This window comes from Ceratotherium simum, chromosome 31 (assembly GCF_057802395.1).
Source record: "Ceratotherium simum simum isolate JZ-2026a chromosome 31, ASM5780239v1, whole genome shotgun sequence".
Taxonomy (NCBI): Eukaryota; Metazoa; Chordata; class Mammalia; order Perissodactyla; family Rhinocerotidae; genus Ceratotherium; species Ceratotherium simum.
The window spans coordinates 28,977,593-29,121,771 of NC_141930.1; the positions used below are offsets into that span (position 1 = coordinate 28,977,593).

General features: G+C 42.5%; 1 protein-coding gene across 3 annotated transcripts; it reads right to left on the bottom strand.

Moving 5' to 3' along the window:
• Positions 1-2,499: 2,499 nt before the first annotated feature.
• LYN (LYN proto-oncogene, Src family tyrosine kinase) lies at positions 2,500-115,406 on the bottom strand. 3 transcript variants are annotated; one of them, XM_087420553.1, is made up of 13 exons: positions 115,218-115,406; positions 62,701-62,837; positions 59,570-59,615; positions 58,359-58,464; positions 56,797-56,895; positions 56,574-56,677; positions 55,699-55,848; positions 54,440-54,592; positions 45,384-45,566; positions 43,290-43,366; positions 15,118-15,271; positions 12,478-12,609; positions 2,500-3,934 (listed from the first exon to the last, which is right to left on the bottom strand). In XM_087420553.1, exons 2-13 carry the CDS (start codon positions 62,830-62,832, stop codon positions 3,732-3,734), a joined length of 1,539 nt encoding a protein of 512 aa, XP_087276679.1. In that variant the 5' UTR covers positions 62,833-62,837; positions 115,218-115,406; the 3' UTR covers positions 2,500-3,731. The 3 variants fall into 3 exon arrangements, with proteins under 3 accessions (XP_087276679.1, XP_087276680.1, XP_087276681.1); XM_087420554.1 differs by having other exon boundaries at positions 62,764-62,837; positions 115,218-115,405; XM_087420555.1 differs by lacking the exon at positions 115,218-115,406 and adding an exon at positions 83,425-83,553.
• Positions 115,407-144,179: the final 28,773 nt, after the last annotated feature.

Genomic DNA, 144,179 nt, shown 5'->3' on the forward strand with positions numbered 1-144,179 from the left:
ATTTCTGCATTTAAGGGACATACCCAAGATCGCACGGTTGTCATCTTGGGAACCCTGTGACATTTTTGGCACTCACTCCTACCTGAAGTGTAAACTCATAAGAACACAGAAAATTAAATTGGAAGGCTTTCCTCCTACACATCTATCAGAGTAGAACTTTTTGGGATTAAATCGTAACAGTTTAATACAATTTCATGTTATGAAATGAAGCATGTCATCAAAGCATTTTATTCAAAAGTGTAGTCTCTATAGTCTTTTTAAAAAGGGTGAGTGGTGAGTCGAATTCTTGCATGAATTTTCTTCCAAAATTAAACTTAGAAGAAATTTTCCCTCACATCTGTGTGGACCCCGGTGGAGCATTTTGTAAGTAATTCCTTTGCCCACTTAAAACACCCACCTGAGCCAAGGAGATTCCACTACAGAGGTATTTCATGTGTTTTATGTCACAAGGAAACAACATGAAGGGAAGCCAATCTGTTCCTTCTGTGGCCTTTGATTTCAGATGACTGTGTGCATCTGATTTCTCAGCCGTGAAATAGTGACAGTACTGTCCATACCTTCAAGGGTTGTTTTATGAGTTAGAGGTAATTTGTATAAAGTGCCAAAGCACAAAAGAGAACACTGAGCAAATGGTGGGTGATGAGTGTCTTTGTGTATTTATAATCACCATTTGCAACAAGAAGAATGGCAAGGCCTGTCTTCACTTAATCTAAAAACTTCAGACAACCAAAATGTAGGCGATAGAGAACTGGAGTCTCCATTCAACTGGGCAGAAGAAAATGAAGATACTAAAGGGAAAGGTAGGTGTTGTGATCTCTGAGAGATGCTGTTGGCTGAGAATGCAAGAAACTGACTGGTTGTGGAACATGGCAGTTAAAATCATAAGGGCTGGGGAGCTGAGCTATAGGATGAGCATTTGTTTTAATTCATTCTAACAGATCAGATGCTGGTGTTTCAGTACTGACTATCTTTTAACAGCTACTGCCCCGGATGTAGTATGTTCAAACAATGGAAACATAAGGGAAAGCCATCACCACAGGCGAAACTGGAAATGGGTTTATACTTACGTTTAATGCCCTCGCGATCTATCCCACCATGTAAGCAAATAAATATGGTCCCTCCTTTTATGGACCCCTTATACACTCTTGGAACAGGAGTCAAGGCTTCTGTGGTATAGGATCTCCCGTAGAAGAAGGCCTATGCTTTTCCAGTGGGATTCTGATAGAGCCTAGGGAAGTGTGCTTGGAGGGGCTACGGAAGCACCAAGTGTCCCCTTCTACTAAGGACACTGGTGTCAAGCCTACAAGTTTTACTTTAGGTCTAGTGGGCTTCAAGTTCATAAGAAAGGAAAAAGGCACATTTTCTCCTCTTCCTTCCTCCTCTACTCCTACATCCTCCCTTGGGAAACCAAACCATCTAAGGAAAGAGAAGGTTGGTCTTCTTTGGAGCAGGTAACTTTGCAATATGGGTCACAGCAGGAGAGTGGTTTTCAAGCCTGGGCACACATTGTATTCACGGGGGAAGCTTTTCAAGCGTGCTGACATACACCCCTCACTGCAGAACAGTGAGGGCAGGATCTTGGGGGAAGGGGAGCTGGGAGTCTCTGTTTCAAGTTCTCAGTAAGGATCTGGGATGTGATGATGTAAGCCACTCTGCACAGCACTGGAGACCCTAAGATTTTACAAACACCTTCTCAGCCCCTCATTTTGCCTGTCAGTCATGAGGAGGCTGGAATCCTACTGCCGAAGGAAGAGACTGTGCTTGCTGTCCACTGAGTACTCTGGGCCTGAGCACGTGCCGAGTGAGTGACGAGGCCCAAGGTGACGAAGGAGACCCTTGGAGGAAAGGGTCACATACTTGACTGAGAGGGAAAGTTGAATGTAAAATGGCAAAAGGAAGCAGCATTGAGAGAAGAAAAACAAGGTGAAGATAAATTTAGTAATTTTCTAGAGACTTCTTTTTGCTTTAGGGATTCTTTACATTGTCTCTCCAAGTAACACAGTGGGTCATATGTGTGATTCTGAAGTAAAATGTGAACAGATGGGTATATGCAGAAAACGTACCATTGTGAATCAAGCTATGCCAACATTATATGATGATAATACTCTATCTTTGTGAATACGGCACTTGTGAATCAAGAATTTTAAAAGAGATATTAAAAAAAATCACACAGGAAAAGAAGTTAAAATTTAGGGGAAAGTAGAATATTTTATCCCTTCCCCTAGGCACCCAACACCTAGCCAACACATACAAAATGAAATTTTAATGGTGCTTGCTAAGGCTATTTGAAAACAAATCCTATTTGGCTCCCATAAAGGGATGGTCAGATGTCCAGGCCATCAACTCCTCAGTTCTCCAATCTGAAAACACTGAAAGGATGGAGGTAGAACTTGTACAAGTTTTTTAAACAACGTAACTATATGGAATCACCTCTCATTTTCCCCCAGCTGGTACTCATTTTTATGTTGGAAATGTTAAACACAAGTAAAAAGCTTGAGATGTTATTGGGCCAGGTATATTAAAATAAAATCACAAAATAGAAATATTATGTATATACACAACAGTAGAGTGAAACATGATGTGATATAGCATTTCCCATTCTAAGCGTACAGTAGAAAAGTTTAGTAAACAAAACCTCTCGCATCTCTTGCTACAGTCGCTCATCTGAGCCTCAAGTCACTCATTTTCCCTTATATTCTTGTATAAATAGTCTCACACACATCTTACACAATTTAGAAAAGATTGCTGAATCACAAAAATAACCCAGAATATGGCATTTTTACTTTCTAAAGTACAACTAAAGTTAATATTTGATCATTAAAATAATGTTCAAATCATTCAAAGCAATAAAGAAAACTCTTGTGTTTTATAAGGCCCTATCAGGTTCTGCAGAGATTAAATCTTACTGTTCTTCCACACTACATAGTCAAAAAAGTCTGTATTTAGGAAACTGTGGAATTGAAAAGCTGGACCATTAAAAACATTCCTTCTGAAGAGAGAGCAGTTTCTGAGGGTTTTCTCCCTTTCCAGGGAGCTCTGGGCAAGCCGCAGTCGGTGGGCTCCTCGTCACCTAGCACAGCAGCTCTGCATGCTCACCAATGACGCTTCTACAGGGAAGTGCCACTGCTGCCTCCTATCTGGGGTCCGAGCAGTCCCCACGGAAGGAAAATGTTTAACAGTCTCAGATTTTAGGGGGACGGGAGATCACTGAAATCTGGGAAAGATATTTTTAAGCTTCTGACTTTACCTGCAAAATCTAACAGGTTGGATTAGTAATTTTTTAACAAATAAGCCAAAGGACAGAGAAAATACAAAGAAGTGTCATGATCTGCACCTGGTTATTTCACCTTCATGAGTGAGTTTAGTTCTGCTCCTGTTGGGGATTTATTGAAATGGCCCACACATCCAATTGCAAACAGGAGGCCAAAGTGGGTGCATTTTGGATAGAACAGCTGTTTTCTTTTCAGAAGGTTGTATTCAGATGTGGGTCTAGTAAAGCAAGATTGCCAGCCGGGAGCCAACCGAGCTGCAAACCGTGGGCATCAGCCTATGGGAAGAGAATCCTTTTCCATGTAGAGAGTGTTCTTCCTGAGTAATTCAGCCTCACTTCCAGGAAGCAGGGACGGTGGATCATCCCAGCACATGAAATGACTGGTGCAATCAGTGATTGTTATTTTTTCTTTTTTAACGAGGCAGCCGTCCCTGCGAATGGCTATGAGTCTTCCTGAGCTCTAAGGCTGCTGCTGATACTGCCCTTCCGTGGCAGTGTAGAAATCATCCAGGACGCTCTGTAAGTAATCAAACGTCGGCCTCTCTTCCGCCTTCTCTTTCCAGCACATTTTCATGATGTCATAGAGCTCATCCGGGCAGTTCTCCATGCGGGGCATCCTGTAGCCCTGCGACAGGGCGGTCATCACGTCCGCGTTAGTTCTCCCTAAGGCAAAACAAAGCCATACTATTTAGAAAGCTGACCGAGGTCAAGCATCGTGGTAGTCTTTTTGCTACCCACATCCTGCATCCATCGCTGAAGCAGGCTTTAGAGGCTGTTAGGGCTGACCTGTGTTCCCCTGCAGATTCTTATGTTGAAGTCCTGGCCCCCAGTACCTCAGATGTGACTGTATTTAGAGATAAGGACTTTAAAGAGGTAATTGAGTTAAAATGAGCCCTAACCCAATCTTACTGGTGTCCTTATAAAAGAGGAGACTAGGACAGAGAGAGATGCCGAGAATGCACGTGCACAGAGGCTAGGCTGCAGGAAGACAGGGAGGAGATGGCCATCTGCGAGTTAAGGAGAAGCCTCCGGAGAAACCAGCCCTGCTGTCACCTCGATCTCAGACTTCTGGCTTCCAGAACTGCGAGAAAATACATTTCTGTTGTTTAAGCCACCTGGTCTGTGGTATTTTGTTATGGTAGCCCTAGAAACTGATATGGAGGCTAAGGACATTTCTATAAGCAGCTAAACGTATAAATTTTAGTATGAAGGGGATGAAGACAGCATTCAGTTTGCCCAAGTGAAAACAGGCAAACGTGGTAAGTAGAAGACACAGCAAATCCTCTTTAATGACAAAAGGACACTGGACTTGCCTGACCTTTTGAATGAACTATTCAGGCCCAACTCCAACCCTGAATCTCCATTTCTTTTGTGGTATTTTTGTCAGCTTCATACATATAGCAAAAAAATTCATTTTTACATACATTATCTCATGCCAATTTTTTTTAATAATCTGCTTTTCATTGTAAGTTTACTTAAACAAGTCAGGACCCTTCAATCAGCCAGACAAATTGATTATGTCCCAATCATTAGATTGTCCCATCTTTAGTACTGGCCAGAGTCAAAGCTCACACGGACCATGGGGTGTGCACACTCTCCCACCCGGTGGGAACTAGGGTGTTCACGATTCCTACTGAATTCTGCAAGAGGACTGATCCTGGAGGAGGGCTTTTAACATGGTCAATGGTCTCAGGGTACTGCAGAAGGTGAACTGTCCATTCTTAATACTGAGAACAGCTTTAAGGAACAAAAGATCATTTCATTAACATTTCCCTCCATTATTAAAATGGGATAGAGAAATGTGCCTATTTAGCAGTACCTCTCCACATCTGTATGTTTTGCCTGTTTTCTGGATACCTTACTCTATGGATATGAGCTCCTGTGAGAGGAGCTGTATTTCATGTGGAATATGTACAATATCTGGCATGTGAAGAACTCCATTCATCACAACAATTTCCTTTCCATAGCTATCTCCTTTCTGTAGCCACAGACTTGACCACTAGTGGTCACTGGAAAGATTCTAAAGGATAGCTAGTACTTTAGGGGAAATGTCTTTTACTAGATTTGAAACAGAACCTTATTTTGAATTTATTCTCTAATCTGTTTTCAAATGGTGGGTCATCACCCACTTGGGATCAACAAATTGATATTTTAGGGAGCTACCAATATTTAAAAAAATAAATTATAACAGAATAAAATAAAAAAGATCAGGATGCACTGCACATAGTAAAAGTTGGTGTGGTTCTGTGAAATGTTCATTTTATATATGGAGGGGGTTTCTGTATATTTGTTACTGTGGGTCATGACCAGTGACCGCTGAACTCCCCTGCCTTTAACTAACCTTTCTGCTTCTAAGGACACAGTGACTGAAGGGCCCTGCCTGGCTTTAAACCCCTGGAAGAAGACGGGGTTATTTCTGTCTTGGAAGAGCCCTTGTTTTTGAAACTGAAAGATCCAAACAAACTTTATAATTGTTAAAATCTCTTGAAAGTTATTTACGTGGTGAATTAATTTTGCTCAAGTCTACTTCTGAAACACCATCTTCAAATATTTGTGTAACCGGAATGTTCTAACTGGAAGACTTCATTTGATTCCCATTGCTTGAAGCCAAGGGACCGATCTGCATCACTTTCTTTATTTGGGGCTCTGGTCTCCATAAATTATGTGGCTTCAGTATCGCTCTGGCTCCTGTAACTAGCCAAGCTCACCTGGATAAATTTCAGAAGAAATAGCTGTATTTACTTCTACATGGGCATTGGGTGAAGTTCTGGGATCCTGGTGGGAGGACTAACACCCAGGATGACAGAAACAGCAGCTGGACCTACAAACTTGGTTAGGAATACCTCTTTCACTTCCTTCCTGGAGAACCCCAGTTGCATAAAAGGTCAGAATGTGCCCACGGAAGGTAAACCGTGGCACGTTAAGGCCTCCCGTTGCCGCACTACAGAGTTTTCCTTCTTCATTCCTGTATATTCTCCTAACTCTGAAGAACTCCCTCAATGATGCAAATAAAGGCCAGGCATGATCCATCCTGCCTGGGAGATCTGACTTGATAAGACGAATAAAAAGAAGGAAATCTGAAGTCGATCTTTTTAGGTACAAGTAAACCAACACACAAAATGAGGCTATTAAATGACAAATCCTATGGAAGAAAGAAGGAGAGGGGCAGGGAGATCTCAACCAGACCTAAGATTAAACCCAATACTTGGTAACTGGTCTGTTGCTGGGTTAAAGAAAGCAAACAGCCATCGGGTGGTGATCTTAAAAGGTAAGCAATTTCCTATTCCACCCTTCATTCCTTCCACGAGCATTTATTGTACTTATTATGGGTCATGAGCTAGCACTAAGTTCTAAGGGATACAAAGATAATTAAGACAGAGTCTTGTCCTCAAATGGCACACAGCCCAATGGGGAAGATACTTTTAGGAGAGGGAAGTGGGTAGGGAGCAGAGCAGGAAGTGACATCTGAAATGCGTAGGAATTAGCAGAAACTAAGGGTTGGCGAAAGAGCACAGGAAGGAGAAAAATGCAGTACAGCAGAGATTAGAAAAGGATTAGGGGTTTAGCAACAGGAGATGAGAGTGCAGCAGCTCCAGGAACCGTGACAGTCTTGAAAGACACAGGGGCCTTCTGTGTGTGTGTGTGAGGGAGGAAGTACCAACTACCACAGGACCACAGTCTCCCACCAACAATCCTTCCCGAAGGGCAAATTATTTTTTTTTTCTGAGCATTGCTTGTGACTGAGGTGAGCATTTGCAGCAGGATGAGTTTCCTGATTCTGAATCACATGTAGCATTAAGATGCTAGATATATCTGGTAAGAAACAGCCAGAAAAGACATGATGCTTCAGAAAACTTTGTCATTTTCAAACCTCTTTTCTCTTCACGAGAGCAAAGCAAAACAAAACCCCAACCACAAGGTTCCCTCTATTTTCTTTAGAAAATTCATACATAAATATTAACACAGTTTTGCTTTTAAGATAGTGAAGTAAGGATCTTTTGCCTTCCCCCTTTCTTCTGCCTTTAATTCATCCCAAGACAAAAAAGAGAACAAGAAACAGAAACTTCAACTCCATCTTTGATGAAACCAGGAGACACCTGTCAGCCAGAGGCAGAAGTGGTCTGAGCCAAGAGGAGGAACGTGAAACCAAAGCGCCTAAAAGAGGGGACACCGACAACAGGCAAGATGCTTTATCGCCCCCGGCCTTGAGAAGGGTCCACGCAGAGTCACCACACATGCAAAGGAAGGGGTGAGGTCGGGGGCCGCACACAGGACTGTGCCCAGAGCCTCCCTGGCGGGTGCCCAGGTTAACACTAGAGAAACTGAAGGAGAGAAGCTCCATGCTCAGGAACGCCAGGCCCAGTGGCGGAGGGGGTAGAGTGTGGGATGGAGACTGGGAGTGAGGAGAAAGGCTGAACATGAAGAAGTGAGACACTGCTGACACCTGCCACAACATGGATGAGCCTTGAGGACATTATGCTGAGTGGAATAAGCCAGACACAAAAGGACAAATACTGTATGATTCCACTTACCGGAGGGACCTAGAGTAGGCAAATTCATAGAGACGGAAAGTAAAATAGAGGTTGCCAGGGGCTGGGGGGAGGGGGAATGGGGAGTTAGTGTTTAATGGGTACAGTTTCAGTTTGGGAAGATGACAAAGTTCTGGAAACGGATAGTGGTGATGGATGCACAATACTGTGAATGTACTAAATGCCACTGAATTGTCCACTTGAAAATGGTTAAAATGGTAAATCTTATTCTGTGTCTATTCTACCACAATACAAAAGAAAAAAAAAAAAAGACACTGATGTCCCCTCCCCAGTGAGCCTCCAGAATGCTGATAGCCAGACTCGTACCCCACAGGCAGGGCCTAGAAGATTCTCTTCTGAAGGAACTAAATGGTCCCAGAGAACAGACCTGGAGATCCTGACTTGTGAGGGGGCTGACAAGTTACCCTGGTGGTCCAGAGACCCTCGTTCCCATGAGACATCTCATCAAAGGAAGGGCAGGAAAGTAAGCGGTACAGAGGGATAGAATGACAGGGACAGAAGAGCAGACGTGAGACTCAGAGAATCACCCCAGGAGGTCTACCATCCTGCCAGCAAGTGACTCAGAAAGAGAACAGAAAACGGGGAGGAGAAAATTTTCAAAGAAGCAATACTATACGAACATTTCCCAGAATTTATGGCTACAAGTTTCCAAATAGAAAGGACAAAACCAGTACCTAGCATAACATAAAAATGACAAAATGCCACACCAAGGTACACTGTCGTGAGATTTCAGGAATAAAGAGAGATCCCAAGTTCTTCCCCAGAGGAAACAAGATCCCAGGTAGAGGCAGGATTCAGAAGCCACCAGCCTTCGGCCCAGCCACTTCAGATGCTGGATTCAGTGGAGGAGGTAGTTTACAATTCTAGGTGAAAATGTTTGCTGTTCTAGCATTCATAACATAAGCAAATTTGGTAACTGTACTTATTTAGCTATTTAATTTTATTTAAGTCATGAGTCTCTCAAGAAAAATCCTATTTGGGAATGCATTCTATCTTCTAAGTATGAGTTAGGAGGAGAATATTAACTTTGATGCCTCAAATCTTCATGAGGAAACTCCCAAGTCACGTACAGCAAGAATTGTGATAAACCATCTTGAAGCATTTGGTGCTCACTCGTCAGTGAGAACAAGAGATTGCTTGAAGAAAGCAATTCCTCACAGCTTTGAGTCTATGGGGCTAAACATTTTAAAACACAACAAAAAATTGTTGAAATGGACCAATAGTAATTGAAGACAAAAGATTTTTGAGATTTGCCCAAAATACGATTAATAGGTGCAAAGCCTTTTTCTAGAAATCATGTTACGAAAAAGCCTTTTCCTGAATTATATTTGACGTGCACAGAAGTTCATGGTATTGGATGTGCCTGCTCAAAGTATCTATTTCAACGAGTAGGACTGCAAATGGGACACGACACTCCTACACTATCTTATCACACATTTAGTATCTGACTTCTAGAATTTTAGTACATTTTATTGACAAAATTGCATATGTAATTTATTCTCGTATTCCCAGAAGTTTGTTCTTTGTTGGTGCTAACAGTTCCGGCATCCAGCTGATATGTGTATCTGGTATACCTCTAATTATATATGCATGGATATTCCTAGAATGATACACCAAAAATTGATAACGTGATTGCTGATGGCGGGGAGTTGTGTGGCTGGAGGATTGGGGTGAAAGACACACCTTTCACATATACCTCTTTGTATCACCTGAATTTAGAACCTTGTGATCATATACTTATTTAATAATAAGTAAAATTGGGGAAAAAACTCTACTTAAGAAATAATAGTATGAAGATAATATTTAGAACTATGAGCAGCAAATATTAGAATAAATAACCAAGATTCCTGAAAGTAGATGCTTTTGAGAAGCATCAGCAAGCATGAGGCAATTTTTTATTAGAAGTCTTTTTGCACTACCTCATTCTTTAATGTGCATATATTACTTAGACAAGAATTAAAATATTTAATAAAAACATGGTTGTAAAAAACTAGAAACTTCAGAAATTTATTAAGAAGAAAATTAATATAACCTATTATCTCATTGCCCAAAGATAGTAACATTTTGATATATTACCCCTTTTAGTCTTTTTTTCTCTAAAAATATGTGTTCAGTTTATATATGGCTTTCTTAATTATTTTCTGTTTTTTTCCTCTTTTATAGTATTCCCTTTTTATTTTGCAAAGCTAGGCACATAGCTTCCAAACTACTTAAAAAAAAAACAACAACAGGGGCCGGCCCCATGGCGTAGTGGTTAAGTGCGTACGCTCTGCTGCTGATGGCCCGGGTTCGGATCCCAGGCGCACACTGACGCACTACTTGTCAGGCCATGCTGTGGCGGCGTCCCATATAAAATGGAGGAAGATTGGCATGGATGTTAGCTCAGGGCTGATCTTCTTCACAAAAAAAAAAAAAAAAGAAGAAGAAAAAAAACAACAACATATCCAGCACTTTTCCTTGCAAAGAAAATATCCTCAGATGACTCAATTATCAGTGAGGTCTCCCCCATAAGCAGTTTTCTAACAGTGATGGAAATGGCACATTTTGGCAATGTTCACCAACTTCTGTGCTGTCTGTGAATCGAGTCCTTTGATATTTAAGTCATTAGGATTGTTCAACTGTTCACATGTCCTCATGCTAGAGGCTCTCCTAACACACAACTCTTGTGACTGGAAACCAAAGCAATATAGAACTCCCAAAGATATCGGACATCCCCAGAACTTGCAAAGGACAAGCTAACCAGGGAACAGACCAGCCAATGGCTTCTGGTTGGTCCTATCATATATTTTTTGTGATTTGCACCATTTTTCTACTGGTTCTTTTTCATCTTTTATGATTTTTCACCCAAAATATTTTAAATCCTAGGCACTGAGCACAGTGGGTGAGAGCCAGATCTTGGGAGGCCCATGGGTCTGGAGTTCAGAAGCTCCGCCAGGAGCTAGCAAGGCATTTCTGGGCAACAGTCTCCTTCTCTGAGCCTCAGGGGCCTTGTATGTACATCATTGTGGAGTATGTCATACCACACAACATCGTTTTATGAGGTTATATGTCTATTTGATCAGGTATCAGATTATATATATAATCTGAATATATAATCTTTCTCTACAGATATAGATTATAGATATAAATATCAGACATCAGGGTTGATCAATAAATATTTCTCCTGTTTTATAGTAGTGTTATTCATTAACTTCAGGGTCTATAGCAAAGTGGCACTCAGAATATGAAATGTCGGCACAAGAGAGATTTCACGGGACAGTCAGCCCACTTTGCAGGCACCCCCTGAAGGCTCTCCCCTCCCAGCTGGGCCCCCGTCATCCCCCACTTCTCTATGGCTCATCCCCAAAGAGCAGTGAGGGTGATCAGGAGTGGGGAGACAACATTGCTGCTCTGTCCAAAAGCCTTCCATGGCTTCCATCTCAAGCAGAGTAAAATGCTAAGCTCCTCCATGGCCTCTAAGGCTCTCCCATCCACTCCACCCCCAATTCCATGGCCTCCTCCATCACTCGCACCTCCTTCTTTCTCATCCATAGCATGGAGTCTATCTTACAATTAAATGGCTTAGATGAGTCATTCATTCATTCAGCAAATACTCACGGAGGCCCAAATCATGTGGCGTCCTGCTCCTGTTCAGGAACCCATGCACTGGCTGTTTCCCCTGTGGGACACTCAGCCCCTGGACAGCCCCACGGATCCCTCGCTCACTCACTGAGTCCCTGCTGCTGCCAGGACCACTGTATAAAATCAGCAACCCTCCCTCTCCACTTGCCAATCCCTAATCCACTCCAGGCACTGTCCATAGTGCACTTCACCATCCAACACACTGTAGTCTACTTGATTATTATCAGTCTCTCCCTCCTGGAATATTAGCTCTCAAGGGCAGGAGCTGTGACGGGCTGTACCTGGGTACCTCAAGAGTGCCTGTCACCTGCAGATACTTTTTGAATGAGAGAATGATTTAAACACTAAAGATTTAATTTTAAATTCACCTTATCTATCGATTTTGTTAAAAGCCAAACATTAATAAGAATGTGAAGGCTTTGGGGGAAATCCCTCTTCTTGCACATTCCAGCACAGATCCTGGAAAAAGGGATGATTGGCAGAATCTGGAATTCTCCAAGGGCTTTGGGTGTCAGGAATCTGGAAATATGGAATGATGTCCTCATATCCAGTAAGTTAAAGATCTGAAGGATCTTTCACTGATAAACAGAGGTAGGTATTTCCTGAAGAGTCAGAGACTCCAAAGTACTTTATACAAACCTCTGTTTTAAAATTAACCAAAAAGCATCGCAAGTTCTCATTTCTATGTCTCTTTCCTCTTTCATCAGGTGCACTGCTTAGGAGGAAAGCCTATGTCTAATCCTCTAATCCATCCTCATATCTGCAATTCCTACGATGGTGCCAGGTACACTCTAGGCGTTAAGTAAGTGGCAGAATTAATTAGTGAAGAAAAAGAATATGCACTCAATCAAGTAAGAAGGCAGAGAAGGGTCTAAGCATATCTTAGAACCCTTTCCACTAAAATAGTCAAAATCAAGTTCTAGCCCAAAGGGCTCATTCTTAGCTTTTGGATACGGGTTTATTTTTTTTATGCCTCATGCCATTTGGCTTTTTCTATACACACCACTTGAATGGACACAGCTAGGTAAACCATACCTGGGTAGGGGATTTTCCCATAGGTGACGATTTCATACAGGAGGATGCCGAAGGACCACACGTCAGACTTGATAGTGAAACACCCAAAGTTGATGGCTTCTGGAGCGGTCCACTTGATGGGGAATTTAGCACCTACGGGAGAAGACACGTGAGTCTTACTTGGGCCTCTGGGCTGAAACAAAAAGTCAGGGGCATTTGACCCTCATGCTTTCTTTCTTTGGGGGAAATTTTAATTATTTATTTTGAATAGGTAACATATACACATAGTACAAAAGAGAGATGGTACAAAATGTTATACTAAAAATGTGTGCCTCCCTCCTGTCTTTCCCTTTGGGGCATTCCCCTCTTAAGAAGCAAACTTTCCTGGGTATCCTCCCAGAGACATCAGAACGAGCCCACTTTAAACAAGAAAGAACATGACACAAAAGGAGAGACATTTGTTCTCAGCTTGTACATTTTGCCCTCAACACCAGTCTCTAAAGCATATATCTCTAGTGTTCACATTTTCTCTAACGAATCCATACCATGTTTACCTGGAATATAAATCTCTTCTGATGTGTATATTCTTGTAGATAAACCTCTTTAAGCCTGTACTAATAGGAATTTTAGATGCCACTCCATACTTTAATGTCTCGTGCTCTCATTTGACAAGACCAAACATTATTACACTTTCAGGAACTGGGTAGGATGCTGATCTTCCCAGAATGAGATAGCAATGACACTAGGTTTCTCATGAGGAGTTGGCGAGGTTAAGGGACACTCAGCTACCAGTTCACATGAGAGGCAAACCCGGCCAGGGGGAACTCTCAGTGTTACGTTGAGGAAAGTAGGGGCTCAGGCACAGACTCTCATTCCTATACCCTGGAAAGGCTAGGAGTTTCCACCAACCATATTTAAAACTTTTAAACATATTTGCCTTTATTATGTTTTTGCTTTAGAATTTTTTGTGGTGTCAGACCAAAACTGGAAATCTGAATAAGAACAATAAGGATAGCAGAAAGCCTCGAGGGGCAGCTATCGTGTGCCGGGCACTCACTGTGTACATCCTGGCATTAACCCCCCTTCCCCCTACCAGTCCCCCCCACTTCCCCAGGCAGCAGTGGGCAGGGCAGGGCGCTTGGTCAGGTCCGAAACCCGCAGCTGGGGTGTGAACCCCAGTTCTGCTGTTTCCAGCTGGGTGTGACCCTGGCAAGTCACTCACTGACTTTGTGCCTCCTTGGCACCTCCATCTGTGAAGTGAGGAAACAGAAACTCCCCCCATTGCTGTCAGTGTTAAGTGGGTTCACCTGCACCCTTGGCACAGTGTAAATAGCAGGGAAAGATAAATATCACTGCTGTCGCCCTGACATGGTTACTGTTTAATTCTAGAGCCCGAGTTCTCTGCACTAGGCCACCTCTCTCCATGAGAACAGTTATTTTTGTGAGACTCTGGGCTTGTCAAATTCAACAAAACCAGTGGAATAAATTCTAGCTCATGTACTTTGAGGCTAGAACTCCTGGGCTTGAATCTTGGCTCTACCACTTACTGTGGGACCTCAGAAGCTGCTGAACCTCTGTTTCCTCATCTATAAGGTAGGAATAATAATAATAATACTTATCACTTAGGGTTGTTGCAAAGATAAATGAGATAATGCAGGAAAAGCACTTCGAGTAGTGCCCGCCACACTGCAAATGCTCACTACAGTTCAGAGATTATTTTTTTAACTCCTTTTCCTCCAACTCTTCTCCTTCACCTGCCTTTCTGCTGAGGATAATGAAGGCCAAGGATAAGTTAAAACCCACCTAGGAGAACACAGGCTTGAGGCAGGAGGAGAACCACCTTAAACATGATGGATGCAAGAGATGCTCAACAAATGAAAACGGTGTTTTCAAACTGTTTGTCACCTCTATAAATCCTGCGGCCATCTTCCAGAAATAACACACAGGTAGTTAAAAGGGAAATAATCCTTGTTTAACAGTTCTTAGGAATGTCAAGAAAGTGCTTGGCTCTTTAGGGAGAGAGCAAGCACTGTAAAAATATTCACTCAACTTCCCTGAGTGAGACTCGCAGAATCTTCAGGTCATAGGCAACATGGATGAGCCTGCAACAGGAAAGGCCGTGGGCCTGGCCACAGAGCCGTGCCAGGGGACTGGGAGGCTCGCGCTTGTCTGTGCGTTTTTGGTTCACGTGTATAATAGGGAATGTGGGAAAATAAAGGAGTGATTTTTGTAGCGTTATATTTACTTCTGTGGGTGTGATAATTTCCATGTTTTGATTTGTAATTAAAAGGCCAGAATATACAATTATTGTCACAAATATTTTCTCTATAGTTAAGGAAAGTGTACTTCATTGCCTGGGTGAAAACATAATATAAACAAAGGATCTTGATCTTGCCAAATCTCTTTTTGTTTTGCTTGCTTAATTGAAATACAAGTGATAGCATTTGTAAACTTTATAAAAGTATCAGGTGGAGTTAATCAAGAGAGTAATTTTTTAAACAGTCATTAAAATAGAACCACAAGCAGCTACTATGGTACATTTTGACTATTTCACCAAATGAGTTCTTTTTTTAATGATGACTATTGTAACTTTCTTAAAAACAGACAAAAACAAAACAAAACTGAACAGTAACTAAACACCTGCAGACTGTCACTACACACCTTCCCTTGCCGTGTACTCGTTATCCTCAATCACCCGAGCCAGGCCAAAATCCGCGATTTTGCACATGAGGGACTCGGAGACCAGCACATTCGCTGCTCGGAGGTCTCGGTGAATGTAGTTCTTCCTCTCGATGTACGCCATTCCCTCCGCAATCTGCAAACAGAAAAAGGCTCTCAGTTTTTGATTAGGCTGTCACAGAGGGCCATCAAGGAAAACCAAAAGTCTTATGAGTTCCTGAAATCCTTTCATGTATATTATTCTGATCACTCAAGTTTTAAAAACTTGGGTAAATTACAGTCACCATTTGGAGTCCTTTCTAAAATAACTGCCCCCCTCAATGTGCAATGATGGTAATCATGTCTCAACATGGTTTTTTAAATAGCTACATGTCTCCACATTTTCTAATGTGTAGAGAATCTTTTTAAGACCCTACTAAATTCTTGCATGTAGATACACAGATGTCATTATCCCAGTGTTTCAAATGAGGAAACAGGCGGAAAAGGCAGCACGCGAATACAAGGAAATCACTGCGGAGTCGAGAACAGGAGGCCCTTGGTCAGCGGCACCCTTGCCATCAGGTTCATCAACAGCCCACAGAACTGGTTCTCCAAGTTCTCTCCACACAGTCCCTCCAGGGCGACAAGAAAGATTCACCGGGGCAACAAAGCATGACAGCAGGGAAGAGTCGCAGATTTACACAGAACAGTAAAACAGGGCAGGGGAAACTACTACACATCGCTTACTAGGAAATTGGGTTTTTAAGGAAATCAAAATCAGATTTTTAAGGAAAACATTACCAAATTATAAAGATAAGGATCTGGAAGGAAGCAAGGAAAGAACGAACGAACCAAATAGCTGTATCTGGTGAGCAATTAGAGGGAAAACTCTAATCAGGATTATGTGACACAGGAATGAATATATTCTGCCAGATTCTACCTTGAATTCCCAGGGGCTCCGCTTGGAGGCCCCGACTCTCCCCACTCATCCGCAACAGCATCTCTCGTTACCATTCAGCTCAAAGCCCGGCTTCAGCCAGGCCATAGGGCTTAGCACAGGTTTAGCTCCTTCTCCCTGGGCATGCCTCTCCTGGCCCTCCATCTGGCCTGGCCTCCTTTCCTCTCTTCTCGGCCAATCCCTAGGCTTACCTTCTGCCCAGGGGGCCTTCCCTGAACTCCTCTTGGATAATTTCTCTTCACTCCATGCCCACCCTCAATGGTCGATTTGTACAAAAACTATTTGCACCTACTGATCGTAGCTTTGTCATGAGTTTTAGGCTGTTTGCTGTGCTTATTGTTGTCATGCCCTCCGGACAGTCAACATCTCCAGGGCAGGAGGCCCACCTCACATCTTTTCTGTTCTCACTCGTCTCTAGGGGAACCTTCAACCTTGTCGCCAAACCTCTTCTCAGAGCCAAAGAAAGTTCTTGGGAAAGCATGCTGGGTTTTTACTACTACCAGAACACTACGCTGTTGGCACGCTGCTGTAGGACTTTGGCAGATGTTCTTGTGGCCATAAAATCTGGCGTATAATAATCAGTCTCTGATATAATAATCAGTCTCCAAGTCCTGTCAGCCCAGGAGTTCGCATCTGACCGGCACCAAGGAATACTGTCTCGAACACAGAAAATCATAAATCAGAAAGAACAAAAGAGGTCTGACCTTTTCCTGTAGTAGAAACGACGATTTAATAACGTATAGCTTCTATAACCAAGAATAACGCATGCGGTGCTCGAGCGGTGCAGGTGATGTGGAGAAGACCCAGGCTATGTGATGCCTGCCGGGTGAACTCCACGGTCCCCGCCTGGAGAGCTTGGCCAGCTCACACTTCTTTAGTAGTTTGAGCTACTGCATCCCTCCACAGGAATACTTTCATCCTTTGTGCAAGTCCAATCAGGTCACCCCCTGCTTAGAACTAGCCTCAGGACAATGTCTGACCTTAACACTGCTGCCAAGGCCCTGTGTGACCTGGCTCCTGTTTATCCCTCCCGCCCCCCGCCCATGACCATCTCCTCTCCTGTATCCCGGCTTCCACACCTGCCTCTGCCTGGAACATTTGCTCCCTGCCCCTTTTGCTTGGCTAATTCATTCCACAGGTCTCAGCTGAGGTGTCACTTCCTCTCAGAAGCTTTGCTCCGACTCTCCTTCTCCCCTGTGGGGTCCCAGGCTCCCTGCTCCTCACCTGTTTACCTGTCTGTGATCATCTCAGAAATGTCAGTCCCTTAGGGCAGGTGTAGGGTATGCACATTCCTGTTCTTTGGCACTTATGTAACGTTCCAATAATTATACACAAACTGGCCAGGAACCCGAAAGAGCCGAAGTTGGCTGCAATCCCAACTTAGGCCTGAAGCTGCAGGTGACAGTAGCAATCAGGAACCTGAGCTGGACATGGCTCTGAGGATGCTTACTGAGCCACACAGATGGGTGCCGGTGGCACTGACAGAGCCTCTAAGACGTGGCACCAAGGACCCACATCTCTTTCTTGGTGACGGATTTTCAAGACGAGTTTGTTAAGAAAAGCATTCTAGGAACTTGTTGGTAAGGGTTTTATCACATCTACCCAAGTTCTGCATTTAGACAAATCTGAATGCATTTTTAAAAATGATTATCTGAAATAATAATACTTGCAACAAGCCCAGTTTATCTTGGCTTTCTTTTCCCTGTCACAGTGCTTTAAGGAGCTCATGTTCCAAACAATAATAATAGTATTCACCAAGACCAAGATTCGAAACAATAGCATCAGCCAACTTGAATAAATAATACACATGGGAGCAAAATAAAATCTTTTAGATATGACTTGCTTTTGAGGTCATAAAAGACAACAACTCTCTTCTTACATAAAAATTATTCTTTTCCTTGTCTATATGTATTGTTTTTTCCTGGTTACTTTTTCCCTCAAAACTTAATTTTTTTTTTCTGCTGTTGTATTTACTTTGGCTAAAGTAAATCCGGCTCTATTTGGCAACAGCAGGAAGAAATGGCTAATGGAATCTAGAATCAACTTGTCTTTCATGGAATACCTTCTTCCTCCCCCAGGCCACTTGGGCTAACAGTTGTCAGCACTGCAGAAAGAGCTGTCGCATCAATACGGGGACCCAGGGAGAGGGGAGCACTTGCCTCCCACCCTCTATTGCTCTGTTATCCTGGAAAGGCGACTCGGGAAGGATTATATGGAGTTGCTCAGGTCTGGTGAGGAGAGAATTTGACTCAGGAGATTGTCTTGTGCCCACAGATATTTTACTATGATGATGATGACAGGTAGGTAGAAGACTGATAGGTACATAGATAGATATATAGACGGATAGATAGATAGATATTAACAACCACCACTTCTGCCACCACTAATTGAGCACTCATTATGTACCAGACACTGTTTTACATCCTTTACACCCAATTCATATTTCATTTGAATAACAAATCTACCAGGTAACTTTATTTCCGTTGTACAGATGCAAATGAGGCTTTGCGAGGTACGAGAACCTGCTGAAAGCCACAGAGTGAAGGAGAGAGCCAGGATTTACACCCAGGTGTGTCTGACCTCAATATCCATGCTCTCAACACCACATTCCAGAATGTCACATCAGCAAGAGAGCTCAGTACTAGATAGATAACTAGATGCTTCTGGAACTCAAATTTTTCATCGAGAGAATACTTTTTTACTGAGAAGACAGAAGAATGCTTTTGAAGTTTTCTCCCAGAATTCCTTGTGGTTAAGGCCAAATTTCACCCCTCAGAAAAGGTATCACAAATTCTCCCCAGGTAGAGTTCAAGATATCCATCTCAGGAAGTACCTACAAGCTTAGTTTGGGTTGTCTCTGACTAGGACGGAGTTTCTCAACCTTTTTTCATTATCACCCCCTGAGAAGAAAAATTTAATTAAATTAAAATTTTAAATTTTAATTAAAGTTAATTTATCCTTAAGAGAAATTAAATACAAAGAAATAACATTTTGTCAGGTAGATTTGAGCTTTGCAGGGCCACAAACTACTGTAATATCTAAGATTTCCTCATCCCCCAATTTTCACTCCCTTGGGGGTGATCTTGCCCCCATTTTGAATGCTTGGTCTAGAAGATGCTAAATTGAACAAAGAAGGTTTAAAGTCAATTTTGCCCTATGACTCAAAAGAGGGAAACAAGGTGGACGATGATATATTCTTGGCTTGGATGAGGTTAACACTCTGTCAGAATGAAAACAACCAGGCTAAAATTAAGCAGGAAAACATTCTTTCACCCAAATGGCCCTATATGTTGTTAAAAAAAAAAAAAAGCAATAACTGTCATTCCCTTTGGAAATTTGATGAGGCCAAAAGGAAATTACTTTCCCAGAGTCACACCATAGGTGAGTGCAATGGTTTGGAAGTGAATTTAATTTCCCTTCTGTGCATTTTAGCGGTTAAATTGAGTTTTAACCCTTACACTAGTATTTCTTAACTCTCGCTGCGTTACCTGGAGAGCTTTTAAACAATACCACTACCTGGGCCTCACCCTAAACCAACTAAACCTGAATCTCTAGGAGGGGGGCCTCCCAGGTGATTCTAACGTGCAGTCCAGGTGGAGAACTGCTCTAGGCCCTTGACATGCGGCATTCTGGACTCTGACCCTGATTTATTCAATCAGAATCTGAATTTTAACAAGCTCTCCAGGTGATCTGAATGCACACTACACTTGGAGATGCACTGCACTAGATCATATGCTTTTAAACTTAAGCTATTTTAGGATTTAAAGTTCTAAATAGATTGGAATGAAATCTCACTCACAACACGTTGCCTACAAATAACTTCACCAAGTGGACTGTTGTCTTTATAATGCTTGGGGAAGGAAGTCCAGATGCAACTCAGCTTGAGAAAAGAGAATGAGGGGCCGGCCAAGTGGCACAGTGGTTAAGTTTGCACGCTCTGCTTTGGCGGCCTTGTGTGTTCAGATCCTGGACGAGGATCTACACACTACTCATCAAGCCATGCTGTGGTGACGTCCCACATACAAAAAACAAGAAGGCTGGCATGGTGTTAGCTCGTGGACAATCTTCTTCAAGCAAAAAAAAAAAAGAAAGAGGAAGATTGGCAACAGATACTAGCTCAGGGCGCATCTTCCTCACCAAAAAAAAAAAAAGAAAAGAGAATGAGCAAGATGTGCGCAGCCGCAGTGAAGAGCCCAGGGCAGGAGGTGTCACGTGGGAGCCGGGGAAGGGTCAGGGCCAGATGACAGAGGTGCTGGGAACACCCTGGCAGAAGTCCTAGTGCATCAACAGCCTGGAACACGAGTCTTGAACTTCGTAAATCCCATAACTTAGGGAGAAGGAGTCCTGGGCCTCACAGCCCGGAAGCAGGGGACCCCAGCATCTCTCCCTCTATTTCATGGCTCTGGGGCTGGGCTGTTGCTTAGAGAGTTTAGGAAACTGATTTAATCTTTAGGTTTTAAATCATATGAGGGGATTCTCTTCGTCTTGGGCCATGCCAGCATCATGGTGCCAGGCCTGGTGAGGTACAAACACGAGACAAACTCGACTTTCTAAACCACCTGCCAACGCTAAAGAAGTAACTAAAAACGTTTCTTGTCTTCATGTGCTAATTTCTAACTGTATTAGAGAGTGTGTGTGTGTGAAGCTACTGGAAATATGAAGTAAAAAGCACCCCCATTACCTAAAATGAGAACAATCATGTAAGAAGATAACGTTAGTGATGCTTTCCTCCTCCTATTCAAAGCTAACTGGTTTAGGTTTAGATGTGCTTTGCATTTCTCCTGCTCTCTTCAGCTCAAATAGCATGGCCAATGTGCAATTCTTGGTTCCTCTTTTTGTACCTTCAGTGGAAATATATGATGACGACATTTTCTCCCTTTGACGTTTGTGTGTGTGTGTGTGCGTGTGTGTGTGTGTGTGTGTGTGTGTGTGTGTGTGTGTTGCTGTCCTGGGAGGACAGACAGGAACTACCAGGAGAGTGAACCACTGGGATCCCAACTGGAGCCAGTAACCAGATGGGTTCTGGTGAGATTCTAGGCATCTAGTACCTGGTGGAAGTTCTAGGCACAGAGAAGATGTTAAAAATGATGTTTCCTGAGTTAAAGAGCAGCCTTATCTTGTCAGGTGCTAAATAAACAGACTCCCAGTCTCATGCAATGCAAGTCTCCCAGAGAGGCCTTTCAGATGTCCTGTGAGAAGAAAAGGAGTTGGCCATCAGGTGTCTGCCAATCAGCTTCCACAAGGTGGAGAGCTGAAGGGGCCAGAAGCACATGTGTGACCAAAGAAAGAAATAAGGTATTACGGAATGTGCTGACCCTAAATACGCAGGCTTGCCACTACCATGGCTGGTGTGAAATAGCAAGTGTCAACCCTCCCAGCAGATGAACTCTCGAGGGCCCACAGGCACAGTTTCCTCCAGCTGGAGGTGACCCAGCAATCTTGGCTAGTTAGCGAGCTGGATCAGGGATGGATTTCAGACCCTCATCAGCCTCTCAGAGGACCATTATGGACACATACTCTGCACAGTAGTATTGTCAATGTGTATCTATTTTTCAGTATATCCATATCTACATATATGATTTACATACACACACACACACACACAAATACATAAAATCCTATGGAAAGTTTTCAAAACCCTAGCATTTTGTAAAGCATTACTGCTTCTGTGCCCTCTGCTCATCGTTTTCTACCACGTATGCACACATTTACACACACACACACTTACATACATGCATGCTTATGATGGGCAGGGTGGGGACAGAACACAAAATCTAGAGTCCCATTTACTTTGCAAATAAATTTTTTTCCAGGGTTTGAGGTCAGAAATGTTAAATCAGACCAAAGTCTTCAGAAGCATTTGAGTCGAGCATACACATTTAAATTCCCTCTCCAATATCAATGTTTAAACAGAAAGTCCTATTCCCAAAATGAGGAGTTAACGTTGTGAGCAGTCTCAGCAGACTGTCTTCACACACCTCCGCCTGGACTCCTCTGACAAAGGCCACACAGGTCCCTCCCTCTCAAACAACTACAGCTTTGCGTCGTCAAATACATCTACCGAGAAGTGAGCTGCCCGGGACTAAATTGGGGGCTCGCGGTACAGTTATGCTTGGGATAGGAAACCCCTAACAACTATGGCCCTTGGGCATATATAAGATAGACATTTTATGTGGAATACCATTCTAGAGAAAAAAAATCTCAATTATATTTTATACACCAAAGCAGAGCTCAAATAATACCGCTTACAAGTGACCTTCCTTGCTAGCAATGACCACAGAGGTCACTCATCTTTCCCTGTTTTTCTCAGAAATCCAACCAGAAGCCTGTCAACCTCATCCCACACAGTATGCTCCAGCTTCCAGCAGGCTCCCCTCCACTCGTTCAGATGCTAAGGGTCTGAGCTACCAGTAGCATTCTCATGCATGTGCTCTGTGAATGGTTTGCTCAGTGCACACACTGGGCTGATTTCACCAGTAATTCGAGTGATGCTTTGGACAAATAACGAAATGTTTGTGTGGATGGCCTGCTCTGGAAGTCTTTTTAGTGTTCTTGTGTTCATCCTAATTGCTATCGCTTTTCTGAGAAACTGGCAAATAACAGGCTATCTTGCTTAGTGAGTTATTTTTTATTTTAATGGGAAGAAACGCACATTTGAGTCACATGATAGAGGGAACAAAGGAATGAAAGGAACCTAATTAAGGGACTCAACGTGATCTCTCAAGCAAAGCTAAACTCTACCCCAGGAAATTCCAGCTTAAATGAGAAACTGGAACTGAAAATGCAACCTGTCTTAGAACTGGCTGGTTGGAAAACATTTGTCATCTAGACAAGCAGTGAGACAAATTAAACAAGAAATCTGCCAAAAAGCAGGAAAGAATAAAACTCTGGTCTTCTTGTCGCTTTACCTGTAGGCATTGTTTGCCTCACTCTCTAGCTATGTATTTCCTTCCTACACTTGGTTAAAGTAGAATTCGAATAATTAATTACTTTCAAAAGCCCCAGGAAGCCTATGCAATAGTGATACTGATAATATTAATCAGTTGGAACTGAACAAATGAGTAGCAATTGGGTAAAACCTCCAGTCTCTCTGAAGGTCCTTTATAACAGGGACCCCCTGGGGTCAATCCCAAACTGACATAAAAAGACCATTTAATGACAACGGAAGAATAGAATGTAAAGAAAACAGGGAGTTTGCAAAAAGAAAGTTTAAGTAAGAACACATCTCCTCTGTACTCCAAATATGACAGCACTTGTTTTACAGCACTTGACAGTTTTTATAGAAGCGCTTGCCATCTATTATTATTCATTGATCCTCCATACCAGATCCTATACTCTTTAATCCATAATTTGGATGGAGGAAGGGATGGACTAGAGAGCTCATTCCTTGCTATGTTTGGGGGTGAAAATTTCTTAGAAACTTTATTTTAGCTTCGTTGGGTTATTATAATATTCTTCCCTATTCCTCCTTTCCAAGCAAAACTGCTAAGAAATAATGAAGTCTATTACTCTGATGATAATGGTGATGATGATAGCTACCATGTATTGGGCTGCCTACTCTGCCCACGCAGTTACAATCCTTACAACAAGCCTATGAAGGAGCCATTACTCATAGTAAAGATGAGGAAGCCGAGTCTTGGAGACGTTAAAATTTTTCCTAGATAGACTTGGATTTGAACCCAAGTCTGGCTGGTCCCACCACTGTGCTCTTAACCATCCGTCCACAATGGCTTCTTCCTTTAAAAAGAGGTACAAACAGTGGAATGCTCACAAGTCAATGGCAGGAAAAAGGAGGGAAAAGAGAAATTAAAAAACTAGATAATTTAAAAAGTGGCTAAGTTAAAGTTTGCAGTCTGTTATACCTTCATAGCTCAAAGATAAGGGCAGAGTTTGGCATATACAAACTTAGGGCTGGTGAGGTTTCTTTGACTGGTCAAAATTTAATGAATCCAACAGCATACAAGGACTCACAATGCCTCAGTCAGACATGATTTCCGTAAAGACAGCTTTACTGAATAATCATACTTAAATCAGTAAGTTTCCATGAAAGAGATTTACCTTCTCTAGCAGGAAAAAAAGAAAAGTTTGGCAACTAATTCTCATAGACTTTCTCTTGCAAAAACTTATTGGACCACTTCACACACATTAGCATGGCTACTATAAACACAAACAAACCAACAAAACAAAAGAAAACAAAACAACAGAAAATTACAAGTGTTGGTGAGGATGGGGAGAAACTGGAACACTTATGCACTGCCAGTGGGAAGGTAAAATGGTGCAGCTACTGTGGAAAACAGAATGAGTGTTTCTCAAAAAATTAAACATAGAATTACCATATGACCCATTGATTCCACTTCTGGGTATAGACCGAAAAGAACTGAAAGCAGATATTTGTATACTCCTGTTCATAGTAGAATTATTCACAATTGCCAAAAGGTGGAAACAACCCAAGCATCCATCTATGGATGAATGGTTGAACAAAATGTGGTATACAAATACAATGGAATATTATTCAGCCATAAAAGAAATGAAATTTTGACACATGCTACAACATGGATGAACCTTGAGAACATTATGCTAAGTGAAATAAGCAAGTCACAAAAGCACAAATACTGTATGATTCCACTCATATGAGGTACTTAGAGCAAATCCATAGAAAAGTAGAATAGAAAGTAGAATAGTGGTTGGGAAGGGCTGCTGGGAGGGAGAATGGGGAGTTGTTTGACGGGTACAGAGTATCAGTTTTGCAAGATGAAAGGAGTTCTGGAGATGGATGGTGGTGAAGATTGCACAACAACGGGAATGTACTTAATGCCACTGAACTGTGCACTTAAAATGGTTGAAATGGTAAATTTTATGTTATATATATTTTACCACAATTAAAAAATACAACTACTCTGGAAGCTTTCACCTGTAGGAGAGCAGGAACAGAACCTCGCAAAGGAAAGCAGCCAGCACTCACCACCCACACCTGTGGCAGTGCGGCTTACGACCAAGGAAAGGGTTTGGCAGCTCGTGGTGGAGGGGAGTGCCCACACACACGGGGCAGGACTAAACCAAACTGGGAGCCATCAAAGCTCCTCCCATGTCACTTTCTCTCCATCGGCTGCTCCTCAATCCAGCCTCAAATAAACCTGGCTGTGATGGGAATCCGTAATTAGGGACTAGCAGGAAGTAGAGAGACTACCAATGACCCCTCAGAAGAAAGCTGGACAGTTACGACTACGGATCAGAGACTTTAGAACAGGTCAACTTGGGTTTATATAAAACAGGGGAAAGTTTCTTCTCCAGAGTTTTCCACTCTACAAAATGGCGATAATAATAGTATCAACCTGGTAGAGTCCTGGTGAGACTGAAAAGGAGAATGTAAGAATGCTCAATGCAAGACGGCTATTAATTGTTAGTATTATTAATATTAATACTACTAATATTAATAATGAAAAGCCCCAAATCCAAATTTGGTTCATAATGGTGAAACGACAAACAGTAGAGCTGATCTTTTAGAGCCAGGGGCCAATTGGTGGGAAGCTGCCCACAGGTACACAAGTGCGGTCTCAGGCACACTGTGTCCCTTTAGCTAAGTGGCTGCCATCAATCTGGGGAGAAGCCGAGTTCGGGATTCTGGTGTGACTCGGCTCCCTTTACCAGCTGCCTGAGGGTGTGAGGGGTGACCTGTCCATGATCCATCCCGCTTCCTACCCATGAAAGAGACTCACCACTTCTGTATGCCCAGGACAGGGCGGTGAATAATGACACTGGGGGATTAGAAATCTCTCCTCGTCTAATCAATTTCACTGCTACTACTATACTACTATCTAAATGACCTACCCCTTGATCTGTGGCTCATGAGCCCTGCTTATTACTTTGAAAGGAGAAGAAGGAAGCAGAAAGTTCTCAACTTATCCCAGCGAGGGAGGAAACGAGAGAAAAGCCATTGGCTCTTATTTTACTCTTTTGCAGGAGACAGGAGGTGCGGCTGGCTGGATGCTGATCGCCTCTGAGGTGAATGAGACTGACCAACACACCCCAGACACCCCACATTGAGAAGCAGTTCACTCTACTCAAATGCCAAACTTTGCTCAGTGAAAACAAGCTGTGAATGTCAAGAGACTAAAAACATTCATACTCTGATCTTGTTATCAGCTACTGGGGGATGGGGAAATCTACAGTAAGGAAATAAGGTGAAATAAGTAAAGACTTGTCCACAGAAATGTTTTGTATTGTTATTTATACTTGTAAAAAATTGGAGATTCTCCAAATGTTTATCTATAAGAGAATGTTAAAGAAATCATGATACAGTTATAGGAATAGAATATTATATTGTAATAGGTACATACACGTTTATGGAGATTTTTTAATAAAATGAAGAATTATAAATTCAGTTCAATACATACAAAACAGCACATATGGTGCAAACCTAATGTGTAATGAATAGAATAATTAAAAAGGATGGACAGTGATGAGCTAATAGAAAAAATGAGCAAGGGACTTAAAGAAAGAGTTCCCAGAAAAATAAACTGCAAATAAAGAATAAATATGGAAACAATGCTTGAGCTCATCTATATGAAATAAACACAACTACAATAATGGAATACTGAATTTGACCTATCATACTGAATTAGAGAGTGCACACCCACTTTGGGCAAAGGTGTGAAACAAAAGGTACTCTCGTTTTTTGTAAAGAATTTTAGGAATAACTATCAAATTTAAAATGTATACACACTTTTGGTAAAGCAGTTAACAACCTAGAATTTATCCTTCAAACATACGATATGAACATATATATGCACAAGTATATGAACATATATAGAGAAGGATCATCACCATACACTGTTTGTTACAGTAAAAACAGTACAAACAAATAAAACCACCCAGAAAAGCACATAAATGTCCATAAATAAGGGAATAGTTAAATAAATCATAGGACATCTATAAAGGAGAATGCTAAGCAGCTTTAAAAGAATGAGGTGGATCATTCTGTACTAATATGAAAAGACAGCCAACTTATATCACGCTAGGATGTTGCAACGTAATATATATTGTATAATTCCATCTGGGGGGGAAAAGGGCCATAATCTATGCTGTTATATGGAAGGATGCATTAGAATTGTTAAAATTGGTACCAAGAAGTCAGGGTATAAAGTTTTTGTTTTATAAACTATAGTGGAGTTTGACGTTTCTTCTTTTTTAATCCATTATCAATGTTAACGCTTTAAAAAAATCATTAGAAAAATAAAACTGAAACATCGCATGAGAACACACAAAAATGCCTGTAGCAGTTGCCTTTGGAATCAAAGGACCTGAGTGCTATTTTTTCAGTAATCCTTTAATAAACACCCATTGATTTCTAGTCAGGGAAAAAAAAACCCTACTTTAAAAAATGAGAACCGATACAGATTCACACTTTCCCAGAATTTCCCAGAGCATGAACACTTATTTTGTGCTAGATGAACTCTGAAAGACTTCCAGGATTATTCACTATATATTCACATTTATATAACCATATCAATACATGTATATGCCACAGTGAGTTAACAGAAAACAGCTAGGGGTATAATTTAGGGTTCTGGTCATTTGTAGCTTCACTAGCATGCTATGCCTGGAGGACACTCATATAGTAAAAGACTGAAGGTAAATGTACTTCTTTTTTTCTTTTTTTTTTTAATGTTCTTAATCTTTTTTTTTTAATTTTTTGTTTATTGCAGTAACATTGGTTTATAACATTGTAAAAATTTCAGGTGTACGTCATTATACTTCTATTTCTGCATAGATTACATCATGTTCACCACCAAAATACTAATTACAACCCCTCACCACACACATGTACCGAATTATCCCTTTCACCCTCCTCCCTCCCCCCTTCCCCTCTGGTAACAACCAATCCAATCTCTGTCTCTATGTGTTTGTTTATTGTTGTTATTATCTAGTACTTAATGAAGGAAATCATACGGTATTTGACTGAAGGTCAATGTACTTCTGAGGCAGAGTTTTCCATTAGCCTCTGAGGGCTGTCATTCATTCATCCATCCATTTACACACAGTCCCGCCTGCCTGCTAGGAGCCCTGCCCTGTTCTAGGCACAGTAGGCAACTGAACACAGTCCCTGCCCTGTGGAGTTTACTTTCTAGAGGGGCAGACAGAAAAGAACACATCAGCAAATAGATATACACGTGTAAGACCGCTAAGAAGTGAAGAAAATACACAGTCGGCAAATGCGCTATATAGTAGTCCCCCCTTATCCTGGGTTACTGGTTCCGAGACCCCCAGCACAAATAGTACTGAACTCTATATATACTATGTTTTTTCCTATACATACATCCCTATGATAAAGTTTATCTTATAAATTAGGCACAGTAAGAGATTAACAACAATAACTAATAATAAAATAGAACAATTATGGCAATACACTATGATAAAAGTTACCGTAGATTTTAGCAATCTCAGCATACGATTTCTTTTCTTTCCTTATTAAGTCAAGAACTTCCACCTTTTCACTTAAAGGAAGCACTTTCCGGCTTCTCTTGGGCACATCCGAATTGCCAGCATCACTGCTCTTGCGCTTTGGGGCCGTGATTAAGTAAAATAAGGGTGACTTGAACAGGAGCACTGTGATACCCCTACGGTTGATCTGACAACCAAGACGGCTACTAAGTGACTGACTGGCGGGCAGTGTATACAGCGTGGATACGCTGGACAGAGGGATGATTCACATCTGGGCAGAAGGAACAGGAGCAAGATTTCATCACGCTACTCAGGACAGTGCACAATTGAAAACTTGTGAATTGTTTATTTCTGGAATTTTCCATTTAATATTTTGGACCACGATTGACCGTGGGTAACAAACCATGGAAAGCAAAACTGCAGATAAGAGGGAACTACTATATTTCAACACCAACAAAATACCTTAAAGAACTTAACTTTTATTAAGCAGGAAGAATTCCCTTGGAAAGCTTGAACTCCAGCTCTGAAAATAATCCCTGACTTAACCGTCCTGTGACAAATTTAAAGGAAGTCTTTAAGGGAGATCTGATAAATTCCAAATATACCTGAAACAGATTTGCTATAATCTTTAAATTTCAACCCTTTTTAAATGAGTTGTCAAAATAACATGTGTTTATCAATGGAGCCTGTGCAGGTTGCTCTCTATGGTGCTCACGCATTTCCCTTTTCCTAAGGACACGCAAGCAGGAGGGGGATGTTGGGGTGAGGGGCCGGAAATGGCTGAATCGGAGGAAGAAGCACTGTCAAGCATTTCGCTCACCAGGTAGAAGTCTTCCAGGCCTGATGATTTGGGGAAACAATTGCTGGGCTTCACTCACTTAAAGTAGGGAGAGAAGTACCCTTCCTCCCTAGCGACTATAGCTTTATGATGAGGGAAAGAAGCCTTCCTTTTTAAGATGTATGACCTAGAAAAATGATCACTCACTTAGTTCAGCAAATTCTCAAAGGCAGTGCTTCCCAGACTCACCCAAGCCCCCAAGGCACCTGTGGCTCTGGCAGCACCCTACTCAATTACTGATGTCCAGGACAGGGACCCAGAGTAGGTTTTAAACAAGAGCCCAAGGCGAGTCTTATGATAGGGCAAGTACATCAAACGCTGCAACACAGATTTCCACACAAATATCAGAATAAAAAATGTATGAAAAGAGGTGACTTCCGAAGAGAATCTGTGAGAAGACTCAGACTGCAGGCAAATAGCCACTATGGGGCCTTCAGCTCGTATTCTGAGTGAGGCGAGGAGCACAGGGAGGCTGAGAAGAGGACAGTGTCGATCTCGTTTTGTTTTAAAAGCAGCACTCTGGCTGCTGTGCTAGCAATGGGCTTTGAGGAAGCGAGCTGAAACACAAGACTAGTCAGGCAGCTACCAGGCAACTCATCCTGAGAGACTATCCAACCTGGGTCAGACGGACGGTGGTGGAGAAGTTAGGAAAGTGAATCGATTTTAAAGGTAGAATCAACCAGATTTGCTGAAGGATTGAATATACAATGCAAAAGAAAGAGAGTCAAGAATGACTTCAAGGTTTGAGGCCTGACAGCTAGAAGGATGGAGTCACCATCATCGGAAGGGGAGAAGACTGTGGGTGGGCAGGTTTTGGAGGGGGAAGGGCAGGAGCTCGGTTTGGGAAGTGTTCAGTTTCACATGCCTGATGCACATCCACGTGGAGATGCTGAGTAAGCAGTTAGCTCAGGGGAGCAGCCTGAGCTAGAGATACAAACTTCAGAGTGGTCAGAGTATGGACAGTTGTACTGGATCAAATGGTGTTCCCCCCACCATCAAATTCACGACCATCTAGAACCTCAGAATGTGACCTTATTTGGAAATAGAGTCCTTGCAGATTTAATTAGTTAAGGATCTCGAGATGAAATCACATCCCGGATTCAGGGTGGGTCGTAAATCCAATGACCAGTGTCTTTATAAGAGAATGGCAGAGGGAGATGTGAGACACACAGTCCAGAGAGAAGCCATGTGAAGAAGGAGGCAGAGATCAGAGCGATGCTGCCACAAGCCAGGGAATGCCTGCAGCCACCAGGAGGTGGAAGAGGCAAGGAGGATTCTCCCCTAGAGCCTTCGGGGAGAGCACAGCCCTGCCGATACCTTTATTTAGGACATCGGCCTCCAGAACTGTGAGAGAGTAAATTCCTGTTGTCTTAAGCCACCCAGCTTGTGGTAATTTCTTACAGCAGCTCTAGGAGAGTAACACATGGCTTTCAGCAAGATCACTTAGGAGAGGAGTATGGAGAAAGGGGAGGTCTGAGGACGGAGCTCTGGGACCTTCCAATGTTTAAATGTTGGGAGATGAGGAGGAAGTGACCAGTCAGGATGAAGGAAAACCAGAGAACGAAGTCCCAGAAGCCAAGTGAAGAGAATGCCTGGGAGGAGAGAGAGACCAACTGCACCAAACACTGCTCGTGGGCCACCCGAGAAGAGGCTGAGGAATGCCCTTGGACTTAGTGTCGTGGGGGTCACTGATAACTGTTTAGTCAGGTGGTGGGGGGTTCAAAAGGAACCAGAAAAAGTGAGTATAGTCCTTCAAGGACTTTTGTTGTAAGGGGGAGGAGAAAAATGGAGGCATATGTAGCTGGAGAGGGATGTGGAGGAAAGGGAGGGATGTATTATTATAATTTCTATGGGAATGGTAGAGAAATGAGGGGAAAATGCTAACGCAGAATTTCTAGAACAATGTCTTGAAATGGCAAGAGAGGACAGGACCTGGTGCATAATGCAGGGTGGCTGTCACATCAGGAAGAAAGGAGCGTATGGGGGCTTTCTGCTGATGGCTTCTCCTTTCTCAGTGAAAGACACAGCAAGGAAATCCACCGAGAGGGAATGGGAAGGAGAAGTTAAGATTTGGGGACAGAGGAGAAGGAGAAGGTAAGAAATAGCTGTCTAGGAGCATGTGAGTGGGATTAAGAGGCACCTCCGTTACTGGTCTTGAACTAGAAGTGCAGAAAGCTAAGTCCCGGGCCGGCCCCGTGGCTTAGCGGTTAAGTGCGTGTGCTCCACTACTGGCGGCCCGGGTTCAGATCCCGGGCGCGCACCCACGCACCGCTTCTCCGGCCACGCTGAGGCCGCGTCCCACATACAGCAACTAGAAGGATGTGCAACTATGACATACAACTATCTACTGGGGCTTTGGGGGAAAAAAAGGAGGATTGGCAATAGACGTTAGCTCAGAGCTGGTCTTCCTCAGCAAAAAGAGGAGGATTAGCATGGATGTTAGCTCAGGGCTGATCTCCCTCACAAAAAAAAAAGAACGCTAAGTCCCATCAGCCAAGCTGGTCACAGCTGATGTGTGGATGCTGGGGCAAAACAGGTAAAGAGCGACTTAAACAAGGCATGTGAGACAAAGGGAGAGCGGCAAGTGGGTATACAGAAGCCAGGTAAGGAGAGAAGAGAAACACGAGGTGGGTGGAGACGTGGGAACAGGTGGAAGGCTGGACGGACTGGAAGGGCTGGGAAGGGGATGAAATAGTTGGAGTTGGAGTACTAGAGGGGAGCCAGGCAGATGGGAGGCGACAGGCTCGAATGGGAATTATGGAGGGGCAGAGTTATTAGTCATATCCACGGAGTGGCTCAGGGGGTGAGAGGAAAGAGGACAGAGTCCCGGCGGAAAGGAAGTCGAGAAACAGAAAGGCCTCAGTTTGAAGGTCTACCTGCATGGAACGCTACACACAACGGCAGGGTCTCCAGGGGCTGGAGAGAGAGCAAGTGGGCCAGAGGCGAAGGGCAGCAACGAGAGGAAGTGCCCAGGCATCCAGGACAACCACAGCGAGGAGGGACGATGGCCTGGCGGACCCCAAAGCTGCGGTCCTGGGAGGCGGGGAGACAGGAGGTCTGGAAACGGTGAATAACGTCAAGGAGCACAGCTCTTTGTCACACATCAAGGTCTTTAACACGCCGTGGGTCCTGCTTGCCAATGCTAGTGTAAGTATGATCTTCATCAATACATGTGCAAGTCGTTCTGTAACATACAGGATTACCCAGATAATTATGTTATAGACACTGGCAGAGATGTGGGTAGAATAACTAACAAAAGCTGGAAATCCTGACTTTTTGAAGAAGAATCCACCAGCCCCATCGCCACTAGAATTCCAGCGTTATCGCCTCTGCCAACTTGTGCATCGCAGACAGAAGGCTCTCCCAGCGCATGGGAAGGGCCACAGAAGGACCTGAGGGACACTGTGAGAGGAAAAACTCGTTCACTGTTTCACTTTTCCCAAATTAAATGCCTCTGCCACTGGCTTCAGTGTTAAATATTTCGTTTACAGTTTCTCATTCCACCTGGTATTCTTTATTCCACAGAGAATGTGAAACAAAGCAGCTCTTTGTCTTTTCATGAAAGCCCAAATACCTGTATTCTACTTCCTTCTTCTTTTCTCAGTTTCATTTCGACCAATAAGGTAAGTTTTGTGCAGGAAAGTAAACACGGTGAGAGTAAGGGGAAGAAGAAATGTATCAGGAAAACACTTTACGGTTAAATACACCTGAATAGTGATCCAGAAAACATTAACCACACGTGTTCTAATTACTTGTTCAGAGGTGTATGAAGCAGAGAATAAGGAATTTGTTGTTTTAAACTAAATATAGGCAGTCCCCACTTTGGTCAATACAGTCATTCAACAAATATTTATTAGCACCTACTGCATACAAGGTGCTCTGCTATGTGCTGGGAATACAAAGGTAACAGGAACTTCCCCAAACATTCCCACTGCAGTAAGTGCTGTGAAAGAAATGGCAGGAGCACAAGATAGAGAGGAATGGAGTGGGGTGGGGGAGGCCTTGGGATGGAAAGATTTTAGGTGGGATGGTCAGGGAAGGGGTCCTTGGGCAGGAGGGGCCACAGCATGGAGCAGAGGGCATAGTTTCCAGGCGTGGGCTTGGGACGGGCACTAAGACAGAAAAGAGCCTGGTGGGTTCCAGACCTGAAGAAGGCAGGATGCCGGGGAGTTGTGCCCACAGGCTCAGGAGTTTTTACGAGTGTGATGGAATCTATTGAAGGTGCTTAGCAGGGATGCAAAAGTCATCCAGTTGGTAAGAGACCTCCTGCAGCTAAATTCATAGAGACAGAGAACAGAATGGTGGTTGCCAGGAGCTGGGGAAGGAGGCAATGGGGAAGTCAGTGTTTAATGGCTGGGGACTTTCAGTTTGGGAAGACGAAAAAGTTCTGGAGACAGGCATTGGGGATGGTTGCACAACAATATGAATGTTTTCATATGGCGGCTTAATGCTACTGAATTGTATACTTAAAATTTTCATTAAAATGGCAAATTTATGTAATGTTATGTATATTTGACCACAACAAAAAATACAAAAATGAATTTATCCAATTGGCTCTGTCTACTCCCTGGAGCTTGGAAAGAGGAAGCCAAAGAGACAGGAGGGAGACCCATTAACAGTAGGGTTGCCAGGTAAAATACAAAGGAAATACTTCTACTAAAAAATTATTCGTTGTGTTTCCAAAATTCAAATTTAACTGGGTGCCCTGAATTTCTCCTTGCTCAATCCAGCAACACCAGTTAAGAGGCGAGTGCAATCATCCAGATGAGAGATGACCGTGGGCGGGAGGGAGGAGATATGTTTTGGAAGAAGGAACAGAGAAGGTTTGCTGAACAGCTGTCAGGGCAGAGGGTGAAGAGAGGCGGGAGTGGAGTGGGAGAGCCGGGCAGGAGCCATCGCTCCCTGAGCCCACCCCCTGGGGACTGCGACCTGGTGGAGAGCCGCCCTCGCCCTCGTACACGTAAGCTCTGGTGGCCACCCTGGAGCACGGGGCTGGGGGTGCGGGGGCAGGAGGTTGGGGCCTGCACCTCCCAGGAAGGGATCTCAGTGTGGGGAGGGGGCAAGGCCAAGTGGTGGCACCTGTGGCAGGGGCTCTGAGGGGCCTTGGGCTGCGTCTAGTTGCCCCCTGGCGGCCCCGTGGGTTGTTGTGGTGTCTTTCAGTCCCGTGGGCAGGACCTCAGGCTGGCTGCTGAGGCCGAGATGAGGGGCGGAGTCAGGGAGGCCAGAGACGATGCAATTTCCCAGTGGGGGACCCTGACTCTCAGGGCTCTGCCATGCTGGGTGGAGGCGCTGAACCCGACACCAAGTAAACCGGGGAAGATGCATTCCAGGTGCCAAACTGACCTCAGGATAAGCTCTGAAGACAACAAAATGTTCTTAAATTGGGGATGGGGCTACTTTTGGTGACAATTTAAAACAATTACTATATTGCATTTTATGAAACCCCAGGAGCACTGGAACACTAACACCTTAAAGCACGTGTTCCAAGGATGGGGAAGAAAGCTTTTATCTACAGAAGACTACAAAACTATGTTTTTAAAAAGGCCAATCATTTAAGTCACTCTTTAAGTAATTTTATTTCATTTTTTTCCTTCATAGAAAAAAATCAACATGAGTCTGCTTTTAAATTAAGGACGTTACAAGTCCATTTACGTAATAGCAGAAATAAGTTGCTTCTGGAGTGTGGCTGCGGAGTGTTCAGGGAAGGGCTGACAGGGAAGAGGAAGCAGAGGAGAAAGAAGAGGAAGGGGATGAGGAAGAGCCAGCCCAGTTTAGAGAGGAAGCTGCGGAGAGCAGGATTCAAGGAGTCAGGAGCGGGGAGGAGGGCCAGGAGCGGGGAAGGGAAACGAGGCCCAGTGTTCAGCCTCCACGTACACCACAACACTGAAAATGGTCTAGCCGGGTTCTCCAAGGACCTCCTTGTTGCAAAATCCAGTGGACATTCTGAACAGGCCCTGCCTCCTCTTTGTAGCGCTGTCTCCCAGGACCACGTGCCTGGTGTCCCCAGGCTGGCCTCTGCACGTGTCTCTCTCAGCCTTTCCCGGGGGTCTGCTCTGGCCATCCTCTGCCCGCTTCGCACATTCTCTCTGGGACCTCATCAAAGCCCCGCTGAAGTCCACGGAGCCAGGCTCCCAGAACTCTCTTCAGCTCACGCCCCACTTCCAAGCCCCAGACATTTACATTAAAACATCCGACCACCTAGGACATCTCGACCTGGGTGTCCCGTGACACTTCAAACCCAGCACGACAAAACTGATTTCATCAACCAACACCCTCCTCCCCCACAAACCCAGTGCTCGAGATGCCAGTCGCTCCACTGCTCAATCTGAACACCCGAGCGTATTCTTCGCTTTCTGCTTCTGAGACACTTGTGAGGCTGAGTGCTGACGTCGCTCAGCCCCATCCTCTCTCCCGTGTCCACGGTCTCTAGCTTTCCTCCCTTCTCACCGTGTCTGTACATTGTGGCCAGGGCAGGACTTAAAGTACAGATCTCATCATCTCACAGTCCTGCTTGGATGCTCAATTGCTCCCCACTAGTCTCAGGAATAAGGGGCAAACTCCCGCCAAGCAACCTGCACAGACTCACGGCTCAGGCTCTCACACCTGCCTCATGGGGAAGCCACCTAGCTGAGAGGTTTAATTCTCTCCAGACTCAGTGTGAACTCCCTCAGGTTTGCGTCTCCCAGACCAAGGTGCTCTTTGCTTTGGGGGCAGGGTGGTGGACTGGGTGCTGAGAAATCTAACTGACCGAAAAATTTTAGAATGAGTCCCGTCCATTTCAGGGTGTAACCTTTAAAGATGAGCTTGGACCGGAACACAGACTCTCCCATTCTTTTTCCACCCTACCTTTCCTAGTCTCAGGTTTAAAAAACAAAACAACAACAACAAAAGAGCAACGAAACAAACTCTTGGGAGCAGAAAAGCAGAGTCCTGTGGCCCCCAATAGTCAAAACGGACCAGTTTCTGTAGCGAACATCTTGGGGGGTGTGTGTGTGTGTGTGTGTGTGTGTGAGGCATGAGTGGGGTGGCACAAATACATATACAACACATACCAACAGCACCCACTGATTACTCAAAGGTAAAATAAAACTAAAAGAGCAAAACTATAACTCCTAGGAGACTATTTGCTGAGTATAATCACTTTTCGTTTTTCTCAATACATTTTCTCAGTTATCTACAAAACAGTTAACTGGTCCTCCTACGTAACCCAAGAGTTGACAACACTTGCAGTTTCCTTAATGTCCACATCTACCTCTCTCAGTGTCCCCACTCCCATTCTCTCCACACACCCCCATCTGCACCCCCTTGCACTCCTGTGCTACATCCCACCCCTTCCCAGGCTAGCAGAGCTAATAACCCTGGCTCTTAGCATCACCTCCTCCAGACAGCCTACCCTCTCACTGCTACCCTGCCCCACTGGGTTCCACCCTGCTCCATGTGCTCTGAGAACAGCCTGCAGTGCCCATCCCAGGCAGCCCTTGCTGTGTTTCTAGTGTGCCGTCCACTGCTCCTGCCTGTTACTGATCTGCCTCCCACACCAAGCCATATGCTCCCTGAGGCAGGGACGTGTCTTGCTCATCCCCTCCCTAGCACATGCCTGGCTGTGCTCAGTCCATGTTTGGGTGAAAAAGAGGGAGACATGCCAAGAGGAGGGGAACACACAAGCGAGCTAAGAGCTTAAGACAAAGATCAGCTGGAAACTACGCTCTGCAGCTCCCTTCTAAGGGCTTTCATCGCCACTTTGAAATTGTGAGCAGCTGGTAATGAACTCGGCCCTCTCCTAAACTACTGCAGTTTAATTCCGGCCTGGCAGGCTTCCATGATGAGTACCTGAAGAGGAAATTATTTTGTGACTTACAGTAGCACTGACTAGAAATTGCCAACCCCGGACAAAATAATACCAAGATAAGAGGCAACTCTGGCACCGCCCCTTTCCATTAGCATAAAGCTTCTTATTGGTGCTAGAGAGTTTCCCAATCAAAATGAAAACAAGAATAACTTCTGCCTTATTTGCTATTTTAAACAACCAGCCATGGTTCCTCTGCTTGAATATGCTAAACATCACCAGCACCACCTACAAAAAAAAAGAGTTCCTGTTTTATACTATTTTTAAACGACAGTTTTCTATTCTTTCAAATTTTCAGAAGGAAACTACATATGATCCAGTTTTGCAATTCTGACAGTAATTGTAGTTTCATTTGTCCATTTTGTAAGTTTTCATGGCCAAAGCTTAAGCCTCAGACATAAAAATCGTTATTCAAAAAGATAGAGATTTTACGTGCCTGAGACCTGGGTACTTATTCACGTGAGGCATTCATATTCCTTTATGTAGAGCCATGTCAAAATCTTATATCAGTGTCATCTGAATATATTCAAAATCATTGATTATAACTTTTGGGTAATGACTCACATAGATGTTCTAAGTAGGAAGAGATTTTCTTAGTCAAAGAATGTCCGAGTCGAGGCTGGGGGAAACCTAACCTGTGCCTCTCATTTCACAGATGAGGACACTGGGGACTACGAAGTGACTGTCCCCAGGCAGGAGCAGGTTTTCCACCTCTCACTTAATGCTTTCTCCACCATTAACATCATCTACAGCTCCATTCACAAAATGACAGTGATATTTCCCATATTCTGTAGAAACTGATAACCATGTCCACAAGATATTTTATATTGGCAAAGCTATGGCTTCCAACCAGTGGCTCCCTCGTGATGCACACCGGGGGATCACCACCTCCTAATGGCTGTGTGGCCCCTTCAGCCAGAGTGGCATTGGCTCGGACTATTTTATGGAATTAATTAATTGTCTCTTCAGTGCTGGCCATTTCTCCCTTGAGGAGGCTCTCGTGCTTGCAGGAAGAACTGAGAATGCGGGGCCTCAATACAGAGTCACGCGTGCTCGTGTAAAGAGGTGAGATTAAATATGGAGTGGGGGGGATCTGACCTCCTGGAAGAAACGCAAACCAAGTCTGTCACCTAAGCTTTCCACTTGCCACTGAATCTGATTCAACATCTCAGTGTAATTCTTCCTCCAGTTTAAGTAAGTTAAATGTGAGGACACTATTAACCAAGAGTTAATATTAATAAAGGTTTTGAAAATAAAGTAGTTGCTTCTCTATGATATTGTGGGGTGGGTGGTTGGAGGATAGCCTTGAGCTAGAAAATGAGAACCTAACTTATCTTTTAGGTTCCTGACAAAGAGGCAGAAGGAGGAGACCCATGTCTGATGGGATTGACAAATACTGTAGAAATTTCCCCAGAACATCCTCCTTCAGACACTTCAAACTGAATTTACCACCAACAGACTGGTGGGGCCCAACCTAGAGTCACTACAAGGAATTCCCAATCTATACATTTCTCAGTCAGTAGATCTCTAATGAGGAAGTACCCAAAAAACTCTGACGTCAAAAGGCAGTCTTACTCAGAAAGGTTGAGAATTACATGGACAGACTGAGGTTTTCTACTTCTTCAGTTTACCAATTTCCAACTTAAAATGTGGCTTAAAATTTAATAGTAGGGGGCAAACTATATTTGAGCATAATCACTATATGACAGAAACATCTATGTCTTAGCAATAGAGTTTTTCGGAAAAAAGCTAAAGTTATGAATTCTGATAAGCAAAATCCATAAAGGCGAAAAATGCAAATCAGCATAGTGTCACGTGCAAAATGATCACAGGAGCAACTCTGATCACGGAATGACAGCGGGGTGCAGAGGAAAGAACCAGTTATCCTGAGTCAGGAGACCCACGAATGAGTCTAGAAATTCCACCTACTAGCTCTGTAACCTGGATAAGTCCAAAGCTACCTTCTCATTTGTAAGATGTATTAAGTAACAACAGAAATGCTTTCAAGGTTGTTGGGCTCAAATTAGATAATAGATGTGTAACTGCTTTATTAACCAGAAGGAGTTAAAGAAATGTCACTTGTTGCCATGATTATAATGACAACTTTGATTTTTCCGTTTTTATCGCAGTTTTACTCACACATAGTTGTCCATTTCATTTTTGGTAATTTTTTCACTTCAAGGATGTTGCCACAAAAGAGCAAGAAATGCTTTGATTCACTTGGCCTGAATTATAAGATGATTTATCTGACCTCCCTATTGCAACTGTGAGTTTCCCACTTCTTTTTCCTCTCAGTTTTACAAGTCTACGATTCCATTTCCGCTTCTGCTGAGGAAAATTCCCACAGATTTCAACCCCTTCTCTTTCCAAGTTCATTTTTCTTCTCTTACACGAGGCAAGGCTGGAAGGGAATTATGCAAAGTCTCTGCTCTGAAAATATCAAACTTCCTTTGAAAGGGAGTAATTTTCTTATTTCAGCACAAAAAACACAAAATTGCTTCATTTAACACAAGAAGAAAAGCCCTGGGTAAAGCTGCTTTAGTTGGGATTTCTTACTTCATTAAATGGAGAGGAAGGCAAGAGGGCTGAGAGGGGCAATGGAAAGGGGGGATTACACTGGGCTCGGAAGAGCCTTTCAGAACTCATCCTGAGACAGGAAGTGATGAACCCAGCTCTCACAGGAAGTGAGAGGCCATCATGTGCACTCGCCCCACTTCCTGTCTCGACTGGCATATGGGGAGAATGGTGAGGGGACAGTAGAGCATGGGGAAGTAGGTCACGGGGACAGGGAAGAAGAGGCCAGATGAGAGACTATGGGAAAAGTCCCACCACTGCCCCTCACCCCTGATCCCTTACTCTTCTGGGGCTGGGATTAAGTAAATTGGTTTATTTCTACTCTCGATCTCTCACTATGAAAAACTGCTGAAGTTAACTACATCCTCTTGTGAGCACTCAATTTCCCAACTCTTTAATGCTATTGACAATGCTAATGGAAGGAAGAAAGTATAAACACATTTTACAGCCTACTAATTGTTAGTTTGAGGTCAAATCCCAAATGGACTTATATAATTCTGCTGCTGCTTTACCCTATTTCCACCCTAAATAGTCAAGTGGAGGAGAAGTATAGGAAAGGCTGAAATACTAAGTATCTGGGCACTAGGTATCCTCCTATCACCTTGGGTCAGCTTTATTAATATTTACTATGCTCACATTATTCACTATAGAAAAATTGACAAAGTTAATTGGTGGCATGTGATGGAGAGGAAAAGGAGAAAACTTCAGAGATGACTTTCTTTGTACAGAGTGACAATTTCAGAAAGGTACATGAAGAAGAAGGAGGAGTGCTGGGTAGTACCAGTCATAAAGGGAATTGACGGTATCACAGCGGGATCTGGCACTGGCGTGGTTAACAGAGAGTGGATGGGTAAGGTATGTGATTTGAGACTGAGACTGAGGTCTACAAGCCCCACTCCTTGGTGCCGAGGTTCAGACCCCCTCCTTGTGTTATCGATATTATAATGAGAAAAGCCGGAAGCAGATGATAATTAAGGATGTGGCAACAGGGGATCCCATGAGCTCCACCTTGAGGGAGGAACTGGGGAAGAGTCTGGGTGAGGTTGTACCATGAACAAAGATGAACTCAAAAAGAGATGGTATTTCGTTGTAAAGAACATGAATTTTGTGCTGAACCGACACGTTTAGGGACTTCCTGGGTGTTGCTGGCCTGTGGACTCTCCCCCTGACACTCAACACCGCGTGCACTTAATTGAGATGTTCCACCAGTTCTACCCAAGGTCACTGCTGGGGAAGAAACCCTGGGATAGGCAAACAAGGGCTCATCCAGCAGGAGCTGGATTCGGCACACTGGTTTGGTCATGGCCTTGATTGCCCCCGGCCCCTCCTGTCACCGAGGGGGGCTCAGCCTCATCACAGCTGACAGGGGAGTCAACTGAAGCTACCTGGAACCTACAATTTGAAAGTCATGGTCAATGCCAGGCTCTGGGATAATCTTCCTTGCAAGCTACAAAGGTTCAGAAAGCAACTTTTTTCCCCAACTCATTTTCAAGTTGGAAAAAGTTACCATTCATAGTAATAGTAGTAATTTACAAAGTTAAATTAGAGAATAGATAAAGAGACCTTGAATTGGACCTTAAAAACTTAGTCTATTTCAAGATAAAGTTTTATAAGATAAGCTATGCAAAATCAAATACAAAATACCCATTTGACAAAACAAAATCCTTCCCCAGGTGTAGTACACACCCTGATGCACAATTTCTACCCTACAGAAATGTTGGCACAGATCAGACCCTCAGGCAGACAGGAACAGCTACGACTGTTCAGACCTCCAGGCCACATGTCCCACTTTCCCATGTCCCTATCAGCCCCTTTCCCTTTCTGAGAAGCAGATGTGACAAACCTTTACTACACTCAAGTCTCTTGTCCAATAGGGGCTGCCCAAATCACCGCCCTGAGCAGAGGGCCTCATTTATCCGTGTCAAGTGTAACACAAGTTTATGGGGCTTCTACTTTCTCCATTTCCTGACTCCCTATCTACACAGGCTCTAGAGCTGCATCCATCCAAATCATCATTCTTCTTACCGCAGAGCACTGGTTTTCAAACCGTCATCCTGGAACCCTTGGGGTCCCAGAGAGCCTCTCAGGGGCCAGCTTGGAGAGTTTGAGGAGAGGGTTAAAAAGTCAGGACTGTTGGATCCTTTCTCTTCCCCTAGTTGCTCTACAGCAATTTTGCTTCTTTCCATATTAGAGATTGAGGTTCCAGATCACATCTGAATTTCCTACTCAGATAAGGAACCTACTAAGCTCGCCAGGTTCTAGTAGATGAGGTGAGGGCTGAGCAGGATGACTTCATCACACACCTTTACTGGAATGATGGGGACTGTCATCCCCAAGGTTTCCTCAGCTTTCACCACCAGGCTCTGAAGTGCTTGTGTCCACGACAATTCGTTTGATTTGACCCCCAGCATCTCCCTAAAGTAGGAATTACCATTCCCATTTGAAAGGCAAATAAACTAATCCAAAGAGGCAAACAACTTTCTGAAAGGGGTATGGCTATTGAGGGGCTGAGTCACGACGCACTCGAGTCTTCAGATGTTCAACTCCAGCTCTGCCCACAACCTCCACTGCAGAGCACGTGTTCTGATCCTATCTTACTTGACGTACTTTACCTGTGTACTAATTCCTTCCTCTGATCTCATTTTCCCAGGAAGGCCTTATCTTTTAAGAGGGTCTGAGGGAAGAAATGAAGATCATAAAGACCACCCTTTCCTACAACTTCTGGAAATCTCTTGTGCTACCTCAGGCTTTATCTGGTCTTCCCAACGTGAACTACTTACATGGCCAGTATTGAGAAACAAAATAAGCAAATTACTGAACATGACTAATGGACACAATGAAACTATGAAAAGTCAGTAGCTGGCATCATTCAAATGAGTGTTTCCTTGATATACCAGGCACATTGTGGGGTTTCTGGGTAACTTCCCTCTGCTCTTAAATACACTTCAGGAAACATGTGATTCCAAAGTAAACAAATTTGCAACTTCTAGGCTAGTACTAGAAATATTATAAATGAATATTTCTCAGAATCCTAAGGACACACCCAACAAGAAGGACTGAAAGGGAGTAGAATAGGAAAATAATATAGTTCCTGTTTCCAAGAATACTAAGGACTTAAAGTATCAGTACATTAGATTAGTAACTTAAATACCACATATGCATCATTTAGAAGGTGCTGTTCTAACGCTGAGCCGAATTCCTTTTCCAAAATGCAGTGCAAAGTTATCAACTCGGCTGCATTGTTTCCATCACTTGTGTGGAAACGAATATAAGAATAAAGAGGCTGACTTGTCTTTGGGAAGAGGACACCCAAGTGAAAACTCTACATAGGCACACACATTCAACACCCATTACTATCTCCAGGGAAGTGTATATACTTTGGAAGGTCTTTTTCTCATAACCACCTCTGAGAAACAAGCGAGGGAAATGCCTTCTCCCTGGAACAACAATTTCATCACGAATCTGCACCAGGGAGGTCTTTGCACATTCTCACATGCACTGGCTTTTTAATACTTCACCTGAGCAGAAAAGTCGATGAGCTTTGGAAGCAGTACTTTGCCCCCTTCATCACTCTTCAAGAAATCCAGCAAACTGCCTGTTGATAGAGGAGGAACAAGTTAGTGTAGCTCGAATACTCAAGAAACAAATCCAGAGATAATTTAAATGATCATTGCTGTTGGAGGAGGGAACCCCACAAAGTGACTGGCTTTGCAATTCTGTATGGCCATAGGGCCTTTTCCTGAGGCTGGTCAAACCCAGTCCTCTTGAACCTGTTACCTTTGACCTGCTGTGAAATGTACATGTGCTCCAGGTAAGAAAGGTGGTGGTGGACGCTGCTTTTCCTGCTCCAAGTGTCTGAGAGCAACGCATTGCAGAGCGCTTTGTACCTGCCACCGCGATACACTTACTGCAGCTCTCTGATCTTCAGAGCTTCTCTGGCACAGACACCAGCAAGGCCTCCTAGTGGGCCTGCCCAGAACAGGCACTTGGCTGGGCTTGCTCTCATCCATGTCCAGCCAAAGCACAGAACCTGACACATGCCACAGGTGCTCAATGAGTATTTGATGAACTAACTGTGCTTTGGAAAAAGTTAGACCTACCTAAAAGGGAACGTGCCCACAGACAAACTGCTGCTTCCTATGGCTTCATCGTGAAAACAAGATCTGCTTTTCCCCTAGAACTTAAAGTGCAACTCAAGGGTAGCCTTGGGCAAGTTACTGACCTCGTCCAAGGCCCTGCACCGTGGGCATGTCCTGGCAGCTCAGAGTCCTCGGGAGGACAGATTTAAAGCACATGCCATGGCGCTCGGCAGGTAGTAAGTTCACAATCAATGTTCTGCTGCCTCATTCACAACACGGAACAATGGTACTTAGTCCTCAGACTGCTGAAAAGACTAAGTGAGAGCACCCAGGGAAGGCATCAAGAATAGTCTGGTATATAGCAGGTGCTCAGTAAAGGCTAGGTACTGTTATCAGGAGAAACTTATATTCACATTTATGATTAAGATTACTCCTGGTTAATTAATTCAACAAGTATTTACTGAACTCCTACAATGTACCCTGAGCCTCATTTCTGGGCTATAGCAACTTAAGCCATAAGGGCTAGGTCTTTTTTTTTTTTTAAACAGTGTCCTTTTTTGGAAGGACTAATATTCTCAAATATTAACATATAACATTCATCTTTCTAACCTATTCAACTATGACATCACACTATAATCTCTATTAAGCATGAGATGATTGTTAATCCTGGATTATTGCTAATATTTCTTTCCTTTCTTCCTTCATTCTTTCTGAAGACTTTCAAAAAATCATTTGGGAGCCGGCCCCGTGGCTTAGCGGTTAAGTGTGCACGCTCCGCTGCTGGCGGCCCGGGTTCGGATCCCAGGCACGCACCGACACACCGCTTCTCCGGCCATGCTGAGGCCGTGTCCCACATACAGCAACTAGAAGACTGTGCAACTATGACATACAACTATCTACTGGGGCTTTGGAGGAAAAAAATAAATAAATAAAAATTAAAAAAAAAAATCATTTGGCAGTTTATTAGTATCTCTGCTGAACTAGCGGGAGAAGGATGGGGATTCACGCCCCTTTATCCGAAGGTAAGAACAGTGGGAGAAAAAATGATGGGTTGAAACCTCTTCTTCAGTGAATCTATGATTACACAGGAATTCAATCTCAACAAATTTTTAAAATATTAACATTTTGAAGTGATACCCTAAACATTGAGATAATGCTAAAGAGGAAAATGAACTAGTTTTAGAATTTTGAGAACTCACATTTTAAATATATAACAAAAACACTCTTATTTGAAATATATATTTATTTGGCAAATATTTATTGGGGGTCTACTAGGTATGGGGTACTATTTTTGGGCAAATACATATATGGAGACAAATGCAGAGAAAAGAGGAAGACTATATATTAATTTTATAACATGGATTACTCTCAGTGAGGTGGTTTATGAAAATTCTTAGTTTTCTCATAGTCTCTGGTTTTTTGCTAGTGAGCATGCTCTTTTACAATTAAAATTATTTGAGTATTCTCTGAACATTAGGCATTTTCCTTTTGGAGGTTTAAGCCCTTTAACAGTGCTGGGCACGGGGCGCTCACCCTTGGCCATGTACTCGGTGATGATGTAGATGGGCTCCTCTTTGGTGACCACGGCGTAGAGCCTCACCAGCTTGTCGTGCTGAAGGGTCTTCATGAGGTTTGCTTCTTCCAGGAATGCTTGCACAGACATAGTGCCTGGTTTCAGGGTTTTCACAGCCACTTTGGTACTATTGTTATAGTAACCTAGGAAGAGAGAAGGGAGGGCATGCTTTACCAAACCCAAAATCCAAAAACTTTATGCAGAGTTAGAAGAAAATTTACTTATAGATAGAAAAAACTTATATAAAACTCTACATAGTGTTAACATTATATAAAACTCTATATAGTGTTAACATTAGGAGAGGCAGAGTGAAGGTATATGGGAATTCTCTGTGCCATCTTTACAAAAAAATCTAAAATTATTCCAACATCAAAAAGTTTTTACAAAACAGGGCTTAAAAGAAAACTCTATATGCACTCCATCATGGGAACTAAGATCCTCCTCTAATTAATAAAATGTTCTTTATCTAAGACCAAAAAAAAAAAACCACACCAAAGCTCTATATACTCATACACACACACACACACACACACACACACACACACACACACACAATGGTCTGTAAGAAAATACACCAAATACTGGCTATCTCCAATGGTACAATTATGAGTGATTTTAATTTTGTTCATCATACCTTTATTTACCAAATTTTCTACAATGAATACGTACTATTTTTATAATCAGAAAAAAAAAGGTCTGCACTTAAAAAAAAAAATATATATATATATATATTAACTTTAAAGTACAATCTACTAGAGTCAAATAAGCATCTCCCAAAGTTCTCAGAGAGAACCGGACTTGGGTGATTTTCCATGAACAAAGGGTTCTGTGCCGAAATGTTTGGGAACCACTGCCTGCCACACCCCTCCCCCACCCAGGAGATGCAGCAGAGGCACTGAGAGCCCTTCAGTGAAGAAACCTGTCTGACTTGGCTAACCTCAGCATTTCCCACACTTTTTTGACCACAGAACACATTTCCATGTACTTTTTCACACCATGGAACACACTTTGGGGAGTCAATATAGTTCCTCCAAGGCACCACTTTTCTAGAACCTGCTTCAATGATGTGCTTAATTCTGAGCTTGACTGTCGCCTGGGAAAGCCTTTTCTCAGTGGTTTGGCAAAGCATAAATAGAGCTAATCACATTCCCCTTTCCTTCCCTCTTTCTGTACTTCTCTTGGAAATGCCAAAAAAAAACATGAGGAGGGGAGGTAGCTGGTTACCACGTTGAGTGGCCCTATCAGTTACCTCTGCCTGGTGCGTTACAGTTTTCCAGCACCCACCCTAAGCAATGGTGAAGTAGAGTGTCTAGTCTCCTTTTGTAGGTCACGTAATTATCTGTATATGTACAGTATAGAGAGATGACTGGAAGATGCTCAGTAAAACATCAACAATGATGATCTGTGGGTGGTAGAATTTGGGGTGACTTTTCCTTTCTTTTGTTCTTTTCTATTTTGATTAAATTTGTGAAATGAGTATGGATCTTTTTTTTACAAAAGGAATTATTTTTTAAAAGAAAATAAATTATGTTTCTATTTCTACAACTTCAAATGGGCAAGAAAAAGTATTAGTTTACAGCTAACATCCACTCCTAGTTACTAATTTTTCTTCTGATCATTAACACTGATTTCTCTGTTAACACTTTTCCTTTTATATGTATTTAAAATGTATTTTCCATCTAAATGGATAATTACAATCAATATGACCTGTCCTATGGCTCTTAAGAGTAAATATAAAGTAAATTCCACAAACAAAAGTCCTTTAATATTACATTTGAATCAAGAAGATTCCATTTGTTTAAAAGTTTATAAATAGGTCCTCAATTACATGAATATATCTGTGGCAAAGTAGACTAAGAAAATACACTCTCTTTGATACATGTAACCGACAAAGGACTAGAGTCCAGAATATATAAAGAATTTCTACAAATCAATAAGAAAAGTAGAAAAATAAGCAAAGGCTTGGATGGGCATTTCAAAAAGAAGAAACCCAAATGACGAACAAATACGCGAAAGGAACTCAATCTTATTAGTAATAAAAGAAATGCAAACACAGCCATAGGGAGCAAGCACCTCCCAGGCTGACAAAAATTACAAAGTCTGACAACATCAAGTGCTGGTGAGCACATGCCCCTTGGTACACACACTCCTTGGTAAGGAAAGTAGGGCAGCTCCCAGGGCCCTTTTCTGTGCTCTTTTCCGAGCATCACTGAAATTCCGTTGTAAAGCTTCTGTCTTTAACAATATTCCCAGGGGCCCATAAAGGATGCTGACAGCACAGCCTCCTTTCAAGTGCAGTTATCTTGAGTGACCACACACACACATGCCCACACGCGTGCACACACACACAGAGGCTGTGCGGACCCGGGGTCCACATCCTTCTAGGTGCAACTCTGTTGGTCAGGAAATGGAACACTGAGAACTCTTGTACATTGCTGGTGAGAGTCTAAACTGGGACACACACTTTGGAAACCAAGTTAGCAGTATTTAGAAGAATTGGAGGTTCATACTCCTGTGAGCCAGCAAATCCACTAGAAAAACCCATGTACCCTTGCAACAGCAAGGACACAGCACAAAAGTGTTCATAGCAGCATTGTTCATAGTAGCCAAAGCCTGCGAACAACAATTCCTTCAATAAATAGTGAAATCAATGGATAAACTGTTGTACATCTTAAATACACACACGACACAATACTATGTAGCAATGAAGAAGAATGAACTGTAGCTATACCCAAAAATGTGGGCATAACAAAAGTAGTAGAACTATAAAGAAAAGCCAGGAAATTATCACAAAACTTAGAATTGCAGCTGCCTCTGGGGGCAGGTGGGGTTGTGGTTGGGAGGGGATAAGTCCCCAAGTTGCTGGCAAGTTTCCAGTGTGTGATCTCGTGTGGTCACCACAGAGGTTTGCATTGTGTAATTATTTGTGGTATTGAATATCTGAGTTGTATGCATTTTTCTGTCTGCTGTTATATTACACAGTAATAAAAGTGAAAGAAACAAAACTATTCTCCCCTTGTCATCATAAAAGCAACGGAACTCATCAAGACTTTTACATAATATAAAATTATGGGTAAAGGATGAAGAAAAAAATGCTTTCCAAGGGCAGGGGGAAAAGTCATCAGGAAATATTACAGCTGCTAAAGATATTAAAAATGCTGATAAAGAGATAAGATGGACAGTGAGTAAAGCAGCTGTGTCAAACACAGCTCGAGAACGGCAGCAGCTTCCAGTAAGCGGTCTCTTAGGGCTGTGGCATTTAAACAATAGGGTAGGTTTCCACCTTGCACTAAAAGCATGATTTTTATTTAGCACTAAGGATCAAATTGTACTTTACCAAGATATTCCCCAGTAGTGTGCAGGTCCAATTACTCCAGTCATGGAGATTTGGGTTGGCATTACAGATGGAAAACGATTTAAAAAAAAATCTTTTGAAGGTAGTAAAGAATTTCTCGTGGAGTGTCACTTTGCCACAGTTAAAGAAAACTGGTGTGACAATTGGAGAAAGCTCCATTTACAGGGGTGATTAACTTGCTAAAAAGTGCCTAAGTATCTCAAAATGGAGGGTGGTCTTAAAAAAAGATGCATGTAGTTGATTTTGGAAGTTGGCTGGTGATTAATTTTAATGCAGTTGGCTCAATGAAAATTATTCAATTCAAAATAAGTTTCCTTTCTTCCACAAAGTCTCTTCATAGGCCAAGTGGTAACAGGAAACATCATCCTTAGCTTCACTGATCAGTCATCTCGCTTGAAATCCAACAATCCACAGAGGAAAACGTGTCACCAAGCCAGATGTCAAGAGGATCACATGAACAAGAGGAAACAGCTTGAGGGAGAGACTCCTCTTCCTTTTATCTCTGCCCTCAGAACAGGTCACTTCCTAGTATTTGTTCACTGTATTTCAGACCAAAAAATTCAGACCATAAAATGTGACTGGTAGTCTATGAACCATTTCTCATGCTTCACAAAAATATTAACTTACTTGATTAATGGTGATATAATTTTATACCCAAAATATTTGGAAACAGAATCTCAAAGAGATATTTGTGCACCATGTTCACAGAAGCATTATTCACAGTCGTCAAAAGGTGGAAGCAATCCAAGTGTCCTTGGACGGATGAATGGATAAACAAAATATGGTATATACATACAGTGCAATATTATTCAACTTTAAAAAGGAATAAAATTCTGACACATGCTACAACATGGATGAACCTTGAGGACATTATGCTAAGTGAAATAAGCCAGTCACAAAAAGACAAATACTGTATGATTCTAGTTATTTGAGGTACCTAGAGCAGTCACAATCTTAGAGACAGAAAGTAGAATGGTGGTTGACAGGGGCTGGGAGGAGGCGGGAGAGGGGAGTTGTTTATAAAGAGGCCCAGTTTTGCAAGATGAAAAAGAGTTCTCATGAATGTGATTGTTCTTAACAGTACTGAACTGTACCTTTAAAAACAGTTAAGATGGTAAATTTTATGTTATAAACATAGAACAATTACATACTTTCCTATGCCCCATTCTCGTCCCTTAAACCTCAGTTTCTCCCAGGCACCACCTGGGTACATGCTAAATGAAAGTTCTCTAGAATCAAAGTCTGAACATTTAGCACACAGCCCAGTGGAAGCCCATGAACGGGACAGGGCGAGGAATGGGCAGGAGGGTTTAGTATATCTGGAATTGGAAGCAAAGAGGTTTTCTCCATCCCGGAAAGGACCAGTGTGCTTGAGCTCCAGGTGACAAGGCTTGAGCGCAGGGTTGAGCCGCTCATGACAGAACTGCGCTGTGGGCAGGTCTACTCAGGCTTGCGCCCCGCTGCGACCTTGCTCTTGACTTCCCGCTAGCTCACAGCCTCGGCAGTTTCTTTGGAATGGACAAGCTGCGCGGGCAAATGGCAGCTGTGAGCACCACCGTCATGGAGCTGGTGAAGAGCTTACCATTCTACTTGCTGGTAGGCCTCAAGAAAATTTTAAGAAAACACAAGAGGACTATCATAATCTCTTCCCCCTCAAAGTGATAACTTCCCAGACCAATAGGTCTTATTTCTTCTCTCTTGGATGCAAATAGCATGCAGTTCGATGCCTTTATCCTGGTTTCACAGCTGAACACAAGAAGGTTGGAACAAAATTCCAAACCATCACTTCATTTGCAGGGCTACTGTTTTAGAGCAGAGGAGTACGTCCCAGTTAAGCTCCCTCTACCTTTTTCTTCATGACAGATATGCAATTCCTTTGCCAGCAAATATCCATAGGATGGTCTAACTGGAGTATTTATAGCTTGAATTCATGATTAAAATTGGGGAAAATCCATTGAAATATAGCTTCCAGTGACTATAGTCAAATACAGTAAAATGAAAATAATAATAAAAACAGAGCACACAGAGCCAGACTCTAGAGGAAACACTTCAGGTGCATAATCTCATTCTTTCTTTTACCAACTGATGAGATCGTTGTTTGCCCATTTTACTGCTGAGGAAACTGAGGATAGGGAGGTCAAATTAACTTATAGACAGCTTAGCAAGCGAGTCCAGGTCTATGGGATGCCAGAGCAGCTGGCTTCCTCACTGCCTTCAATGACTTTGGGCAAGTTGCTTATCTGATTCTTAGTGTCCTCACTTATCAAATGATGGCAATAATTCCTATCTTACAGTGTTATTGGGATAAGCATGTGAGATAATCAATGAAAGTGTACCTGAAAGGGGGCAGTGGACACTGTACAGCTGGGACATTCTTTTCTCCCCTCCTCCCATTCTTCTTCCTCCCCTTCCACACCTTGTCATCTCCCCCTCACTCAAAGTCATGGTAAATATGGAGAGGAAAGAGCACTCAGATGGACTCAGCGACCCAGAGGACAATTAAATGTAATCGTGAACACGTATTCTCCTGCCAATACTCTCAATGAAGAGACAAGGCTGGAAAGCCGCCGCCAGGGAGAGAAGGCAGAGACCCTGGTTACGGAAATGAGCCAGCGGGGTTGGAGAAGACATGTTTAGGGGAGTGTGGGAGGAAGGCGAGGATGACTGCAGCTCTTTAGAGAAGTTATGGCTTCCAAGATGGAAGACAACTCAAAATGAGCAGATAATGCTGAAACCCTTTGGGGAAAGTTCTTTTAGAGTGCAGGATATTTACACAATCTTAAAGAATCTTTCCACAGATTATTAATTAATTACAAAAGGGAATTAAAAAGTAACATTTACAATGCAGAAATCTGGTGGACCTCCTTAAAATCAAACAGAACATCAGCAAAAATGGGACCACCTAATATTCTCTGCCTCCTGATGGAGGCACTGAGGACACAGCATCACTTACTATTTAGATACTACTCAGGCACAAAGACATAACCCGAGCCAAATCACAGGAAACATCAGAAAAATCCAAATGAGGGACGTTCTACAAAACAACCGACCTGTATTCTACAAAATGTCAGTGTCGTGAAAGATGAAGATGGGCCAAGGGACTGTTCTAGATTAAAGGAGACTAAAGGCATGTCATCTCAAGGCAAATACATGATCCTAGATAGCGACAAGGACATTATTGGGCAATTAAGGAAATTCGAATATAGACTCTACACTAGATAGTAGTATGTATCAATGTTAAATTTCCTGAATGTGATCTTTGGGTGAAGAGTCATCACGTCTGCACCTTACTCTCAAGTGGTTCAAAAACAACAACAACAACAATAAAATATGTATGTATACGTGTGTGTATATGTATAAAAGAGATAAAGCAAATATAGCAAAATATTAACTGGTGAATCTAGGTGAAGGGTATACAATGTTTATTACACTATTCCTGTCCCTATTCTGTGGATCTGAAAAATATATATATTAAGAAATACATACAAATACCTCAGGGGAAAAAAGGAAGGTGGCATGTTTTTTTAAAATGAGCAGATAACAGCTTGATGGCGCCTCAAAGAGTTAAACATAGAATTACCACATTACCCAGCAATTCCACTCCTAAAAGAATGTATGTACCCAAGAGAAAGGAAAACATTTGTCCACACAATAATTTGTACATGAAAGTTCATAGCAGCATGACTCATAATATCCAAAAGGTGAAAACAACCCAAATGTCCATCAACAGATAAATTGATAAACAAACTGTGGTATATCCATACAACAGAATATTATTTGGCCATAAAAAAGAATGAAATTCTGACACCTGGTAAAACATGGGTGAACCTTGAGGACATGCTAAGTGAAATAAGCCAGTCCCAAAAGGACAAATAATATATGATTCCACTTACATGAGTTACCTAGAGTAGTCAAATTCATAGAGACAGAAAGTAGAATGGTGGTTGCCGTTCTACTGAGGGAGTGAGAAATGACTGCTTAATGGGTACAGTGTTTCCTTTTGGGGTGATGAAAATATCTTGGAACTAGTTAGAGGTGGTGGTTGCACAAGAATCTGAACGTAGTAAATGTCATTGAATTGTTCACTTTAAAATGACTGATTTTATGTTACGTGAATTTTACCTCAATAAAAAAGAAAGAAAGAGGGGGCTGGCCCGGTGGCGCAAGCGGTTAAGTGTGCATGCTCCGCTGCGGCGGCCCGGGGTTCACCAGTTCGGATCCCGGGTGCGCACCGACGCACTGCTTGGCAAGCCATGCTGTGGTGGCGTCCCATATAAAGTGGAGGAAGACAGGCACGATGTTAGCCCAGGGCCAGTCTTCCTCAGCAAAAAAAAGAGGATTGACAGATCTTAGCACAGGGCTGATCTCACAAAAAAAAAAAAAAGGAAAGAGCAGACAAAGAAAGGAGGGGGCAATATTATGACCTAGGCACAGAGTGCGAATGAGAGGAGACCACATCTAGAGGAAGCGCTCGCACCCACAAATCTGCTGACTGGAATGGAAACAGAATGCCTGATACGCACTGCCGACTGGCTCTGAAATACTCCAACCACAATGAAGAACATGAGGTTATGTAATTATAATTTACCCAAATTCTGTAAATATGTTCACAAAGACTTACGTGCGATAAGAATTAATTACATGCTGGATCAGTATCTGCCATATTTAAAAGACACTTGGGCTACAGCAGCAACAACAGGAGAACGTGGGCAAAGCTGTGATCTGAGGGGCCAAGATTTTAGAGGACAAACCTCTCCCTCACAGACTGCTGGGTGGGGAAGGGAAATGACACATGGCTGCCACAGGCTGCAAGAGTCTTAGTTTCCTCTGGGCAGGGGCTGGACAGTGTTTGAAATCTGTCTACCCCTTCTTCTCTTCAGAAATCACGTTTGCTCTCACTCACACAAAGCTGGCATAGAAAAAGTGATCCAGTAAAGTGTATATGACCTAACGCATTATCTTTTCCAGAAATTTCCAGAAAACTGCGTTTTCAATTAGAACCATGAAGAGAACACGATGCTCTGTAAAAAAAAATTTTTTTATTCTTATTGCAAAAGTAAAAGAAATTCACATTCACTATAAAAACTTGAGAAAAGACTCATGGGCAAAAAGAATCCTCTGGAGAAAGCCACTGCTATAATTTTGGTCACCTCTTGCCAGCCTGAGAAGGCAGCAGGTAATGATAAGGAGGGACTCATTAATGACAGCACTTTGAACATCTTTAGAAACCTTCCTGGTGTGAAATTGCAATAACTGTGAGGCTCCCTATGAAGCCCACTAGTAAGGATGGTCCTAAACCCAAGTGTAGCTTTCCCTGAGATGGAAGCAAGGTTCCTGCACTTCAATTGCATGTCCAGAGAATCTGATGATGAGAGAATCACGAAAGAGCAGACAGAACAATCAGGATAAATACCCACTGCCCTCCTCCTTATAAACGTTCACTCTGAAAGAGAATTACTAAGTCACAATGAAGAAGAAGAGTCTTATCAAATAATTCTGCAGGCCAGTTCTTGGCATAAGGTGGACAGAGAAAAGCAAAAGAAGTGATGCTTCTGACACAGTTTAGTGTTTGGCTGAGAAAAGTGACAGAAATTAGCTGGAGCCCTTACTTCTCCTGTTAGCCCCCCAGAGTGGACTTGGGCTCCAGAGCCACACACTCACCCATCCAGACTTCCCCGAACTGCCCAGCACCGAGCCTCTTCACCAGCTTGATGGACTCCCGCGGGATCTCCCAGGCATCTTTATCCCACGGCTTCTGCGGTTTGGGACTGATACACGCCTTCTCCAGTCTCCTGCATAGGCCGTCGGACTGTTCTAATTTCAAAGAGAAAATAAAGGTTAAGAAATGTCATGCTTGGTATTTTACCAGTATTTATAGAGAAGTTTCGACTACCAGTCTTATAATTTCCAACTTGTCAAAGTCTACGAACCTAAAATGCTTATGGGGTATCTTTTGCGTGATCATGACTTTTGAAATTCTTAAATGAAAGATAATTTAAGACATACTTGATTTTATTCATTAATACTGTTAACCTATAAAAACAAAAACAACAAACAACAGATAAACAAAGGCTGACAGGTTGTCATACTTCATAAAATGTAGTTTCAGATTACTGAGCCCACGATAAGTGCCTCAGGGCACAACGGTGGGGCCTTGGCCATGTCACCAGGGGGCTCCTGGCCCCAGAACAGGGCCAGAGCGCCACCAGCACTCAACACGTATGCCAGACAAATAAATGAATGGGGATGATGGAGGGAGGGAGGGAGGATTCTACAAAATCTGGTGTACCTTGCTCTCTCCATATTTTGAGACCTAAGCAAATTTTATAATGTGTATTCCTTAGAGCAGGTTGTAGAAATAAGCAGTAACAACAGCTGCCCACTACGACTGACTTTGGTTCATTCACACTGGGAATGAACTTAAAGGCTGGTCACAGGTACAGCTTAACACGGCTTGAGAGCGCATTAGAGACGGAGGACCACTGACTTGCCACTTCTAAATATTTTGTTGTTATTTCCGTTTTTTTTTACCAAGAGTATGTATTTCTTTTACAAATACATACACATATACACAAAGACACAGATCTGCAAATCTGCATTCCTATTCCAGATAAAGATAAGTTGTAAAAACACACACTATGCAAAAATAACATTCATTTTTCTCTTCATAATTTTGGAACACTAACTGTCAAACAGCATGGACTAGGTAGGAAAGACTGAGATAATTATTCACAAAGATTAAATCTAACTTTGAATGTATATTTAATTGTAGATTAATTTAGAATCAATTCTAGAAGATGATCCTCCAACTTTATACAAAGAAATATGATGCATAAAAATTTTAATATAAGAGTGTCTGACACCATATACTTACCATAATAAACATATTTTGTCTTGTCGGACCTTCAGTTTTTACTTACTTTGGTAATGCTTAATCATGTCACTGATACAGGCAAAAGTAATTCGTGGAGAGATGTAATAACCGCCATTGTCCAGACTCCTAATTTTGTAGTGCTTAATGACATCACCGTGCACAGGGTCATAGTCTCTGACAGACAGAGAGAAACTTCCTGTAAGGGAACAAGAGCAAGATTACACTTATATTTTATAAATAAGATCTGTATTACACAACGGTGTGGTACACGTTTTGCCATAAAAATATGTAAAACATAAATTATGTATATAGTGTATAATTTTAAAAGTCCTATAAAAAGTCTACTTGACAAATGAAGCTAGCATTTGTTTGCTATGAAGCTTACAACATGCCATTTTCCTTCTTCATGATAGCTTTTTTATTTTTCGCTGAATTGAAAGGTTATTCTGATTTTCATTCTCTTAAAATTTCAAGATTTACTGTAAACAATAATGTAAGAGGCTCAGGAAACATAAAGCGTGGTAAGAAATCACCATAATTATTTTGCTTTCTACGTTACTTTCAGTAGCAAACCTAATAATTTGAGTTTGTTATTTGTTATCAAACTATAAAACTTCCACTACCAGAACGTAATATACCTTTTTAAAAAGAATTCTAGAACAGTTTCTAAGAATGATTTCCTAAATTGTTTTATAAGAGGCCTTCAGCCACTTCCTACCTTTTTTTTTGGTGAGGAAGATTAGCCCTGAGCTAACATCTGTGCCAATCTTCCTCTAATTTGTATGTTGGTCACCACCACAGCATGGCTTGATGAGTGGTATATGTCCGTGCCTGGCATCCGAACCCGCGAACCCCAGGCCACCAAAGCAGAGCATGCGGATCTCTAACCACTACGCCACCAGGCCGGCCTCCACTTCTTACCTTTTAATGTTTCACTTTCTCTGATGAGAAAAGCTCCAGCACTGTTCCCGGGTGCCAGCAGCTGCCTCTCTGCGTCTTTCCTGGTTATATCCTTGAAAAACCACCTGAGGAGACATTGTAACATTTCACGGGTGTTATGCTCCAGGGAAGGAAAAGATAAAAATGAACAAGAAATTCAATGCAGCAAAGAAAACCATCAAGATGACAACATGCAAGGACTCACTCTTCTGTTTCCAAAGTGTTGACTTTGGCGACGTAGTTGCTAGGGATGAAGCCTTCTCTCTTTGTGGAAAGGGACTTGGCTCTCCACCATTCTCCATGCCTGGAACAGAAACACACATCAGAAAGTGTTTGTGTCCAATGACTCAAGAAATACAATAGCAATTGTCTTAAGATGTTTGGTTTTTTTGTGAGGGGGAGGGTGGGGAAGATCCCTGGAACCCAGAATCCAGTGGGAAAATTCACTCCCCTTGCTGAAACAAAAATATGTTTAGAGCCTGAAGCAAAGGAAAACAGCCTCACAACTGAAATGTGGGTCACTGTGCTCAGGGCTACACAAACAAGAGTTGGTGAAAATGGCTCCCACCTTGCAGAAGCAAAATGTTTGTAACTTCCCCCAGGTTATCTAAGACATGCCTTAGGGTCCTGATATAAATGGGAGCCAAGGGAATAATGATCCAAAATTCCCGTGTTATAAACGCCTTTGTTAAAACATCTAGTTTCCATAGATGGACACCATGGAAAAAAGAAATAGAAAACCATAAAATAATTCCAAGCAGGTAGGCCTCATCACCACGTTCTTGCCCTCAGCATGGAGCCAGGAGGAGGCTAGGGCCAGTGAAGGAGGCAGGAATGGATGGGCCCTACGAACCTCAACTATGTTCCCCGCCAAATTCTCACATGCAGATGGGATCCTTGTCTGTATGCATACACATGTAATCCTCATGTCAACCCCATGACATGTATTGTTGTTCCCATTTTATAAGCAAAGAAACTAAGGTACAGAGTTGAAGTGACTTGTCAAGGTCACACAGCTATCAAGTGGCAGGGCCAGAATTAGGCCCAAGTTCACGGTCAACCAGTAAGCCAGTAAGTGACAACTGCTCTCAACCACTTAACGCCTTAAACTTAATAAGGGGTCTCCCTCCTCTAACCCTTGTTGACAGGCCAGGGTGACAATGCATGTGAGATTAGTAGGGAAAGCAAGCTAGAACTAAGACACTTGGAGTTCCTTATTCTCGGTACTGTCCTGAGCCCCTAGGGTCACAGGTCTGTGAGTCAGCATGCAGGGGTCAGGAAACGAGGATGTTCCAGTGTCTTCACAGAAGTGTCACAGAAGTGCCACACTGCTGAGCAAGGGCTTTTCCAAGATGACTGCTGCTTCAGCACAGGGTCCTTATAAATCAAACCAAGTTGGGCCCATAAACCCAGTCTGAAATTGAGTAATATAACAAAATAAAAATGGCATTTAAAATAATATGCAAATTCCACACAGACCTGAACTTCTTAAGGTGGCAGAGACAGATAAAGACAGAAACTCGTGTCTGTCTTCAAAGGGAAACCTCCTGGAGAGTGCTCACAGCCAAATCTAAGAGAAAATTCCTTCGGCCCTACTCCTTTCACTCCTAAAGCCCTCCTGGCAGCAAGGAGGCTGGGGCCACATGCCCACCACAAGAGGGGGGTCTGGCTATCACTGTGCTACTGGAAGCAAAATGAGGGGGACAGTGTGCCGGCCTCAGCGCCTGAGGGAAGGAGCAGCAGGCCCAGTGCGCTCGGTGCACTTACTCCTCCAGGACTTTCATCTTCTCTCCCTTCTTGAAAGACAAGTCGTCCGGGTGGATGCCATCATAGGGGTACAAGGCTACCACAATGTCTCCCTGCTCCTCTGGATCTAAAAATGAAGAACGCAAGCAAAGACCTTTAAGAACCCATCAGCAGAAACCTTTTAACACATCCTCATCAGGCCCAAAACAATGAGATGATGGGCTGGAGAGTGGGGCAACTGGAAAGAACGACATGTGCTTCCTCCCTAGTGGGGCTCAGGGCCTACCATGGTCCACAGACAGTAACACGCCGTACACACCGAGTACAGTGTTTGTTATCTCAAATCACACAGACCTACAGCTATATTAGTTCCAACTTTATATTTAAGAAATGATACACCCATGTTCATAGCAGCATTATTGACAATAGCCAAAAGGTGGAAACAACCCAGTGTCTAGTGACAAATGAATGGATAAAGAAAAGGTGGTAGATACATGGAATAGAATATTATTCAGCCTTAAAAAGGAAAGAAATTCTAACACATGCTACAACATGGATGAACCATAAAGACATTATGCTAAGTGAAATAAGTCAGACACAAAAGGACAAATATTTTATGATTCCACTTATATGAGGTTCCTAGAGTAGTCAAACTCATAGAGCCGGGAAGTAGAATGGTGGTGCCAGGGGCTTGGGGAGAGGGATGGGAGTTAGTGTTTAATGGAGACAGAGTTTCAGTTTGGGAAGATGAAAAAGTTCTGGTGATGGATGGGGGTGATGGTTGCACAATAATGTGAATGTGCTTAATGCCACTGAACTGTACATTTAAATATGGTTAAAATAGGGGCCTGCCCGGTGGCACAAGCAGTTAAGTGCACGTGCTCCGCTGAGGCGGCCCGGGGTTCGCCGGTTCGGATCCTGGGCGCGCACCGACACACTGCTTGTCAAGCCACGCTGTGGCGGTGTCCCATATAAAGTGGAGGAAGAGGGGCATGGATGTTAGCCCAGGGCCAGTCTTCCTCAGCAAAAAAAAAAAAAAAAAAAGAGGAGGATTGGCAGATGTTAGCTCAGGGCTGATCTTCCTCACAAAAAAACAAACAGTTAAAATGGTAAATTTTATGTTATGTGTATTTTTCCACAATAATCAAATAAATAAAAACACCCAGGGCAACTACTTTATAGAGTCTCTAACAATAAAGAAAAGAAACTACCACGTTGCTATGAAAACATACCTTTAGTTTGAAACCTCTGTCCTGGTAAAAGCTGAGACTCTGAAACCTAGGAGAGAATATTTGTTATAAAAAAATTTTATGTTTAGCTTTTCTTACTCACATTCATGTTGTAGGTTATATCATTTTTGTAACAGTAGCAAATGAGGTTCAGATTTGCTAATTTATCAAGCCAGAAATAAGAGGCATACAGAGAAAAGATTCTGTAAGCCAGTCTCGGCCTTCATAGCTCAGTGAAATGGCTCTTCCTTCAAAAGGGTCATTTGCTTGCAGTGGCAGGAAATGAACAGGGCTCTAGGCACGGGCTGCTAGAGGCTTACCCAATCATCATTCTCCCTCTGCTTTGATAACAGAACCCTAATATTATTTGGGGTGGCAACTTGCCAAGCTAAATGACTATGCTTCCAGATTCTCTAGCATTCTATACAGATGGGGGCAGGGAGTGTATCTATAAGCAAAACAGTTGTGTGGGCTCTGGGGCCGGCTCTCCTTTTCCCTTGCCCTCTTCTTTCTGTCTAGAAACAGGTGAAGGCTGGAGGCTCAGGAGCCATGGAAACCAGACACCGGGGACAGTAGAGCAAAAGATGCAAGTGGTCTGAGGCCCTGGTGACTTTGTGGAATTGCCACCCCGGTCCAGAACTGCTGATCTCCACATTTCCCAGACTTATTTTAAGAACTGTAGTCGGGACTCTGTCACTAGCAGCTGAGAACAAGTCTTAACCAATCTAGGCTTTCTATGGCTGACCCTGACGCCGGCATGGGGACAGATGGCATCCCTTGTTCTTTTAGTTGGGAGGTGAATTATCAGGAAGGGTCTGGTGGCACAAAGGCCACCTCATTTAACTTCTAAATCAAATTCCTTTTTCTCTTAGTGACCATGGGGAGGATATATAAGACCTCTTGGGCCCCTTTTAAGGAAGGTCCTGCCAGAGGCCTATACCCACAAATCCTGAAACTTTTCTCTTTGATTGAAGTGATTTAATGGAATGGGACCAAAACAGTTTGTACTGAAATTTAAATTTCTGATGAAAGTCAGCCCATAAAATCTCTAATTGTGAGGTTGGTGGAGGGAGATTACTATATTTTCTGGCATCAGAAAATTATGCGTCCGTGTTATCCTTCAATACTTACTTCAAGAAGTTTTATACTGATTTTTTAAATCATTTAGATTTGCATAATTAGGATGTATGCTCAATTTTAAATGATTTAGAGGAAATAATTAGAAGATGAGAAACCAATTAAATCATTTTGAAAGCAGCAAGCTGATTTTCAAATATCAAAGGTCCTTAATTTACAAATGTTTTAATACACTTTTTATAAGACCAAAACAAATATGTGCATTTCAGCTACCATAACTCTTTTTCTTTACACTGTCTTTTCCTTAGAGTGTTGTTGAATTTGCATCAGTTCGGCCTCACTGTCTCATCAGACCCCTCTGTAATCAATGCAGGGTGTGCATTTTGGCACATCTGGCCAGAGAGGAGACTGTTACCTATGGCCATGGAATAAAGCCAAACTAACCGGCTCAGGAAACAGGATCACCGGTGCCCACAAAAGGCACAGACTAACACACTTAACGGTACACAGGAGGGAATGGAAAGATTTCAAACACATTGATTACTTCTGCTTTCTAATTTAATTTTTAACCTCTTTTACTCTTAATAAGAGGAAAAACGGTGTGTAAGTCTGTACTATTTTCCTTTGCTTTTCTAAATAAAGGACATCTTTGTTCATCATTTAAAAAAAAAACAAACAAACTTGGGTTTTAAAGCATATAAAATCGAATATGTGATACCAGGAAAAGCCAGAAACTTTTTATGAGATCTTTGAAGTCTATTATAAGAAAACTATTTGTGACTCCAATTCCTTACATCATTTTATTTTCTATTAATAATATTTATATAATATAATTCTACATCTATACCTATTTATATAATGTGTTTTTAAATATTATATGTATTTATTATCACTAAATTATTAAAGCTATTAACAATATACATTTTGAGTTTCCATAAACAAAATTACTATGTTAATTTACCTATCTAGAAATATCATGTCTGATAATTAACAGCATAATGTATTCACTCTTCATTTCCACTTCTTTGTAAGAAGGCCAATGGTGACTTATCAATTTCAATGACATGAGACTCTGACATACATCATACCTGCAGGATAATGGGGACAGTGGGGGAGAGGGCTGGCAGAAGGGCTTGGTAACAGAACACACTTCTAGAAGGCCAAGGCATTTGAAAACATGTCAGACTAGAGAAACTCTGAAAACTCTTACTAAAGGCATTTGGGCTAACCTGGAATAAGTTGTTTCCAGCTTAAATGATGAGGAATTCCAGAAAAACCAGGCTATGGGAAGATATATATATATATATATATATATATATATATATATAGTATAAGATAGTGAGAGAATATATGGAAAGGATAGAAGATCTGAAATAAAGTGCACTTAAGGTTGTAATTATCCAAAGTCTGCTCCTCTTTTCCATGAAATGTGATAATAGTTCCTCCTTTGCCAAGTATTTCCAAAATGCATCAAATGGCACATCATTCATATAAAATTTCTGGTACAGATATGTGTCCAAGGTTAGGGCACAGTTTTTTAGCTATGTTTTTTCTTAATCTTCTAATTCTCTACAATAAGTCACGACAACTTCAGTATCTGTACTATTCTGAATTGAAGAATGAAAAGATGCGATAAAGTATGATATGCCAAAGGACATATTAGCTATTACTTATTTTAGCTCTGACTTGAATCCAGCATTCCCTTCTGCTTCCAGAGCACTGCACTAATCTCACGACCTGTCCTAATTCACACAAACTCGGCTAGATAGGTAGATCTTTATATATAAAGAGTGGGTCTTTGCTCCAGTAATATGAAAGATGATTTTTCTCCACACATAAGAAGGTGACCAAAGGCCCCTTTAATGGACAATAAGTGGCCTGGTTATCCCTAAAATTTACAAGCTCTTTAAAGGATTGAGTTACGAAGCATATCAAAAATTGAGGCCCAAGTAATTGACGTGATTTTTTGCATGCACATGTTACAGATTTGGTGTTTAAATTACGCAGCCATGCTTTGATCCTGCTGTGGGAATTCTCCCCTGAGACTATCTACTTACTGGCCTTTGCTGTTTATTGGACGTTGGATCTCTCACATAAATAGTTCGGTCAGTATTACGTACTGGTTGAGTCTTCAAATCTATTCCATCGTCATTCAGATTGTCTTTCCTTTTTGATTTTATACATCCCATATTTCCTGTTGGAATATAAAAGCAATGACATTGTTTTACCATTTGAGAACTGGCTTCAAGCCACCAAAAATCCCTCCATTAACGAAGAGTAAAAAGAACGTACTTTTATTCTTTATCGTAGATAGTTTAACACACTCAAATGTGGATACTGTTCACAAACCAGTTTGCTTGTTCATTCATTCATTCAACAACTATTTATTGAGCATCAATTTTATGTCAGCAAGACATAATTCCTGCTCTAAAGATGCTCATCTTCTTGTGGCAAATATGTGTGAATTAAAATTACAGTACAATGTGACCAGTCAATGACAGAGGATGCAGAGGACCTAGGAAAGGACATCTAACTCAGACAAGAGGAAAAGGAAGTGGTCAGGGGAAGTGTCCTGAAGGAAACGCTCTGTGAGTCAACCTGGGAGGGATGTCAGCCAGGTGGTAAAGTCAGTGAGGGGATTCCAGGGAGAAGGAACTTCACACGCAAAGTACTGACCCTGAGAGAACATGGCCCCTTCAGGCAACTAGTCAATCTCACTCCTTCAGAGAACTAGTTCAAGCGGATCCCTTCAGGGAACCACTTCTACAATGTGAAACCCTTTAGTCAGGGAGCAAGTAGGGAAGGCCAGGAGTGGGGCTGGAGGGGGAGGTAAACCTTGGGCGAATGCTCAGGAGTTGTTTATTTTTTTACCCCAAAGACAAATGACACAATGTGCAAGGCAAAGCGAAGGGGCTCAAGGAGTCAAAGGCAAGCATGACTGAGAGCTAGAATGCATAGAAGGCTGCTCCAGGTGAGTGTGGCTCTAGGCCTGGGAAAATGGTGGTGGCCTTCACCAAGGCTGGAAATAAAAGAGAAGACCCAGGAATGGGAGAAAAGATGCTTGTAGGAACATCCAAATGATCAAATCCAATAGGCTTCCCAGTAAGACAAGTGAGTGTGGAAACCAGGAGAGATGGCGGAGCCAGAGACACAAATGATGGCATCACACTCCACGACTGTGCGTAAGATTTCGGAGGCAGAACGTGGACAGAAGGGGCTTATGCTTCACCAGTGCAGAATGACATAACCCTGCTTCTAAAGGCTAAACTCTTTGATTCGCTCATTCAGCTAATACTAGGATGTGCAGAGCACCACACAAAGCACGCTGGGGCTAAAAAGATGATTTTAAAAATTGAAATCAGTTATGAATCTTGCCTTACAGTATAGCCTCACGGTCAAATCTACACACTAAAAACAAAGCAAAATCTGTTATGAGCTCCATTAGAAGGCCCTGTAGAGCAGTGGCTCCCACACCTGAAGGAACACCAGAATCATCCAGACTCAACAGAACAGATTCCCTGGACACATTCCAGGAAATTCTCTAGGGGCCCAGTGAGGGCAAGGCAGTCCCATATGATCTGTGTCATTCTGAAGCACCGCTATTTGGGGACCACTGCCTGGACCTTTAGAGGAAGGAGAGATGATTTAGAGCTTGGGGAAGGGGGGTGGTAGGAATTAGGGAAAACGTCCTGAAGAGGAACTGTTCCAAGACATCTCAAGAGCTTGTCTCTAAACTGTCACCCACGCCGCACGGTTTCGCTCCTCAGGCCTCCAGTGAGTCTGCGACCTTCCACTTGTTTATCATTTCATTAGTTGAAGTACAAGCCTCTAAAGGGCAGTCACACCTCTTTCTGAAACTAGCGAGCTGTAGTTCCCAAAATAAAGGGGAAGCAAGTACTTTGATTCAAAACAGCACATTTTTTTCATGTGCTCAAGTTTCTGAAATGGAGATGGGCTTTAAAGTTGATCTGTAAATAAGCGAGATGGGTTTAGAGTTGATCTGTAAATAAACAGGCGGGTTCTTTTTTCACCAGCCCCCACCCCCGACTCCCATTCTCCAAAAAAGCTGTTTAACTGATAAGCCATTAAAATGGTGCTGTCTAAAAGGGGGAACATGGCAACACGGTACTGCAAAAGGCCTCCCAGCCTGGCCTCCTGAGCACACAGAGAGCTCCGGATAGGGGCCCTGCAGGGTACCCCCGACCGCACACCCCGCCCCCACCCCCATCCCACTGACGCGCGCCCCGACCAGACGCCGGCGACCGGGACACAGGAACCCCCCACGCCGGGGACTCCCGCACCGGGCCGCCGGCCAGGTCCTCACCGCTTCCTCCAGGTCTGTCTTCACCTCTCTCTCCCTCTCTCTCCAGTTCTCTCTCTCTCTCTAGCTCTCTCTTTTTTCTAGATCTCTACACAAATGGTACCTCCCCAGACAGGTCTTCACTAACCACCCTATTGAAAACGTCCTCCCTCTGCCCAGCCGTCTTGCTGTACACTCTTACTGTTCTTACTATGACTGACATCCCATTCCATGTTGGCTTATTTATGATCAGCTCCCCAACAGAATGCAAGCAGAGGAGGCAGGCTGCCCACCTGTTTCTTCACCGCAGTTTTCCCAGCACCTAAAACAGTGCCTTTGCAGAGCAGGGGCTCCAAAATATTTAGGGAAAGAATGAAGGGATCAAGCAGCGCTGGCTACGGCACTCAGGGCTTCCCACATGCTCATCAGACCGCTCTTGCTAAAGGGGGCCAAGGAAAAGGAAGGGAGGAGAGATCTGCATCAGTCCTTGTACAAGACACAGAGAGACAGAGACCACTAGGACTAATTTCTAGTTTATAGGAAACACAGAGGTTAGATGAACAAAAATGATCAAATCCATAATGTGCGCTAAAGACAACTAGCCTGGACACTTCAAAAAGTACAGGGGGAGGAGTGAGGGAACAAACTATTCCATATGAAGAGAGACTAAAGAGACACGATGTGTGAGCCTTGAATGAATCCTGGATGGGGGGAGGACACACGGCTGGGAAAATTGGGGAAATCTCAATATGTCTGAACATGATATTCAGAAATTGCTAGGTTTCATTTATTCATTTATTTATTTATGTGAGGAAGACTGGCCCTGAGCTAACATCTGTGCCCATCTTCCTCTATTTTGTATGTGGGATGCCACCACAGCATGGCTTGATGAGTGGTGTAGGTCTGTGCCTGGCATCTGGGCCTGTGAACCCTGGGCCGCTGAAGTGGAGCACACGACGACTGCGCCACTGGGCTGGCCCTGGGTATTGTTAGACTTTATAGGCGTGATGATGGTACTGTGGTCACGCAGGACGATGTCTGCGTCTTAGGAGACACATGCAGAGGTGTGCAGGGATGCAGGCTCACGGTGCCTGCAACTTTCAACACTTCAGCCAAAATGAAAAAGATAACAGGGGGAGGGACAAATGTTGCAAAATGTTAAAATATTAGTCAATTTTAGGTGAGGTCATTCTTTCATTTTTCTTCTGTAGATTTGGAATTTTCAAAATAAAAAGTTGGAGGAGGGAGAAAATAAGAGGATACTATGAACAACTTTATACAAAAAACTTGTTCAAAATGTTAGAAACCCCTGGTGTGTGTGTGTGTGTGTGAAGGCAGGAGATGAGATTAGGAAAGTATTTGCAGGGTGTTATTTATATGTCATGCCAAGCAGTGCAGACTTTATTTCAGCAGGGATGGAAAGTTTTTTTAACCAGGGAAATGACATGAAAGATCTCTACTTCCGAGAGAGAATTCTGTAGGAAGGGAGGAGGGAGAAGAGAGCTGGAGTGCGGAAATCCGAGACCAGCCCTCTGAAGAGGTCCAGACAAAGAGATGACGGCGACTGTCCCAGGGCAGTGGCCGTGGGAAGGAAGAAGGAAGAAAGTGAAAAGCAGGTGGATGTGTGAGGGGTGGTGATAGTCCATCGATTATCATTTATTTATGCTTATTTCACGTTTTCCCCTCCCTCCATTGACATGGATAGTGGAGAACCAAATGTATGTACTGTAGGTGGAAACAATTACAATACTACCCCGAATGGAGTTACTGTCCCTTCTGGTCCTGCAGTTCAGACACGTTCCAGCACAAAAGGAAGAGCTCCTTCTTGTGACGTGGGAATGAACAACTCGAACTCACACCAGGTCTTGCAATTCCCTATGCTGTGTGAAGGTACCAGAAAAGTAGAAAATACAATGCACCCCCAACAAAAACTGAGGAAGTGGTTACATGTTTGCAAGTGATATGAGCTACACATTATAATGATTGACACCTTAGTATTTTTTTTCTTTTTTTTTTTCTGGTGAGGAAGATTAGCCCTGAGCTAACATCCACTGCCAATCCTCCTCTTTTTGCTGAGGAAGATTGGCCCTGAGCTAACATCTTCGCCAATCTTCCTGTACTTTATATGTGGGATGCCTGCCACAGCATGGCTTGATAAGCGGTGTGTAGGTCCAAGCCCGGGATCCGAACCTGCGAACCCTGGGCTGCTGAAGCAGAGCACGAAAACTTAATCACTATGCCACTGGGCCAGCCCTTACAATGATTGACCCCTTAGCATTTTTTAATCAAACATTTATAATTTTCTAAGCACCTCATTTAATCCTTGAAGAAACCCTATGACCCAGGTATCATTAATCCCACATTTCAGAGGAGTAAACTGAGGCTGAGAGGTTAAATGACCAAATCCCCAAAGTCACAACACTAGTGAATGGTGGCACTGGGATTCACACACAGCTTTAGCCAAATCTAACCTGAAGTCTGTGCTATTACATTTTGCCATACAATGGCTACTTTGAAACTTGTGTTTTATCTACTTAGTAATGATGAGATTATTTTTGTAGCCTGCTTCTTTCTCAAAAGAATTTGGAATACTTTAACAAAAGAGACAATAATGAGGTTAATAAAATGAAAACAGAAAACTCCAGCCAAGGAAAAGAGGAAAATGCAAATGTGGTAAGATGGTGGCTAACAGATTTGCCGTAGCAGGTTTCCTGGCAGGAAGACCAGGGGGCAGCGTGAGTCACCTCGCTGTCACTGCACAGTCACAGCGCTTTCAACAGGGGAAGAGGAAGTAGACCACGCTCTTCACGGGAAAGCCAGTCCCCAGCCAGGAGTCTAAGGTTTCTTATGATGGACTTTATGTAAAGTGCTGCGGATGACGTAGTTGGCAAAGTCTTCGATTTTTTTTTAGCAGTAAATGAAGGCATATTTTATATGGGGAGACTTTGGGTTAGTAATAATAATAACTGAGGGTTTGACATGCAAATTCAGCTCTGAGATGTTCATCACACAAGCTCAACTAGATGGTCTACAGAGACACAAATAGCTGGGCAACCCTTTGCTCACAAAGGGACATCCACCAACACATCCAGAAAATGGGAGGCTGATGACTTTTCTTTCCAGAAATTTCTTTCATTGGAAAAAATATCCACTGGGGTGGCTCATCCTCATTCAAGGGCCTTAGAATACTAAAATCCTTTAGGAAAAAAACAAAAACAAAAAACCAGACTCTTGGGTAAAAGACTAATTATGACTCTTTGTTTATCATCCTGCTGCCTTTGGTAAGATCTAATAATGCCTTACAATTGATTATCCATCTCCTCAACAAAGAGGCAACTGTCCACTTGGAATTCCACTTCTGGGGGATTTGTTCTTTTTTTGTTTTCACCAGCTTTATTGAGATATAATTGACATATAACATTGTGTAAGTTTAAGGTATACAATGTGATGCTGTGGTATATGTATATATCTCGAAATGATTACCACAAGAAGGTTAGTTAACACATCTATCACTTCACATAGTTATCAGGTTTTGGTTTGTTTGTTTTTATGGTGAGAACTTTTAGAGGATTTCTTTTTTTAGACACACTTGCACAGGGGCACAAGGATTTCCCCATCAATAAAGGATGGTTCATTAAATCAGGTCAAACTGACATATTATGAGGGTGGGGTGGGCTAAAAAGAGAGATGGGCATAATTTGGACATTCTTGACCACCAATCATTAATGACTGAAAAAGTTTTATATATATCAATCAATTTATATCTCTTAAAAATTCCTAAGGAAGATACTACAATTTGCAAAATATTTTCGAGTCAAGACTGTGCAGTTAGATTGCTGAACTCAAATCTTGGGTCCATCAATTATTAGCTGTGTGATTTGGGGCAAGTTGCCTAACCTCTCTGTAACTCAGTTTCATTCTGGAAAATAGACATAACCTTATCTCGCTCATTAGGTTGTTTTGAGGATTAAATGAGTTAAATTAGTTAATATTTGTAAAGTGCTTAGAAGAGTACTAAAAACAGCACACAGTAAGAGCTATATACATGTTTGTCAAATACAGAAATGCGGTCCAAATGCCAGTTTTTCCTCCAACACTGGAGGAGAAACAACTCCATGATGAGATGCACAAGGACACCCTGCCCCTCCCCAAAGAGGGAGGAGTAGAAACACATCTCCCACCTCAGCCTCAGGCTGGCACTTGGGCTACCTGTACTGTATAAATGGACATTTTCTCCCCGCCCCTTTTGGGCAAGGTACCCTATATGCCACGTCACTCTGCTGGGCACTTCTGTATTGCATGATGACCTGAATGCAGATGTATGTGTTACTCTGTAGTTAAGGAGTGGGGAGAGAAATGGTGCCATGAAAGAGGTTCCTGAGTTTGGATAGAACATACATTTTGGGTAATATTTTGTTTTTCATCATAGGTTTCATAAGTGTAAAAGGTATTCCATCATAGATATTACATTTCGATCTGAAGTCTATACAAATTCACCTCCTTGTCTGCCACATGAAGGTTTTAAAATCACTAATTTCTCATGTCATCAGAGCTTAGAGAAATCAAAAATAGGAAATTGGCTGCTGCTCCCCCCCCATGAAATCTGAATCCATGTTTTAACAACTATTTCACACAACCCTAGATCTTAAAATTTAAAAACAAAGTTACTAGAATGTAACCCCTCAGAACCTAAATTTCTTGCCTTTACAAAGAGCTACAAAAGAAACTGTGTTGGTACCATGTTTTGTTTTTATTATGACTCATGCATTTTCTGCCTTTATTCCAGCAGCCACCAAAAAAAAAATAAAAACTTTTTTTTTTTTTTAATTCACCACAAACTGAATGCTTGCATTTGCATTGAGTTTTCCCAGCAACAGTGAATTTCTCATCCAGAGGCTCAGCGGGAGCTCCGAAGTCTTCCTCCTTTCACTGACCTGTTCTTGCCTGACTTGGCAATATCAGGGGTCATTCTGGAGTAACCAGAAATGTCTATGGTGGTAGGAGAACAAGGAGGTAGGGGAGAAAAGGGAAGAGCGTGTCATGGCCTCCTCTGTGCCTGGCATTGCACACACAGGAAAGCAAAGCCCAGAGATGCACTGGTGCCAGGTTATCAAAAGTCTTCGGTAAAACTGGAACTTGGCCCTTCGCTTCAAAGCTGCCCTTCTTTACCCATCCAAGGCCTTGCTGCCTGTCTGTGGAGGGAGCTCCAACTCCACAAGAGTTTTCTGAATCAGGGAGCTTAGAAAGACAAGAGAAAGAGAAAGGAAGCCCCAAGGACACAGAGATGGGTGGTAAAGAGCCCAAACAAAAGTGATCTTGAGCTTCAAAAGTAGGTCAAGTCTGGTTCAAGGATCATTCATAGGAATCCATCCCTAAACTGACGCCCTCCGGCTCCCACACGTGCCTTCCAGTGCCGGTTATTTAACTCAAGAGATGGACTCTGCCCGCCCAAACAGAACCCTTTAGACACCGTTTCATTGTTTCCCTTCTTCCTTTACCTTAGAGACTTTTTCAGAGAAGCAAAGTGTACGGAGGAGTTGCCAAGTTTTCGCCAAACTACCTGTCCGAGAGAAAGGGGGTCAGGGAGCCCCAGGCCGTGGAAGAGGAGAGAGCGCCAGAACACAACTCCACATCAACTCCAGCAATTCCTAACTTAAGTACTTGTCTTTTCTTTTGTCAATTTTCCTAAATTCCTTTTGAAAGAGATAGAATTGAAAAGGGTGTAGCCAGACTCTTTTTACTTAGGCAACAAAGATTTTTCTTCTTATATACCCTGGCAATCATTTTCAAACATTCTCGACATTTTGCCTCTATACAATCTCTCAGAAAGCCATGCTGACACAGCTGGTAAGCTGGTAACCAGGTCTGCCTGGCACCAGAGCCTGACTTTCTTATTTGACCAGCCTCTAAAATAAGGCCCTCCCTAAGGTTTAGATACCGCCTGTAACAGGAACAGTGTCTGGGGGTGATGAAGGCAGCGTCGTTTCGGTATTTGGTAATCTCTAGCTCCTAGGTCTCCTCTGGGTTCCATATCAAGAGCAAGTCCTTGCCAACTCAGACCACAGAGCCGCTGTGTGGTATGGGTATCACCTCCAGTTTGTTTTATGGCTATCATCTACAGTCTGTGACTAAGGCTGAGGCATCAAGCTCCCCATAGAAGGAAGGGGGATGTGATTTATAAGAAGTACTTCTTGATTTACAAGAAGTGAGAAAAAGAAGCCTGAATGAGCATTAGCAAGAGTAAGACTGGGATAGAACCTGTGTCCAAGGGGCCTGCCATCCCCCATCCACTTTTACTATTAAGGGCCAACTGGGAAAGGCAGGTGGGGCGGGAAGTGGCTTTAAGAATATCTAGATAGTTACAGGTCTGCATCCCTAGACCCAGCCTGGAGGAGGCTCCAGGTCTGAAGGAGGGTCCGCTTTGCTCCTTGCTTCCCATCTCCCACAGGGTGAAGCATGACGGTAAGGAGGTCAAGACAAAACGGCGGGAGGCTGCCTTGAGGCTCCCCTAACTCAGCCTGGTGAAGGTTTTCAGGGGATCCAGAAGTTTCCAAGTGTCCTGATGTGATCTGTTCACTCTCGGGGTGGCTGTCAGTATAACATCCCCCCAAATCAGCAGTGCCCAGTCATGTGTCAGCATACAAAGCCCATGGAGAGAATCTGTGGCTTCTTTCTCCCCGAATAGCACAACAGAAACCCTGTTTATCTACTTAGATACCACGTTGGAAAGAGGCAGAAGAGGAAACATGAAGGACTATGTACGCTCTTTTCTTAAAGAATTGGAGTTATGATGGAAAAGAGACTATTTTTCCATCTCTCTGATGGAAAAGATTCAAACTCTGTTAGTAAACTTAAGGCTATTTTCCCACCTGCTGCTCTTCAGAGGGCTGAGGAGGGAGAGTTAGAGAACATGAAGCCTTTCCTCTTCTTTCTGTTTTTTGTACAGCTGAATCGCAGGGTGTAGATTCTACAAGCCTGCTCCACACAAGATGTAGTGGGTTCTAGAATCAGATAGTGGTAAAGGTTTTACAACCTCACAAATATACTAAAAACCACTGAATTGTCCACTTCAAAAGGGCGAATTTATGGTATGTGAATTGTATCAATAAAAGATTAATTTTAAAAAGCCTCCCCCTCCCGCCAAAAGAGAGATACAGTGCAGTATGGCTGCTTTCCTCTTTCTTAATTTTTCTTTATGCTTTTGTGATCAAAGTCTGATAAATTTTAATTTACCTATGGTTGCTAATGTCTCTGTCTGGTTTGAAACCATTTCTTTATTATTTGCTGTAAGACATATGTGTAGCAGCAGAAAGACCCAGGGGTTATGTAGTTAGCTGTAACATGGAGATGTAGCGTAAAAACGTAAAGCTAAGATACTGAGAGATTCTGAAACAAAGATGCATAAAAAGAGCAAATTGTGTTTAGCGGAACCTTAATAAACCAATACAGTTTTAATCACTGCATTTATTAGAGTGAGTCCAGAACAGAGTGTAAGACAGTTAAAGAGGCAGACGAGGGCTCCAACACCTGTGAGTTGGGAGTCAAGAGCAGAGAAGTTGAAGAGTGTTTGACTCTTGCCTGGAAGAGAGAGCATGGAGGGTAATGAAGGTGCAGGGAAGCCTGAATCAGGAAGCCTGGCTGCTGAGTCCAGTCTTGACGGTCCTATAATTATGGACAAAACCCTCTCTTCTATGGACTCTTAATTTCCTCACCATAAAATGAAATCATTGGGCTTGGAATGAGAGGGTAAATGATACAATCTTTAACTTGACAATACATATTACAGTTCTTTAAAATGTATGCATTTCTTAACCCAACATTACCACTTCTAGCAATACATTATTTCTAAGAAAATAACTGGACAGTTACACAAAGCTCAGTATAATCAGAAATATATTTGTTTGCCAAATAATAGGTCACCAATTAAATAAATATAGACTAGCTCTCAAAATTAGTTTCACCTAAAGCCAGTTCTCTGAGGGTTTTCAAATTACAAGATGATCAATTTACCAAAAATTTGTATCTTTTACTATTTGTGAGGTTTATATAATTTCATATTAGATGGGATGGTTTTAACAGCTTAAGTTTACAACACTTTGTATTAGTTGGAGTGGTTTTAATAGCTTAAGGGTATAATAATTCTTATCAAATGTAACTGTTTTAAAAGCTTTTGAAGATTTCTATGATGCCTTTTGAGGAATGTTCTATTTTTAAAAACTAAGGATTGTTGAGTCTTCTTAGGACTATGTTAACCTTAGTTAATAGTAATTAGTAGCTTAATCATTAAAAATAATTTTAATTTAAAAAATTAGACAATTGGAGAAATTCAATCATTTATTGGATATTTGATGATGATAGTATACAGTATCACTTATGTTTAATAATGGTAATAAAGTTATGTTTAAAACTTGAGTCGTTATCTTTTAGAGATTAAAATTAAAATATTTATGGATATAATTTTAAAAATAGTACTTAGTAGCTTAAGTATAATATGAGATACGGATGTTTTTGTAGTTTCCTAGTTCTTTTCTTACTTTACCAATCCTTACATTTTTAGGATTTCAAACTAATTTCTAAAAATTCGTTGACGCTAGTGACACATTTTTGTTACATTTGAGGCTCAAGTCTTATGCTTCTTTCTAGAAATTCCTCTACACATCCTCACTTCCCTTCCACATCTCAGGATGGTTCTATCCTCTTGTGCCAAATGGTTTTGCAAACAGCCACCAGATTAACACATCCTAATTTCTCCCTAGAAACTAGAGTTTTGTAAGTCATGTGTTGGGAATGTTTTGGTCACTTCCAATTTCTTTCTGATGCTTCTAAATTTAAATTTAAGCTTAAATTAAATTAAATTTTTAATTTTTTAATTGCAGAAACATCAAGGCTGATATGCCATTTGAAGAACTAGCAGGAAAACATTAAAAATGCATAAAGTTTTTTAAAAAATAGAAATAATATTCAAGTAGTTAAAAGAAACAAGTCTTGTGGTAAATTAGAACATTTGACAAATTCATCAAATTGGCCTTCAGGGAACTGGCTTTTGGAAAATTCACCTAGAACATGATACATCAACACAAAAGAATACTATGTAGTCATTAAAATATTGTGTGTACATATATATATATATTTATTGACATAAAAAGATAGTCACAATGTATTTAAGTGGAAAAAAAGTTAAAAAACAGTACATATAGCATGATAGCATTTCTGTGGGGAGAAAATATGTAAATAAGAAGAAAAAAGTCTAAGAAGAAATATCCTAAAATATTACAATGTTCTCAATGATGGGATTGCAGGTATTTTTGGTTTTGCCTTTCCAAATTTTTAAATTTTCCATAGATGGATAGATATATAATATCACATGATATTTCCTATCACATATATATATCCATATATATGTGGTATATAGGTGTGTGTGTGTGTATACATCAGAGTTTGAAGGACTTTAGGTCATATTTTCAGTTATCCTTATTCTAAAATTTTAAAAGATGTTTTTCCTATTTTGTATCAATTACATATGTATATATATACACACACAAGTATACAATGTATTTTTATTATACATATATATAACATGCAATACACACAGACACATGTATATGTAAGCTGGTACAAAAATGGAAAACATTTTTGAAAATTTTAAAACAAAATAAGAGAATCGGAACCCATGGCCTAAGGTCCTTCAAACCCTGAGAATCTGCGGGAGTGAAGGACTCGGAGAGGATGCAGCTGGACCTGTGTCTCTGCTAAGAATGTAACAGGAAATGAAATGTCAATCCTGAAGATTTTTACCAGACATAAGGAAAACTGCTTGACGTCCAGAAGTGCACCTCTGGACGTGTGTGCTGGAGGATGACAAGGTCCCTCCAGAGACGGTGGGTGTCTCAAGAGGTGACAATCACTCAGGCTCCCATGTGAACACAAGAGGCAGGTTGAGCCTACAAGTCCCCTTCTCTTCAACTCCTAGCAAAGCTGGAAGGTCTAAGGGAAGGGAGTTGGAGGTAGAAGAAAGAGGCCGTGCAAAGGTCCCATGACGGGGATGAGGTGAGGGCAGAAAAGGAGCTGGTACGGCTGGAGTGAAGCGAGCAAGGGGCTGAGCAGTAAGAGAGAAGGCCAGGGTCCTGAACCTCCTACGAGAAGTGTGCAGCTGACAACAAACACACGAAAGACATGGGTGCTGTTCCCCCAGATCAGCCTGCAGTTGAAGCCTCTCCCACATGGCGGATCCCATTTGCATAACTCTTAGTCGAGCAATTTCACACTGAGGAAGACAACAGGGATTGCTGAAACCAGGGGGGTTTTTTGGTTTTGTTTCTCTTAACAATAAAAGGGAACACTATGAAAACAAGATGAGCTCATGGAACTTATGTATCAGAAGGAAATGTGTCATTTAAAGGACCAGAAGCGGAAATTAAGAGCAGAGTCTGAATTATGTACGTAACCAACCAAGAAGTGTATCAAACATCAACTTTGTTTCTAGCCTCAGATTTCATGATCAATGATCTTGCCACCTATATTCAGAAATATATAAAATTATGTATTTATATTCCGCTTTAAGAGTTAAATCAGCATTACATAAATGTGTATAACATAACAGAAACTATTATGAAATCAGGAAAAAGTAAAACTAAGCCCAAGACAGCAAAAAGAAGCTGAGGGTTATATCAAACCATAAGTTTCTGCACAATTGTTAGATGTAGACTGCAAATCTACAAAAGTCTAGGTTTTCTAGAGGCTGAAGCAAAGAGGAAAACTTGCCCATGGATATAAATAAATCTGCGTCTCCGTACAACAGGGTTTCTCAACCTCAGCACTCTTGGCATTTTGAGCCACGAAATAATTTTGTTGTGAGGGGCTGTCCTGTGCATTGTAGGGTGGTTAGCAGCATCCTTAGCATCTACAAGATGCCCGTAACACCCCTCTCACCCTCCTCATGGCCAGTGGTGACAACCAGGTGTCTCCAGACACTGCCGAATGTCCCCTGATGAAAGCTGCATGGCAGGAAATCTGATGTTTTAATTACTGGTAATGACCTGGAATACTGATGTTTTCTGTTACAGGTGGAGCAGAACAAAATGCTTTGTTAGTCACCAGTGAAAAATAGGTTTAATATCCCATTATAAAATTGAAGGCACGGCCCGAAGTCTTGTCCAATGGATGTCTGTCTGCCTGTACACACACACACAGACTCACAAAGACACACACATAGACCCGGTGTTTGTTGGAATAGATCCAGAAACTTTTTATGAGACAATCATCACCCTGACTCTATACTTAAATATAAACTTATCTCATGAGCTAAAGCTAGAAGAAACAGTAAGAATGATCTATTCCATCTATCTATTAATCTATCTATTCGATTCTATCTATTCTATCTGCCTCTTATGAGGAAAGTAAGGATCAAAGAAGTCAAACCAAGATTAGTTATTAATAGATTTTATTTTCACTGAAGGTCACAAAAAAACTCTTTTAAAAGTATATTGTAAACAGAATAGAGAGCCCAGAAACAGACCCACAGAAATATAGTCAGCTGATCTTTGACAAAAGAGCAAAGGCAATTCAATGGAGAAATGATAGTCTTCATAAATGATGCTGGAACAACTAACTGGACATCCACATGCAAAAAAAAAAATAATAATAATTAATCTAGACCCAGATCTTACATCTTTTATAAAAATTAACTCAAAATGGATAACAGAACTAAATGCAAAATGCAAAACTATAAAACTCCTAGAAGATAACAGAAGAGAAAATCTAGATGACCTTGGGTTTGGTGATGATTTTTAGATACAATTTCAAAAGCATAATCCATGAAAGAAAAAAAATTGGTAAGTTAGATTTCGTTAAAATTAAAAACTTCTGCTCTGCAAAAGACGGTTAAGAAAATGAAAAGACAAGCCACAGACTGGGAGAAAATCTTTGCAAAACACAAATAAAGGACTGGTATCCAAAATATACAAAGAAAAATTAACAATAAGAAAACAACTCAATTAAAAAATGAGCAAAAGGGGCCGGCCCGGTGGTGCAAGCTGTTAAGTGCATGCACTCTGCTTCAGCAGCCTGGGGTTCGCAGGTTTGGATCACGGGCGCGCACCGACGCACCGCTTGGTAAGCCATGCTCTGGCGGCGTCCCATATAAAGTAGAGGAATATGAGCACAGATGTTAGCCCAGGGCCAGTCTTCCTCAAGAAAAAAGGGGAGGATTGGCATTGAATGTTAGCTCAGGGCTAGTCCTCCTCACAAAAAAAAAAAAAAAAATGAGCAAAAGATCTGAACAGACACTTCACCAAAGAAGATATGCAAAAGGCAAACAAGCATATAAAAAGATGCTAAATATCATATGTCATGAGGGAATTGCAAATTAAAACAATAATGAGATATACCATTGCACACCTATTGGAATGGCAAAAATCCAAAATAGTGACAACACCAAATGCTGACAAAGAAGTGGAATGACAGAAACTCCCATTCATTGCTGGGGGAATATAAAATGGTACAGCCACTTTGGATGATAGCTTGGCAGTTTCTTACAAAACTAAATATACTCTTAACATACAATTCAGTAATCGTACTCCTTGGTATTTACCCAAATGAATTGAAAACTTAAGTTTACACAAAACCTGTATATGGATGTTTATAGCAGCTTTATGCATAATTGCCAAAACTTGGGACCAAGATGTCATTCAGTAGGTGAAGGGATAAATAAACTGTGGTACATCCAGACAATAGAATATTATTCATTGATAAAAGGAAATGAGATATCAAGTCACAAAAAGACATGGAGGAAGCATATGCATATTGCTAAGTGAAAGAAGCCAATACGAAAAGGCCACAAAGTTTATGATTCCAAGGATATGACACTCTGGAAAAGGCAAAACTACGGAAACAGTAAAGAGATCAGGGGTTGCCAGGAGCTCAGGGGAGGGAGGGATGAGTAAGTGGAGCACGGGGGATTTTTAGGGCAGTGAACCATTCTGTATGACACTGTAATGGTGGACACATGACATTATACATTTGTCAAAACCCACAGAGTGAACCGTAAGAAAACTGTGGACTTTCCTTAATAATAATGTATCAATATTGGCTCATCAATCATAACAAATGTACCACACTAATGAAGATGTTAATAACTAGGGGAAACTGGGGGCGCAGGGGGTGCTATATGTGAAACTCTGTACTTTCCACTCAATTTTTCTGTAAACCTAAAACTTCTCTAAAAGATAAAGTCTATTAATTGTTTTAAAAAGTATCTTGTGACAGAATAGGCACCAATCCACATACTTCTAAGTCAGTATTTCAGAAAACGGATCCTCAATTTTGAAAAGACTATTGCCTTAAAATATTTCTGCTTTGAAAAGTTTCACACACCCACATAATGTGCTCCTTGTTAACACCTAATATTCTTTACAATTATCAAGGGCAAGCTGTTACCTGCTCTGCCTTAATAATTACGATGTAAAATACAACAGAATTTCATTAAATCTTCTTGGCTGAATTCCCAAACTTCTACAATTTTAGCTTGGGAAAATAACTGGCAAGAGCTGGGAGATCTATTAATGTTTAATAATGAAGTCATCATTGTTAACATTATGCCTGTAGCCATTTATGATAAATGAAAGGTACAACTGAAGTAGACCTATAAAAATGGCAAGGCAAAGTACATCTGATAATGCAGCCCTGAGTTTACGCATATATGTTTGCATAGTGAACAGGCTTTTATCAGCAATTAATAATCCTGCAGAACCACCACTGTCAACCAATAGTTCATTAAGTCAATTAATTAAAAACAGGACAAGTAGCAGGTACATAAACTATATGGTACCATTCAGGGGACTACTGTAGAGCCAGCGAAATTGAGGATAAGGAAGTGGTTGGATCCAGTTTGTAAAACTGGATAGGGGGCATTAGGAAGATGGGGTAGGAGTCTGCTGTTTTATGTTAACAGTTTTTAATTGTTTTGGTTTTTAAATTATGTACAAGTATCACCTTGAAAGTGATAAGAATTAATTTTTTAAAGTTGGCTAGGGGGCCAGCCCCGTGGCTTAGCGGTTAAGTGCACGCGCTCCACTACTGGCAGCCCGGGTTCGGACCCCGGGCGCGCACCAACACACCGCTTCTCCAGCCATGCTGAGGCTGCATCCCACATACAGCAACTAGAAGGATGTGCAACTATGACACAACTATCTACTGGGGCTTTGGGGAGAAAAAGGGAAAAAAAGGAGGAGGATTGGTAATAGATGTTAGCTCAGAGCCGGTCTTCCTCAGCAAAAAGAGGAGGATTAGCATGGATGTTAGCTCAGGGCTGATCTTCCTCACACACAAAAAAGCAAATAAATAAATAAATAAATAAATAAAAATACTTCTTTAAAAATAAATAAATAAAGTTGGCTAAAAGAATTATGTAACTAAATAAAAAATGTTTACAATGTAATTTTCTTTAAAAAAGCAAGATAAAAAGTTTTATATACATTATGATATATGTAGAAAAAAGTTTGGGAAGGAATATTAAAATCAAATTAAATCAAAATGAAAATAAAAACACTTTTATGCTTCTATGGTGGGTCAGTTTTTATTTTTCTGCTTCTCCATTGCCAAAATGATTACAACAAGCTACAGTGTTTTACTTTTATAAAAATATAGTTGTAAAATTGAAAATCAAACAGTGAGCCACTTATTTATACCAGGCATCCCCACCTACAGTGGCCTCTTCAACTTTCCCATTAACTGGGGACAAACTGCCCCTCCAGGTGATGTTTGTGTCCTGCTGCAATGCCTTGACATCACAGCCAGCCTCAGTTTCCCCAGACACGAATGGGGTAATAATAGCACTCACCAGCATGGAGTTGTGGTAGAGTTGAATGTATTCAAGGGAGACAAAGGCACAGAGAGCCCTTCCTCCTCAGGGCCTGTGGTCAAGTATGATGGTTAAAAGCCAGGCAGAGATTCTAACCTGGAAGACCAGAGGTCACAGGGCCCACATTTTAAACACAAAAGAAGTAAGGTGGAACGAGGATTGGAAACAGTTCTTTGGACTAAGCTTGAAGACAAAGCAGTGACTTATCAAGTGTAGCGTAAGATACCAGCAGTGGACTGGAGAGAGTCACTTTACACTCACGCCAGGAGTTTGAAAGTGAAAAAGAGGAAACTGGAGGCCATGGCTGCGTCCAAAGTTACTCTCTTAAAATGGGTATGGCCAAGGACTGTCATAAGAGTGAAGACAAGAAAAAGATGGTAGAGAACAAGTCTGTACCACGATTCCCAAACGGTGTGTTGAGGCACCCCAGGGCGCCACAGCAAACTCATGGGGCACCTGGGGATATTTCAGATTTTAAAGGGAAACACAATGACATCTATTGGACACCATGAGAACTATTAGCTCAAGGTAGTTCAGTTTCAACATTAGATTGTGTTGTATTCCTTTCAACAACCTCCTATCTGTGCAAAACTGGGTTTTCTGTGGTTGCTGTGATAAAAAGCAAGTATCACATGAAAATAAACATGGAACAGGAAGTGAGGATGGTGGTGTCCAAATATGATTTCAAGAGTTGAGAAGCTGTGTTGCACAGGTATACACGTCGCATTAGTGCATAATCATGTTCATTTAAGAATAACATAGAAATATTACTTTTTTGTTTTCAATATATGTGTATTATTTTTTCAAATGGTACTAAGTTGCTATGACAGACACGTATTAAGTTGTTTGGACCTAACTATCTAATAAATGGAACTCTTCAGTGTTTCCTCTGCTCTAGGATTGCCATGAGAAAATTACCAAGACACTCAGGGTGCTGTGAACCAAGAATGTTTGGGAACCAGAGAGCCTGTAGTTTTAAAAAGTGAACAGCAACAGATAGCGGGTTAGGACAGGGCACATGGGTGCTGTCAGCTTGAGCAGTGAGGCAGAAAGACTGCAGCGGGTGGGGTCACCAGCCAGGCATCCCCATGGGGAGGAGACAAGGTCTCCTGGCACTAGGAACCCACCCCATCTACCTTTCACACTGCCAGCACTGCTGTGAGGAGAAACAGCTGATGCTCAGCAAGTATTAATACTGTGAGGATGCCCCCAGTTTGTTTCAGAAAATGTTAAATCATTTAAACAGCATGACAGATATTCTATTGTAGTTCCATTTTTCTTAGTGAAAAGTTCTCCTTTTTCTCACCATCCCAGTCACCCAGGCTCAAAACCTCCATCGTCTTTGCAACCTCCGTGTCACATTTTATTCATGAGAATCAACTTTCCATCAAGCCCTGTCAGTTTCACAATATAATTGTGCTTGGTTTCTAGGCTTAGCAAAAGGCATGGACCAGATAAATAGTGTCTTCTGACGCATTTTCCCTGCATGAGTCTTTTTTCTCTACCACACCCTCCATGACATCAACTACTCAAAGGTGTAACTATTCTGGATTGCTGTAGCTGCCTCCTGCTACTCCCTACGGCATCAGTCTCTCCCCTACTCTTTGCTCAACATTGTGAATTATATTTTCATCATGTCACTTCATAGTCAAAATTCTTCAAACTGCCTTCTATTATGGACCTGATTAAATGAGTTAATACATACACATACACAGAACCAAGCTTTAAAATTGTGATGTCCTCTCATCCATCCCCTTCCTGCCCACTTCTCTATTTACGTTTCCCCACAGCAGTATTACAAGAATGTAGATGACAGATCTATTTTACCATCTGTCCATCTCTGCTCACGTGAATGTGAGCCCACGAGAGCAGGGATTTTGTCAGTTCTGTACACAGTCATATTGCCAGTGCAGACAACAGGCACTTGTAAATGCTCTATAAATATCTGTAGAATAGAGTACCCAGTAGAATAAATGCTCAATAAATGTTAGATGTTATTTTTACTATTACACCATCACCTCTAATACTGCTATCAAAACCAGTACTTGCCAATAGGATAAAATCCCAAATATTCAACTTGCCCCTCACAGCCCCTCACAGCCTGGCGCCAATCCACCTTGCCATCACCTGTGTTGCTCCAATCACAGGACTCCAGCCACAGACACTTGTATTTATTGACACGGCAGCATCATCCTTTGCATCTTGCCTCTTAACCGTTTAGGCACATCCTACCTATCCTCCAAAGCCTAATCCAAACCCAATCTTGCCTACCTCCTTCATCCTTCTCTCCCTCTGATTTCTTCTCTCCATAATCAATTTGGAACTTAGTCACAAGCCCCAGGACATCTCTTACAATGCTATTTTATGTTATTATGTAACTCTTGAATTGTCTATCTGGCAATGTGTGTCCGGCTCTCTCCTCAACTAGACTGGAAACTCTGAGGGCAGATACTATCTTTTCTGCCTCTTTGTGGACCACTCTGCCTCCGCCACCAAAACATACACAGTACCAGTACCCAGCTACAAAGCCAGCAACAAAACACCATTTGTTGAATTAAAGTTGAACTTAGAAATCCCACGGACTATCTTTTGCAGTCACAAGCAATTCTATAAGTAGAACCTATTATTTTTACTAGCCACAATCTATCTGGTGTATAATAGATGATCAAAAAATGTTAGTTCCCAAAAAATTGTTTTAGTTTCAGACATATCTAGATCATGACAACAACCAAAATGCCCCTATTAACTGAGAATCTGTGATCATTCAAAGAATTTGGGCTGAAAATGTCTGCTTTAAAAAAATAATTTTCCCAAAATGAAGTAGCAAAGGGCTTTAAGATGAGGAAATTTGGGTCCAACCTGGTTCCTCTATTTATTAATAGCCATATAAACATCAGCAAGTTACTCAATCAAACTTCGTTTTACTCATCTGTAAAATGTAGATAATACTCCTTTTCTCAATGGTTACTGTGAGGATTAAATGAAACAGCATATGTTAAATGCTTTACCCAAAACAAGTGAACAACGAGTAACTTCCCATTGTCCCTGCTTATCCCCCAAAACAAGGAGAGCCAGATTATAGTGATATTATTATACTTAAGTGAAGAAAGGCTCATGTGACCTCTTGCACAACCAAAATTGTTAAATAAAAATTGCTAAGGAGCCTTTATGCGTGTGAATTTCACTAACGACTAAAGCAGTCCGATTCTCACAGCTCTGCAGATAATTTCTCATGACCTCCCCCCGCCCCTCTCTACCCTGATCCTAGCCCTCCATCCACTTTCCTGACATTTAAGTGGTCCAGATTTCAGACTTTCCCCAACCCACGCTGGGCTGCCCACAATTAATCTGTGAAATCATTTTACTGTATTGACGGGCCACACTCACACATTTGGCAGGAAAATTAGTTCTGTATTTGCAGATACTTCTTTTTCAATTGGCTTTGAGCTTTTTCTCTGATTTTGTCACCAAGCGAGTAAAAAATGAAGAATTCTATTTTTTGGCCTCAAGGCATGCTAAATTGAAGGACAAAGGAGACAACGGAGCACAGAGCGAGGACACAGGACAGTCAGCCAGGTCCTTCGTTTTCCCAGGCGTACGCTGAATGGCAGAGCTGCCCCTCACCAGCTTCTCTGCCGGAAGAGCCACGTTCCAGGCCTCACACTCAGCCGGCGTGGACTCAGCTCTTATCCAGACGGGCGGGTTCTCTCCCCCATCACTGCCTCTTTGCCTCTTGGACGCCTCCCGGGCCAGCCTCACGCTGAGCAGGAAAGGACTCACGACAGGCCATTAGGGTTCAAGCAGCCCAGGAGGAGGAAGTTAGTTGTTCCCACGGGCCTGGGTTTTTCTTTTTGTGGGTGTGTTTTCTCTTTCTGAAACCAGGAAGCTAAATTTGCCTAATGGTTAAACCCAAAAGGATTACAGATTCTTTCTTCAAGAATCCACAGAGGCCTGTCGTCCACCCCTCTGGGTTTAGTCAGTCCATTTCTGAACGACCCTGACAGAGGGAGGCTTTCCAGTCTCTGCAGTGAAGCCTATTCGATTCCATTATTTTTACGAAAAGTACTATATTAACAGATCATCCATATTTAAGTTTCCCACTCTTCTCACCAAAACCGTGAAAGTGAAAACACTAAATTATATCTCAATTTCCTAAAAAGACAAATATCAAAATGTCATTTCCCCCTCCTCTATTTCTTTCTCCTCTTTCAACTAAACTCCTTTTAGGTTCACACTCTCACACACTCACATCCTTCACATTTCCGCTAACTAGCCTTGAATGCCCAGCCAGTTCTGCTTTCCTTGCAATCACTGAGATCCTCTTTCTCGCCTATCACTTTTGCTAAAAATATGTTCTTCCTTGGTAACATACCCAACATTCAACAGCCCTGCCAGCCAGAGATGTCTTCCTAATGTCTTCCTTTGCCGTTGAAGCCACCTCTGCTGGTTTTAACCTCTAGACAGGTGGAGAATCCTTGCCACAGCCTGCGTACCCCAACGAGGGAACCTGTGCGAGTTGCTCAGAGTCTCCACACACTCGCCTATGGTTGTGTTTGTCAGAGAACTGTGGCCACAGGCTGAGTTTGAAACTCAAGCTACCGGTCGACCTTGGGAAGTTACTGAACTTCCCAGCCTCAGTTGACTCATTTGGAAAATGAGGATAGTGCCACCTACCCCACAGGGCTACTGTAAGGATTGATGGAGATAATAATACTCTCAGCACCCAGCAAGCATGCAATCCAGGTCGGCTCTTGTCAGTGTCACTTATGTGTGGTTACCTACAAATGCCTTATTATTCCTTAATAATTCTTTCTAGATTTGTCATTTCTTAATTCTTTTAAATATTTTCAGCTGCACTGGATATAGCACTACGTTCTGTATTTGTTCTATCAACGTATAAGGCCATGATTCTTAACCTTGGCTGCACATTAGAACAACCTGGGGGCTTTTAAGAAAAATACATGTGCTACGGCTCTACCCCAGACCAGTTATATCAGAATCTCTGGGGGTTAGGCCTGGGCATAAGTATTTTAAAATCTCCCCAGGTAAAGAAGTAAATATAAGACGTCTAGGCGGTGGTAAGTGCAATGAAGAAAAAGCAGGGTACCAGGAGAGGGAGGGATGGGATGGTTGGTCAGCAAGGCCTGTGTGAGCAGATCATGCTCAAGGGGAGGCCTCCGTGGAAGGAAACAGCTACGCACTCTCACATCTGGATCAGACAGAGCTGTGAGTGGGCTGAGCTGAGACAGCATCGGCGGCTGGAGATCCGAGAGTCGCTGCTGTCCCCAGACCACCCTGGTTCCTTCCCACTGCCATTTTGCTTGCTCAGCTCTTCCTTTGATTCTGTGCAATTTCATGCAATACTTCAGCTTCCTTCCAATAATTCCCCATTTTTGCTTAAGCTGGCCAGAGGAGGTTTCCAGAGAAACTCAAATAACTTCTACTAACACAACAGGTTATTTCGTTTAAATTAGTCTCATTTGTGTAGTCATATTTGACAAACATGGAACTTCAAATCAGGAAACTGGGGGGCATCTATTACAGCCCCTACCATTGAGTATCCCAAATATATTCCTTGACTTTTCTGGGCCTACATTTTCTCCTCACTTATAAAACAAAGGGGTGAAACTAAATACCCACCTCTTCCAGCTCAAATTCTACGCATCTATGAATCTGGGATCATTTTCACTTGTTGAACATATTATAAGAGAGACACTGGAGGCATAAATACATGCAAGACATGGCCCTCTCCTCAAGGAGCTGAGTATCTTGTGTCTTCAAGTTAATTGAGGATAATTACCCAGTGCGGGCATTTTTAGGGAACTCTTTTCCTTTCCTTCTTTCTTTAGTTCATGTCACCAGCTCATCAGCACCAGCCTCCCCTTCCCCACTCCCTCAACTTCACAAGTTTGACAAAAGATTATTAGTGTATCCAGTATCTAAAAACTTTTAAAAGAGCAGTTTCAAAATTATAACTCTCCTTGACCTCAATAATCACCCCAAATTAACAGAAACCTGATTTTTTATTTTTCTGTCCAGTGCAACATACATCCCCCCCCACACACACACACAGAGGCAGCATTTCATTATTCTGCACAGTCTGAAGAGCAGTGTTATCATTCCCACATTTCTAGGATACAGCGAGACAGAGGTCAGTTTGTGCTCCTCTCTCAGGGTGGGGGCATGGTAAAATCCAGCACTTGCTGAGGGATTGATATCTTCCTTCACATCTGCTGCTCAGGAATCATCATCAAAGACAGGATACCCATCTAGAACAATTGTAAATATACGTCTCCATTGCTCTATGATCTACATTTTGCACACACCCTTCCAGGGTGGTATCATGTTTGGAAATCGGGCGTAAATCTTTCAAAATCACCTGAAATACTCTGCAAAGTCCAGAAAAAGTAGAAAGGTTAGTCTTAGAAGCTCTATTTTTACATGAGAAAATAGGACTGTGTAACAGCCTACAATGGGAAACACAAACTCAACACTTCCAATTTATTCACGTTAAAAGCAAACAAATGTTGAACACGTCCAATGTTTCTCTCCAATATTGTCCCCTTTCTCCCCTCAAAAACCAAAGTAAAATGTTTCTTTAGAAGCAGTACTTCTTTAGCCAATGATCAACTCGATAAATTTTTTTCTGAAGACTTGGTTAACAAATGGAGTATCCCAAGAAATAATTTACCATAAAGTGGAATCACGAAATTGACTTACTCAAAGTTCTATATTTTCCTGAACCTAAGATACCACTGATTTTTATATCATTATTTTATGTACTGTTAAAAAAAAGAAAGAGGATGGCTACTCTTTAAATATTAAGACGCCATTAACTATGATTTCAGAGGAATTAAAATGTAAAAGTATGCATGTCTTAAAGCTCATGAAGTACATACGGTAAGTATACACGTTTATTGAATATCTATTCCTTTATTTTAGAGATCATAATCTCTGTTCTGTTTTATCCTTAAATGCCTTTTTTTTTCTTGGCATTGCTGCTTCATATTCTTTTTGGGGAGAATTTAATTATTATTAAATTAAGTTTTTGTTTTTGTTTTTATGAGGAAGAGTCCCCCTGAGCTAACATCTGTGTGAACTTCCTCTATTTTGTATGTGGGTCGCCACCACAGCATGGCCGCCGACAAGTGGTGTAGGTCTGCGCCCAGGAACTGCACCCAGGCCGCTGAAGCAGAGCATGCCAAACTAAACCGCTAGGCCATAGGGCTGGCCCCTTAGTGAACTTGAGCAAGAAGCAGGTCTATCTTTTTTTTCCCACCTAATGGTGAAAGTGAGTAGTATCTGAAAAGCCTGGGGCGTGGTTTACCTACGGTTACTGCATTATCATCATCTCTATCCATGCTGAACTTGTTTTCCAATTTGAACCTTGACAGTAGCTGATAAAAGCTAACATCTAATTAACACTTACTGTGTACCTGGTACTATGCCAAGCACTATACACGGATTGTTTCATTCAATCCTTAGAATAATCTTTCAGATATTATTATTATCCCCATTTAATGGAGGAGAAAGTTGAGGCTTAGAGAGATAAAGCAACTTTTCCAAGGTGGGACAGAGGCAGTAAGCAATGGACCAGAGATGGGATGCATCTCTTGCATAAGCATCACTTGCTGTTCAAGGGATATTACGAAAAAACCCCGAGTCCACACTTCAGGCTGCACAGTGAACATGAGGACCGCTGTCCACTGCTGCCCACCTCAGAATGGCTGCACACTGAGAACGGGGTGTGGGCTGGCCTTCAGATGCCAACAGGGGGAGGGTTTCTTAGTGGGTGGCATGAACTGTTGAAGCAGAGAAAGGGCCACTTGGGAGAGACTGGAAGAAGGCTGCAGGAGCAAGGAGTAATTACAGAATATACGTGTGAAAGTTGAGGGCAGAAAAGGGCAGACACAAATATCTATACGGGAAATGTTACCATCTCCTCTTGATGCTTTACAGAAAAACGAAGAAACGAAATTTTTGAGCTGGAGAAGACCGAAGAGGTTGTCTAGACCAGCAACCTCAGCATGTCCTGGGAACGGGTTAGAAACGCAAATTCTCAGGCCCCACCCCAGACCGGCGGAATCACTCTTTGGGGCTGGAGCCAGCAATTTGGGTTTGAGCAAACTCTCCAGGGAATTCTCATGCCTGCTAAAGTTTCAGAATCACTGATTAACTAGTCCAACCTCCTTATCTTACAGACAAGACAGTGACGCCCAAGGTCCAGCAACATGGACGTGGAGAACTGAAAAAACTAGAATCCCAGCCTTCAGGATCTTAGTCCAGAACCTAAAATACTTCAGTGTTTGGTTCTGATTTCACAGAATTATCAATTTTCAAAGAATTTCAATTTAATAAAATATATTTAAACAAACAATAGTTAATATAAGAAAATCTGGATATCACGGGCTCGAGGATATCCAGAATTGCAGAATGTAAGTTCACTAAAGGTCAGACAAAGAACAATAAGCACTGTAATAGGGAAAGCAGGCAGCATCCAGTTCTAGAATGCCAGAGAGTGCACAGCCACAACGCAGCACGACAGAAACGGAAATAAAGAACACATTTCCAAAGAGAAGAATGGAGAATAGATAAGGCTTTAAGACAGAGTGTGGCTTCAGTCATCAACTCACGGTTAGTTAATATAAGTATTATAAAATGTAACTTTTCACCTAATTAACAAACCAATTTGTACTCTCCCGGTCTAATTGGATATTACTAAATTATCCTAATTCAAAGCAGGTGAAACCCAGGCACACAAACAGATAGCAAAGAGCCGATTTCAAGTTTAGCTCCCTGAATCCCACCTGAAACAAATCCATTAGCAGTGTTCACCTTTTCTGCATTTGTTTGAAACTTGGCTCCACTGTTGCAAACAAAATGAACATGGACAGGGAGAGTTAAAAGAATAGCAACTTCCTTGATCTTTCTTATTTTACCAAGTAGATAAATCTGCTGGATTTTGTTCTGAAATAGTTTTCTCATGTCTGGAAGGGGAGAGTGAGGCTGGTCAGAAGGAGGGACAAGGAACACAACCACCTTATCTATTGTCTGGATTCCCACCAAAGTCCCTGGAAAGAAGGCCTCGGAGAACGAGCCCACAGCTTGGGCTAGTCGTTGGCGTGCATGCAGACAGCTGGAAGGGCTGTGGTCTAACCAGAGTCCCTGGTCGCAGCAGCTGATCAGGCCTGATCCACCCACACAGTCCCTTCCTGAGCTCCAAAGGAACTGAACACTTCTCACATTAGGCACTAAGAACATTCTCTCTTTTTCTTCTTTCACTCTCACTTTAAGGGAGGATTTGCACTCAAAGTATAGGGTCGTCTCAGCATATTTCGTGTTAGAAATGTATCATGTTTATAGGGAGCAGCAGGGCTGGCCTCCTGACAGCACATTCAGTGCTCCCCCATTCCCCTCCGAAGCCGTTCTGGAATCCCACTTGCTCCCTTCAGAGCCCTATCGTACCTCACAGAGCTGCACAAAAACTCTCCGACCTGGCTTTCCCTTCTCTTGCTTTCCCATTCCCACTCCATTCTCTGTCTCTCACACACATGCACACACACACACACACACACACACACACACCACCACCATTCTCCATGCTGCACACTGCTGTTCCAGTTATCTTTCCAAAAACAACTATGATTCTCTCTCCCCTGTTTCCTCGTTCCTCATACAATAGAGCTTGGCAAGAACTCTCTTCACAAGAATCTACCTTCCTGGTATTATAAGCTGCCCATCTCATTCCAACCCATCCTATAGAGCAGCCACATGGAAAGCCAATACCCTAAGGCTTTCATACCTCTTCCCTGCCTTCAAACCTGCTTCCTTCCTGGAATACCCCCACCCTACCAGCAGCCTCCTTCTTTCAAATGACCCATTTCAAAGACCACATCCTGTGTGAAACACTGCCTCCACCTCCAAGCAGAACTGCACCTCTCTCCTCCCATGGCCCCACCTATTTCAGGTAGAGCACTTGTTTCACTTCTAATTCCACTTACTTAGTATCGCCAGTGCCCAGGATGCTTGCTGCCAAGCCCATTAGAAGACACTCAAGAAACTTTGCTAATTTAACTAATAAAATAATTTATGTGCAATTAGTTCTCCTCCAGCCTCTCAAAAGGCTCTTCACTCATGCCTTTAATGCAGTTGGAATTCAACCATCACAACCTGAATCCTTTCACTCAAGCCCGTGTATTCTAGACTTGCCAGTTCACAAGAATGACTGGACAATTTGTTAAAAATGCAGATTCTTGGGCCCCGCGCTTGGCAGCCCTCTGGATTGGAACCCATATGGAAGCTGCAGGCATTTGTAGCAAGCAATACAGGTAATTCTTATACTGATTTGACTCAAGTGACACTTTGTCACCTAGTAAAATGTGAGTACCTCTCGAAAGAGAGCCACACAGTAAACTTTGTTAACTATTTACACCTTAATGTGAATTTTTGGTAAAATTCTTTACTAAAAGATTTTTTTTTGTTTTTTTGATGAGGAAGATCAGCACTGAGCTAACATCTGTTGCCAATCTTCCTCTTTTTTCTTGAGGAAGATGGTCCCTGAGCTAACATCTGTGGCCATCTTTATTTTGCATGTGGGATGCCTGCCACAGCATGGCTTGATGAGTGGTGTGTAGGTCCACGCCTGGGATCCGAACCCACGAACCCTGGGCCGCCGAAGCAGAGTGTGTGAACTTAACCACTATGCCACTGGGCGGGCCCCAACTACTAAAAGATTTTAATAGAAGGGGTGGAGGAAAAAAAAAACCATCATGGACTACATCCAGTTTTGATTTTTGCAAAATATTCTCTGGATCTGAGGCCATTTTACATCCAAACTCTCTATAATCAAAATACTTATCTAATAAAATGGCTTCAATAGGCAGATCTCCCACTAACTATACTACACACATGATTTGCAATTATTAATATCAGTAATTCTAATGGTTAAAATGCTGATAATATCAGATTTAGATTTAATTATGGAATTTCACTATTATATAAGAATAAAGTCAAGATGAATAAACTTTTTACAGAAGGGCCATTTTAAAAGAAATTATATTTGCAGTCCATTTTAAAAAAGACATATCTTTTTAATCAGGAAATATAATATCATAACTGTGCTTATGTACTCTTGCTTTTTCCTCATAATAAAAGAATTTCTTATTTGGGCTAAAATTTCAGAAAATACTTAAGTGCAGCCCTCGTAGGGTCTAACTGTAATGCTGGATTTGATGAATGTTGTGACTGAGACATTTTTGAGCCTGGTCTATCTTGTCTGTCCTTGACTGCACACATAACCACCTCATTGCAAAAACTGTTTCATTATGCCTATCAATGCACCCTTAAAGACACATTGCAAAAGCGGCACACAGAAATCTGTTACACAACGAAATAGAAATATTCTTCAGTCCAATTCGTATGAAGTACATTTATTTTTCCCACCATTTCTCTCAGCAGCAGCCTTGCTGGGGTTTAAAGCTTCATTTAGAAGTAGCTTGTCCCAGTCACATTGTGTTCGGAATTGCTCCTCTCTCCTTCCACTTGAGCAGAGAAACACCAGATGGGGGAGAGGGAAGGGAGAAGGCGGGAAGGGATGGGAATGGAGGGTGTAACAAACCACGATGGTTTTTAGCTCACTCAGAATCAAGCTTCCACACTCCACTTCATGTTGTCTCTACCCTTCAATAAGACTTGTCCACATCACGATACCCGCGCGACCCACTCCTCCCATCTTCTCCATCGCAGTACAGGGCACCCTCAGGTTCCGAGGTTGAAAGCCAAGAAGTTATCCTGGATTCCCCTTTTTCTCACTCCCCAAATCCAACTCACCAGCAAAGTCTTTCAATCAACACGCACAACCTTTCCCCAATCTGACCCTCCTCAGCTCCTCCACCACGGCCTCCTGCACAGGCGACCCAAATGCCAGACAAAATACAGGACACCCAGTTACACTGGGATTTCACATATACAGCAAATCATTTTTTAGTATAAGTATGTCCCAAATATTGCATGAGATATACTTACACTAAAAAATTATTTATTGCTTACCTGAAATTTAAGTTTAATCTGGCATCCTATATTTTTTCCCCTAATCTGGCAACCCTATCTGCCCCCAAATTCCCCACACAGCCAAATCTTTATTGATTAAAACCCTCCCACAGCTTTCTTCAAAATTTAAAATAAAATTTAAGTTTTTTACCAAGGCCTTCAGGGCCTTTGGTTGGAGAAGGCGGGAGAGGCTGGAGATGGCCCTCTGCTTGCCTCTGGCTTCAGCCACCGGGGCTTGCTTTCTTCTCAGCAGACACCCAAGCTCATCCCCACCTCAGGACCTTTGCACTTGCTCTCCCCTCTGCCTAGAACCCTCTCCCCCTCCTTGTCTTCCACATCATTCAGATCACAGCTCAGAGATCGCTGCCCCCCACCTGCCCCGGCCAACCTAACTAACGTAGCACCCCTCACCATCCACATGGCCTCGATCTCATTACTCAGTCTTATTTTCCTCAGGGCCCTTCATCCAACCTGAAAATATTTAAGAGTCTATTGTCTTTTTGTGCCCAGTAGCAATGCATGTACCATTAGAGTAGAGCCTTGTCTCCTGTTCACTGTCTCCAGAGCACCTAGAATGGAATCTGGCATTTAATAGTCCCTCAATATCCATCTGCTGATGAATGAATGAGTTTCCCATCTGTAAAATGCGATTTCCTTAAATTCTAAGCAGTCTTCACTTTTGCATGTTCAACTTTATAATGTGAACATCCCTAAACAACCTTTCCTGCCCCCAATTCAGACTTTTTCCCACCAAGCAGCAAATGCACATTTCCGCCTGTTGCATGGTGGTGCTGCCCGCCCCTCCAAGTTCAGTCATCAGGAGTGGCCGCCCCTCCAAGTTCAGTCATCAGGAGTGGTGTCTGAGTCTGTACAAGGTGGTAGTTGGTGCAGTTACACGAGTGTTTCATTTAAACTTTGTAATTTTAAACCTTTAGTAGAAAGCCAAAACACCAAGGTGTTGATATGAATACTATAAAAAGCAGAGATGCTATAAACCTAATTCAACTGCAACAAGATGAAAATCATAAGGTAGGCTGAAAGCAAGGACTCTTTAGCCGTAAGCAAAACACTCTTTTTGATGTAAACTGGTAGCCTTGTTGTGAAGAAATGCATAAAATTAGAGGCAAGGATGAAATGCTGAACATATACTGACAATTATGTCTAAATGGGAATGTGCAATTAGAAAGGGTACAAATTGTTTAGCTGTCTGGGAATGGAAGCCCTTATCACATATAACTATTTTTGGCCTTCAGGCTTAGGAGAGGAAGAAGGGGCTGCCTGGGGGCCGTCTGTGGCTACAAAGCAATGTGGCTAGGTCCTTAAACGGCAGCATATGATAATCCCTCTCGTTATTTCATCATCCTCCTTATTCTTGGAAACTGTTGGAGTTTCTGAAAAAGAAAAACCTGAAGTTTTACTTTTACCTCTTATGAGCTGCTAGGAGAATAAAACGTTTGCAGTGGTCACCCAGGATAAAGTGTTGTGTTGTTTAGATAGACAATTCGAAGGCAGGACAGGAAACCACAGGGCACAGGAGAGAGGGAAGTGCCTAAGTCATGGCATTGGGGTGGGAGGCCATAAGCTGACTCCAGCAAGAAGGAAGAAAAGAGACAAAACACACATGTTAAATAGAAGCAAATAGATCCAGGAAGTCATAGTCGATGCTCCCCATTTCAGGATTCTAAATTCTTAGGTAGTTTCTTTAATCATTTTACAGATATAGTTGCAAAAACTATGGGCACATATTTTCTTTAAGAAAAGCTTGAAAATGTCCCAAGCCATGTTCTGACATTGGGACCACTTGGCGTTCAGCACACGTTCCTGAAAGTCTTCCTTACATGGACACGAGGGAACAGAGGATGAGCAAGACAGTCCCTCAGCAGTTCAGGGAATAGGGAGAACCAGGCAAATCAGCGCTAACGCCGATGAGACGCAACAGGGGCCGTCATAGAGGCATGTTCAACACGTTCTCGGGCCACAGAGAAGAGCAGGCAGCCCTGAGTGTCGGAGTTGCTTCACATATGCACCAGGTTAACACCTCAGTTATAGGTTAACTGGAACTCACCATATGACATTATTTTTAGTTTGCTTTTCTTATTGAGGCAAAATTTATATCTAGTGATCTGGAGACGGATGGCAGTGATGGTTGCAGAACAATGTGAATGTACTTAATGCCATACAGTACATTTAAAAAGGTTTAAGATGGTAAATGTTATGTTACATATACAGCCGTCCCTCGGTATCTGCAGGGAAATTGGTTTCAGGACCCCCAGGGAACCACAATCCACAGATACACAAGTCCCTTATATAAAATAGTTTAGTATTTGCATATAACCTACTGCACATCCTCCTATACACTTTAAATCATCTCTAGATTACTGATAATACAATGCAAATAGTTGTTGTGTTATACCGTTTAGGGAATAGTGACGGGGGGAAAGTCGTTCGTGTTCACTATAGACGCAGCCACCAGAGGCCTTCTGATCGGCGGTTGGCTGAACCTGTGGATGCCGAACCCGCGGATACGGAGGGCTGACTGCATTTTACCACAACACAAAAAGATCAAAAAATAAATTTTGATTTTCCACCAAAAAAATCATATACATTGCAATGCACAGATCTTAAACGCTGTATGAGATCAGTTTTGATATACGTCTCTATCCACATACCACCTTCCAAAGCACGATACAGCACATTCCCATCACCCCAGACAGGCCCCTTGTGTCCCCCTCTAAGTCCCTCTCCCCATGATGACTGTTCTTGAACTTCATACAAACGAAATCATACAGTGTGTATTTCTTTCTGTCTGACTTATTTCCCTTAATATAATGTTTTGGAGATTCAACCAGTCATTGCATGTATCAGTATCTTTTTTTTGTCTGAGTGGTATCCCATTTTATGAACATATCATCCAAATTTATTGAAGTACTCCTCTGATAATGGATATTTGAGATGTTTCCAGGATTTTTAGTTTTTTTATATACATATATTGTGGGAAAAGCTGCTATATACATCATTGCACACGTCTTTTTGTGGACATATGTTTCCATTTCTCTCGTGTAGAAACCTAGGAGTGGAACTGCCCGGTTGTGAGGCAGATGTATGTTGACTTTATAAGAAACTGCCCAAGTGTTTCCTGCACTGGCCGTACCATCTTACACTCCAGTCTCCCCACATCCTCGCCAGCATTTTAGTACGTCAGTCTTTTTTTCACTGACGCACAAAGAGGAAAATGACTCTCGGACAGGGTTACTGGTATCCCAGAGGGCTGCTCCTTCTCCCTCAGGCGGGAGTACACCTCTGGCTCAGCTGGAGTTTAAACGGGGTTCCCTTCATTTCTTTCCTTTTCTCTTTCAACAAAGCACTTTCAGATACTCTTTCACAACCAATCCTGATAAGGAATTCTATCGGATGGCAAAACAGCAGCTCAGAGATGAGGGACTTTGCCCAGAGTTCACAGGGCAGACCTCACCATCCCAGCCCCCTGACTACACAGCTGCCCCACTTCTGAGCATATCAGTTGACCTATGGTATGTACAAAAGCAAACACAGTACTGAGTGATGAGTTATGATGGACTCTGCTACATCATGCTTTCCTACCACAAACTTCTTTCTCACTCAGGGGTTGCTTTGAGAGACCCTCGCTTTGCTGAAGTCAAGACAACGGGCAACCCTCAGAACTGCCGGAGCCATGTTCCGGGGAGAGGGGAGCAGGCCCCTCGCACATGGGAGATCCTCTGAGCCTCAATGTGAAGTCCCCAGAGCGAGGGAAGCTCTCTGTACCTCACACAGCTTACAACAGCCAAGACGATGCTGGTGCGGTGAGTAAGGCTGGCCCAACAGGTACTGTGTCCGTGTCACACTCCAGACGCTTCTCAAGTGTGTGGGGGAGACTGAGAGGAGCAAGCGCTGTAACCACAGGAAAACTATCCACCCTCCCAACTGGTGCCCATTGTGGTTGCCTTTCCTCAAGGGGGGGCCTTAACGTAGCTTTTCCAGCTAGGTAGCTATTCTGGACATATCTCAGCACTCTAGGACGTCTGACCCTCAGGTGAGAACTGGCCAGATATTAACAGGACCACTCTAATTCACAGATCTGAACATTTTTTATAATAGCCCAAAGATTCTGCTATGGCTGGATCTAGTGAAATCATTCTCAAGCTTGGTACACAAGCAGATCTCGAGCACAGCTCTAAAAGTACTGATACCTGGGTCCCCCAATATTCCCATTTAATTGGTGGGGTATAGCTTGGGCATGGGAAGGTTTAAATGCTTCCCATTGATTCTAATGAGCAGCCAGAGTTGAGAACCACTAGAAAAAACCCTGCACTACAACCTCACCTGCTTTTGAAAGAGAAATTCACAGTCCAATAATGTTGAGAACCTTATCAAATACTGAACTCCACGTCAGAATTAAAATCATAACAATGGAAATGCCACGGATGGCTTAACTTCAGGCATCCTGCTGGTTAACGGCTGCAGTAATTACTCCATATGGCATTACAATTCCATGCTCTTATTCAAGAGCAGGGAGTGGAATTTATCCACTGCCAACCTAACCCCATACCTGAACTCAAAACAGAAAAAATGCTCAGAAAAAAAAGCTCTGATTGATAAATAGAGCCCACAATTGCAAATACATTTGCTGGTGTGCAGTAAAGTTGAATTCATATCATATTTTTGCTTCTGTGAACTTTATTTTTGCTCTATAAACATGATAGCCAAGAGAGGAAAGTTATTTAGTTTTGAATTTTGTTACACTATAGCCAAAAAGAAAATGGTAGTATTTACAAAGTATTAGCTTTGCGGTATATTTTCTAAAAAACATAATTTACTTATACTAATATCAGATTTATCTATTATAAAACTATCTCTATCATTTTCCTTTATTTCAGGAGTTATTCTATCTTATGTTTATAATCAACTTTCAGAGAACAAATATTTTTATGATTGATAAAACAATGCTACTTCATTGAGGTTTAAAACCTCAATATCTACATAAAGGACAAAGACTTTCAATCTACATAAACAAACCATAATCAAGCTCATCATAAATAGATGATAAACCACTTCCAATAAACTCCAATGTATTCAGATTAGACTCTCACAGAAATAAAGAAGAAGAGCTTTTCAGGAAACAATTTATCCCGAGATCTTAAAGGTGAAACTTAGAACAGCAGAAAATTTCCAACCTGCTCATTTTATGAAACACTGGTCGCCAAGAACATTAAAAGTAATTCAGTTCATTCTTCTTCTCTTGCTGGGGTTTATTTCATCTTTTTTAACTTTGCCCCACAGGTTTGGTATAAAGAAGCCTTAATAATTTTCATTATTCCCCACTAGCTCACTTTGTTCTTTTGAAGACTTTAAATAAACTCTGCAAAGAGGGGCTCCACTCTTCTATTTGCTCCACTGTGAGGACACCTTCCCATTGGTATAAATACATGAGACATTTTTTAAATGATGATACATCATCACTGACTCAGTTGGTTGTTCTAACCCCAGATTCCTTCCTATGTCTGTTCAGTGATGAATCCATTACTACTCAGGTAGGATATTAACTCAAATCACAGTTCTAACGCCCTCTTTGGCTTAGGTTCTTCTCATCTGTTTATCGTTGGTTGAGCCAGGAAGTGCAACCAGATAATGACTTAGCACAAGCCGTGCAGCTAGGAGCCCTCTCCTTGCTGCATCCGGCTCAGCCTCAGGAAGATCTCAAGTGGTCGATCTAGGATGGAGCAGTGGTTCTACGGCCTACAGTTCTTACAGGCTCAGCAAGGAGTCCAAACTATCAGTCAATGGGGTTTATTTAAGTGTAGGCCCCATGTTCTTTCTGAATCGACATGAAAAATATTGATACATGACGTCCCCAGCTCCACCCCCATCCCCACAGAAAGCAAGAGTGACACACCACTTCTGCCCACACCCAGTCTTAAGCTACCATATTCGGGGACTATTAGTCCAGGGAAATCACCAGAAGTGGTTCCAGTTAGGCCACAACGGGTACCAAAAAAGGATCCTGCATGAGCCCAAGAGCGAGCACAAGGACTGACGCTGAGATTAAACAGCTCCTTTTATGTTCAAGTCAATGTCAAAACACTTCTGCTTATACCAACTTCATCAAGACAAGAGAAAACTGGGGTTTTTACTTAAAGAGCCACCTGACACCGCAGTGATGAAAGGAAGGAGAAGGATCCTAATACATTTTCCTTTTTAAAGTCAAAGTCTTATCCATTTTTCTTTTAACTTCTTTTTAGAGAGCTATCACTCAGAAATGGAAACAGCCGGATATAGGAGACTTCAGTCATGGCGTGCCCACGTGCTGAGCAAAAGCGTTGGCTGTAGAGTTGACACTGCTTCCCAGGGAATAAACCGGTTTCCCTCAGGCATCTTGGATACGTTGCTGCAAAGGCCACAGAGAAAAGCGAAGGGGAATGAGCTGGAGATGGATGGCTGTGGGACTCACCTGATCCAGACTTCTCTGCCTACGGTCCTACCCTCTGCTAGCAGTAACCTATTAACTACAACCCTAACAACTTTTCAAAGTCCATGGTTCTGCAGCAGCATTTTAAGATCAAGAGTTATGAGAAGGTAAGCTATCTAAGAGTTATTGCTTCATGGGAAGAAAAAACACAAGCTAAATAAGTATTTAGCAAAAGAAAAATGTGAGATAGATACTGAAGAAAGGCTTAATCCAATCATGATTCAGTCTTAGCTATAAAACACACCATTTGCTTTGCTTTGCCAGAAGAGGAAAATTATTCTTTCCCAACAAACAGTGACGACTATAATAGATATAAACTGGGTTGCCAGCTTAAATTAATGAGGATAAATTCAAATGGCTTAATCCTGATCATGCTTCAAATATTTGATTTTATGTTTAAATTTTCAGTTCAATTTCAATGAATTTTTTTCTCTTCGTCTTTTCAAGCTGTGATTATAGTAAAAATTACACCAAATTGTCAGAATTGGGGGCTGTCTCTTGTTTGGGCTATACTCACTGGTTTTTAGCGTCTAGGCTTTTGTTTCCTCCAGGCAGAGGGGCTTTGCATTAGATTCGTGTAGTGGTAGAGCTGGTCTGGAGAGCCACACTCCCTGGGGACAAGTTCCAGCTCCACCTCTCAGAGCGACATGACATGGGGCAGGTTAATTAACCTCTGTTTATCTGCAAAAAGGGGATGATAACTGTACCGATTTCATAAGGTTGTTGTGAGGATTAAATGAATAAATACTTAGCAAGTGTTTAGAATAAAGAATGACACATAGTGTGTGCTCGATAAGTGTTTCATGCATATTTATCATTAAATTCTCAGGAGCAATTGTATTCCTGTGTGTACACGTAAAGTTAATGTATAAAGTCAACTTGATAAACTAAAGTCAAGGACATTACCTTCCACATATTATAATCATGATTTTTAAAAAACAACCTTTCAAAGTTAAATAAAACACATCAACTTGGGAGTCAAGCTGGCTGAGGTTCCATTTACTTAGTAGCTAAAGGAGCAAATTATTTATCATCTCTGAATCTTGGTTTCTTTATCAATAACAAGAATATCAATAACACACCTTGTAAGGAGTCAGTCACCTAACAGAGGACACGCATTCAATAAATGATTGCTATTTTTATTCTATTTTCTGTGGAAGATAATTATTGCCTGATACAAAAGTAAAACAAGTAATAACTGTGCTAGCATCATTATAAAATTCTTCCACTTAAGACAGAAATTTGCTTTCTCTTCTGTGCCAAAACTAATAATTTCCAGCTCCTTTTTCTCCTTGGTCCTCATACATCAGTCTTTCGTCTGAAGAAAACGACTTCAGATTGGCTCATCATTAGGTAGTCTTCAGTAAGTAAGACTGCCTGGATTTGAGGGCCTAAGAGCCAGAAAGTTCCTTTGGCTCCCTATAGAGACTAAGCAATGCATGGAAAACTTAAGGCATCCTGGTGTGTGTTTCTCCTTTGTCCATCGTTCATCCAAACATTCCTTCCCTTTTAGCAACACGCTGTGCTTCTAAGCTTTAACAAACATTTCACAATGTAGTGCTGGCTCACGTCCAAGCATGCATCCAAGCTCAGACTACCATAGCCTTTGCAGAATCTTTTCAGTAATTTCCACATAATTGCACAGAATAAGCTCCCTAAAGACTACAATGGCCAAAAAATGATTATTTTAGCAAAAAGTAAAGCAAATATTAAATATTGGTTAAACCTCATTATGTTTCAAGTACATCCACATAAATAATCACAGCTAAACTTCAAAAGACCTTCTATTATTAATCGTCACGTAACAGATGGCCACAGAGGAATGACTAGTTTTAAGTGACTTGCCCGAGATTATACCTCCAACAGTGAGAACCCATACCTACAAATGTGGAGACAGGTCATGTGACCAGGTCCTCTGTCCATCATTCCCAAATGATGTTGCCTCTCACAAAGAAGAGAATGACTGAGAAGCACTGGCTCAAATGACCATATTTCACTTGATGCCTGTGAGAACCCCTGAGAAGCTATGATCATGTCCACTCTCTAGGTGGGGGAGACCAGAGACCACTCCCCAAAAGTCAACCTGGGAGTTAAAACCTGGGAGGCAGCAGGGAGGGGTGTGCAGCAGAATTCAGGAGGACAGAATGCCCACAGTTTACCCTGGGAATTTAAAATTCAGCTTCCCAGGATTCCCTCCCAAATAACTGTCATTCCACTGTGAATAACACTGCCCTTTCCCATCTGGGAGGATTCTCATGGAGAGGACCTTTATTTTTTTTAAGTAGAAGATCTAAAAGAGAAAAGCTACTTTGAGTATCCTTCTTGATAAAAGACAGAATAAAGTTTTTCCCTCCAACAATATTAAGCTTTATAGAAGTTGTATTATAAATTACACCTCAAAATTCTGCAAAGTTAAATTAATAAAACTGAAAACAGTTTAGTCTGGGAAACATCAAAAGCCAGGCACAAAATATCATTAAAAACAGTTGCCTGGAATCTATAGCGACAAAAAGTAGATCAGAGGCTGCCGAGGCAAGAGGAGCGGGGCTTGGGGAAATGGAAGTGACTGCTAATGGGTACAGGGCTTCTTTTGGGTGTGATGAAAATGTTGTCAAATTGATTGTAGTGATGGTGGCACAACTCTGTGAATGTACTAAAAACCACTGAATTTTATACTTTAAATGGGTAAATTATATGTAGGTGAATTATATCTCAGTAAAGTCATACTGTAAAAGGTCACATACAGTATGATTCTATTTATATTACATTCTGGAAAAGGCAAAACTGTAGCCCTGGTGGTCTAGTGGTTAAGACTTGGCGCTCTCACCACTGTGGTCCAGGTTCATTTCCCAGTCAGGGAACCACACCACCCATCTGTCGGTTGTCAGATTGTGGCAGCTGTGTGATGCTGGAAGCTGTGCCACCAGTATTTCAAACACCAGCAAGGTCACCCATGGTGGACAGGTTTCAGCAGAGCTTCCAGACTAGGAAGAAGGACCTGGCCACCCACTTCTGAAACAATTGGCCATGAAAGCCCTGTCAATAGCAGCGGAGCATCGTCTGATATAGCGCTGGGAGGTGAGAGGATGGTGCAAAAAGACCAGGCAGGGTTCCGCTCTGCTGTCCACAGGGTCACTAGGAGTCAGAATTGTCTCCACAGCACTAACAAGAAATAGTGACAGAGGACAGATCAGCAGTTGCCAGAGGTTAGGGGTGGAGATACCACAAGGCAGCTTTCTGGGGAGTGATAGAACAGTTCTACAGCCTTATTAAGAGGACGGTTAAGTGAATCTATTTAAAACCATAGAATTATATAGCAAAATTTTAAAAGTTGATTTTAAAAAAGTTTCTTAAAATCAAAGTTATTTTCATTTAAATTTTTTTACTCTTTTCAAAAGAAAAGATTGTGTACTAATCTTATAAAGTTATTCTGGTGGCTTAGAGTGCTGTATCCCTTTACTAAAGGGATTTTGAAATATTTCAGAGTACATATTAAGCAGCAGGTTTCCCATTAAACTAGGAGAGAAACCAAGGTAGAAAAGGCAAATTTCAGAGTGAGACAGAGGGGACTGCCAGCCAAACTGTTGTTAGAACTCTGGGGGCCTCTGCACCCAAGGCCCTTGCGAACACCACAGGGGAAGTCAGAGGTCTGCTCAGCATCTGAAAAGCTGGTTCCTGATCTCAAGGTGTTTTTAAATTTAATAAGACTTCAAGCATCATGTAATTTATTATTAGAGGAAGGAAAAGTACCTTTTAAGATACAACAGAGAAAACTTTACTTTCCTTAATCTAAAATCTGAATTTCATTTACATGGCATGATAAGAGGCTCATGAATCAAAACTCAAATGTACTAGTGTTTGCTCCTTGTCTCCATGTCAGGAGGAAGGAGGCCAAGACTGCCACGAGGTCACTCAGAGGATGCAGTGGATGCAGAGCCGGCATGAAGTCAGCTCTGGGTCAGGGGTGCAGTTCTCCAGGCAGCTCATCCCACTGCGGGTACTTCACTGCAACAAGGGCCATTCACCCGAGGGGACGGAGCCTGGGGATGCACCTCTACCAGATTAGACAAGGTTTTTCCTCTCTGTTTCTTTATCTATAAAACTAGTGCTTTTTTTTTTCATTTCTGCTTTATTTCTCATGCTTAAGGATCGCCTATTAATAAAAGAAAACGTTTCTCCTTTGCCTTTTGCTTGAACATTTTAAGAAGAATGAATTTGCATCTGATGTGTTCACCAGGTCTCCGTTTCACCCAGGACTGGGAGTGAGGTATGAATGAATCCAGTCAAAACAGGTCAGGGGGTACCATGAACTGGGAGGGGGACGGGCATCCCCCCAAATTAAGAAAAGGCTAGGGGTACTAAAGTTTAACCCAAAACAATCGCCCAAAGTGTGTAATGAGTTAGATTTCTCCAAGGACTCTCAGGTACATTGCCTCATTTAATCCTTGCAACACCTGGATGAGATACACAACAAGCGTGTTATTACTGTTTTATGGATCAGGAAAATGAGGCCTGAAGAGCTTAAGGGCATTCATCAGCTGCCCTAAGACTAGACTCGACAGAGCGTGGATCAGAATCCAATTCCTGACTCAACTATGATGTGACACTGCTCCTCAGACACCCCGAAGTTCATGAAGTTCATGTCTCTCATAAGCTCCTACATCGTTACTAACGTACAGCCCACGTCCTTCAGCAGGGTAAGGAAGGAATCCAGCTGGTTGCCCATCTTTTCTTGTTTTATTCTAACTTAGGAACACACTTCACTTGGAAATGACTCCGCTCTGGTCAGTCTCCTTGGCCTAATGCTCTCCTCCCTCCATCCCCAGGATTCACTGTAGCGTCCAGCGGCTGCCAACAGAGGTGAGAAAATGCAGAGATGCCAAGCATCAGAAACTGTGGCCTGGGGCAAGGTAAACCGGGGCAGGGGCTGCAGGCAGTCAAACTGTGGGCTCCACGCCTCCTCTTGGGGTGTGGTTACTCCCTGCCTGGACCTGGACCACCACTGCGACTTTCTTGTTTGTTTGTTTTGTGAGGAAGATTAGCCCTGAGCTAACATCCAGCGCCAATCCTCCTCTTTTTGCTGAGGAAGATTGTCCCTGGACTAACATCCGTGCCCATCTTCCTCTACTTTATACAGGACCCAGCCACAGCACGGCTCAACAAGCGGTGCCTAGGTCCACATCCGGGATCCGAACCTGCGAACCCCGGGCCCCTAAAGCGGAGCGTGAGCACTTAACCGCTATGCCACTGGGCTGGCCCTCCACTGCGACTTTTTCACAGGAAGATGGGCACCTCGGTACTCCGCTGCCTGTGTGTGTTCTTCATTCTTCACATGAAATAGAAATTTATACTCCTCATTCTACTTTTTAAAATATTTTAACTTCCTGAGAATATATGGAACAAATCTGCTATTGAGAACTAATGGATGTGCATGCATATTTATGACCAGTGAGTATGAAAAAATGTTTTCTGAATGATGAATAAATGAAGCATTACTTCATGGGTCAATAAATTCCACAGGTCAAACTCTGGCGTTCTCTCACCCCCAACAAAAATAAATGTCAAAACTACATGAGGCAGAACAAACAGTCAGTAATAAGGGTCCTGTGTTCCTTCACATCAGAAAAATGAGTCCTATTTTACTGAAGAATATCAGAACTGAATTCACAAAGCCAGTTAGTACTTTGCACAGACTGGCTCTGTGTCCTATAGCAGAATGCTTGATTACATCTGGGTCACTGGAAACCACCCTATCACACCCACATTTATAAATTTGCATTTATAAATTTACTTACCATGCAGAGATGGGTAGAAAAACAAGCTATATATGGCTAGAGCCATCTAATTTTACTAATGGTTGAATAAAAAGGTATTTTAATAAGGCTCTGATCCAACTCACATGTGAGAATTTCAGCACCTGAAGACTGGGTATGAAACAGGGCAGGGACTTGCTCTCCAATGAACTACAGGAATTCGACACACAGAGATGCCCGTGCCAGCCAAACCCACAGCTTGAAAATCTGTTTATCTGCCAAACCAAATGGCTTTGTACTGCTGTCCTGCTTTTCAATTTCTTACACGTTACTGTTAAAAAGCCGACATTGGAAACTAAACTAAAACCAGCAGCAGGATGGTAGACGCCTTTGAGGAGGAGGAGTATTGTGTGGGGGGCACACAGGGAGATGCTCGATGTGAGCACTGTTCTGTTTTTGATCTGGGGGTGGTCACATGAGCGCCTGCTTTGCGCTAGACTTGTCTGTTTTTTGTACTTTGCTATGCGTGTTCTACTTAAATTAAAAGAAAAAAATTACTCCCGCATTGGGAAAACTTTAAAAAAAACTCCCCTTCAAGCCTATTAGGAAGAACTCCATTAGAAATATCTGTTCCTGTTATGTAATTTGGAATCGGCCAATACATGGCTAGAAAGAACAGAATTATCCAATCAGAAAGCACCTTTTAGAGCCATATAGTCCAAACTTTTCTAAAAGGTCCAGCAAGAAGATCGCTTAGCCTGTGCTTACAAACTTCTAACGACAGAGAGGGACCACTTTGCACCCCAGCCGGGTCCCCTGCAGGCAGCTTTGATTGTTAGAAAGCTCCTCCTTACTCTCTAATCCACAGACTCTGCCTTCGTAAAATTCTCCATTATCATTCTCTCTCTCACACACCACAGCCATTCCAATATCTTGTCAGCCATCAATCCACATGGCTCTATATTAAATGTTCAAGACCCTGTCCCCTCCCCCTCAAAAAAGTGAACACCAGTCTGCTTGGTGGGCAAAGGACAATTTGTCAAACTCATCGAAATATCCTCTAGACCACCCTCATCTATTTGTACACATTTCTGCTTATCAATCAACTTTTTAAAAATCATTTTTTTCATTGTGATAAAATACACATAACAAAATTTACATCTCAACCATTTTTAAGTGTACAATTCAGTGGCATTAAGTACCTTCATATTCTTGTGCAATCCTCACTACCATCCATCTCCAGAACTCTTTTCATCTTGTAAAACTGAAACTCTAGACCCATTAAACAATAACGCCCATTTCCCCCTCCCCCTAGCCCCTGACAACCACCATTTTACTTTCTGTCTATATAAATTTGACTTCTCTAAATACCTCATGTAAGTGGAATCATACAGTATTTGTCCTTTTGTGACTGGCTTATTTCTCTTAACATACCATTCTCAAGGTTCATCCATGTTTTAACATGTGTCAGAATTTCCTTCCATTTTAGGGCTGCATAATATTCCATTTTATGTATATACATTTTGTTTATCCATTCATCTTCTGATGGACATTTGAGTTGCTTCTACCCCTTGGCTATTGTGAATAATGCTGCTATGAACATAGGTGTACAAATATCTCTTTGAGACCCTGCTTTCAATTCTTTTGTATATATACCCAGAAGTGGAATTGCTGGATCATATAATAATTCTAGGTTTAATTTTTTGAGGAACATTCATTCTGTTTTCCACAGCAGTTGCACCTTTACATTCCCACTAACAGCGCACAAGGGTCACAACTTCTCCATACCCTCACCAACACTTGTTATTTTCTGATGCTTGTTTTTGTTGTTGTTGGGTTTTTTTTTATAGCAGCTGTCCTAAGCAACTTTCTTTTGATATTAACAATAACAATGACCGCCATTGGCTATGTGCTTCACACGTGGCTAGCTCTGAATCCATTACATCCTGGAATCCTCACAACCAATCTCTGAGGTTTAGATATGAGGACCCTGAGGCTAGCAAAGCCAGCACCTTGTCCCATGGCTAGAAAGGGACAGATTTGAACTTTGAGCCCCAATGTGCTTTAACCACCTCATACACTGTCTTCTGTCTTACCAGAAATATTGGTTTCTGTACACTGATTCAGATGCCCAGGGATCTCCTGAGCAAGAAGGTTACTGTCCCACCCACAACCACAGCAAACTAGTCTGTCAGCCTTCTGGTCTGTGAACAGCCGAGAGAGAACAGAGTACAATCAACCCTTCTAGGGCAGGAGCCTCACACTAATGTTTATGTTTCCCCCCAAGCTCTCACTACAATGCCTAACATACAATACTCAATAAATACACGTTTTAAAAATAAATTGTGGTTACAGAAGCCCAACTGTCAGCATTAATGCCACACCAGTCTATGCGACTAGAAGAAACAGAGGGGACAACCACATACCGTGTCCATTACATATTGGTAATCAAGATAACTTACAGTATTTTCCTTCCTATTTCTTGAGTCTCACATAAGGTTTTTCATTTCTTTTTCCTTCTCTCACTTTCCTTCTCTCCTCCCTCCTCCACTCCTTTTCTGCTTATATCTTAGGACCATCTATGAAACATTACTTTGCTTAACTGATTACTGTCCAACCAAAGCATACTCATCCACGAACCAACCACTGGCAAGAACAGGAGCCCCTCTGTGGATGGGGATGGGGAGACTTCTGCTGCAACTTCAGTGGAGAAGATGGATCCTGAAATAATCTGGGTTCTGTTAGGAAGGGAGGTGGAGGAATAGTGCTGGGTGGGTGGGCAATCAGAAATGTCCCTACATCTTACACTTACAGCCACAGGGAATGGTCCATCTCACAGTGGCTGGCTTCAAATGTGTGAAAACAGTGCCAGACGGCTGAACTAGAACCAATACGCAGAAACTATGCAGCACAACAGAAAAAGCTTTCTAACATCCACAGCTGTCCACAAATGAAATGGGCCACTTTGGACAACAGGAATCTCCCTGTCGCATGGTTTTTACCACGTGACCTCCATCACCTGCATTAGAATCACCTGGGGGCAGATACTGACATCTGAGACCCAATGTTCAAGGGAAAGTGACCACCTGCTGAGGACTGTGTGTAAGACACACCGCCAAGATCTCTTCCTTCTTTAAGAGTCCATCATTCTAATGTTGGATACCAAGGTGGATAGGTGATGTCAGGAGCCCCGCGGTTGACACTTGACACCAGAGGAGGCAAGTCACTTGTTAAATTGGATTGTGTACTAATACTTTAGTTAAAGACTTAGGACTACAGCAACAGTGTGACATTTGACAGTCATTGACCAAAGCATTCAGAAATTTTTTCTACTAGATTCTTGAAAGATTATCCACCTGTAAAAGAATTTATGGAAAATTACAATTAAATCCTCATTTAGTGGTTATCTTAATTTATTTAAAACTTTTAAAATAACTGAAAACCATGAAGTAAAAGATACACAGGCAGTTATGAAATTTAGCTTGTTAAAATTTACTTTTTATATACCTTTGGCATCCATTAAATCTGAAACAATTCAAAAAATCACTGTGGTCCAGAGAGACAAAAACCAAGTCTTGTGGTGCACATTTGATTATACTGATGACCAGCAAGTCTATATTAAAAATTCATTTGAAGCCAGGTATTGCATCCATTACCGTTATTTGTCTGTCACTCCCCAGGTTACAAAGCGTCTCATTATTTAAGGATGCAGTCCATCCCCGTAGCCCAGGCCAGGGGACTCCTCACTTTCTGGAATCTCCAGGCTCTTTCCCCTCTTTGCCTTTCCCCTTCAGGCCTCCACCTGGTGAAGTCCTTCTCCCCCGACCAGACCCCGCTGCAGCGTCTTGTCCTCACTGTCACCCAGAGCACTTTCCTTCTGCTCGCAGAGCACTTTGTACATACATCTAGGACAGCACCGATCACACTCTGTGAAAAGCACGTTTATGTCCCCATGCCCCCACTACCAGGGCATCTTTGAATGCAGAGGCCATCCTACTCACCCCTGTAGCCTCTGGCAATTTCTGGTACCTCGTGAACAGATCAGAAGGTCAACTGACCAAACGCCCGAGCCTCCAGCACACGGCAAACGTCATGCTGGGTAGGATGGTTTATGACTGACTCACCTACTAGACTCTGAACTTCCCTGGGGCTGCGACAGTATATAAACTTTAACTCAGTCTATGTTTGCTGATGGAAGGAATGAACAGGGTTCCTCCCCGCTATGAGAGAAGCACACAGTAGTAAATACAGCTCCCTTTTATTATGTGCCTTCTGTGTACCAGAAACAGTGTTAGGAGATTACATATTAGCTCCGTTAAACACCACCACAAACCTGAGAAGTGGGTATCATCATCATTTTATCAATGAAGCGATGGTGAGAAGTAACTTGCCCAGAGTCAAGATAGGAACTCAGATCTATCTAGCTTGGAAGCCCATTTTCTTTCTGCCATATTATACTATCTCCCCTCAAATCTGAGTTTAATAATCCCTCATAGGCATTGAATACAGTAAACATTCAATATGCTATGTCTGATTACCCAAGGTAGTTACTTGCACAATTGCCAAAGCCATTTTGACCAAATACGGCCATTCCTAGTGATGACAATGCTTTTAATAAACTAATTTATATATTGGAAGAACAATCCCCAAACTAAGCTGCTGCTTTACAGCATATTCTCCTTTTAAGTCAAATGGAAAATGCTGATAACCCCACAGAAACTTAGATCTCAGCTCCACATTGCTTATTTCTTCAACAGTGTTGCCAGCGTGGAGAAGATTGAGACAAATGTTTCGGCAAGGTCATCACCACTTGGGGCAGTTATCAAGTACCTACTGGCTAGTGACCACAAGGTTAAGCCTGCAGATGTCATGTAAAACAGAAGTAATATAAATGTTAAGTTCTGGCTCCAAATTAATCTCTGTGGAAGTCCCTGTGAGTCCCTCGGTTAATCATCCACCTAATCAAAGCAGTAAATGAGTGCTCAGTGCCTCTTCATTATCTGGCAACATCATAAACACCTTATTATGAAAGAGTCTAGGCAAGAAGTTAATTGTGATGGGAAAAAGATTGGCTTCCCACTAAATGGCTCCAATGATTCCCCTTTGTTTACACAGTGACATCCAACATCGAGCTCTGCGGACCAGAGTCCTCCCGCCTATCACCACCTTGCTATCACCACCGCTCAATGACCCCTGTGCAGTCGGGTCTGCGCTTTCTCAGCGCGGCTCCTTCCTGCGTTCACCGGGGCCTCTGCCCTTCAGGATTTCCACCCACATCCCTGTGCCCAGCTCCTGACCCTGTTCCTGATTCACAGTAGGTCCCCAAGAAACGTCTGCTAAACTCAATATTAAAACTAAACATAAGAAGTGGATGCTTCTTTAAGAAAATGTTCTCTGTTTACAACGTCCCTAGCGCATTAATTCTTCCAGGGGCAGATCTGCTTACAGTTATATCCACACGAGCGTCATAATGGCCACTTCTGCCCCAAAGTTTCCTGATTGCGCCTATCTTCCCTCTGCAATCACGCTGCCTGCATTTCATTGCTCACTATACTCCTGTTTTAAAAATCATATAACTGATGCCCTTTTTTAAAAAACAAAGATGTATAGAAGAAAAGAATCAGTATTCACCCATCACCCAGAAATAATCACTATTAAAACTTTAGTATAAAAAATAATTATTGATATGCATAGCTTACAGAACATGTGTCCCACATAAGAATATTTTATTTCAAAAATGGTATCATATAGTATTACCTACATATTTGTGTTCAGATTTTTAAAACATCTTTCATATTAGTAAGTGTAATTTAATACTATTTTTAAAGGTATCTACAAAGCAGTCCATTGTATGGATGTATCTTAATTTGTATTTGCTTAATAAACCTCCCTGTTGGACAGCCATTGTGGAATTGCTGGGTCTCCTCTGTGCGTTTTAAACTCTGATGGATCTCCCCAAGCTGTTCTCAGGACTGCTCCGCATCACACTCCCTCAACAAGCTGAGAGGGGGGGCTCATTCACCAATTTCTGTTTCCTTTTTCTTTCTTTCATACAGAGAGCTGTGCATTCAGGCACAAGGTAAAATATGTTTCTTGATATGGGTTGTGGTCAAAGAAGTGAGAAAGTCATGGCCCTCTCCCCAAAATTTAACAAGAGGCTATAGCTTAAGTAATTTTAAAAATAGCCTGAACCATTGTAGATAGGATGAAGAAATTATTATACTGCCTGAACATTAAAGATTTTAAAACATCTACTTAGAGTTTCGTAATGGTTTCCATGATGAGGGATTTCAAAATGGACATATTTCTGTTGCTGATTTAAACATGGCCACCATCGCTTTGCCACAGAAGGCTCTACACTGATGACTAGATTCATTCTTTTTCTTTCTACTCCTGTCCTTTTCTCAAGGGCAAACTGAAAATGAACAGAGCAGAAGGTAGTAGAAAGAACCCTGAGGAAAAAGCAGTGTTGGGTGGTAGGGAAGGTGGGGCTCAGGCAAATGACCGGGCCTGGGGCCTTCGAAGCAGGAGGAAGTATCACTTCCTCGCAGGCCTCCTCCCTCGGGCTTCCTCTCTCAGGCCTCCCACTACAGTTCTGCTCTCCGTGACACAGCTTCCCCGTGGAAAGCAGAAGTGGTCCTCCCTCTCCAGACGGTCTCTCTGAGACAAGCTTCTCCATTCCCCTCAGTCCCTGGGGGTTAACAATTACAGGAAGAGTGGGGGCACCCGGAAGTCCCAGACACCAAGAAGACATCACTGCTATAGTTCAAGGCAGAATGATTCCAGACCCGTCTCTCCAATCTCACTGGGTACTCTCACCAGCGCCTAAAAGTGGGCCCAAAGAAGTCATTACAGCTCCCACCAGATGCTGTACCGATAGAGAGAGGAAGGAGAACTGGAGAGGGGCGTTGGCAAAGAGCTTCCAACCAGCATGGCTTGGGGTCAATAGATAGTAGTAGAGTGACTTTAGATGCTCACAGAAAGGTGGGAGTGAGGGCAGGCCCAGCAGTCTCTGACTTTGTCTGAAGTGTGAACTGTAAAAATGAAATGAGACAGACTAAGACCCTCTGAGCTACACAAATGGAGACCTCTTCCCAGTGCTCTACAACTCAACAAGAGCAGAGCATAGACCATTAAGAAACACCCACTCAAATAGATTCTGTAAATTTACCTCTAGTTGTGTAATTTTCTGGAACATCATTTCTATATCTTAGCGTCATGAAAAATGAACACAGTTACAACAAGACTAACCAATAATCTAGTCACATAAATGGTCAGCTCCTATCATGTCAATCCATGGTTTGAGGGCTTTGTATGATGGTGGGGAAAGAGGTGAAGCGGGGAGCCAGAGAAGGGAGATTGGAAACGTGTTGAGGGTTAATAAAGGACAGTTACATAATCAACACTTTGGAAGAGTGCTAGACAAATGACAACTATATCTTGAAAGTAAATATAACTTTCAAGAAATAGCTTTGTGGCCAATACGGAATGTTGACAGCTTATTCAGGACTAAGGGAAAGTGAAGTCCAGGACGAGGTTGAAGAAGAAGCCCACAAATGAAACAGAGGCTACTCTAGGCCCCTGCAACTTGTCAGCATGGAGGAGCCTTTTTAACACATCATCCCAAGTAATTATTAAAACTTGCTATTCTAAGTTACAGGACAGCACTTCCCGCTAACTTAAGCCAAAGATATCTAAAAGAAGCTCCAAGTCTTTAAACTGGCCTGTTTCAAAAATTCTAATGCTTCAATTGGCAGATTTCCATACTACTTTCTACACTTGGGCTTCTCCCCCAAATGGGAACTTACTCAAAATCAATTTTAGAAATGATGATAGAGTGAACTCAACGTTTCACAATTTAAGTATCAGGAAACTAGGCAGCTGTAAGAAATCTTTCAATATTTCTGACCGAAAAAAAAAAAACAAACAAACAACTTCCTCTTCCATGTCCCTCTCTTCATGACTAATCTTACAAGATGGGAGGCGTCACCTTGGCAGTTATCAGAACTGCCCCCTTCCCAAACAGGAGGCGGTGCTGAAAGGCACAAAACTCATCTCCTGAATACAGCATAAGTGCCCTGCTTCATGGTACATCTCTCATGCGTCCTGAGCAGCTAGCCACTTAGTTTAGACAATTCTCAAGTAATAGAAGAACATTACCTTGTGAATCTCTGCTTTACAAATATTCATTAAATAAAAACCTAATTTCTTTGCTTTTAAGTAATTGAGTGCCTGCTGTAGCTCCAAAGGCAGAAAAGTGGGAAATGCTCTAAAGTTGAGCCAGAACACATACTACCCTGCCCAACAGCCACTTAACCAGGCCTGTGACCCTGGACATGACATCAACCCTCTTTTTCTGTAACTGATGCTGCCTACCCTGGGAGACCATGGGAGGTTCGAATGAAACCAGAGTTCAGGAAGGCTTCAGAGCCCTGCATAAGTGAAGGGTGTTAGCACCATCATCACCAGGAAGAGCTCTGGAGAGGTCTGAGGCCTTCTCTACCATCAATGTGTCACTCATCAATGTTCCAACTAATGACTGTGGTGACCTTCCATGTAAATACTATCCATGTCTCAGGCCATGGAGGTCACTGAGATCAGCAGTGTGAGTGAGCTGTAACAATGTTCCATGCTGTGGACATGTATACACTGTATTCTCATTTATACAGATTTAAAATCAGTATGGGTTTGTTTATGGATAATATAGTTTAATTCTGTTAAATTACAACTCCATATATTCATTTCAACCAACTGGCATCTCAGATGTTTTGGTGATTTATTTTTGAACACAAATACGGTAGAACTAAAAAGCTTTGAAAGTCATTGATTCACAAAACTGCTGGACCACTTGTCTGCTGAAAGAATGCCATTGGATGAGGGGTGGAGATCACAAATTCTCCACATACCTTTGCAACACCAATGACTTTAAGATAAAGTGGGTCTTTGTGATTTGGCAAACTACTTTTGCCAAATCTTACCACTCCAAATCAAGACCTGTCTCCCAGTGATACAGCACAGTAACCAGGGCTGAACGGAGATGCCCACTTAGAACACTACAGCTGGGATAACCTGAGAGGCCAAAAAGTCCCTCACATCCCCATTTTAGACACCAGGACAGAGAGGGCCAGTAGGCTGCAAATGCCTTAGGGACCAGCCCTGTTCCTCGGCCTTGCACAGGACCAGGCTCAGAGCAGACTTGCATTCCTTCTTCTAAGTAATCTCCACTATGGGACAGGCACCAGGGCTAGCATTTTGGACCAGACAGACAAAGCTGTTCTCAAGGAGCCTTCACTGTAGTGGTGAATATAGACTATACACATGCAGACAAACCAAAATATAACTCTAGTTACTGCTATGAAGGAAATGTTGGCTGAATAAATGGCCTAAGTAACTCATCCTAAATCACAGCTCTGGTAAATGGCGGAAGAGCCCCACAACAGGTTTCTGGTTCCTCCTTTCTCTTTCCCGACATCAGCTGCCCTCTCTTCTTCACTCAGGAAGCAGGTTAGCCCACTCTGCATCCAAACAGGCCCAGTCATCAAAAGCCTCTTGTAATCAAAGTAAATTTCTCCAAGCCTCAAGACGTTTACCTCCTTATTCCCAAATAAGAAGCAGAGACAACGGAATCCCACCCTTTTCCAGCGCACTGCCCTTCTCAGGAAGGACTTTCAGTACTTAAATTACAACTCCCTATATTCTCCTGTCCTCTCTCAGTGCCTGCTCCAGTCCACACTGCTTTAGGTGTTGCCTGCACAGAGAGAACACCTCTGCCCTCCTGAACCCTGCAGCCAGCTGGGGGTGGCCAGCAAATCAAAAGTCAGTCAGACGTGCTTACTGGCTAGTTCTCAGGGTGAGTGAGACTCCTGGGCCCTGCTTTGGGACAGCAAATCCCTGGTGTATTTATTAAGCAGATTTACTAGTAAGGCCAGGTGGCTAAATCGGACATGTAGTCTTAGGTTTATAATCAACACATTACAAAGAACCAGGGAGCCTCGTTTTTATGGACAGAGTTATTTGCGATCAATAATAATAACAGCACTGTTTATGAAATGCCTAGTATGTGCTTGGGGCCTTACGTGCAATAAATAGCTCAGGAGGTAGATATATTCTCCAAGAGATGAGGAAACCCAAAGAGCGAATTTCAATAACAGGACCAAGTTCACACACGGTTAGGAAATTGCAAGGCCTGGATTCAATTCGAGTTTCTGAGATGGCAAAGAAGTTGGGTGGATTGGGCTTAATTAAGACAGACCCATACTCACACGGGCATACAAACAAACGAAGACACAACCACACAGCCACGCCGGCTATTAGAAGGAACATTACAAACGCACAGCATCCAGCAGACGCCACGGTCGCCAGGATAACGCAGAACAGTGGAAACTGTCGCTGACACCCTTCCCCCAAGGCGAAGGAAAGGCAACCCCTGAATTCTTAAAATAACTCTCGCTTCCTCTCCGCCGGCGGCAGAGGCACCGTACTGCTCCTCTGCAGGCCGAGAGGCGCCGGGCTCAGCGGGAGGGTGAGCACCACGCTCCGCCGCAGCCCCTCGACGTCACGCCGCTGCCCGGCGCTACCGAGGAGGGCAGCTGCCCGCGGAGGGCCCGCGCCGAGCCCCGTCCCTCACTTCTGGGGACCCAGAGCCCAGTGGGGAGACCAGGCTGCGCGACCCGAGGAGTCCCCGCCGCGCGCCCGCTCCGCGCGGAGAGGGGCTTCCCCGCGGCGCGCCGGGAGTGGCCCGAGCGCGGACAGCATCCGGCCGGCGGGTCCGCGCCAGAGGGACCCGCGGCGCGCCCGCCCCCGCGCCCGCACTCCCACCACGCCCCTGCGCGCTCCGCGGGGAAGACACCTGCGGAGCCGCCCGCCCCCGCCTTCTCGCTCCGAGGCCGGGTCACCCACGGGCTGAGGGCATCGGGGTGCCCTCGCCGCCGGGACCGGCGCCCGTGCGGCCAGGAAGCGGCGCGCGCCCCCCGCCCCCGCGGCCCGTGCCGACCCCCGCTCCCCGTGCCCACCCCGGCTCCCCGGCCCAGGGCCGGCCCCGCGCCCCGGACTCCGGCCAGTGGCACATTCGCGGCTTCCGCCCGGTCTGCCCGGCGCCCGCGCCCACCCCCGGCCTCGCGCGCGGGACTCACCAGCTCGCGGTGAAAGTTGCGGGGCGGCGGCGCTCCACGGTGACTCGAGTTCAGAGCCGGGGGCGCGACGGGGCGGCCCAGCGGGCCCCGCGTGGGGAGGGGCTGCGGGCCGGGAACGGAGGACGCCCGGCGAGGGGCTGCGGGCGCGGGGCCCGGGGTGGCGCGGCCGCCCCGCCTGCCGCGGGCTGGAGGCTGCAGCGCGTCGGGCCCCGAGGCGCCACGGCCGGGAGCGAGCGGCGGGCGGCCCGGAGCGGCGGGAGAGGAACTGACTGTCGCTGGGCTCGGCCGAGAGGTCCCAGCTACTTCCTGGTGCTCGGATTTGCATACTGCACCCGGAGGGCGGGGAAGTGACCGTTTGGCCTCTGCCCAAGGTTTGGGTCTTTCATGTGGCCGTCGCGCAGAGCCTTGAAGGCAGAGAAACCTGGCGTCCCAGTGTGCAGCTTGGCAGAGTGGAGCCTCCTCGGGCCCAGCATTCTCAGGTAGAGACGGACAGAAGCATCTTCCAGGGAAATACTCTGAACCTTGACGTCGTAGCACATCGACGAAACCTCTCGCGTCTCCTTGCCTTGCCTTCCAGCCTACTCCCCAAGGTGTTAGAAAGTGTTGTGCCCCTGGCAGCGGAGGGGGCGCTGATCCCCCCAACATTTGGAGTTTTCTAGAGAGAGGATGAGATGTGCCGAGTTTGTGCTCAGGGTCTCATTGTGTTCTTAATCAGTACAGAGTAAGCTCCTGAAGGGTGTACGAGGATGTTCAGGGTATTGATGGCGGTGGTGGCTGTGGAATTAAATAGCCTGGCAATTTACTCAGTTCCTCAAAACTTCTGTTTCCTCCCGGGAAACTGGAGATAAGGATGGCTAGCTCGCGGGGTTACTGGGAGGATGACATGTCTTCTGTAAAGGGCTCACACTGTGCCCGGTACACAGTCATGGGCGCTGTTATTCTGTCATTCCTACCATCTCTGCATCCCCACATGTTGCCCAGAGCTTGACACATAGCAGGTGCCTAATCAGTGTCTGTTGAATGAGTAAGCTGCATCTTCAAGCTCATATTCCTACTCAGGAAATGCCACTTACAAATCCAGGATGTAATGTTAGTCTCAGCCGCTGTGGATGCCCACTTGTTCTAAGCAGGATTCTACTCACTGGGATGCCAGCACTGCCCTACACTGTAGAATTTATGAGGAAATAAACAGCAACCTGTAGGAGGTTTGGTCTTTGTGTTAATAATAGCAAATACTTACTTAGGGCCTATTGGGCGCCAGACATTGCCCTAAGCACTTCAGACCTGTTACCTTTTATTGACAATGTTCTTAAGAGGCTGGCCCCACCTAAGGAGGCTGCAGCCACAGCCCAGTGGGCAAGTTCGACTCCTTGTAACACAACCCCGAACAACAATCGTTGTTACTGGTAACAGAGGACGAAGGTTTGCAAACTACTGCCTTAAACGAAGTAGGTTGGTTTATACCTGTGATGTTTGCTGGTATGTAGTTGGTTAGTTTCCTGCTGAAGAGGAGGGAGTGGGGTTACCTGTTGGAAGGTGTTGCAAGTGTGAGTGAAATCTGCCACAGATCCTATGGAGTAATTCACTACCTCAGGGCCGGTTTCCTGGACTTCTCTTCAGGTTGACCTCTCAAATGTATTGGCCCTAACTTAAAACATCTGCTATTACCAATGAGTCCTTGAGATCCTGGCTAAAAGCATGTCACAAATAAGAATAGGATACAGAATGTTTGGTGTTGGCTAATCCATCTGGAATGTCCTGTCAGTGTTTTTGGTAAAATGTCTCTTGGCATAAGGAACAAAGCGTAAGTGGGCAGAGCTGGTCTTGCACCCGGCCCAACCACTTCTCCCTCCTCATGCACAAGCGTCTCAGCTAAGTTCATCTCTTTATTCTTATTTGGGGGAAAAGAAAAAAAACTATTGTCATTCCCACATCTCAAGCTGTCTTAATATATCCTGAATATTTCCTCCACCCACTCTCCATGTCTGTCTTTCCTCCTTCAAGTCCCATCAAAGTTCCATGTCCCCGAAAAGTTTTATTTAAAGCCCTCATTGGTAACCTTCTTTTCTAGATATCTAGAGTACTTACAATGTGCAGCAGTCATTTTAAACTAGATTTAGGTACTTTTTAGCATTGTTTGCCTTTGTTTCGTGTAAGTAAATAGTAAAGCCCTCTTTGGAAGGCATTGCTTCTTATATTTATCTCTTTCCCACTGTACCTCTCCAAAGTTCTGTTTGGTGCTTTAAAATACTTCATTAGTATCGATTGATTGGTTCATTGACTGAGGAACTGAGTTGTCTCAACAGTATTCTCTGTTGAAAATTGAACACAGGATGAAATGATCAGAGGCAGGTTGCAAATGAACAAAGACCCCCTTGCCAGGATAAGCCGACTTTGAAGAAGGTGAGGGATGTGACTGAGAATGACGCAGGAGGAAGTAGTGGAAATGGCATCAACCATGTATAGTCGATCCTCATTTTTTCAGATTCTGTATTTGCAAATTCAGCTATTCACTAAAATTTATTCGTGACCCCACAATCAATACTCACAGCACTTTCACAGTCATTTGTGACATGTGCCCAGGGGTGACTATTTGAGTCTCCCCACACACACACTCCCACACTCCCAGCTGAGGTCAAACTGGGCGATGCTCTGCCTTCTTATTTTAGCTCTTGTACTATAAACATGTGTCCTTTTGGAGATCTGTTTAGTGCCATGATTTTTGCATTTTTGTGCTTTTTGTTGTTGATTTCACTGTTTATTTATTTATTGTGAGGAAGATCAGCCCTAAGCTAACATCCGTACCAATCCTCCTCTTTTTGCTGAGGAAGACTGGCCCTGAGCTAACATCCGTGCCCATCTTCCTCCACTTTATGTGGGAGGCCGCTACAGCATGGCCTGACAAGTGATGCATCGGTGTGTGCCCGGGATCCGAACGTGGGCCGCCAGCAGCGGAGCGCGTGCACTTAACCACTACGCCATGGGGCCGGCCCCTGATTTCGCTGTTTAAAGTGTCCCTTGAGTGTAGTGCTGAAGTGCTGTCTAGTGTCCTAAGCACAAGAAGGCTGTGATGTGCCTTATGGAGGAAATATGTGTGTTATATCAACTTTGTTCAGGCATGACTTATGGTGCTCTTGGTCGTGGGGTCAATAATGTTAATGAATCAACAATATACATTAAGCAAGGTGTCTTGAAACAGATTTACACTTAAAACAAGGTTATCTATCAAGTTGATGAAAATGTGGCCAGAAGCTCGCAGCAACCTAACCCCGCATTCCTCCTAGGAACAATTGTTCAGTATTAGCTAATTCATTGTTTATGGCAACTTTATAGATCATAACTACCACAAAAATCGACTGTGCATAAGAACATCCCATCTTCCACTTGTAGGAAAATGAAAGGCCTGACCTCAAGGAAATTCTCCCTCAATACAGACCTTCATCACGTGTGCCTGATCCTGGCACTTATGGCCGAGATTGGTCATTCTCGGCACACACTCACGTCAGCCCACCCACCTCACCATCTGATCTGCAGCCCATCTCATTGCCACAATGTGGACTGTCCCTGGTGCCCCTTTCACTCTTCTGGAAGCTGCCCTTCAGACTCCCCAGGGCACCTCAGGGACTCTTACAGACTGTCTGCGCAAGCCCTCTGGTTGGTGTTGTGGGCAGGGGCAGATTGGAAGCAGAGACTCGCCATCTGACTCTTGCAAACGTGGCCACAAACCTGAGACCCAAGCAGCAAATAATACAGAGCAGTGCTGCTCAATCCTGGCGGCACGTGAGAATCACTCGCCCAGGCCCTACCCTGATAATTAAAGCCCCGGGGGTAGGTTGAGGGGGGACCCAATCGTCAGAGATTTTAAAGCTCTCCAGGTGGTTCCAATGAGCCGCCAAGATTGGGAACCACTGGGAAAGAGCCCCAACCAAACATCCTGGGAGAATGTGGGGCATATCTGCCAAAGAGATGAGTTTCTACTGACCAGTGATCCTAATAAAATATGCCAGCAGGCCTCTCATCTACACACTTGGGACTGATGAATCAAAAACGTTGTTTAAAATGGGGAAATCATAAAAATGATGTGAATGTGCCTTAAAACATTCGCCTGAACTTCAACCTCAAGTACATTCATTCACTGCCAACCTCTCGTGTAACGCAGGGCGTTTCCTCTGAGCCCGCATCTCCTACATGGCATTCTGGGCCATCTTTCCCACCTAAACCACACCCCTGGCAGCTCATCCCTAATTTCCAATTACAGCTTTGTGGAAACAGAGCTGTCTCGCCCACAGTCTCCTATCTTCTACACCTAATTCAGTGCAATTGTTTGCTTTTACCATTTTACCTGCGACTGCTTCCAAATATTGAACTTAGTTTTTGACATGGAAACAACTTTTTCACTCATATTTTTGAAGTTTCTATTTAATTAAGTTGCCTATTTGTGATAGCAGGCACACATTGACTTCAGAACAACTGGCTTTTGGGAAAGTATATGAGTGTTACCCAGAGGAAAGAGTTCACTTTGCTGGAGGGATCAAGCGGCGTGTTCCAGAGGGAAGCGAGAGTGTTGATTCATCCAGAGTCTATGGAGACGAGGTTGATTTCTGAGGCTTTCCATCACCACTCCCACCCAGGAACCAGGCAGGTTATTTTATGTTAAAGCCTCCAACCAACCCTCACAACATCCAGGCTTTATTTTCTACATTTGATAGATAAGAAAACAGCCTCAGAAGGGGTAGGTGACTCGCCCAAATTCACCTTGCTGAAGTGGCACGTGCTGGACTCGAACGCCGTTCTCTCTGTCTGACTGACATCAAAGCCCGAGCTTGTACCCTTAGTTTACAATGCCTTCTGCAAAGTCAGGGCTTCTGAGCTGGGCAAACCACAGACAGAGCCCGGAAGTAAGCAGGGCTAAATCTAAGAGAGTCCTTCTCAGTTCTTTTACCGTATGTTATAAAGGAACAACCAAGCTACCTGAGCAAGAAATTGTTCAAACTGAGCCAAATAATAATGGTAATAACACCAATCACAAAATTAGGATTGAAATCTTATCAAATTTACAACAGTTAATTTGTCACTCAGTGATACACAAGATCGTGCTACGTGGTAATTACAGTAGACCAAAATAGTAAACTATGCATAAAAAATTGTCTCATGTAGTCAGATTTAAAGTCCTGGAGTCTCCTGGGGAGTGTCCAGAAGGTACGAGGGAGAATTGCTCATGACTTCATTTCTGTTTTCTCTCTGAGGGAGGAGGCCAGTGCCATATCCCCTCTGTCCCTACCTTCTGATCATCAGCAAGGCTGCCCAGCCCCTCAAATCAAGCTGGCCTCAGGACCCTAGTGTCTGCCCTGCTCCAATTTTAATTCTAGAGGTGCCAATCTGTTTTCTAGATGCTCTGATGGTATCTAGGAACTCGTATATTTAGCTTTTCATAATTTCAGACTTAGAGAAAAGTTCCAAAAATAGCACAGAGAATCACCATATATCCTTCAGCCAGATTCTCCAACTGTTAACATTTAACCGTATTTGTGCTCTAAGTTTTCTGAACTATTGTTTTAGAGTACATTGCAGACATGATGCCCCTTTACCCCTGAATACTTCGGTGTATATTTCCTAAAAACAGACGTTCTCTTATCAGGAAAGTAACATTGATACAACACAATTAATCTACAGACCATATTCAGATATTGGCAGTTGTCTCAAAAATATACTTCAGGGGGCCGGCCCCGTGGCGTAGCGGTTAAGTGCACGCGCTCCACTGCTGGCGGCCCGGGTTCGGATCCCAGGTGCGCACCGATGCATCGCTTGTCAGGCCATGCTGTGGCGGCGGCCCATATAAAGTGGAGGAAGATGGGCACGGATGTTAGCCCACGGCCAGTCTTCCTCAGCAAAAGAGAGGAGGATTGGCATGGATGTTAGCTCAGGGTTGATCTTCCTCACGAAAAAATATATATATACTTCATAGCAAAAGAAAATCACAGATCACGCTTTCCATTTAGTTTTCATGTCTCCTAATCTCCCTTTACTTTAGTAGAGGTCTTTAGTCTTTTTGTGCCTCATAATATTGACATTTTTTTAAGAATACAAACCAGTTATTTTGTAGAATTCCCTCAATTTGAGTTTATGTGATATCTCCTCATAATTAGATCCAGGCTATGCATTTGTGTCAGGAGTGTCACTCAAGTGAATTGCTGTTGTGTTCTTCTCAGTGTGGCTGTCAGGAGGCACAGAGGGTCCATTTCTCCCAATACTGGTGAGGTTAACTTTGGTCACTTAGTTAAGGTGGTGTCCGCCTAGTTTCTCCACTCTAAAGAAATTATTTTTCCTGTTATAATTAATCAGTATCTTGTAGGGAGATACTTTGATACTGTAAGTTTCCTGTTCTTCATCAAACTTGTACCCACTTATATTAGCATCCATTGATGGTTCTTGTCTGAATCAATTATTACTGTGATGGTGGCCAAATGGCATCTCCTATGACTTTTGAACAAAAAGCACTTTCTGGAATTGGATTGTGTCAGGCAAAGGAGATAGAAGGAATTTGGAAAAACAAGTGGCAAGGATCCAGAAAAGGGACATAAAAACCACTTAATTTTCAGAGCCGCTTCACGAGGTAGTCTAATCAGAGAGCTCTCTTAAGATCTGTTGGCATTACGACTATGGCAGTTTGGATGAAGGCGGAGGGTCAGGGGTCATGTGGTGCCTAGGAGATCATGAAGGAAGGTGGGCTTTGGGGGCAGTAAATCAGTGTACCCGGAGGCAGAGGCTGGAGCTTGAGGGAGGCGCCGGGTGGGAAAGGGCTCCAGAAAGAGACTTCCCCTCACGGCCCTCCCACCCCGCCTTGGGGCAAACCTGGCCTGCTGCTCTGGGAGTCCAGGGGTGCATCCTGCAGACATTGATCTTGAAACCTGGCTGTATTATTTAATTCCTTCTGGAAGATGCAGCTCCACTAATCCTCTTTAATGTTCACAGCAACAAACAAGTCAGTTAACAAAGTGGGACAGGGAATGGAGGGCCAGTCTCCAAGGGAGAGCAGAGGCCACCAACCCCGCTCTCAGAAACTGGGCAGGCGTCCTGCTCAGGCCAGCTGGGCCGTGGATGAAGACAAAGTGTGGACCGAGAATGGTCAGCTGCAGTGCTTCCAGCCTCTCCCAACATGCTTTCCACTGCGTCGTCTTTTAGCTCTCCTCCTCCTCGCCTTCCAGAGAGCAACGGCCGCCTGAGTAACTTGAGTGTGTCCGGGAGAAGGGCTGGCCCAGCGGGCTGGATTCTGGTCCCAGGGCTGTGGCTGGAGGCCTTAGCCCGGCTCATCTGCTTCTTCCAGCTCGGAGCCTGCAGTCTGACCTTAGTAGAGGTTTTTCTCCTTCCTAGAGACAGGGCTGTCCCCATTCCACCCCTTCGCTACTGCACGTGCCAGAGGCTCACCTCGATTCCGAGTGGGCTCCACCAGCCTCAGACTGGAAACCGGCTGTCCTAGCAACAGCAGCCTCACCCAGGGCCCCCACCCCCAGGACGTCTGTCTTTAAGGGAGTCGCATGTACATATCCTTATATGTGTGTAAAAGATAAGGATTAAAAAGTCAAACCTTGTTATCAGCCAAAAAGGGTGACTTGAGCACAAATGGTTATAGATACCACGGAATTAATAAATAAAAATGGAAAATCATAAAAACTCTTTCGGGCTACAGAAAAATTTGAATAATTTTTGTAAAATATTGTTTATGCATAAATTACCATAAAGCAGAATTTCTCAAAATGTTTATCAAATATTAATATGTGTTGCATGGAAAAAGTATGCATGGTCAAATTGGTTTGGGGACCTTGAGTTGAACTGAGTCTTAGAGGCTCCTTGTAGCACAGTGATGTCACCGTGGATCTCCAGAAAGGGGCTGAAGTGTGTCTGCTCTCCCAGGACAAAAACAAACTGCCTCCTTCCCGGAGCTTTGTGTCATTCTGTGTTGACAGAACTGTCTGTCGTAACCTTTCATGATGAACTGTTGGGGGTTCTTCAGGGTCTGGCTGATGCTATCTCCTCTTATTCACCTACCGACCGTTTCAGTCAGCCTGTAATTCTGTTCACTGAGTACCTCCTGCGGGCCAGAAGCAAGAGGGCGTGCTGAATTCTATCCACACAACACTCTGGTGACAGCTGTGAGGTGAAGACATCACCAGATGAGGATGTTGATGTAAAGTTGACAATGATTTTATGTGATGGTAACGTTCTTTATCTGCACTGACGGATGTTTTATCATTTTTATGTATGCACAGATTTAGTTTGGTGACCATCTTGGATATTGTTTCTCAGTCTATGCTGCCTTTGAATGAATTTAGCCTCAAATGCTACTTCTGTTTTTGGCCCTGGTAGAAGGCATCAACTGAATCCCCCCAGTTCTCTGTAGAGCCAGCCTGATATCATGATTTGGTTATTACCACTTCTTGTATACGCATGGCCACCGTTGCTGTAAGACGAGAAGTATTTCATAGGAACCTATAGATTCTAATTATGTGTGAAGAGGTGTTGTGTGCTTTAATATGAACCCCATTGGCTGGTCCTCACAGAGCATGTCAGACCAACAAGCTAGTGATAACTTGTGCCCAACTCGAGCGTCAGGGGAGACCTCTGTGGCTTCATTGTAGTCATTTTCCATTCCTTACCTCCACCTCCAGAAAAGTCCAGAAAATGCAGAGTATTCTTACGGGTCACTGAGTAAAATCTCAACCACCTTCTAAAGGTAGAGTTCATTCCAGGGCAGGTTGGTGGTTTCCTCTGACTCTGGGTGTGTCTTTTTGTTGATCTGAATAGTTTATGTGTGTCTTTTCCTCGGAAGTCCTGTTTATTTTGATTGGTTATTGTTAAGCTCTGAGACTACTGCTCTCCTAAAAATACAACTGTCCTGTGAGACAGGGTATTTGGTTCTTACTTAAGGATTCTTCAAATCTGACTGTAGGAGGCTTCAAAGTTACAAGAGGAAAAAGTTGCATTAGGAAAGTTGGAATTTAAGACTATATTTATTTACCTTACCATCCAGTGGGAGAGTTTTGACTTGAACTAATAGTATTTTCATACTGAATTTTTCATTTTCATGACCCAAGGATATCAGAAGATTCTTCTGTGGTTACTGGGTAAACTATACTTGATTTGACTCTGTTTGCTTGTCTATAAAGGGTGTCACATCTAGCTCATACAAGTACCGTGAAGGCGGTAAAGTGACCCCGTTTTCTTGATCTATGCGTAGAGTGGTGATGGTGTGAGGTGGGGGAAGAGGTGGAAGGAGGAACAGATCAGCTAGTACTTTGAGTACACAGGATACTGAGGATATTTTTATGAGGCTTAGTCCACACCGAGAGATAACTTTACATCTTTATTTTCACATGCCCCCTTTCCCTCCATCTTCCAGTGGCCCATTCTTATCCATCCTGCAAGGACCAGTTCAAATGCCACCTCATCAAAGAAGCCTTCTTCAGATTCATTGCGTCTCTTCCCCCGTTGAAATCCTATGGAAAGTTACCTCTAGTTCTTGTTGACGCTTGTTACTTTATACCTTTATTCTAATATTGTTATTTATCTGCGTGGAGCTGCTACACCAGACGGTGAACTCCTGAAGGAGGATCCAGGCCTGGGTTTTGTTATTGAGGTATAATTGTCATAGAACGTTATTTTAGTTTCAGGTGTACAACATAATGATTTGATATTTGTATATATTGCAAAATGAACCACAATAAGTCCAGTTAACATCTGTTGTGACACGTGGTTATGGAATCTTTTTTCCTTGTGCAGGCCTATTTCTTTGGCTCTGTTTCTGGTTATTGTTGTTGTTACTCTAAGCACTGAGGGCAGGGCATATGAGCAGCAGGTACTCAGAGTGAGTTTGCTAAACAAAGAGTTTGTGTGGTATGAGAGGGTGGAACCCAGAGAGGCAACATTTTGCTTCGGTTCCTGGGGAAAACTGTAACTATTAGTCATCCTTATGAGTTGAATTGTGTTCCTCCAAAAGATATTGAAGTCCTAATCTCCAGTACCTGTGAATGTGACCTGATTTGGAAATAGGATCTTTGCAGATGATCAAGTTAAGAGAGTTCATTAGGGTGGACCCCAATTCAATATGACTCTGTCCATTATAAAAAAGGAAAGCTTGGACAGATCTACATGCCTGCACGCAGGGAGAATGCCACATAAAGATGGAGGCAAAGAGCGCAGTGATGCATCTACAAGCCAAGGAACGCGAAATACTGCTAGGAAACCACCAGAAGCCAGGAGAGAGGCAGGGAACAGATTCTTCCTCATAGTTTCAGAAGAAAACAACCCTGCCAGCACCTTGATCTTGGGCTTCTAGCCTCCAGAACTGAGACAATAAATTTCTGTTATTTAAGCCACCAGTTTGTGGTACTTTGTTACAGCAGGCCCTAGCAAGCTAATACAGTTCTTGAGTTCCCAGGCAGCTTCAGGAGCTGGGCCAGTCATTTACATGCATCAGATGTGTAATTCTCACAGCAATGTTGGAGGTACATGCTATTTACTCTGTTTTTATTTAATGAGACTGAGTCACTGAGGGGTTAAGGGAGTTTTCCAGGAGCACACAGATCACTCACAGCCAGTGAGTAACAGGGTCAAGACTTGACTTGAGGTTTAGCTACCCAAGCCTATGGCCTGTCACTGCACCCTCCTACCTCTTCCCATCTCCTCTCATCGCAGGTTCTTCTGTAGCTTTAATTCAAGATTTGACCATCCTATAGCAACAAACACCTAGTATAGTGCTACCTATGCTTAGCCAAAGCACTCATACTTACGACTTCTGTATCCCATAAAGTGGGAACTGCAGACATATTCAGGCTCAGCCTTAATGTTTGTGGGACCATTTGTGAGAGTACAAATGGAGACCCAAATAATATATGTGTAATATATCTAGTCAAGTGACAGTTAAATGAAATATGATCTATCCTCCTACCTTGAAAAATAAACCTTTGTATTAGGGTTCTCCAGAGAAACAGAATCAATATCATAGTAATATAATCACTATCAATATATAATTACTATCAATATAATATATATATATTATTTATATGTATAAATATATGTGTGTATGTATATTATGTATGTAGAGAGAGAAAAGAGAGATTTATTTTAAGAAATTAGCTCATGCAGTTATGGAGGCTGGCAAGTTCAAAATCTGCTGGGCAGGCCCACAGGCTGGAGACCCAGGGAAGAGTTGATGTTGCAGCTCAAGTCCAAAGGCAGTCTGGGGGCAGAATTTTTCCTTCCTCGGGGGACCTCACTCAGTCTTTGCTCTTAATGCCTTCAACTGATTAGATGAGGCTCACCCACATTATGGAGGGTAATCTGCTTTACTCAAAGTCTACTGACATAAATGTTAATCTCATTTAAAAAAATGCATTCACAGCAACATCTACACTGGTGTTTGACCAAGTATCTGGGTACCTGGCCAAATTGACATATAAAACTAACTGTCACAACCTTCAAAGGGACTTGGGAAGTTAGAATTCTCAGAGTCCTCGGAGTTGTGCATCAGAGTGTGGCAATACCAGAAGGGCTGGCTGAAAGCCCGTCTCTTCGCAGCCTCCCTGCCCCTCGCTCTGAGGAGCCTTGCATACAGGAGAGTGGTCTTCCTAACCCACACCTCCAAATGCCACCTGCATCCCCACAGACAGCTGTTCCTTGGCCACCCCTCAGCCTGTCGGGGGGGGGAGCTCATGCTGCAGTGCTCTCCTCCCTAAGGGGGAGGAGACCTGAGCATCTGGTCTACCCAGGGATACCTGGGCAGGGCTTTGTGGTTTGTGGTAGTTGGAGCCTGGTCTGGAAGAGCAGGACTCCAGGAGGACACGAACTCACAGACTCCTCTCTGGAAGGGCAGGGCATGGCAGGAGCAGGGCCTTTACTGTGTAGAGAATGGGGCCAGACTCTTCTTGCTGGGCTGCAAGGAACAGGGCTTAGTCATGCCCTCCTGGCTGCTTCTGCTGGGCGTGAGGACCTGAGATTCCGAAAGCTTCAGTGACGTGCCTCAGGGACTCAGCTCATTCGCTGCAGGGCTGGCACCACCAGCTACCTCTTCTAGTTCCCAACCAGCACAGCCTCCGTTATTCCACACAGCATTGCTCTGGACACTGGGTTTAGTTTCATCACAAATAGATTGCTTGGGAGATTTGCTATAAGCTGCCCTCAGGCATATGTTATGAAACCGCCTTAGAGCTAAATGTGCTGCATGGGAGAGTCTTCCTAATATTCCCATAACCACTGCTCTTGAATAAAATATTAAGTTTAACCGTATGAAATCGCCATTCTTACAGGTCAAAAATGGTTGAATATCGGCAATTTTACATAGTTCAACATACTACAAAAGTATCAACCTTAATACTAACTATATCTTTATTACAAATATAGACTAGTCTTTCAATAAACTCCATGGTAAATAAAACAAAAAACAAAAACAAAATCTTGATAAAATTAAAGACTGGAGATGAGATGGAATTACTACCTAACCTCTCTTGGAGCTTAGTGAATGAAAGAATAACTTTGAACCAATGGAGATGTGGTCAGGCACACAGAAACACAACTTCTTCCTTAGTCTAAACCCCTACCTCTTACTTACTCTGGGCTTTGTGTTTTTTGGAGCATAGTTGGGACCACAGATGGATTTTGTTTAAGTGGTTGGAATGCTTGAGCTGGAAAGAAACAAGGAGGAAGATGGTAGTTGTGATAATATTATGGTAAAAGAAATATAATAATAACATTTAAAACTTATTTTAGATTGCATTATTTCATTCAATATTACCAGAATTCTTTGAGGTGGAGAGGGTAGATGTGATTTCCACCCCTGCTTTTCAACAATGGTGAAAGTAACGTTTATTGAGTGCTAGGCATTGTTAAAGGTACGTTACATGTATTATGTCATTTAGCCCTGAAAACCACCCTGACGTGGCTACTCTGACCCTCATTCTACAAGCGAGGAAAGTGTGACAAGGAGAAATTTAGGAGACTTGCTCAAGGTCACATCACTCGTGAGTGGGGGGCTGGGCTAGGATTCAACTCAGGTCTTCTGAGCCAGGAGCAGGGTGCATCCTATTGGTCTCCATGCCACTGTTCAGTGATGACCCACCTCATCTGTCCATTCTCCGCCTCAGATGCAGATGGCAGTGGCCGAACCCCAAGCCAGTGTCCCACAGGCAGGTCCAGGAGGATCCTAAGCTTCTTTCACTTGAGGACAGTGTCTTACTGACCTTTATATTCCTGCGCCTAGCACAGTGCTGGGCACATGAAGACACTCAATGCATGTGTGTTAGATGAATTAATTTTTCAGTGTATTGCAAATCATTTATAAACAGAATAATTGTATGCATCAATAAAGCCTAAGTTCTCTGGACTGTCAGCTGGCAATAAAAATAACCTTGCTTTGATAGAAAGAACATCATATAGGAATTATAAAGTCTCAGTTTCGGCCCTAGCTCCACCTTTTGTTAGCTATGAAACCTTGGTTTCCTCATTTTAAACTTAGAGGTTGGTCTGCATGGCATCTACAGTCACTTCCAGGTTTCAGTTTCCGTGCTTCTGACAGTAGCACCCTGAGGACTTTCATTGCCAGTTCAGGGCATTTTACCTAAGAAAATAATTGACCGTGACCTGGAGCAATTTATCGAGCAGTATAAAGCAGTATTTGCACCTCGGCCAACCAGAAGCAGCTTTTTGTTGCAACAAGGAAAATCGTTCAAGGGGCGTCTATGTACAAGAGAAGAGGTAAGAAGATCGTTCGTATTAAGGAGCTTAAATCTTCACCAGCTATTGTGAACTTTTATAAACCAGTCCAACTAGATGCTTCTGTTAAATGGAAAGAAAGAAAACCAACCATGAATCTAAAGTTCCTTTACTTGTGGATATTTTGTGATCTGAGCCTGAAGTGTAGATCCTGCTGAGTACACAGCTGAAGAACGCACATTCCTGATGGCGTGCTAATGGCTGTGAGGGACCATTTTTCAATTTTTACTTATTCCTTTGGCAGGACCTGGGTTTCAACCCTAAGAGAAAGGTGCCCCAAAGAAATGGGTTCAGGAAATGATTGAGAACTCATTAAGCTATAGTAATCAAATACCTTAGGCTAAAGGCATATTGAGAAAAAAATTCCAATTTTACGACAATTTATTAAATGAAGTTGAAGAGACTAGAATTGTATGTATAGGTATAGGTATATGTATGTGTATGGCCTGGGTTATGACATATGTGTGAGATATGTCTGGAAACAGGAATAAGAAATGTGGGGCTCCCCAAGAAGGCTCCATTTGGAAGCAGCTGCAGGATTCAGGCTGGATTTGCCGAGCAGGTTTTAAGTCCAAGAGAGTCATTGGCGGAGCTCCTCTGTCGAGATGTAGGGGAATTCAAAGATGCAACGAGCTTTCTGAAAACTGGATTCTGTTTGCAGCTTTTCCATTAATTTATACATCTTGCACACCTTGCATTGCACTAATCAAGAAACAGTGGCCTGGGTAGCATAAATGATGTTGAATCGGTTAACAGACTAGTGTAGGATTAGTGATCAAATGGACATGAACGCTGTAACTATTATTGACCCTTTCTGTACAAGATTGTTCCGCATCTCCCACACACAACCTCTCAGACGTCACCAATTTCTAACATGCGCTTCACATGTATGAAACTGTGATCTATCTTGGGGAACGCTGCCGTTCTTCTATAGACTGAAATCATCTGTATGTGGCAATGATACTACTTCTTTTCTCTCCTAGTGAAAATCCATCAAGTTTTCTTGCTATTTTCACTTTAACCTTACAGCTAAAGAATCAGAGAGCCAGGAAAGAGCAGGAAAGGGAATGTAGCTGCCTACACGCGGACTGGAGCGTCCTGGGGGCTTCGCATGCTTCTCTTGGTTTCATCTTACTGTAAGGGAACCGACGTGCAGAAAAGAGAAAGTCCTTGTCCGACGGTAAACAAGTAAATCAGTGGTTCCAGGATGGAACACAGGCTTTTTGACTCCAGAGCTGGTGGTCCTTCCTCCACCCCCAACCTGCTTCGTTTTCATTATGTGCTAAGGAGGACACTTGCTGTGTATTGTTGTATTTACTTCTCACAGCAATGATTTGAGGTTGGTATTGTTAATCCCTGGATTGCAGATGAGGAAAGTAAGGCTCAGAGAGGCTAAGCAACTTGCTCAATATCACACAGCCAGTATACGGCAGCAAAGAATAATTATCAAAGTCATACATTACCTTTGTGTAAATATATTATCTACAATCAGATGTTTGATCAAGTTCAACTAATAACATGTTTATCCTTTGGGTTGTAACTCGAGTTCTGTTATAACTTGAGTTGAACTATGACTTCTTCATGAGAAACACAATGCTTAAGACATTTGAGGACGTTTGTGAAAGCCAAATACAACTTATTTTGTTAATGTTTACTAAGGGTCGTTGTCATCATTATTAGCTAAAGAAACCATGAATTTTATTCTTTAAATAAAACCTAAATAATAATTATTAATTTCTTAATTGTTCATCCAGTTTATACATATTAGCTGACTTTTGTTCTATTCTTGTGAATCCTCAACTATTTTAACAGGTGGCCCACTCTGCTGCTGTCTGCTTGATCTGATAATTCTTTCTCCATTCTATTGGGAAGAAAAATAAAATCATTTCAAAGTAGGGATGGGAACTCTGTATAAAATAGCATGTCACCAAAACATATGTATATATCCTTTAGCCTTTCAGAGAAGTTCCTTATTTCCCAGTGAAAAAAGCAAAAATAATAGCCCAAACCAAGCACATGGCAAGAGCGGGAGTGAGGGGAGAGGAGAGTACGAATGAATAAAAAGCAATCGAAAGGGGATTCGTGCTCTAAAATAAACATCTATTTATTTTGCAGGGATGTTATTAGATACAGTAGTCCTCCATTAGTGTCTTTAAAATTGTCTTCTTGTACACAGTTGCAGCTATAATTATAACATATTTTAGTATTTGGTTAACATTTGATTGCCTTTACATCTTGTGCAGAGCCAAAAGGAAAAAGAAAAACTTTGAGGCATTGGAGACACTGCACAGCGGCTACAGGCTGTCCTGTTGCGTTTATCTGGTCGGGCAGACCCGTGACTCACCATAAAACTCGACCCATCGGAAACGGCTCTATTGTGCATGGTGCTTTTCCCTCATAAATATTAGACACATAGATTTGAGGATGGCAAGCTATATTTGTCCTAATATAAAGGCATTGCTGTAATTCTTTTTGAAGAGAAAGAAATTTAGCTTTAGGGCCGGCCCTGTGGCTTGGCGGTTAAGTGCGCGCGCTGCGATGCTGGTGGCCCGGGTTCAGATCCCGGGTGCGCATCGAGGCACCGCTTCTCCGTCCATCCTGAGGCCGAGTCCCACATACAGCAACTAGAAGGATGTGCAGCTATGACATACAACTATCTACTGGGGCTTTGGGGGAAAAAAAATAAAATAAATAAAATCTTTAAAAAAAAAAAAAAAAAAAAAAGAAATTTAGCTTTAGACGTGTAGATGATGATAACTCAGGACGTCTAAGCAGCAAGTCAGGCCTTCTGTTTGAACCTCAAAATCTCTAGTGGTTCCTCCTTCTTAAGTTCTTGATAGCAAATGGCATGAGGAAGATATCTCTTGATGGAATCTCTGTGTTTTGCAAAGCTAGGATAGCACTTGCTCAACTAAAAAAAACTTCTTTGAGCCGTACAAAAGTGAGGTATTGCAAAAACTCACCAGTAATGAATAATAATAATAATAATAATAATAAAAAAGAACAGCAGCTTCACATAAAAAGGAATGAAACACTTGCTCATTGTGATGAAGCAAAACAAATTCCATGCTTCCAATTCTGTAATCCTTTGAAAAGCAAAACAAAGACACACAAAAGGAAGACATACAAAGGTGAATTCTTCCCCTCTTTTTAATTGCATGTATTGACACGGTCTTATTTAGGTTGCTAAAATGTCTCTTCTGCACAAAAACTCAATTATATTTCCTCAAATGATCTTTCTCCTTTCAGTACACATTTATTGCTAAATCATTTTATTTAGGGCTGGCCCCGTGGCTTAGCGGTTGGGTGCACGCGCTCCGCTACTGGCGGCCCCGGTTCGGATCCCTGGCGCACACCGACGCAGCGCTTGTCCAGCCATGCTGGGGCCGCGTCCCACATGCAGCAACTGGAAGGATGTGCAGCTATGACATACAACATCTACTGGGGCTTTGGGGGAAAAAAATAAATAAATAAAATTATTTAAAAAAAAATCATTTTATTTAAAAAAACATTAGCAAGAGAGAAAATTTGCCTCAGTCCCACCATTGGAATTGTTAAATGATAAAATGTAGCTCTAGTTTCTTCCACTTTTCATCAACTAGATATTGGCCTAGTTGTGGGTGTGTGTGTGGTGTGTATGTGCATGCAGGTAGGGGTGTGTATGTAGAGTAAATATTTAGGGGTGTGTGTATAGGAATGGTATTTGAATGTGTGTGGGAGTGTGTGTACGTAGGGGAGTGTGTGTGCACAGAGATATGCACGTACACAGGTGTGTGTGTGCTGGGTGTCAGTATGGGTAAAGACATTTGTGTGTGTAGGATGTGTGTTTGTGCTCAGGGGCATGTGTGGGTAAGGATGTGTACATGGGGGGTGATGTCTGTGTGTGTTTATGCAGGAGTGTGGGTATGCGGGGATGTGTGTGTGTCTGGTGTGTTATATGTGTGTGTATAGGTTTGTGTGCACGTAGACGTGTCTATGTGTGCAGGGATGTGTGTAGGGATGTGTGTGTGTGTGTGTGTAGAGAGCGTAATGTCTGGGGAAGAAGTTTTGGAAGATGGGTCAGCCATGGGGAGGGGCTGAGGGACGTTTAGAAAATAAAGACAGGGTGGGGTGTGGCCAGAGAGTACAGTCTTGAATACCGAGGGAAGGAGGGCAACCCCACGTGATGTGCAGTGAGAGAGTATGGCCACTGTGGCCCGGGGCAGGGAGGGGGGGATATAAAGACGCTCCAGGGAATTGCTGCGGTTGTGCTGGGTCCTGCAGATTGAGGGGTTGGAATCTGATGGCGGGGCTTGGGAAGTGCGGGGTGAAGGAAGGGTGCAGCGGTCACATCTTGGGGAGACAGGGGCTCGGTTATCCCTCAGCCAGAAGTCAAGCTTGGGAAGGTTACTGAACTCACTAAACCTCGGTTTCTGATTTTTAAAAATGGGAAGGACAAGATTTCATAGGACGAATGTGAGGATTAAAAGAGACACAACTTGTGAAGGATTTAGCATGGCGTGGCTCATGGGAAATTCTCAGTAGATAATGTCAAAGGAGGAGGAGAAGAGGAAGAAGAAAATGCAGGGAAATGCAAGGAATGCTTCATTTTGGTAGAGAAAGAGGAGCTATTCTGTTTTGATCTTTCAAACTCTTTCTGCTGTGTCTATGTCAAAGTATGAATGCCTCCAGACTGCATGGGGTAAAACTTTCCGCAGAGCGCAGACTCGAGGAGCTGGTGAGGGCAAGAACAATCCCCGGGGAGAAATACAGTGCACCCTGGCCATCCTGGTCCCCCCAACTGCTTCCTAGTGCGGTGGCAGGGGAGGGATGACTCACTGAGATTTAGGAGGAATTGCAAATGCGTCTCCAGGACGAAGAGCTGAGTTTAGAGACTTGATGTCTGTCCAGTGCGCAAAATGAAATAAAAGGAAAGTATGATGGTTTGTGTAATCTAGCATATCAATATACAGATATGGGGTGGTTTGTCCAAAGGAAATGGGTTGCAGTTCCTCTAATTTTTACTCATGCTCTTACACCAATTACTTAATCCTTTACCCTCTATATCTATAAGTAGGAATAATAAAACTTGCCATTTATTTCTCTTTCTCTACTGCCTTTTTCTTGATTCTTCTGGGTGAATAAGTACTCTTGCAGAAGTTTTTGCGTCCTTCAGGCAATGCGCTAAAGTATTTGCACGCATTATCTCTTTGTAATTCTCACAATTATTTGACAGTAAGTTATCATTGAGCGTTTGCTGTGTGCTAGGTGCCCTGGCTGTGACAATTATCCCCATTTTATAGCAGAGGAAGCTGAATCTCAGTGAGATCAGGCGTCTTCCCCCAACAGCCCAGCGGGAAGGTGGTGGAGCCCCACTCTGCAGCCTGAGCCCCTATACCGTACACTCCCACCCCTCAAGTTTGTTCACCCGAGTCTATGAGGAGAAATTTTGTGAAAATTCCTCGTGACAAACCTGTTACACTTGGCCAGGGAAGATCAAATAACACACTTGTGTTATCCAGCATAAAATGTGAGCGTGGTGGTGGCTCAAGACAGAGCACCTTCAGCTGCCGTTGTATAACACGCTCCACCCCACGTGGTCCCGCATTCGAACACTGAAACCACAGTGGGAGGGAAAATTCTCTGGTCTTTTTCAAACACTGTGCCAAATGAAGGAGAAAAGAGAGGCTAGGAAAGAAAAGGAATGAAATGTCCTGTTAACCAAAAAATCAAGTTTTGAATTTATTATAAGATGAAATTACTTTTTTTCTAAAACTAACTTCCTGGTTGACTTTGAGATTGCTGGCAAGTTTCAGCCTAATGGATACTAATTTGTAAAAAAGTGAGAGGGAAATAAATGAAGAAGAAATTTGTTTCTGTTTCAATTCAGTTTAGACGTTAAGAAAAAAAGTGAAACATTTGATTAAATGTAGAGCTGACAATACTGTGAAACAAAGAATAAAATTTTTGAGAAGTAGAAATTTCTCAATGTTGTTTTTGCTTAGCTTTGCTTTGCTTAGCTTAATCAACTTTTAATAAATTTACAAGTTCTAAAAGGACATTTTTTCCAGGACACTAAAAGTAAAATTAAAATTATAATTTGAATATAACTGCATTACAGATGTTATGAAGAATAGATCCCCACAGCCCTGTGGAAATGGTCTAGAAGGGAAGGAGGTCGTGAACCGAGGACAGACTTGGCCCACTGCACAGTTTAGATTGTGCTTCCCCACTAAAGGAAAGAATTAGGATCTTGTTTGTTTCTTTTAAAAATCTTTATTATTGTTTGTTTGTTTTGATATAGAACATATAGACATTTGCCAATTGCATGCTGATTTTTCTCGTAAATCAACTGTTATGGGCTGAATTATATCCTTCCTCCCCCAAAATTCATATGTTGAAGGCCTAGCCTTCAGTATCTTAGAATGTGACTGTATTTGGAGATAGAGACTTTAAAGAGGTATTTAAGTTAAAATGAGGTCATATGGCTGGGGCCGATTCTGATATGACTGGTGTCCTTATAAGAAGAGGAGATTAGGACATAACACATAGACCAAGGGAAGACCATGTGAGGACATAGAGAGAAGGCAGCCCATGCACAAGACACGGAGAGAGGTCTCAGGAGAAACCAACCTTGCCAACACCTTGATCTCAGATTTCTAACCTCCACAACTGTGAGAAAATAAATTTCTGTTATTTAAGGTACCCAGTCTGGGGTATTTTGTTGTGATAGCCCTAGCAGACTAATAATCACCAACCAATAAACCAACAAGACCCAGGAAAGAACCAAATCTTCAGGATCCCAAACCTAGTGGCAGCATCTCCCCTATCATCTTCTTCAATGATGGAATCACATATTAGGGAGATATAGATGGAGAAATAAATATAAATGTGTGTGTGCACACGTGCGCGTGCGCACGTGCACAGGCATGTGAGTACATACTTCTACTCCCTCATTCTGCTCACCAAGAGAGCCTGGGAGCAGCATCACCCCAATAAAAATGAACACACCAGTGCCTAGATCTTGACTTCTAAATACCATTCTCCTCTAAAAAGATACAGAATTCCTTAGAGAAATGTCCCATTCCAGGGCTGGGGCAAGGAAAGTATAAGATGAGGTTGGAACATCTTTTGAGACAGAAAGCAAGAAAGTACTCAAAAATGTTGAGACATGTCAAAAGGATACGGATGTCACTTTTGAGGAACTCCCACTTGCCAAATCTGGGTCAATTTGAATATAAAATAAATAATGAGAGTAACAAATTATAATGGACTATAGGTAACAGATTTTAACCTACTAAATAAAATAGAAACCATGAGTTTATGCTGATATATAAATTGAAAATTTGATGAGAAACAGGATATTTACATAGTTTCAAAGTTTCTCCCCAAATTTGTTTTATGTCAGACAAAATAGACTTTAAAACAAAGACTGTAATAACAGACAAAGAAGGGTGTTATATGATGATAAAGGGGTCAATCCAACAAGAAGATATAACATTTGTAAATATGTATGCATCCAACATAGGAACAGCTAAATATATAAAGCAAATATTAACATACCTATAGGGAGAAATAGACAGAAATACCATAATAGTAGGGGACTTTAATACCCCACTTACATCAATGGATAGATCATCCACACAAAAATCAATACAGAAACATTGGCCTTAAACAATGTGTTAGAACAGGTGGACTTAACAGATATTTAGAAAACATTCCATCCAAGAGCAACAGAATACACATTCTTCTCAAGTGCACATGGAACATTTTCCAAGATAGATCATATGTTAGATTACAAAACAAGACTTAATAAATTTAAGAGGATTGAAATCATATCAAGCATCTTTTCTAACCACAATGGAATAAACCTAGAAATGGATTACATGAATAAAACTGGAAAATTCACAAATATGTGGAGATTAAACAACATGCTATTGAACAACCAATGGGTCAAAGAAAAAAATAAAAAAATAAATCAAAAAAATACCTTGAGACAAATGAAAATGGAAATCTAATAACCAAAATTTAAGGAGTGCAGCAAAAGCAGTTCTAAGAGGGAAGTTCATAGTGATAAATGCCTACCTCAACAAAAAAGAAAAGTCTCAAAAAAGAAACACCTCACTTTACACCTCAAGGAACTGGAAAAAGAAGAACAAAAGAAACCCAAAAGAAGTAAAAAGAAGAAGATAACAAAGATTAGAGCAGAAATAAATGAAATAGAGACTAAAAAAAAAAAAAACAATAAAAAAGACCAAAGAAACTAAGAGCTGTTTCTTTGAAAAGACAAACAAAATTGACAAACTTTTAGCTAGACTTACCAAGAAAAAAAGAGAAAGGACTCAAATAATATCAGAAATTAAAGAGGAGATTTACAATTTATACCACAGAAATTCAAAGGATTGTAAGAGACTACTATGAACAATCATATGCCAAAAAATTGGACAACCTAGAAGAAATGGATAAATTCCTAGAAACATACAACCTACCAAGACTGAATCATGAGGAAATAGAAAATCTGAACAGACTGATTATTCGTAAGGAGATTGAATCAGTAATCAAAAACCTCCCAACAAACGTAAGTCCAGGACCAGACAGCTTCACTGGTGAATTCTATCAAACATTCAAAGAAAACTTAATACCAGTCCTTCTCTAACTCTTCCAAAAAACGGAAGAGGAAAGAACTCTTCCAAACTCATTTTATGAAGCCAGCATTACCCTGATAACAAAACCAGACAAGGATACCACAAGAAAAGAAAATTACAGGCCAATATCCCTGATGAACATAGATGCAAAAATCCTCAACAAAATTTTAGCAAACCAAATTCGACAATATGGTAAAAGGATCATACACCATGATCAAGTGGGATTTATTCCAGGGATGCAAGGATGGTTCAACATCTGCAAATCAGTCAATGTGATACACCACATTAATAAAATGAAGGATAAAAATCACATGATCATCTCGATAGAAACAGAAAAAGCATTTGACAAAATTCAACATCCATTTATGATAAAAACTCTCAACAAAGTGGATATAGAGGGAATGTACCTCGACATAATAAAGGCCATGTAGGACAAGCCCGCAGCTAACATCATCCTCAACAGGGAAAAGCCGAAAGCTTTTCCTCTAAGAGCAGGAACAAGGCAAGGGCCACTCTCGTCACTTATATTCAACATACTATTGGAAGTCCTAGCCAGAACAATTAGGCAAGAAAAAGAAATAAAAGGCATCCAAATTGGAAAGGAAAAATAAAATTGTCACTATTTGCAGACGACATGATATTACATATAGAAAACCCTAAAGACTCTATCAAAAAACTGCTAGATAAATGGATTCAGTAAAGTTGCAGGATACAAAATCAAGATACAAAAATCTGTTGCATTTCTATACACTAATAATGAACTATCAGAAAGAGAAATTAAGAAAATAATCTTATTTACAATTGCGTCAAAAAAGAACAAAACACCTAGGAATAAATTAAACCAAGAAGGTGAAAGACATGTGTATTGTAAACTACAAGACATTAACAAAAGAAATTGAAGAAGACACAAGCAAATGGAAAGATATTTTGTGTTCATAGATTGGAAAAATTAATATTATTAAAATGTTCATACTACCTAAAGCAATATATGGATTCAGTGCAATCTCTATCAAAAATTCAGTGGCATTCTTCACAGAAATAGAATGAACGATACTAAAATTTGGATGGAACCACAAAAGACCCCAAACAACCAAAGCAATCTTGAGAAAGAAGAACAAAGTTATAGGCATCACAATTCCTGATTTCAAACTATATTCCAAAGCTATAGTAATCAAAATGGTATGGTATTGGCATGAAAACAGACACATACATCAATGGAACAGAATGGAGAGCCCAGAAATAAACTCACATATTTATGGTCTATTAACTTATGACAAAGGAGCCAAGAATATACAATGGGGAAAGAACAGTCTCTTCAATAAATGGTGTTGAGAAAACTAGGCAGCCACATGCCAAAAAAATGAAACTGAACCACTATCTTACACCATGTGCAAAAATTAACTCAAAATGGATTAAAGACTCATTGAAGATAAGACTTGAAACCATAAAACTCCCAGGAGAAAACATAGATGGTAAGCTCTTTGACATAGATCTTGGTGATGATTTTTTGAATCTGACACCAAAGGCAAAAGCAACAAAAGTAAAAATAAACAAGTGGGACAACATCAAATGAAAGATCTTCTGCACAGCAAAGGAAACCATCAACAACATGAAAAGGCTACCTACTGAATGGGGGAAAATATCTGCAAATCATATATCTGATAAGGAGCTAATATTCAAATTATATAAAGAACTCAGCTCAATAGCAAAAAGCCATCTGATTAAAAATTGGGCAGAAGATCTGAATAGACATTTTTCCAAAGAAGAGATCCAAATGGCCAACAGTTACATGAAAAGGTGTTCAATATCACTAGTAATCAGGGAAATGCAAATCAAAATCACAATGAGATATCAATGCATCCCTGTTAGAATGGCTATTATCAAAGAAATAACGTGTTGGCGAGGATGCAGAGAAAAGAGAACACTTGTACTCTGTTGGTGGAAATGTAAATTGGTGCAGCTGCTATAGAAAACAGTATGGAGATTCCTCACAAAATTACAAATAGAACTACCATATCATCCAGCAATTCTACTTCTAGGCATTTATCTGAAGAAAATGAAAACACTAACTCAAAAAGATATATGCACCCCATGTTCACTGATGTATTATTTACAATAGCCAAGATATGGAAACAACCTAAGTGTCCCCCAATGGATGAGTACATAAAGAAAATGTAGTATATGTCTCTCTCTCTCTATAGATATATATATGTTATTCAGCCATAAAAAAGAATGAAACTTTGCCACTTGTGACAGCATGGATGGACCTCGAGGGCATTATGCTAAGTGAAATAAGTCAGATGGAGAAAGAGAAATAGTGTATGATTTCACTTGTATGTGGAATCTAAAAATAAATAAACAAACCAAGCTCAGAGAACAGATTGGTGGTTGCCAGAGGCTGGGGTTGGGGGATGGGAGAAACGGGTGAATTGTTTTTGTTTTCTTTTAGTTTAAATAAATTGAATTAAAAAAAGTTTCTACCCACAAAATACTTATTAATTATAAAGAGAAGAATAACTGTTCAGTGGTAAAGCCTGGCAGACACCAATTTCATCAAGTGTCCAAAGTAATGACTTGAATTGATACCGACACGACCTGCTACAATACACTGAGAAGGACATAGCATCACCTCTGTGATATTCCATCAGAGATGCAGACCTGAGTCCACTCATGAGAAGAAACATCAGACAGACCCATATCGAGGGGCTTTCTACAAAATAACTTGCCTTTCTACAAAATAATCTTCCACAGGGTCAAGGTCATGAAAGTTAAGGAAAGACTAAGGAACTGTTCCAGTCTAAGTGATACTCAAGAGACCTGGTAACTAAATGTGATGTCTGATTCTGCTCTGGATCCTTTTGCTCTAAGGGACATTATTGGGACAATTGGAAAACTCAAATGGGGTCTGAGGATTAGATGGTAGTAATGCATCCATGTTAATTTCCAAATTTTAACAGTTATTTTTTGGTTATATAGGAATTATAGACAATTTATTTATTTAGAGGCAAATGTGGTTTAATATAGGTTTTATTATCATTTAGGTTTGGTGAGGCCAACGGATCAGGAGATGATTGCTATTGAAAACATAGTTTGCTACTCACAGTTCCCAAGAGGAGGGGACACATCACACCAGGCAGGGCCACAGAGGGAAGCACCAGGATGGGTCAGGAGGCAGAAGGAGGGAGGGGATAAATGTGGGCAAGAGCCTTTATTGAGGTTCCCATGGGAAGGAACAGGCAGGGCAGGCTGAGCAGGCTTAGGAGTGGCTAGTTCGAATCATCTTGGCAGGCTCTGGGGCACAGGACTGTCCTGGTTCTCTGGTACTTGACCCTGGGGTGATTAGGCAGGTGGAGAGTGGTCTGGAGGGTGAGAGTTGGGGTGTGGACTCTGGATTGGTTGGTTCACATTGAAAAGCACCTCACTGGCAAGTTATTTGTTATCTCTAGGAGCTGGCTACCCTGAGAAGGGCAGTCCCTGCAGAGTCAGCAAGACCCCAGATGTCAAAGCATCAGGAGACAGAAAGTAAAAGACATGGTTATTACAGATGGGACAACAGGTCAGCATCTTAACGTAAACTGATGGAAGAAAAAAAGTCTTTGTATCGTACCTCCAATTATTCTGTAAGTTTAAAATTATTTTGAAATTTAAAAAATAAGAGAGAACGATTTACAGCTGTGCCCACCTTCACTACATTGGACTTCTGGAGGGCAAGGGGGATGTCTGACTCACTCTGCATTCCCCAAGGTGAGTGTATTAATGAGGGAAGGAAAAGGCCTTGCTGCTTCCCTTTGTGTGGTTGCCTCCTCTGATGCTTCTGATGAAAGTTTCTGTCCTCTCCGTCCATGTAGGACGGTTTGGTGTTACAGTTTGTATTTTTCTCCTAAATCAAAGTCTGCTACTTTTTCAAGATTCTCCAGCAAGAATGAGACGTCAAATGTAAAATCAAAGCACCTTAGCACTGTTACTCCCTCCTTCTTTAGCTGCTCGACATCTACTTAGACCCTAAAAAGTACAAAGTCAGAATTATTCTTGCAGGTGCTAATAGCAACCTTCCATTATATTCTGTACTGGGAAAGTGGTCATATTTTCTCAAATGAGAGTTAGGGTCTGGCAAACAGAAAATTTTAAATTAGAACTTTCTGGAAAATCTGGTCATTGTATGTACATGAGATGGAAAGAAATTTTTGGCATGAGTTATAGAACAGTCTCTGTGGAGAAAGGGAGATGTGGGCAAGGGATGCTGTGATGTGCCAGATTTGAGGCTGAGAGAGGGGGAAGGGAAGGGAGTGGTTGATGAAGGGTCATCCACCTTCCCTTCCCACCAACCTACTCTCTACTGGTACTGAGGATAGCCATAGGCTGAGGGAGAAGGGGGCGACAGGGGAGAAGGAGGAAGCGACACCCCAGGACACTGAGCAGGGAAAGGAAAGGAAGCCCTATGGTCATGGAGCCACCTGACTGGGGCCCCATTCCCTGGTCTATTACTGTTTGAAGATGAAGATGGGTTGGGACACATAAGTCAGAGGCCACCAGAGCTAATAAGGGACCATAGTGCCACCCCTAGAGATAGCAGGGATGACAGAAACCGATGATGAGGTGTCCTTATATGTGAGGTGAGGGGTATTAATAGATGATTTCTCACTGTAGATACATTCATGGAAGATAGAATCATAATGAGATATTCAGGAATTTAAAAAGTTTTGAGGTACGTGATTATTTGAAGGTGACACCAAAGCTGAATTATTAAGTAGGTGGACTATGCAGGTGCACAGGACACTTGCAATACAGGGCAGGGGAAGGAAGAAAGGAAGGAAGAGAGAAAGGAAGGAAGGAAGGGCAGAAGGAGGGGAAGATTACCCCAAATTTGACAAAGAAATCGAGAATGAAGCTATTTTGTCTCAGCATACCTGTATTTTCGTATTATATGGCCTACTCATCTATCATTTTTGTTTCGCATGACATGTGAAGTGTGAGCCAACTTTTCAGTGGTGAAGGACACGTTGAAGACAAGAGGAGGTGACTGCCAGAGCCTTGAGTGGCATGGCCAGTGTGGGAGAGAGGTCAGATGTCCCACTGTTCTGACCTCATGAGGCACAGTTTATGTTGACAGGTAACTCTGGCCTTTCAAGCATTTAAAACGAAACTTCATGCTTGGTATAAAGGTTTGAAAAGATCTGAAAAGCTTCACTTTCTTCAAGCATTTGGAAAATTAAACAGTTGTCTGTTGTGTTATAATCCTAGTCCATTTTGCCTTGAACAACAATTCCTGTGTGTCTGCTCATTTACTTTTTAATACAAGAGACTATTCCTTGAAACACTTTTTTGGGAAAAGCTACGGACCTCTTCTCACTGAAAACAAACAGCATGGCAACAGGTCCCAGGTCCCAAGACAAAAGGACAATGGGGGCCTGACAGAGACCCAGTAGACCTCTGTCACCACAGCGGTCCCTCAGGTTCCTCCCTCAGAGGTTTCCATGTTCCCTGGAGCTCTGAACCCTACCGTTGCCATCAGCGTGGGGTGTTGGGTGACCTCTGGCATGTCCCATGGCCGTGCTTGAGTTCTGCCTGATTTGCTGTGCTCTCCACGTATGACCAATTGAACCCTCTCCCAGAACCTTAGCAGATGGTTTGCTCTGTGCTGTGTTCCGGAAATGACACTTTTGGCCACTTGGAAAAGAGACCATCAGTTATCAGAAGCCATCTGTATTTGGGTGTTGCTGCCTATTTCCTCGAGCTTCTGTGCTCAGGAACTGCCCTGGACTGTGCTGTGCTATCAGCAGTTGGTGTAAATCTAGTATCCTACAGCCTTTTCCGATAACTTTACCACTTTCATAAATCTACAGCTGTCTTAAACAGGCCCAAACATTTGAATGAAAAGTTAAAACATTTATTCATCAGATTTTTTGGCGTAGATGAAACTGACCATTTGAATGTTCCCAGGATGCAGCTGTTCAGCATCATGTAGATACATCCTAAGATCTTGTTATTCATCTCCCTGTCTTTCATCACTTACCAGAACTGCATCCCCTAAAAGGTAGGGAAATTCTTATCCCACAGGCAAGTCATTGTAAAAGGATTACTCTTTATAGGCACTGAAAGAATGTGAAGTTAATTTTCTTCCTTTATAGGCACGAAAAGAATATGACCTAGATAGAAATCTAGACAAAATTAGAGCCAAGATGCCTGGTTCTTGGAGTCAGCATTGCTTTGCCTCAGCTCTGTGGCAGTGGGCAAGCCACAGCCTCCATCTGTCAAGAGAAGGCTGTCACGTGACCTGTGATTCTTCCATATTGATAGTCTAGATGCACAGACTATCTCAGTAAGATGGGGCTCTTAACTGTTCAGCAATAAATACTCATCCTATATATTACATTTTCTTCAGAAGAGACCTGAGATGGATGTGGGGTTATGGTGGAAGGAGATATAATTCTCACGATAGGGTCTGGGGATTACTGAATGGTAAAGTTGGCCTGTAAGGGTAAGGCCATTCATTCCTCCAGTGTGCAGAGACGGTCCTGTCTGAAGGGAGCCAACTGCAATGGTCTGTTTGGTTAGCTGTGCATGAAGTGACTGT

What these genes read in the sequence shown, in the direction of transcription:
- LYN (XM_087420553.1), bottom strand. Translation starts at nt 62,832, where the DNA reads ATGGGATGTATAAAATCAAAAAGGAAAGACAATCTGAATGACGATGGA. An exon ending in AAGATGAAAGTCCTGGAGGA is followed by an intron (nt 56,896 to 58,358) that starts GTAAGTGCACCG and finishes TTTCTGTTCCAG; the next exon opens with GCATGGAGAATGGTGGAGAG. An exon ending in CATGATTAAGCATTACCAAA is followed by an intron (nt 54,593 to 55,698) that starts GTAAGTAAAAAC and finishes CTTTGAAATTAG; the next exon opens with AACAGTCCGACGGCCTATGC.